The 144179-nt window shown below is 29.2% G+C and overlaps 3 protein-coding genes across 6 annotated transcripts in view; 1 reads left to right on the plus strand and 2 right to left on the minus strand.

Annotated features, from left to right (window-relative positions):
• Positions 1-24800: 24800 nt before the first annotated feature.
• Positions 24801-76617, minus strand: LOC122272800 (dual specificity testis-specific protein kinase 2-like). Of its 4 annotated transcripts, none has more exons than XM_087159944.1 (11): positions 76113-76617; positions 73131-73320; positions 71080-71139; positions 68935-69084; positions 67347-67436; positions 63639-63723; positions 56719-56802; positions 32736-32766; positions 29918-29994; positions 28273-28417; positions 24801-25644 (listed from the first exon to the last, which is right to left on the minus strand). In XM_087159944.1, the coding sequence occupies exons 6-10, from the start codon at positions 63678-63680 to the stop codon at positions 28391-28393; spliced, it is 261 nt and encodes an 86-aa protein (XP_087016070.1). In that variant the 5' UTR covers positions 63681-63723; positions 67347-67436; positions 68935-69084; positions 71080-71139; positions 73131-73320; positions 76113-76617; the 3' UTR covers positions 24801-25644; positions 28273-28390. The 4 variants fall into 4 exon arrangements, with proteins under 4 accessions (XP_087016070.1, XP_087016068.1, XP_087016071.1 ...); XM_087159942.1 differs by having other exon boundaries at positions 67329-67436; XM_087159945.1 differs by lacking the exons at positions 68935-69084; positions 71080-71139; positions 73131-73320; positions 76113-76617 and adding an exon at positions 68807-68918.
• Positions 76618-86327: 9710 nt separating this feature from the next.
• LOC139426687 (mast cell protease 1-like) lies at positions 86328-91586 on the plus strand. The gene is made up of 3 exons (XM_071186416.1): positions 86328-86616; positions 87681-87811; positions 91416-91586. The coding sequence occupies exons 1-3, from the start codon at positions 86328-86330 to the stop codon at positions 91584-91586; spliced, it is 591 nt and encodes a 196-aa protein (XP_071042517.1).
• A 52527-nt stretch (positions 91587-144113) lies between these two features.
• Positions 144114-144179, minus strand: part of LOC147814196 (uncharacterized) — a 1836-nt gene continuing 1770 nt past the window's right edge. Inside the window, exon 1 of the mRNA XM_087160260.1 lies at positions 144114-144179. This exon is cut by the window's right edge and continues 1770 nt beyond it. Within this exon, the coding sequence (XP_087016386.1) occupies positions 144114-144179 (66 nt within the window).

The following is a 144179-nucleotide window of genomic DNA, read 5'->3' on the forward strand; positions in this document are numbered from 1 at the left end:
ATTTCCGAGTGTTTTTTTATGGGTACCGTTCAAATGACAAGGGGGGGGGGTACTCCGATGCTAACTTTTTGAAGATTATCTATACATATCGTGTGTCTTCGTACATTTTTTATACTTAAATTTAAAGGGCATACTGCATTGCATTATCCGATTGAAAATGCTGGGAATAATCAAACTGTAGCATTTGCTTTTTTATTTTCTTTTGAAACCTCAAAATGATAGTAAAAAAAAAATCAGTAAGCCACAATGATAGTTATTTATGGAATTCAAGTGAAGATGCTACCGTTCATTAAAGGTGGTTCATGAATAGTAACATGATATTACCATAAAAGATGCTATATGATTAAAATTTTCTTTCTATGTTATATTCAAAAAACTCATAAACATTAAAAGACTCGATTAAATTTTTTTTTTCAAGATAATAAAGAAAAAGATTTTTAAAAAAAATATATTTGTGGCACTTCAGTTTTATAAAGCAATGCTTTCAATTTTTTTTTAAAGAATGCTTTCGTGCTGTTGATTCATTTGTCGTCGTCGTAAAATGTAGGCGAAAAATTACAAAGGTAGCATATTAATAATCTTTTGACGTAGATTGGAGACTTGTGTCCGTTTTAAAAAAAAAAAATGCAGATGCTCTAATTATAAGCAAATATATATTTAGGTATTTTTTAATTATAAAAAACACTCGAATAGTTACTAAAATTCGTTTAGATTATCAGGAAATAACTTGTGCATTGTTTTTAAAAGCGTTATTCGAAAGTTTTTTTATTTTTTCTAAAATTGTATCAATAATTCTTACTCAAAAGTATATCAATAATTAATTTTGTAATTTCAATAATGAATAATTGTTTTTCTTAATTTAAATCTGAATATGTGCACATTTGAAGATTGTTTGGAAATGTCATGTTTAGAAAATTTTAATTTTATCGCAGGAAAAACAACGGTGTTTCATGTTGTATTTCGTAATCATAAATTATTAAAATGCTAAATATAATATTTTCACTTATTTTGACTTCAATTATTCTAAAATAATGAGAAAAATATAAAAATTCCAGCTAAAAAATTAACGATTTAAAATATTGTAGTGTAAAATAAGTGAAAGAGTAAAAGAGTGAATCAGTACAGGAATAAAAAGTATTAAAAATTAACAAAAAAAAATTCCTTTATGAGCACCTGTTATATTGGGTATGGGTTGATAAGGAGTTGAATTTCCAGTTTTGTTTGTAAAAGAGGGGAGAGATAACACCACTATCTTTATCACTTTTTAAGGTTTGCACCGAGATTTACATGCAAACAAAATGGCTCAGTTTGAGTATGTCGAATTAATTCGAGGTGGTAAATTAGTTTTATTTAATGAATATTTATGTAGAATAAGGATGAAACACAGAACGAAAATCTATTATAAGTGTATTTCAGATGATTGCAAAGCTTCCTTATACCCATAAAGCATACCCATGCGCCTGACAAGGCGCATGGGTATGCTGTTATGCTGAGCTTTACAACTGTACTGGTTTATCAAAAGTTGTATAGCATGTAATTATTTAAAAAAAAAAAAGCTATTTCAAACAATGTCAACATCTTTGTTTTTTTATTTGTTATTACATTTTGCTAATGCTCTTTTGTATCGCCATTTTGTTTTCTTTGATGCTCGTCCAGATACTTTATCCTCTTTTAATAGTTCTGATTGTTCCACGCAGTTAAACTTTGTCTGCAGTAATTACTTCCTTATAAATACCAGTTTTCTTGGATTCATTAAATTAAAAAATTCTTTCAGATGTTCTGAATACCTGCCCATGAATATTCCCCGATAGGCCATTATTTTTTTAATCGTTTAATAAAAGTTGTCAAGTCAAATTTACCAAATATTCTAAACTTAAAGGGGGAAAAATATTGATCCTATGTGAAATGGAATTAATAGTAGTTTACATATTCTTCAGATTATTGATTATACAAGTCAATCAATTAAAAATTCAAAAATTGAAACAAATTACAGTTTGTGCATACATTCAAGACTATTTTTAATGCTTACGAACCTTTACGAATATTTTGTGCATTAGAATAATCTCTAAATATCTCTCAATAGATAAAAATTAAAATTAAAAAAATAATTAGAAATTATAAATTTTTGAGGTCTTTTAAACCCTTAAGATGGACACTTTGTCAGTGATCATTTGATTATAGTCTATCAAAATTAATTTAATGTGACTTGAAAATATTCTTAGAGATAAGAATGATTTACTGTGGATTATTGATAGACGCTCTACTTCCACATGTTTGTGCGAGTAATTATTCAACAGAGAATACAACTATTGAGTAACAATAATACATACTGCCCTACAATGATGGGCGAAACACATTTAGATTTTGACATTTTTATTAATTTCTCAAGAAATACTAAGATTATTTTATAACTTTAGAAATACTTAGGTCATTCGTAGGGTTTAATTTAGCAATAAAAATTTTGTCGTCCAAGGGCCACATTTAATTGTCATTAAATTTAATATGGTAGACAAATTTAAAAAAAATTGAACTTTACAATTGTATATTTTTTTTTAGTACACATGAAAATTTAACAAAATAATATTAATAGAATTAGTAGTATAATATCAATAGAATTATCACTCAAGTAACGCAAACTCAGTTCTTAAAGACTTTTCACAAAAAAATTAGTTCTCAAATTAAGGGTCTCCTTGTCTTCTGAGTTGGCTTACATGATTAAATAGCAATCACATGGTATATCTTTTCCCTAATCTACATGATGATTAATTTGGAGTGGAGACGTGATTTTCATTACTTTTTAAAGAATGCATTAAATTCTTAATCACCTGTTTAATATATAATAAATATATAAAAATGTTAAATGGATGAAAATGTTAAATATATAAAAACATTTCTAAAATTATTCTGCGCATGCATAGTCTGAAAAAACTACTTTAAAACCCCATATCTTGAGAAATTTTTAACAATTTTTTATATAAACTTAAAAATAGCAATTTCAATAGTGATTGAAAATGGTTCCGAAAATTTCGTTGATTATCTGCGGAGTTATAGCCCAAAAAGTTACAAGAAAAAAATTACTATTTTATTAAAATTTTAAGTATGGAGGGGTTTGCAAATAACAACCAAAGTTATCAATGCAAATTAAAATCTTTTATTTCATCTATCCATCATCTATCTTTTTTTAATCTTTCATTCAAATTAATTGCTTTATTTTTTGGCATAGGGTGTTCAAAAATACTTGTTTTCGTTTGTAATTCATTGCTGTTCTTAAAGTATTTCTTGAGAAATAATTCTAATTGGATTTAAACTACTTTCTTTTAATTCTGCTATTCAAACTTTTTTCAATGTCTCCTACCACATAAATTATTGGTCCAGTTTTTATTAGATTTTTCCATGATTCGATGTTATTTTGTGACATCTAATAAAAACTAAAAGTTCAACTTTACTTTTAAAAAAATTTTAAAAATGTAGTTTACAGGCGTTGTTTATTGGGATATTCTATGTGAAAAAAAAGTTTTATGTACTTTTTTTTTTCTTTTTGTATAAAATATAATTTCATTTAAATTTAAAAAAAATTTTTGGATTGAGCAAATTGATTTACATTCCTTCATTTCGTATGACAAAAACCAACTAACTATATTTAATTTATTTTAGTAAAAGGTGATTTTTCTGAAAGCTAATAAATTGTCGAAAAATTTATTTGCGAAAAAGAACAACTAAGTTTTAAAAAGAAAAGCTTCAGGATCAAGATTTTTGAAAAAGTAGAAAAAAAACTTTGGATTTTGGAAAAAAGGAGAGTTAATTATAAAACCGCATTTAACAATGTTGTGCTTAATAATAATAAATAAAATTGCCGTGAAAATATTTTGTTAATACCATTAAAGACTATTGAATGATTTCTCAGTTCTGTACTGAACATGAATTTAATTTAGTTCTTTAGTTCGCAAGTCTGTATCACGGCTTGAATATCAATACATAGAAATAGTTTCAATCATTATCCCATAAAATCTTGAGAAAAATAATTATTTTTTCTAATTATGTTTTTACGGTGCAGTTACTATATTATGTTAAATTCTTATACGTGTTGCATTTTCAAACCTCATTCATACAACGATAAATTTTATGGTTTAAAATTATTAATCATAATAATAACATTATGATCGATTTCATTAAATTTAATTGACGTAATAATTGTACTCAATGAAAAATTAGATTTGAACTACAATTAAAAAAATTCTTAAAAACTTCAAATATTTCGTTAATGCGATTGTTAATAACGACTTCCAATGTTTAGAAAAAAATGTTCTGATAATTGAAATTTTATTTAATTTTATAGTTTATTTAAAATTGCAGAAACACTACAAAAATCTATTTAAATTCGCTAGACAAGATAAGCTATTCATGAAATGGCGGTAAGGCAAGGTACAGCTCTTTCGCATCTTTCATTCTTAGAAAATTTTCCCTCTGATAGCTAAGACTTTTCCCTCTCATGACTAAGACTTCCGTCTCACTCTTGCGGAGAGGAAAAATCCTTCTTCATACCAGGAAAAATAGCAACCTTGTTATAAGAAAAGCGCCAAGAGAATATAGCTATATCATGCCAAGACAGTATTAAGCCAAGTCCGTTCTAGGGGGGCTTTTTAGCGAGCCTGAAAGCAATTATCCTTATCTTGACAGCTGAAGTTTGGGCGAGGTCTACAATGAACCATTATTGGTTAAGTATGACTTACTTACTAATTCATTTTTTTTTTCTTTTAGGTTCCAATAATTACAAGTTTCAACAGGTAGACGGAAACAGTATTTAAAATAATTTTGTTGATTTGTAAAAAAATTAAATTTTAGTTTTAAATAAAAGTATTTGAATTTCAGCTGACTAATTATTTAAATTTGTAGTTTTATAGCTTAAGAAATTCAAGCACATTAGACAACTATTTTCTAAGAATATGAGTTCCCATAAATAGTTTTTACTAATTGTAGAATTTGGATAAGTGTTATTTTAGGATGATTTAATTCAATCTATTAAAATTACAGAAGAATTATGCATTTAAAACCTTCTTTTATAACTTAACAAAAGAAGCAATTACTGCCGAAGTTTTAATATTAAAAACTTCAGATTGATAAATGAAGATCTCTACTAGTGAAAAAATGTAATGACATACATTATTCTTCATATAATATAGATAATATCTTTATATATATATTATATTTTTTATATAGTGAGGTTAAAAATTAATCAACTACCGTAAAGCGGGGCGAGTCTACCCATTTTTTCAGTTTGTCAACTTTCAAGTGGTCAAACTTTTGTAAATATTAAGAAAAAAGGCTTTTAATAGGTGTTTCGGAATTGCTATTTATCCCTCTTTAAAGCTGTGAAATCGATTTTAGAAAATATTAACAGTAACGTTGTTACTGTAAATTTTTATAGAACTGCTGACAAATCTCTCGTATGGGGCGAGTCTACCCATTCTACTAAAATGAATGTTAACATTGTAAATAATCAAATTTTACTATTAAATTGTTATTTTAGTTACTATATAGGATATTTATGAAGTAAAATTCATAACTTTATTATATATTCCATTTTTTTATTCATAAAATAACACAAATTGAGTATTTGATCGATTATCACATTTTGATCACAGTTTTGTTTTTATAATCATTAACATTATAAAATAACATTTTTTTCTGATTATTGTTGATAAAAAATAAATTAAAATTAATATAAATTTGCAATTAAATAATTAATAAATAATAATAATTAAAGATTATTAACAAAATCATGGCATTTTTTTGTAACATTTAAATCTATTTGTTTTGCGAATATAATTTCGAACCATCAGTAATAATAAATAATAATTTATTTAACTTGCATTAAGTAAAAAAAGTTAATTTTGTAATATTAAAATTGAAAAAATAGGTAAAATAAACATATTTTATATTTACATTTATATTTAACCTATAAATTTTCTTATTAATGATAAATTTATCAATGCAGAATTAAAATAATATGCTCAAATTCATTTAAAATTACTTAATTTTAATATAAACAAAGTTCTAAATTATATTATTATGCTTTATTAAAACTAAATACGAATGGGTAGACTCGCCCCGCGAATTCTGGCTTTTTGTTTACAACAGCAAAACTTACATTCATTTTGTTTTTTTTTCATATAAAATTAATGTAATCTTTGTCTTAGATAAGTTTATCACTTAACCAAAGTGAAAATAGCAATAATAATAATTGCTAATATACTTACGGAGCACCATCTAAAAGTTTGCTGATTTTCAATACAAATCTCTCAAAAGACGTTTGAACAGGTCGGTTAAAAAGACACCAAATAAATAAAAACGGATCAAACTAGTACAGCACCATCTTCCTTAGAGTCTGAACTAAGTCCTCCGTCGGTAAAAATTTTTTTATTTGCAATTTAAAATAGTGAAAATTAAATAAAACTAAAATGGGTAGACTCGCCCCGGTTTACGGGAGATGAACACCTCACATTCGTAAGTACTAAAAACAGCTTTAGGTTGAGCTATATAGGCCTGAAGTGTAAAATGTCACATCTTTGGTTGATAAATTAATACTTCTAAAAATACAAAAATATATACTTCAGGTTACGAAATAATAACTTAAGGTAGAACATGGAACACATGACGTTAATAAAAAAATAACCTTTCCAAGTGTTGAAAATACACTTCAGGTTGATTTATAACAACCAGAAGTGTAAAACGACGCCCCACAGGTTGATAAATATATACCTATACAAACATAAAATTATATACCTGAGGTTGAAAAATAATTACTTGAGGTAGAACAAAATACACCCAAGGTTGATTTATAACAACCAGAAGTGTAAAACGACACACCATTGGTTGATAAATATATACCTCTACAAGCATAAAATTATATACCTGAGGTTGAAAAATAATCACCTGAAGTAGAACAAAATACACCTGAGGTTGATTTATAACAACCAGAAGTGTAAAACGACGCACCACAGGTTGATAAATATATACCTCTACAAGCATAAAATTATATACCTGAGGTTGAAAAATAGTTTCCTGAGGTAGAACAAAATACACCTGAGGTTGATTTATAATAACCTGAAGTGTAAAATGACACACCTTAGGTTGTTTAAAAAATACTTCCACAAGTGTAAAAAAATATACTTCAGGCTGATAAGTGATAACCTAAGGTTGAAAATAAAACACTTTAAAGTAGTAAATATCTACCTCTCCACAGATGTAAAATTAAACACCTCAGGTTGAAACACAAAGTCTGCGGCAGTCTGGTGCTATGAAACAAGAAGAGAGCATTTTAGGGAGGGTGGCTTCGATGAAGAGGTCTCCTTTTCTTTCGCCTTCGATGATAGCTTGTATGGGGAGTATACCAGATTGGCTGACTCAGCCACCAGTAGGAGACTTATTTAATCTGATTCAAGAACTTTTTTGAGATTCGCATGAATATTTCTTTCTTACTTAAAATAATTCTATCGATTCAATCAGTTGTTATTTTTTAAATACAAAGGAAAAAAAGTGAACAAATTCTGACATTAAGGGTAGTACAGGTTTTTTTTAATATACTTTTTAATTTTACGATATTTATTATGAATGTTCATTGATTGTTAGACGGTTTAATTTCTAAACTTGCACATTTTTTAAAGCAGTTAATTTCTTTTATTACTTGAATTTTCTGGAAAAAGTGAAGAGCTTAAACTTAATAACTCTGATTTTAAAAGGAGATAAAACTTTTGCTGAAAATAAAAATAGTTCACGTTATATATGCCGGAGAAATATTAAATATCTTTGTTTTGATTATTAATTTTTAAATATTTCATTTATTTATTTATTATTATTTTTTTTTTTTGAAACTGAAAGCAAGTGACCGCAACTAGGATGAAATCTAAAACTATCAACAATGATTTTTATCAGCACCCATCAAACCATCTGAAATTATCTGAAGTTTTTTTGCTAAAATTACGTTTTCTTATTCATATTTTATTGTAACCTGTACAGTTTTTTTTCACTATTTATTAAAAACAGTTTTTATTAGCAAATTTATTTTTTTCTTAATAACCAATTTTGTATGATAAATTTATAGATTAGTTATTTATTAATAAAACATTGAGCTGCTTTAAACAATTTTATACAATTTCCATACATATTCCATACATACATATAAATTTTTTTAATTTATTTTCTAAAACAGAAGCTTTTGGAAAAGAGAAAAGATTAAAAAAAAAAGGAATCACACGCTCCAAACGATGTTTCAGGCGCGAATGCTCATTTCTCTTAACTCTAGGACTAATACAATAGATCGAAGAAAGAAGTTTCCTTTTCTCCCACCGAAACCAGTCTTAAAGAGGGACCCCGCACCCCTACTTGAAATAATCATACCTCGTTACCATAGTCCCCGCCACCCCTCCAGACGAATGGCGGACAGAGTACCTATCGTAGACAAACAGTATATACCTCTGGAGGTATATTTAAAGTATATTTGAGGTTGATTTTGAGGTATTCATTTGCACCCTTTTCAACCTTAACGACGTATTTAAATAACAACCTCCTTTATATCTCGTTTATACCTCGATTTTTTCATAAGGGAATACTTAATTGGTTTCGGTATCTTTTTCTTTTAGAGAAGAAATAATAATTTCATTATCTGAAAAGTAAGTTGCATGGCAACAGGCTGTGCTAGCCTCAATAGAAAGTTCATAGGAACTTGAAAGAAATTTATAACGTGATATATGAGATTTCTTTTGACGTCGCATACTTCAAAAGAGACAATAACGTGGCATACTTGAAAAGAGACACCCAGAAGGTAAACCTGACAAGAGGACATAGAATAATTGGTTGTTTCCATTAGGAAGAAATTGCTGGAAATGAGTGAAAGTAAAGGAAATGCTTACATTCAAAATGCAATTGTAAAAAGTAGACAGTCTAGCTAATAATTGATGAGGGGTTTGACTTTGCAAATCATACAAGAGTTAAGAAGAATAAATATTATATATCGAAAATATTTCTCTTACACGGCATTAGAAATTTTAAAAAGAAATATAAAAACTTACACAGATTATGTTCTTTGTAAGAGTACAGAGTTTATTTTCATAAAAGTTAATTTTCTACACAGTATAAAAGCCTTGAATAAAGTAGAAAAAAATTTCGGTTTATTTTGTCCAGTTTCTTTAGTTGTATTGAAAAAAGTATAAAAATAAAAACATTTATATTACAAGTTTAATGCAGAAACCAATATATTTTGAAGGATTTTTTTTAAAGAAATTAGATAAATATGTAACTTTGTTGACAATATTTTTTTAAAAGAAATAAATATAAAGAAGTACAAAACTTTTTTTATAAACATAAAAATTATTTTTACTTTTAATATTTAGCTGACTGCTGTTTAAAACTTTATTAATTTACGCTACTATTTCCTATAATATAATGTTACTCTATAATACATTTTTTTAAGTTTCGTAATATTTAGATTTAAAAAAATTGCTCGATCTTAATTTTTTTGAAATCTTAAAAAAATTTCAGTTTTTTTTTAATCTTAAGTTTTTTTAAAGTCTTATGATAAAGTTCAATTCAATTTCGAATTCTGTAATACTGCTTTTATTTTTATCGATTTTCTATTCACCTTAATTATATTAACTAGAATGTTTTAAGAAACATTGGAATTTCTAAAATATTTCATAACACTCTGGACCTTTTTTTTCCCTTTGTACTATGTTTATTTTATTATCGATTTTATATTAGATAAAAATATAAATCCAATAACTGAACATGAAAAGATGTACTTTGATAAAATAAAGTCTTGTAACTATTTATAAATTAGAAACTAATTTCATCTAAATATACATTATTCCGACTTTTTAGTTATTTACTTTTTTAAATTAATAACTCGTAGTAACGCATATTTTAAATTTTTTTTTCTACAGATCAAAAACCATAACACAAATTTTTATGTTTAGCAAGAAATAAAAATTCTCTATTTCAAGAATTTGTAGAAAATTTAAAATTTTGTTCGAAAAAAAAAGACTTATATAGTTGAAATAAAGTTTATTATACAATTAAAAAAAAATAATAAATTCAAAGCAAAAAAACTTAATATACAATGATAATTACAGTAAATTTATAAATCTCACTTATTCCAAATTCCGTTTCGAGAAACTCCTGTTTAACTGCTTGAACTAAAATTTCATTTTTTTCAAATTTCAATATTATAGTTAACATACTTATGAAAATCCAAATATTATAAAATGGAAAAATATCTAATTACAGACATCCGAGCTAGTCTGGAAGGAAGACTAATACGTTTTTGATTAAATAATAATAGCAAACTTTGTCATAAGCACTTGTATTTTCTTAATTATTTTCATTATGTGTCCTCTAAGAGTTTGCAGATCTCTTCATCATTCAAACCTCGCTTACGAGGAGCCATCGGAATTGCTAAAATAACTTACTAACAGAGAGGATAAAACAGAAAAGACATCTAAGGAATATTTGGCTAAACTATTTTCACACCAATATTCAATATATGCCAACCTCCACTTTTTTGGAACCAGCCATAATCCTTATCATCAAGCCTCAGACATCACTTGCCCTGCGCATCGCCATGCCCTCCTTGAATTACGATCACGATTGTTACCACCTTCTAGCTATAACTTCTCAGTTTCTACTCAATCTATCACATATGTTTGTTGAATATACCTATCGCTAGAGAAACTCTATAAACATTTTTTCCTCATTGCAGACGACTCTTATTTTTATTTTTCTTATTTCGTATTTCCTTTCAAAATTCTTGTTATCCAGCCTCCTTGAGAGCCTTACACTTTCGACAGCTGTCAAGATAATCTTCTTTTGTTTTCCAGTTACTTATCTGCCATGTAATTTCATTATTATTAAGTTAAAATTAATTTCTATGCTTTTTGTTTAAGGCATTTCTCTATGCCTTTGTATTTTAGAGTGTAAATATTTTCAAAATTTAATTTTTTCTTTATATGTCATTTATACTAGTTGCTAATGTAATTTTTTGTGTTTTATATGTTTTATGTATGTTTTGTCAGTAGAATGTTTGTTCTACTCTCGTGTGCCCTGAATAGGGCGGGTCGAGGTATCAATCATAGAGTTGAAATACCTACTATATCAACTCTATGGTATCAATAAACAATATGCCAACCTCCAATGCCGAATTTCGCGAAACCCTCCTGCAATCCCCCCTCTCGAAGCCTTAACAATAGAGGGGGAACTACTTAAACCACTTATCATCAAGAGGAGAAGAGCAAGTTTGACAGTGAAAGGGGAAAAAAATGTGTGGTACAAATGTTGTACCGAAACCGTCTTAAAATAAAATTATTTTTAGGGTACAACTGTCGTACCCTCCGTCCCCTAATGATTAATCAATTTTAATAGAATCTTTGAATTTAAATCAATACTGTTTTTATTCCATGTAAGTTTTTATCTTAAGTTGCAAATCTATTTAATTTAGCAGTTATTTTTAATTTATTTATTATTTTTTTAAAATATTTGGTTTAATTTTCAAATTATAATGGAAGATAGCATTATAAATAAATGAATAAAAAAAATTTTTTTTTACATGTAACTCTAAGTTTAAAATAAAATGTTTTCAAACACTATTAAGTTTTCTAAATCTTATTTTAGTTAGAGATTCCTCTCGGTTTTGATCATCATTTGCTACGAAATTACCATAATCATTTCTCTATGTATAATTATATTTCTTTTTTATTATTAATAAAACTTGGATTTTACAAATAAACTTATTTCTATTTTTGGTTGAGTAGTGAATTTAAAAATACTAGGTGGCTTCGCCCCCTGCTCGCTCGCGCTCACCAACCCCCGGAACTGCTTTCACAGTTAATTTCGGATTGCTTCGCAATCCAATGCTCGCTCATTGGATACGTTCTTAACGTCTAGTTTTTGTATACTTTTTTGAATACTGAAGTTCCGAAAACTTTTCACTGTAGAAAATTCTAAACCTGTACATTTCAATATTAATTTGAAATTGCAAACAGTTCACATATTTTTCTTAATCACACTATTCTAAATTTCAGTTGCTGAGAAAAGTAACTGTTGTATGTTTTGTTTTAAAGTCTTTGCCACCAGAGAGCTAAAGCCATGTGCTGTAAAACAATATGAAATAGTAGTCTGCCACTGAACGTCGGATGTAAAGCATCGGCTTTGATGAAGATAATTTTGTATTTTTAATTCTCTGAAGGGCGCCACCTTAATAATATGGAATTTGTAAAATAAATGTATACATTTTTGATTGTTGATGAAGCCCATCATTTTGTGTTTTCATCAGTGTTCAGAAGCAGAACAACTATAAGTTCTTTACTTTATCACAAAAATATAAAATGTTTAAAAAACAAAGAAAAGAGTAAGAAATTGAGTATAGTCATAGAAAAAGTTAAAATTATAATATAGTATTTGTCAGTTAAAATAAAACTTTTTGTTTAAGTCATTGCTAACAATTCAAATTTCTCTGAGGCAATTCTAAAGTATAAATTAAGGTAGTATTGTTAAGTTGAAACACAATATTTTCTGTTTTGATGTCAACAATACAATTCAATTTTTCACAAAAACGATTGTTTCCATTGTTAAGTTCAATATCAACAATTCAAATTTTTCTGAGGCAACTCTTAACTTCTAAATATTTTTTTTTTTTTATGTACACATTTCTAAATGTCAGTATTCAACCACAAAACAACTTAAAGTCCTCAAATTTAGCATGAAGTAGTAAAATGTAATGAAAGAGGGTCATAGCAATAATGAAAGTAGAAGTAAAGTTAGTACTGTAAAATTAAGACAATATTTTTAATCAATGAGCCAAGTTCTTCACGAAGCAGTTGTAGAAGTAGGTTGTTTACTTAAAACTTTTTATAGAATCTCTTTAAAAACACAATTGTTAATTTGGGCATTTGCGATACAACACTTATAGAATTGAAGGATTTGTTATGTCAAGCGCTCAGGTATCATAATTTTGATCTAGTTGCGCTTCTATGTCATTTTGATTTATGTTGCTAAGTTAACTTTCAAAAAATTCTACGGCTGGCAACAGCATTTTTATTTAAGTAGTTTATTTTTATTTCTTTTAGAATTCATTATTTTTTTTAGCGAAATGTTTTTTAACCTAACAGAATTCTTTGCCGACTGTTTTCTCTATGAATGAAGAAAATAAAGCAAATATTTAACTGTTGTGAAAAGAATCTTATTTAGTTGTACAAAGTACTTCAGCCAAAATTTGGGAGCCATGTAAGAGAATTATATATATTAGATCAGAAACACATCATTAAAAGGCAGAATGCTTTGGTGTTTTCAAAACAAAGCAAACGTTGCCACCGGCGGAAAAGAAATACAGCCAAAATTTGGGAGCCACGTAAGAGAATTATATATAATAGATAGATTATGGCAGATTAAACACGTGCTCTCAAAAATCATCCTTAGTTAATCTATGTAAAAATAAAAAACGGCAGTTTCATTTATTTCGGCATGCTAAAAATTTTGATTGGATAGAGTAAAGTAACAGATTAATTAAAGTTTTGCGATTTATCAAAGTGAATTTAAATAAAATAATTTTAAATACTGTAAAAACATCTTAAAAAAAGTCAGTTTTAAGCATATCATTTAAAAAATTAAAGAATCTGCTGATTTTTTTTACATTTTTTTAACAAAATTGAGTGTATTGATTTTTCTGTGATTTTAAAGAATTTCCAGAAGATAGAGCAGGGAAATATATTTTTTGAGAGAAAAATTGTTTGATGATTAATTAATTTAATTTTTTGAAAAGGACCCATAAAATGAGGGCATTTTTATTATATTAGACAAGTCAAAAATATTAAAAAATTGCTTGATCTCTATTTTTGAGACTTTGTTTTAGAGTGATGTTATAGAATTTATTGGGACTAAACGTACTAAACATATATCATGCAAAAACAAGCATTTATTATTTTAGTTTTTTAGTAAAAGAGAAGTTATTTTTTATCTTTCCTTTTATTAATTTTTTTCAAAACAAATTTACAAAGTTACATACTATTTTAGCAGTTCAAAAATTTATGAAACGTAAAATAAAGTTTATTATAAATTCATTTGGAGAGCTACTGATTTTAATTAATTGAATGCTAAACTTTGAAGGAACTGTATTAAAACTTTTCATAGTTTTCAAATAAAAATTATGTTTTTATAGTCCTTTAATGCTATATTCTAGAAAACTCTGCCTCTGTCAAATAATTAATTTTAGAAAAGAATCGGTTCATTATGATTTCCAATTTGTAATCTATAATCTCTACTTTTAATAAACTATATTGTCAAAAAAAAATAATTTTTTGTATAAAAAAAAGGCAAGTATAAAAAGTTTAGAAATACATTATTGAAACTTTATTTAGGAACAGTTTTAAGAACATTAAAAAGAAATCTTACAATAAGAAATCTCAATATATTTAAATTTGACCAAATATGTTGGATTGCTTCATATTAACAGGAAAAAAAAGTCATATCCGGGCAAAGTCAATTAAATCAATTTTCATCATAAGAACTCTCTTGCTTCTGCTTCATTGACTTCTTGCCAAATATCACTGACTCCAAAGAGTTGCATAGTTTTACTAACATCAACTTCAATGGAGTCAGTTATTTAGCCATATCTTTTTTGATGACTCAAAGATAATTCAATGTTAGGAAGTTCTCCAAGGAAATATATCTTACAGCCTTACTTATTATAAGGAAAAAGTGCTCTAAGATCCAAAACATTTAAAGTAATTTAAAATAAGCTTAATTGTGTGTTTTAACAAAGTCAAAGAGCAAGCTGTAAGATATATTTACGAACTTAAAAATAAATAACCATCAGAACTAACTAATAATAAAAATCATTATATGTAGAAATACAATTGTAAGAAGAAATATTTAAAGAGCAAGAAAAAAAGTTCAAGTTCAGCAAAATCACAAGTTTGCAAGGAGAGAATAATTTAATAATTGGAATCATATTGTAAAGAAACCTTATATTACAAGAAACTTTATTTCTAAGCACTAAATTGGTTTATGTAAAGTTTTTGATGTTACCTTTTCTAATGGAAACGAATATTTGGCATATAATAAATCATTTAGGAATGATTATTCGATCCAACGTAGGGATGGAAAAAGAGTACTACTTTCATGCTTAGAACATTAAAAATAATCTGGAAAAAAACTTCATGTTTAACAACTCACATATTATGAAAATGAATTTCAAGATAAACTGTATTATTAAAAAAAAATTGTGAACAGAAATTTAAATTTAGTTACTGAAATGAACGATTAATAAGAAAAGCAAAGCTGTAAAATTATAACTTATCCAAAAGAAAATAGTTCATGATAATAATCCTACAGCAAGAAAACATTATAGTCAGAAATCTAATATTTGTAAGTTTTCACAATGTTGTTTTTCTTCTTCAAATCAACAGGAAAAAAAAGTACACCCTTCAAAGTTTTCAATATCAGAATATTCTGGCTTCCTTTTTATTAACTAATGACTAAATATCACCAACTCCAAGGAGTTGCTCAGTTTATAAATATCAACTTCAACGGAGTTAGTTATTTAGCCATATACATATATGGCTAAATGATACTTCATACACTTATCCCAAGAAACGATACCACATGAAACATTTAAACTAATCTGAAATAAAAATGTGATTATGCGCATTAACTAAACCCAAGAGAAAGCTGAAAGATGGAAAAATATATACATACATATTAGTATATATATATTTATGAGCTTAAAAGGTATATATTTTTATGAACTTAAAAGGTAATAGCTGTGTGAGCAACCAATAATAAATAAAATGAAATAACAAAAAAAAGCACTACTCAGTACTTTTAGGTATAGTATAGTAAAAGTACTAAATGAAGAAATGTTTCTACGCAAAAGTTGAAGAAAATATTGAAGGAAAAGAAAACTAAGAATAAAACCAAGAAAATATTAAAACCAAGTCTGTAGGCTAAATTTGAAAGAAGAGATCAAGAATGCTAGATTAATGAGAATGCTAGATTAATGAGAATGCTCGATTAGAATGAGAATGCTAGATTAACTTAGAGTGAACCACACATGTACCAGTAAATTAAGATAGCTGCAAATCCAAATGCATTATGACAATCCTGTATTACAAACAGAAATACATTAGTTTCAAAATAGCAACTCAACAACTACAGGTTCAAAAGAAAACTTTCAGCAGCAAGGAAAACAGCAGGTTAATCATATTATGATTCTTTAAATTTTTAAGATCATTTTAATTAAATTAACATTAAGGAATAACTGAATTATGAAAATGTCACCATTAATGAAAGTCAGAAAAATACAAGTACAATTTGCAAATTCTAGCACAAGCAAATATAATTTAAGGAAGAAAAAAAAAGTAATAAATTCAGGCAGGTGCCAGAATTTTTTTTTACAAGAAACTAGGAAAACTGTAGATCCAAAGACTATATTGCAATTTCATCTTTATCTCAAGACCACAAGCTATAAATTGAAATCAACTAATACCTTAACCATGGAATTTATAATAGGTAGAAAAATATGAAATATAAAAGTTCCAGGCAAATGGTAGAAAGAAATTATAAAGGCAAAGAGAACTTCCGGTCAATAGATCATACTACAATTTCTTCATCTGTAGATAATACCAGCTGTAAATTAAAATCAATAAATAATTGAAGCAAAAATTTAAGAAAAGCAAAAATATTAAATATAAAAATTCCGGGCAAATGCCAGAAAAATAATCAAAGAACCACATGGAAATTTATTTTTCACCTTCAAAGACCACAAGCTATAAAATCAATAAGTATCTCAAACATGAAATTTATGAATGGCAATAATATATATATATATATATATATATATATATGTAATAAATTGAAATTTATTATAAGTTTTTTTTTTGTAATACTTTTAAAGATAGATTATTTGTCTGTAGATGGCACCACTACGGTAAAGTTTAAATTCAATCATAATGATATTTTCTTTAGAAATTTTGAATTAGTCTTTTAAAAAGGGATTTTTTTGGGTAAAATCTATGTAACTAAATTTATTAATATTTATTGAAGATGGTATTATAACTTGTATAGGGTATTAGTGGATTCATGACGGTTTTTCTCAGGGATCTTTTTTTTTGGTTCTGACGTCCGCCGGAGGCGGGATGACTCTGGACGTGGTAAACAGGTCAGTCTAGATTCTTTCGCCTTGTTGAAGGGAGGATAAAAGAGAAGCGACGAATGTGGCTAAGGGTAGTAGCAGTTGCAGTACCAGTAGTAAGCAGTTAATCAGAGCAGTATCCTGGGGATACGGAGTTTGTCCGCTGAAGGAGTGGTTCGTGACAGTATCTCGGAGATGGTGGATCGTAACCTTAGGGAAAGCTAAACTGAAGTCTCTAGCGGGAAGGACTACCGGGATTAGCCAAAAGCCGATATCTTTGAGACGATGGGCCAAGTCCGAAGGAATCTATGCTGGAAGTCCGGTGTCCCCCTTCTACATGCCTAAGTCGCTTGAAATTAGAATAGCTGGAGAAATTTCGAGATCCTAGCCGAGGAGTTTGTCCATGAGTTCATCTACCTTTCCGGTGGGCGGTTCCAGAGTGAAAGCAGTAAATTCCGTAGGGTACTTATAAAACTTTAAATTTTATTTCGTTAACATTTTAGAGGAATCATTTACCGAAAATTCTGAACTGTTATGTTGTGTTTTTTTTGTGTAGGAGAACAATCGGCATTTAAGTGTAATTTATAGATATCATAAACCAAGTCTGGGTTTTTAGAAATGTTAAATGAAGTTTTTATTTTATAAATGTTTTTTTTTTGAACTGTAGAAGTTGAAGGTTATGCTTGAGTGTTTTAAGGTTGCATTTTTGTTTTAATTAATGTATAAATGTTTATTCCCATGTTGGCATTTGGAAATGTGTGAAATTATGTTTTTGAAGATTTAGAGGTGCAATAAAAATGAGTTTTAAATGTTGAAAGTTTTCTGTAATTCATTAGATATTTGTCTACTAAATAACCTGGGTAACCGTTACTAAATTTAAATTTTGAGATCACAGCCAAAGGGGTAACGGTACAAATTGGTGCCGTGACCAGGATAGGCAAATTTAATAGAAAGGGCCTAAATTGGTGCTGCAATCTTTTGCATTTCCAGATGCTGACATTTGACTTTTTATGTGTTTTAAAGTTGTATCATATTTGAGTGTATTCATGTATTCCCAGTTTTTGAAATAGACGTAAACAAGTTAAGATTTACTCAATTAATAGTGTATTTGTGATATTTGAGTTATAATCGAATATGTGTCTTAAAGATAAGCCTTCGCCACAGGATGGTCAAACGGGTGTGTTTATACCTGGCCATTTTTCTCTTTTGGCGTTGCAAGTACTCCGGCACTGTTAACATATGGTAGGGAATTAACTTTACAGCTGGAATTTCGTAGGAACCATGAACCTTTCTCTTACGCGAGTGCTGAGGACTGTGCCAAAGATTTACTTGGTAAATTGCATAGTACTTAGGCATTAGCGAGGGAACATCTAGAATATTCTGCGGAAAATAGAAAAAGCTCGTAGAGACCAAAACATCAAACAATATAGTTTCCAAGCAGGGGATGAGGTATACTGGTTCAATCCTGTGTTAAAGAAAAACCAGTGCAAGAAATTTGCTAAATTTAATGAGGGCCCTTTCAGGGTGATTGAAGTCATATCTCCGGTCACTTTGAAAATCCAACATACAAAAAAAATTTGGCTATACTAGGGTTGTTCATGTGGAGAATGTGGCAAAGGCGGAGCAAAGATTGGAAGTTTTGCGATCCAGAGATAGTGGGTTCGGTGACCAAATCAGTGGCAGTATAGATAGGGAAAGAGTAGAAACACCTGCTCCAGAAAATCTACTGTATGAGACAGGTAAATTCGTGCCTTTTCCGCAACCTCGTTATAACTTAAGACAACGAGTAAATGGACGGGTCATAAGAAATTAGAATTTGTAAGAGGGGGGTGCAACTAAATTTTTCTTGTTTTAAATTGGGTTGTAAATGTTTTGGGGTGGAATGTCAAATGTTCTCCAAATATGGAGGAGGAGTTTATATCTGGCGGTGCATATTTTGGTTACATAAGCCGGAATGTAGTAGGTCGGTGGAGACTGTTTTTTGTTTTCAGGTGGACCACGGTCCTTTTATGTACATAAGTGTGAAGTGTAGGTCTCCACCGGCAATTGTAATGATGTATGTAATCAGTCAAAACTGGGTTTGTCCCATTTTTGGTTTTTTTAATGTTATTTTGAAAATGCAGATTATGAATCTTTAGATGTTTAAAATTTGAAAGCTGAAGATTGATAACGTTGCTGTACAATCTTTTCCTGACCCCCTATGGGCCGCTGGAAAAGGTATTGCTAAGGGTAAATCTGAGTATAATGTTTTTTAAAGTTAAGTGTAGTTTAAACTACTTTGGCGCATATTTGATTCCTCTTTTCTGTTTCCTTGCAAGGTGCACATTGTTAGGGTCAGATTTGGTTTTAGTGATAAAGATCTAAAAGTAGGTTTAAAGCCGCGTGGTGCTTTTAGAGATTTTGAACTTTAAGTAGGAATTATTTATGAACAGCTTAGAGAAAAGGAAAAAACGGAATTTTTTATGTGAAACCAATAATTTAGTTTTCTTGATTTCTTGATAGTGTTCCAGGTCATTTTAACATAGTGCTATAGTGTTTCAAAAAATTAAAAGTATTTTAATTTTTTTCGGTGAGGCGATGGTATTGTAATAAATTGAAATTTATTATAAGTTTTTTTTTTGTAATACTTTTAAAGATAGATTATTTGTCTGTAGATGGCACCACTACGGTAAAGTTTAAATTCAATCATAATGATATTTTCTTTAGAAATTTTGAATTAGTCTTTTAAAAAGGGATTTTTTTTGGGTAAAATCTATGTAACTAAATTTATTAATATTTATTGAAGATGGTATTATAACTTGTATAGGGTATTAGTGGATTCATGACGGTTTTTCTCAGGGATCTTTTTTTTTGGTTCTGACGTCCGCCGGAGGCGGGATGACTCTGGACGTGGTAAACAGGTCAGTCTAGATTCTTTCGCCTTGTTGAAGGGAGGATAAAAGAGAAGCGACGAATGTGGCTAAGGGTAGTAGCAGTTGCAGTACCAGTAGTAAGCAGTTAATCAGAGCAGTATCCTGGGGATACGGAGTTTGTCCGCTGAAGGAGTGGTTCGTGACAGTATCTCGGAGATGGTGGATCGTAACCTTAGGGAAAGCTAAACTGAAGTCTCTAGCGGGAAGGACTACCGGGATTAGCCAAAAGCCGATATCTTTGAGACGACGGGCCAAGTCCGAAGGAATCTATGCTGGAAGTCCGGTGTCCCCCTTCTACATGCCTAAGTCGCTTGAAATTAGAATAGCTGGAGAAATTTCGAGATCCTAGCCGAGGAGTTTGTCCATGAGTTCATCTACCTTTCCGGTGGGCGGTTCCAGAGTGAAAGCAGTAAATTCCGTAGGGTACTTATAAAACTTTAAATTTTATTTCGTTAACATTTTAGAGGAATCATTTACCGAAAATTCTGAACTGTTATGTTGTGTTTTTTTTGTGTAGGAGAACAATCGGCATTTAAGTGTAATTTATAGATATCATAAACCAAGTCTGGGTTTTTAGAAATGTTAAATGAAGTTTTTATTTTATAAATGTTTTTTTTTTGAACTGTAGAAGTTGAAGGTTATGCTTGAGTGTTTTAAGGTTGCATTTTTGTTTTAATTAATGTATAAATGTTTATTCCCATGTTGGCATTTGGAAATGTGTGAAATTATGTTTTTGAAGATTTAGAGGTGCAATAAAAATGAGTTTTAAATGTTGAAAGTTTTCTGTAATTCATTAGATATTTGTCTACTAAATAACCTGGGTAACCGTTACTAAATTTAAATTTTGAGATCACAGCCAAAGGGGTAACGGTACAAATTGGTGCCGTGACCAGGATAGGCAAATTTAATAGAAAGGGCCTAAATTGGTGCTGCAATCTTTTGCATTTCCAGATGCTGACATTTGACTTTTTATGTGTTTTAAAGTTGTATCATATTTGAGTGTATTCATGTATTCCCAGTTTTTGAAATAGACGTAAACAAGTTAAGATTTACTCAATTAATAGTGTATTTGTGATATTTGAGTTATAATCGAATATGTGTCTTAAAGATAAGCCTTCGCCACAGGATGGTCAAACGGGTGTGTTTATACCTGGCCATTTTTCTCTTTTGGCGTTGCAAGTACTCCGGCACTGTTAACATATGGTAGGGAATTAACTTTACAGCTGGAATTTCGTAGGAACCATGAACCTTTCTCTTACGCGAGTGCTGAGGACTGTGCCAAAGATTTACTTGGTAAATTGCATAGTACTTAGGCATTAGCGAGGGAACATCTAGAATATTCTGCGGAAAATAGAAAAAGCTCGTAGAGACCAAAACATCAAACAATATAGTTTCCAAGCAGGGGATGAGGTATACTGGTTCAATCCTGTGTTAAAGAAAAACCAGTGCAAGAAATTTGCTAAATTTAATGAGGGCCCTTTCAGGGTGATTGAAGTCATATCTCCGGTCACTTTGAAAATCCAACATACAAAAAAAATTTGGCTATACTAGGGTTGTTCATGTGGAGAATGTGGCAAAGGCGGAGCAAAGATTGGAAGTTTTGCGATCCAGAGATAGTGGGTTCGGTGACCAAATCAGTGGCAGTATAGATAGGGAAAGAGTAGAAACACCTGCTCCAGAAAATCTACTGTATGAGACAGGTAAATTCGTGCCTTTTCCGCAACCTCGTTATAACTTAAGACAACGAGTAAATGGACGGGTCATAAGAAATTAGAATTTGTAAGAGGGGGGTGCAACTAAATTTTTCTTGTTTTAAATTGGGTTGTAAATGTTTTGGGGTGGAATGTCAAATGTTCTCCAAATATGGAGGAGGAGTTTATATCTGGCGGTGCATATTTTGGTTACATAAGCCGGAATGTAGTAGGTCGGTGGAGACTGTTTTTTGTTTTCAGGTGGACCACGGTCCTTTTATGTACATAAGTGTGAAGTGTAGGTCTCCACCGGCAATTGTAATGATGTATGTAATCAGTCAAAACTGGGTTTGTCCCATTTTTGGTTTTTTTAATGTTATTTTGAAAATGCAGATTATGAATCTTTAGATGTTTAAAATTTGAAAGCTGAAGATTGATAACGTTGCTGTACAATCTTTTCCTGACCCCCTATGGGCCGCTGGAAAAGGTATTGCTAAGGGTAAATCTGAGTATAATGTTTTTTAAAGTTAAGTGTAGTTTAAACTACTTTGGCGCATATTTGATTCCTCTTTTCTGTTTCCTTGCAAGGTGCACATTGTTAGGGTCAGATTTGGTTTTAGTGATAAAGATCTAAAAGTAGGTTTAAAGCCGCGTGGTGCTTTTAGAGATTTTGAACTTTAAGTAGGAATTATTTATGAACAGCTTAGAGAAAAGGAAAAAACGGAATTTTTTATGTGAAACCAATAATTTAGTTTTCTTGATTTCTTGATAGTGTTCCAGGTCATTTTAACATAGTGCTATAGTGTTTCAAAAAATTAAAAGTATTTTAATTTTTTTCGGTGAGGCGATGGTATTGTAATAAATTGAAATTTATTATAAGTTTTTTTTTTGTAATACTTTTAAAGATAGATTATTTGTCTGTAGATGGCACCACTACGGTAAAGTTTAAATTCAATCATAATGATATTTTCTTTAGAAATTTTGAATTAGTCTTTTAAAAAGGGATTTTTTTTGGGTAAAATCTATGTAACTAAATTTATTAATATTTATTGAAGATGGTATTATAACTTGTATAGGGTATTAGTGGATTCATGACGGTTTTTCTCAGGGATCTTTTTTTTTGGTTCTGACGTCCGCCGGAGGCGGGATGACTCTGGACGTGGTAAACAGGTCAGTCTAGATTCTTTCGCCTTGTTGAAGGGAGGATAAAAGAGAAGCGACGAATGTGGCTAAGGGTAGTAGCAGTTGCAGTACCAGTAGTAAGCAGTTAATCAGAGCAGTATCCTGGGGATACGGAGTTTGTCCGCTGAAGGAGTGGTTCGTGACAGTATCTCGGAGATGGTGGATCGTAACCTTAGGGAAAGCTAAACTGAAGTCTCTAGCGGGAAGGACTACCGGGATTAGCCAAAAGCCGATATCTTTGAGACGATGGGCCAAGTCCGAAGGAATCTATGCTGGAAGTCCGGTGTCCCCCTTCTACATGCCTAAGTCGCTTGAAATTAGAATAGCTGGAGAAATTTCGAGATCCTAGCCGAGGAGTTTGTCCATGAGTTCATCTACCTTTCCGGTGGGCGGTTCCAGAGTGAAAGCAGTAAATTCCGTAGGGTACTTATAAAACTTTAAATTTTATTTCGTTAACATTTTAGAGGAATCATTTACCGAAAATTCTGAACTGTTATGTTGTGTTTTTTTTGTGTAGGAGAACAATCGGCATTTAAGTGTAATTTATAGATATCATAAACCAAGTCTGGGTTTTTAGAAATGTTAAATGAAGTTTTTATTTTATAAATGTTTTTTTTTTGAACTGTAGAAGTTGAAGGTTATGCTTGAGTGTTTTAAGGTTGCATTTTTGTTTTAATTAATGTATAAATGTTTATTCCCATGTTGGCATTTGGAAATGTGTGAAATTATGTTTTTGAAGATTTAGAGGTGCAATAAAAATGAGTTTTAAATGTTGAAAGTTTTCTGTAATTCATTAGATATTTGTCTACTAAATAACCTGGGTAACCGTTACTAAATTTAAATTTTGAGATCACAGCCAAAGGGGTAACGGTACATATATATATATATATATATATATATATATATATATATATATATATATATATATATGCATATATATATATATTTATGCATTAAAGTTCCAGGCAAATTTTTTAAAAAATTATTCTATATTTACAATATTTTCCCTATGTTAGAAGCACAATGAACATGAAAAGAATATAATTTATATGTGTGAATAAAATTATGAGTGAATAATTAAGTGTGAGAAAACGTTTAGTTTTGAATAATAAATTAAGAAGAAGATTTAGATAATAAAATAACATAAAAAGATTAAACTTTTTATGTTGCAGACCACTTTCCCAAAAAATTTGTATTACCATCTAAAAATTTATAAAAAATTATTCTCTATTTACAATACGTTCCCTATGTTAGAAGCACAATTAACATGAAATGAATACAATTTATAATCTTAATATACAATCAGTATATAAAAATAAGATTTATAAAAAACATGCTTTTGTAAAAAATGACAAAAAATTAATATACAATTAGCTGCAGATAAATCTTTGTAAGCCTACTTTTCAATTAAATGAATTTAAAAAAAAAATATTTTAATAGTTTATATTTACTCTCTGTCAGTTCAAAGTCATTTATTTATTTTTCTTGATAATAGTCTTTTACCAATGAATACCATTTGCCATCTATACAACTTTAAATTTTTTCACTTAAAATTATAAATTCCCCCCTGGACTTAAAAAAATGCAAACATTCAAAAACATGAAATAGAAAAAAAATCAATCTAAAATTAGAGACTATAAAAAGAAGAAATCAGATATTATAAAAAAGAGAGAACAGGTTGCATAACAAGTAAGCTGTAGCAACACTACAGTAGTCTGTAAAACCAAGGCCAAATATTAAATAATACATTCCCAAAATTTTTACAATAAGTTGAAAAGCTTAAGAGCTCAAAGTAGATTTTTCAGAAAAATACTTGAAAAAGTAAATAAAAAACTAATAAACCCCAGTAAATTTTATTAAAATCTTTTACATTTAAAACTAATAATAATATAAAACTGCAATAAATCTTAAATAAAATATTTTTATCATTCAAAATTTTTTTATTGTAAAAAATGACTTTACAATTTAGTAAATTTTCTGCAAAATTCATGACGTATGAGCATTTTCAGGGAAATGACATAAATATTATTAAAATATCTAAAGCAGAATAGTTATATAAATGTAAAAAGCAAACTGGTATTGTAAATAGAAAATTATAATTAGAGAAGATGAAAAAATAAGGTTAAATAAACAATAATAATAACAATAAGACCCAGTTTAAAATCAGGAAAATTCCATAGAATGGATTAAATTAAAATCAAACAAACCTCTACATGACAAAAATTTACATTTAATACAATTATATTCACATCAACCAACACTGAGCAGGGTGGTCACTTAAATCCAGTCATAAATTTCCCTAATTTTTTTCAGGTTTTTCCATGTAAACATATTAAAATTTCCAGGTCGTCAAGTTTTTTTCTCCTAAAGTGTAGGATAGGTACAAGAAAAGTCTCCATATTATGAAATATTTCTTTTTCTTTTAATTCATTTTTTTTTCAATATTTCCAATGGCAAGACAAAAATGAAAATAAATGAACAGGAACAAAAGTAAAGATGACACAACAATAAATTGACCGAAGTTAATGCCTCATAAGTTCTCTGGCCTTCCAATAAAGCCCAGTCTCGGAGTCGCCCCTAACGACTGCACAGTGGCGGATGTGGTGTGGATAGGGATATTAGAGTTACAGAGGGGGCAGTATGCAGTAAGGGCTTGAGAAGATCCGAATACGGTGAAGGAGATCTGCAAGACAATCATGTCCGGTTACTATTTTATTTAAGTAAGATATTGTTTCTTATAATTTGTAACTTAGTAAGATATTGTTTTTTATTTTTTAATGTTTGGATAAATTTCTAAAAAATTAAGACACATGTGGAGGAAATATCTTTAACTAGTAGAATACATTGTTTTTAGTGAATAAAAAATGTTTTAATATGATACATTAAGTAGTATTTTCACAAAGTGTACCAAATGTGAAATAAAGAGTGACCCCAAAAAAAAAAAACTTTAATAAGTATTGTTTAATATATTTTCATTAAGCAAAAGAAAAGGATTCTAAGCAATTATACCTCAAAATTTTTTTATTTTTACAGTGGCTTCCAAAAGTGTTCGCACACTTATGACTTTTATTGAAATAGGGCTCTTTTCATTCATTAAAATGAATATTTCAGAAAGGGTATTTAATAATAAGATGTATAATCTATTCTTAGCAAAACTTATGGAATATGGAATATTTTAAAAACAAAGCAAAAGTTTATTTTTGAGAAATCAATAAATAAATAACAAAAATTTTACTTTACAATCATTGTACACTTAAATGCTTTCGGATTTCAGAATTAAAATTAGTGTCTATTACTTTAATTTTTTTTATTTAATTATTTTACATTTAATTTTTAGTTATTTATTTATTTGCAATTTAGTATCAAACTTGTGTTAGCAAAATTATATTTTAATTTTTGCTGGCTAACTCCATAATATTTTCTTCTATCATTTATAAGTGGCTCGTAGTCATAATTATACAACAGACAACCTTTGAAAGATGATTATTTGTCATCATAAGAGGTAATTCAGTAATGAATATTGCTAAATTAGTCTATTTTGCAACATTCCATTGTGTAACATGAGGTAAAATGCTTCATATCAGTGTGATCTGAGATTAAAATTATAAAATTTGCGAAAAAATTCATAAATTCCAATTTGAAAGTCGTAAAAATTTCTGCAAAATTTAATAAAAATATTCTGCTTAAATTTCATTTTCGATGAGGCTTTACTTTGTAAAATCAATGATAAATAGATCCCTAACGTAGTAATAATGTTTAATCGGTTAATGGAAACAAACTTAATACATTGGGTTTTGATGTGCATTATGAAGCAGAAAAAATGAGGAACTTTATCCAAAATAGTTGGAATAGTTAAGTATGGTGGTGTCTTTGTATGTTGGTGCATATCACAGGAATAAGGTAATTAGTCATTTATTGATGGCATAATGAATAAACCTGTTTATTTAAATATTTTAAGATACAATTTACAATTATCAGCCAAAAATTTGGTTATTGGAAACTTTGTTTTATATTAAAATTGCTACTGGTAAATTTAATTGGTAAATATTCTAATTATACTAAAAATTAGAATATTTACCAATAAGCAGAGTTTTTTTTAAAGTGTACGACGACTTTCTTATAAATAAACTTTTGCTTTGTTTTTAAAATATTCTATGCAGTTTTGCCAGGAATAGAGTATATTTTTTATTGATATATCCATTCTGAAATATTCATTTTAATTAATATAAAAAGTCCTATTTCATTGAAAGTCATTAGTGTATGAACTTTTTTAAGAGACACTAGATTTATATTTCAATATAAAGCTATTTTGTACTTTATATTATCTAAACAGAGCTCTTTATAAAATTCATTGATCCTATTTTATTTAAACCAATATCTAAAGTCAAATCAATGTATAAATAATGTAGTTTGTTAGGAATTAGCATTATTCTAAGAGATAGTCAGAATACAAAAATGAATGTAGTAAATGCAGAATTGTCAAATTTCTTCTTGCGCACTCTATAAGAAAACTCGATAAAATTCTTTAAATCTTATTCATTTTGCCTTCTTAGTTGAAATAAAAATATTTAAAGAATTCCAATCTAACCACATAGTTTTTTAGTTTAAATTAGTCAATTGTTTTTACAACTAGAAACCTGTCCTTGTACAGTGCAGAACAAAAAAACAAAGTTTTGTTTTCCTTCTTTCCAAGAAAGACACACATAGAGCCCATGCAAAATATTCGCCGAATGCGATAAAATTGTAAATTCAGTGAAAGAAATAGCGTTTTGGCGAACAATTTTTATATAGTTAAGAAAAATATATATTCCCATTGATCATGAAAATTACATCAATATGATTTTTTTTGGAATAAATCTTGTTTATTTTATTCGATTACAATAATTTCTTATGGATATGTCACATAACAATTAGAATTATATTAAGTCCAGATAATTTAAGCAACAAAAAAGCAAAGGAAAAAAAATTCAGATCACATGTCTGTTGCTGGATTACGCAATATCATGCAACAGAACTCTTTCCTTTGATTAACACTTTTTATATTTCAACCTTTAATAAATGTTTGGATAATTTATTGGCTAGTAATTTGAAGTGTTTAGTATGGGGCCTGCACGTGAATAAAAATTTTTGAGATTTTACTCTAATACATCATTTAACATATTTCTTATACATTTTTCAGTCTTTGCCAGCTTTTTAAGGTAAAAGGAGAAACAGTTTCAAAAATATCTCTAGATTGCAAACAACACTTACAAACGTTCAACATTTTAATTACTACACATTTCGTATTTTGAAGTAAAAATAGAATATTTACCATACTACTTCAAAATAGCGGGAAAACCAAGCAAAATTCTTCTCAATTTTCTCATTTCCCGGTTTTCTGGATACCGGATGAATGGTTCTCTACTGTAGTTGGTACTTAAAAGAACCTTTCAATAATTAAAATATGAAATAGGAGGCTAAAATGAAATTGAGAAAATTAGAAGAAATGCAACAATTGAAACGATTTATTGTCAAACATTGCTGTTAGTGATTGCAAGAAAATGTGTGATTGATTTGCCGAGAAATAATCCACTGATTTCATTGGCTGAGTGCACAAAAGCTAGTGCTATATAAAATCTTTTGTTATTATAACCAACCTTTGTTGTATAACCAAGTAATTTTTGGAGAATTTTATTACGCTAAAGATAAAACATTTTGTCAAAAAAAAAAACTAATCCAAAAGCATCGAAACAAACTAGAACAATAAATGGATTCAGCCCACAGACTAAAAGGGAAAAAAATCCACTTTTATTATCAGAAGCAATTCCCATTCTGAACTATACAGTCCCATATTCTCCAAAGAGGTCAAAGGTTTATTCACTCATTTAGCTACCATGGGAGTTCAATGTGGTATTCCAGTTTAACAGGGTTATAATGAAGCAAATTTTGATGCAAGTAAGGTATTGCTAAGTTGATGATATTTCAACTGTTTGGCAATAAAAGTCCATCTAAAAAAGGGGGGTTAAACGGATGGTAAAATAATTTAAATTAAGAAAAATAATTCCTGCTTTTCTTTAAAATTCCCTGATCTTTCTAGGCTTTTATCCAAATTTCCCTGATTTTCCCCAGTGCAAAAAATCCCTGATAATTCCAGGTGGGTAGCCACCCTGATATAGCAATATAAAAGTATGAAAGAATCGTTCAAACATTTTATGCAACATAAAATAAGAAATTTTTTTTTTGTTGTTGCATGAAATCTATAACAGGGTGCATAGTCAAATCTTTTAACAAAAAATAAGCACCTTTTAAGTACTTTTTAAGCACTAAAAGAATATTCTTAAGCACTATATACATTAACAAAATGCAAAATAGCTTTCAGAGACTTTACATGATCATTATAAAATAACTAAGTTTCTGATTTTAAAAAAAAAACTCTTTTTCTTTCTTGATTATATAAACCACCATAAAAAGATGGAGAGTATTCGCATTGCTTGAAATACAGCAAAACAAAAGTATCGAAGAATCATTCAAAAAATTTATGCAATGGAAAATTAGAAAATTGCACTCAAGTATTATTATGAAATTAAATATAAACAATTATGTTTTGTGGCATTTGTACTTTAGGCAAACATGTTACAAAACAGAATATAGCCACTATGAAGCATTTGTTTATGATAGACTATAATTCAACTCTCATAGCACAATAATTGAAAAGCCTCTATAAAAAAAATTATTAGAGATTTAATTCTAACATAAAACTTAATTTGAAAAGTTTGTTTCTGAGATTGAGTTTTGTTATCACTCATTGCAAAATCAAAAGTTAGCTGCTCCATAAATTTTTAATATAACTTTCACATGTTTATAGTATGAGGCATTAAGAAATAAATACATTCATAAACAACTACTATGATAAAACAACCAAGAAATAAAAACATATACACATAAAATGTGCAATTAGAAAACAATTTAAATGCTACCTGCAATAAGATTTTGTTGTTCTTCATGGCAAGACATCTTGTATTGTTCATAAATGTAGTTAGGAATTTAAACAAACCTAAAAGAAAAAAAATTTAAACATTTATTTTTTTAATGTAATTTTTTTTTTAAAAATTTAATGAATCATAAAATAGTTTAAATTTCATACTAGTTTTAAATAAGTATAACTTAATAGAGCTTAAAATAATTTAAAATTAACATATATATATATAAAAGAAATATTGTTGTTTCAAGTTTCTAGATTCAGTAAGAAATTTAATGCTTCTTTCAACCTACGTGGAAAAAACAGTTTTTAATTGCAATGAAGCTCAAATAATAGTATTAATTTCCAAGCTGTTTAATGCATCATTATAATAAAAAAGCAACACTTAGGAATAAAAATTAATTTAATGCATTTCTGAAGAAAATAAAATTATTGTAGAGCTTTAATATTTTACTTACACGTTAGAAATGAAATATAAATTTTTATAATTTTTAAGAAGTCAGTTATTATCATATTTAAACAGTTTATGCCATAAACTGTTAAAATATCATAATCAGTTTTTTAATGCTTTTCAATTAACAAATAACATACTAAAGATTGCATACTACTGCAAATAGCAAAATACCATACTTATTTTTAGCAATTGAAAGTTGTTTAGTATGCGACTAAATCTAAATGATTCATGTATTTTAAAATTCTGCACAAAACTAAAATAAATAAATTGAAGATAGTTATTTTATTTATTCATTTCCCCCAGTTTCTCAGTTTTTTTTCTTTTCATAAAAGTTTTTCCCACTTTCTTTCAGTGAAAGGCTGTTTCTGGACAAAATGAATGGGACACAAATTTAAAAGTCAAAAAATTCAGTAGATTTTACAAAATAATACAAATTTCATGATAATTGTTGCATAATGAACTATACACATAGTTAATTTTAGGAATTTTTATAGTCATCAAAATAGAAAAAAACTGTAATACTTTACAGTTATGATTTTATATTAAATGAACATTTATTCTGTTTACTCATAATTTTTAATAGTAACAAGCATCAAAGATAGTTAAAAGACTTTTTAATTAATTTCAAAAAGGGATTTCAGAATAAATAAAAAAAAACTGAACATTTTAGAGCAAAAAAAAAAGTCTTAAACTGATTTCTTTAAATGAGACTCGCTTTATTATGCGTCTGTTCAAATTAAATATCTGTGTAAAAATGCTATTTCAATAGGGATTTTTTCATGAAGCTCCTTGTTTAATTGAATTGCTTGTCAATTGGCTGTTAGAAGATACAACAAGTGTAATTCATTACAGAATTTATACTTGTAATACATTATTTTGTTCCTTCAGTCAAATTATCAGTGGGCAATGTTCAATTTTTAATATCAGGTATTTTGTTAAGTACTTCTTTTGTGATTGCTTCAAGATTTTAAAATAAATATTTTTTTTTAACTTTATAATTGCAGATTAATCTTGTTAGTTTTTACCCAGCAACAGAATGTATATACATGTTACTGCGATAAATGGCCAAAATATATACTTGGTCAAGTTGAGTACCACTGCCCGGTATGTCCTACATCAATATTTTTTTAAGGTCAAGTGCCACTGCCCATGATGCATTGAACCGGTAATCCGAACACTGATGTTTCTCCTAATATATCCTTAGAAGATATCGAATAAATATAATAATATCAACAGATAAATTTGTATCAAATCCGATTTAACAAATATTTCGGACATTCACCAAAGTGACTATGTGATTGTTGACATTCACCGGTGAAAGTTGACATTCTCTTAATTTCAATAATTTACGGTAACATATATTTTATAAGTATTTTTATTTCAATGAACAACATACAGTCCCTGCCCAAATTATTAGATGCACTAAAAGATTCTATGTGAAATCTTAATTATCAGGTGATACTATACAGTTCCATTGTTTTTATGCGCCTGAAACCGGTTTGCACTTGTTTACGTTAGTCTATCAATTGCTTAAATTAGACAATATGTAATATAAATTTGGCGATGGGATAAAAGAGACGATATATTATGTAAATATAGAGAATATTTATTATATCAAGCATTATATTAGTATGTTATAATAATTTGATCAAATATTAGACGCACTGTAGTGTTTTAATTATGACATGATTTGTACAAGTTTATAGGCAATACTTTTATGTTTAAACATCAGTAAAAAGTAAGCAACTATTTATTGGTTATGACAAATAATAATATCATTAAAAGAAAGGTAATTTAGCTGAGAGTATTTCATTAAAAGATTAAAAAATATATGTATAAAAATAAAACTTAACAGAAAGTAGTTAGTGGATTGACAAAAATTTTAAATGTTACATAGTTAAACAATTGCAGAATTTTAAAAACCTCCATTTTTATCTTTAAAAAAAAAGTTCATTTAAGTAAAAACTGCTATTGCGTTGATATTACACATTACAAAAATGAACAATATTTATTCGAAAACAACTATAATAATTTTTATTTCCTTTTAAGATTTATAACAACAGCTGGTGCAGTTAAGTTTACATGGTGAATATGAAGTATTATCAGACTTGTAAATGACGCATATCTTTATATTCCGTAAGATAAAATTTATTTTGGGCTTTGAACAACTTTTAATGCCATTTGTCAAGCAATTGCACAGGGGAAAAAATAACTGCTAATGATGCAAATTAAAAAATAAACTTTTGTTTAAAAAGGAGTATATAACAAGTTTTTGAATACAAAAAGTAAATTTTAAAATGAAAATAAATAAAAAGGTCAGTTAAAAAAAGAATCATAATTATGAATCATTTTTAAAAACTACCTTCAGATGATGAGTTCTCATAATCATATTTCTGAAACAAAATAATTATCAGAAAACACTTGAGATGGTAAGATAGACATATATAGCACTTTAATCTCTATATATGTATAGTATCTTGATATTTGTACAGTTAATATGCTTTAAATCTCTATATATTACAAAAAAATATAACATTAAAAAATATCATAAGTTCTATCCACAAGATAGAGGATATAAGTATGTACATTTAAATTTCCTTAAATATGGTTGAAATTTAGCATATTAACTGTAAAGTGCATACTATTCCATATTTTAATGAAATTTTTGTCATCAACTTGTTAATTTCAATTTATAAAGATGTCTGTGTGAAAAAGACTGAGTCAAAAATCTTTACGTTTCATGGTCTTGTACAACTGAGGAAATTATTCAGCAAATCTCTGAAATAATCTTACAGCTTTTATTGAATGTTTGCCTGCAGAAAAATGTTTATTAATCTTCATTGCAAAATGTAAGCTTATTTAATTTTACTCTTATAGTTACACCCGCAACGAAAAGTTACATTTATACCTCAACAGAAAAATTTTAATTAAGTAGGACTGTAAGTTATGAAATTTTGTATACAAAAATAGTAGTTTATTAAGATACAGTGAATTACTGACACAGAAAAAAATAATTTAATATTTTAATAATAGTTATTAAGTATTGTGGGAGTGACATGTTTCGGTTGCAGGACTCTTGTTAAATACATTTTTCTTATGCAGAAGAATAAATAGAAATGAATGATCATAAAATCATTGGGAAAATATTAAAGAAAATCCCGCAGAATATTTGCAAGAGAGGGACAAAAGCAAGACTATATATATGATACAGTGAATGACCAAAATCAAGAGAATATCGACTGTGGATAGTATTTTCTTCCCCACTCCGAAATGCGAGAAAGGCATCTTTAGAATATAATTCCATAGAAAAGAAAAAATCTTTTGAAAATTTCGGCAGAAAAGCAAAACTTTTTATTTTCAAAAGGAAAAATACTTCTGCAAGAACTCAGTAACGCTCTGCAACAATGTCGCCACAATTCTGTCATTCAAAAAACAGCACAAAGAAAAAGTAGTGACTAATTTTAGTTTTGTACTGCTACTTATAGCATGCTACATCTGACAACTGGTTTATAGGTATATAATTGAAAAAAATTAAAGAGGTTCCCCTCTTCTCGCTTTGCCTATTAACTCATGGCAAAAGAAGAAAAAAAATTATTCCTATTTTCATGCCCGTTTTGCATTAATCCTATTCATCAGCTTTTCCCATTCTGCCCTTCTCCCAGCAATTGTTTTCCAAAACAAAATAATCCAGCAAAACAAAATAATTATCAGAAAACACTTGAGATGGTAAGATAGACATATATAGCACTTTAATCTCTATATATGTATAGTATCTTGATATTTGTACAGTTAATATGCTTTAAATCTCTATATATTACAAAAAAATATAACATTAAAAAATATCATAAGTTCTATCCACAAGATAGAGGATATAAGTATGTACATTTAAATTTCCTTAAATATGGTTGAAATTTAGCATATTAACTGTAAAGTGCATACTATTCCATATTTTAATGAAATTTTTGTCATCAACTTGTTAATTTCAATTTATAAAGATGTCTGTGTGAAAAAGACTGAGTCAAAAATCTTTACGTTTCATGGTCTTGTACAACTGAGGAAATTATTCAGCAAATCTCTGAAATAATCTTACAGCTTTTATTGAATGTTTGCTTGCAGAAAAATGTTTATTAATCTTCATTGCAAAATGTAAGCTTATTTAATTTTACTCTTATAGTTACACCCGCAACAAAAAGTTACATTTATACCTCAACAGAAAAATTTTAATTAAGTAGGACTGTAAGTTATGAAATTTTGTATACAAAAATAGTAGTTTATTAAGATACAGTGAATTACTGACACAGAAAAAAATAATTTAATATTTTAATAATAGTTATTAAGTATTGTGGGAGTGACATGTTTCGGTTGCAGGACTCTTGTTAAATACATTTTTCTTATGCAGAAGAATAAATAGAAATGAATGATCATAAAATCATTGGGAAAATATTAAAGAAAATCCCGCAGAATATTTGCAAGAGAGGGACAAACGCAAGACTATATATATGATACAGTGAATGACCAAAATCAAGAGAATATCGACTGTGGATAGTATTTTCTTCCCCACTCCGAAATGCGAGAAAGGCATCTTTTGAATATAATTCCATAGAAAAGAAAAAAATCTTTTGAAAATTTCGGCAGAAAAGCAAAACTTTTTATTTTCAATAGGAAAAATACTTCTGCAAGAAATCAGTAACGCTCTGCAACAATGTCGCCACAATTCTGTCATTCAAAAAACAGCACAAAGAAAAAGTAGTGACTAATTTTAGTTTTGTACTGCTACTTATAGCATGCTACATCTGACAACTGGTTTATAGGTATATAATTGAAAAAAATTAAAGAGGTTCCCCTCTTCTCGCTTTGCCTATTAACTCATGGCAAAAGAAGAAAAAAAATTATTCCTATTTTCATGCCCGTTTTGCATTAATCCTATTCATCAGCTTTTCCCATTCTGCCCTTCTCCCAGCAATTGTTTTCCAGTTCTTTACTTTTAGGATGGCAAAATCCTCATCTACACACTCCTTCCATCTTTTTTTGGGCCTTCCTCTTGGCCTTTTATTGGAGGGGGTTGCATTAGAGACTTTCAATGCTGTTCGTTCTGGGCTCATTCTTACTACATGCCCGGCCCATCTCATTCTACTTAAATTAATAGATTTAATGATATCATCGCCATCAAAGATCCTATATATTTCAAAATTATATCTTTTCCTCCAGTTGTCTTTATCGAGTATAGGGCCAAAGATGGTTCGTAGGACCTTCCTTTCGAAGGTTGCTAATAACTTTTCTTCCCTTTTTGTTAAAGTCCATGTCTCTGAAGCATAAGTCAAAACTGACTTGATTAATACCTTATAAAGTAAGATCTTAGTCTTTCTTTTTATTAAGTGAGATTTCAATAATGATCTTAAACCATAGAAGCAGCGATTAGCTGTGATTATTCTTTTTCTAATTTCAGGATTGATGTCATTTTGAAAGTTTATTTCTGATCCTAGATAAGTAAAATTTTTTACAGATTCAAATTTAAAAGAATCTATTTTAAACAATTTAGGGATGGTTTCCTTTGTACCACAATACATATATTTTGTTTTCTCTACATTCACTCTTAAGTAAATTTTTCTAGCTGATTTTTCCAGTGCCACAAAATTTTCACTCAGTGCTGTCCTAGATCTTGCGATGATATCTACATCATCGGCGTATGCCAAAATCTGCACTAATTTATTAAATATAGTACCTGTAGTATTTATGCCAGCATCTCTAATAACTTTTTCTAAGGCTATGTTGAACAGAAGACATGCTAATGCATCTCCCTCATCAGCAGCTCATGTGCTGTTGAGAGTATAGAATCTTTTACTTGTTGCCATTCCCTATTTAATTCATAGCAATCCTCTTTCGCATTAAGCTCAGTTGAGAGTTGAGTTTGAAATTCCCTGCGAACCTCAGGATTGCTCAACTTATCACAATTAAATCTTACAGAATTGACCCTTCTTGCTTTTCTCACCATTGAGATTCTTTCCCTTAGCTTACAGATCACTAAATAGTGATCAGAGTCTAAGTTAGCTCCTCTGTGAGTTTTTACATCTAAAAGATTTGTACGATATCTAGAGCTAATTTGTATATGGTCAATCTGATTTCTGTATGATCCATCAGGGGATCTCCACATTACCTTATGAATGTTCTTATGTTGAAAGAAAGTGCTTCCAATTATCATATCATGAGATGCAGCGAAACTAATAAGCCTGACTCCATTATCATTTGAGACATCGTGTAAACTATAGTTTCCTAAAACTGGTCTAAATTCTTCCTCATGACCAACTTTAGAGTTGAAATCACCCATGATGATCTTCACGTCATGTCTTGGGCATAAGCCCCAGAGGCGATCTAACTCATCATAAAAATTATCTTTTTCCTCATCATCTCCTTGTTCAGTTGGTGCATACCCATGCAGCATGAAGGGGCAAATAAACATTAAAAATACGTTCGTTCGGTATAAGGTTTTGGACTTAACGTTAAAATTACGTCAATTTCACGTGATGATTTTCACCATTTCTTCATTCGTTAAAACGTATGCGTTAAAATGACGGTATTTTAACGCTATCAATTTTCCCTTAAAATATTTCGTTAAAAATTAGTACTAAAAATACGTTATATTAACGTGTACATTTTACCCATTTTTTTACCGATTTTTAAAAACGCTTTATTAACGAAAAAGTTACGCTTTGTTGCATAGTTATGTTTACGTTAATTTTTTAGGATTATAAACGTAAATTCAATGGTAAAAATGTTTCTAAAAAAGAATGTGAGTGCCCAAGAAGGATATTATTTTACGTCTCTCTTAAATTTGAATAAACTTGAGGAGACACGTGGAGGTTAACGCGACTCCTAAAATAAAAACATAATATTCAAATAGAGAGATGATCTAAAATGAGTAATTAAGTTGATTAAGAATAGAAACAATTAACAGAATGCCAGCCATAATTAAATAATAATAAATTTAATAAAAGGATAACAATTAAGGTTACAAGTTAAGTTCTAGATTAAACATCGTGGCGGACAGGTTGTCCCAGTAATATACACAGGCGTCGTCACAGACCGAACTGAGGAGAAAAACAGGTGCAGTTAGGTCTGCAATCGTGATTGTCCTTATCGCCAACTGGCGACGTAAGTTTGCCACATTTCGGCGTTTAGCTTGAAATTGGCTTAAAAGCAGCAGCCGCTGCATACTCCCTCCGCAGTGTAACGGTTAAAAATGGACATACCGTTGAGGTCTACGAATTGTTCTACCGGTACGAGTTGTGTTGGCTGGATCAATCGGTTTCACTGTCTCTGAGTTTTTTGCAGGAACGGTTGATTCAATCGACTCGACTGGAGAAGGATAAGTATGTTGATTAGTCTCTTTGGGCAGGAAAGCTGGTTTAAGCCTGTCTATGGAAATGGTATACTTTTTCCCCTTAAGTTCGATGTCGAAAAGTTTGTCACTTCTTTGCAGAACTCTATACGGACCATCGTACGGAGCTTGGAGTGGCTTTCTAACAGCGTCGTGTCTGACAAATACATGTGAGCAGTCCTTTAAATGGGGATGAACAAATATTGTTCTGTGTCCATGACGAGACATCGGGGCTGGTCTCACATTTTCGAAGTGGGATTGCAAGTCCAGGATGAGTTGATTTTGGGAAGCACTGGTCGGTGACGGAACGAAGAGTTCGCCAGGTAGTCTGAGAGGTCTTCCATAGACCAATTCGGCAGTTGTGGCTCCTAGATCCTCTTTAAAGACTGCACGGAAACCTAGTAGCAATGTAGGTAGAGCTGAAGACCACTGCTCGGTATTATAGGCCTTCAGGGCTGCCTTTAGTGGACGATGAAACTCCTCGATTAAGCCATTTCCCTGAGGATGATACGGAGAAGTCCTGATGCGTTTGATGCCTAGGAGTTGTGACAGGGCCACGAAAAGTGAGCTTTCGAACTGCCTGCCTTGGTCAGTAGTAACACGGACAGGACAGCCAAACCTGGAAATCCAATGAGTAAAAAAGGTCTTTGCAACTGTGTGTGCAGTTATGTCAGGAATAGGGACAGCCTCTGGCCACCGAGTAAATCTGTCGATCATAGTTAAACAATAGTAATTCCCGTTGGATGGTGGAAGAGGACCCACAAGATCCAGGTGTACATGCTCGAATCTTTGTGACTGGTCTAAAAAATTACTTACTGCAGATTTTGTGTGGCGAGTTACTTTTGATCTTTGGCATGGGACACATTGTCTAGCCCATTCTGCACAATCTTTACGTATGGACGGCCAAACAAATCTAGATCGCATCAATTTTGAGGAAGCGCGAATCCCAGGATGGGATAAATTATGTAAAGTAGTAAAAACTTTTTTACGAAATATTTCAGGAATGTATGGCCGAGCTGTGCCAGTTGATAAATCACAATAAATTGATTTACTACAATCAGGCAAGGTTATTGCTTTAAATTTTAAGACGTCAGAATTTGTCAATAAATCATTTAGTTCTTCGTCGGTTGTTTGTGCCTGTGCAATTTCGTTATAGTCGATTGTGTTGGGCATAGATATTGCTTCGATTCTCGATAGTGCGTCTGCCAAAACATTATCTGATCCTTTTATATGATGAATATCGGTCGTAAACTGAGATATGTAATCTAATTGTCTCGCTTGTCGCGGAGAACAATTATCAGAGCGCTTTCGGAATGCAAAAGTTAGAGGCTTATGATCTGTGAAAAGAGAAAATTCTCGCGCTTCAAGCATATGTCTGAAATGTTTGATTGCCGCATAAGCTGCCAATAATTCTCTATCGTATGCGCTATAAATTTTTTCAGTTGGGGAAAGTTTTCGAGAGAAAAAAGCAAGTGGTTGTGCATCATTGTTAACTATTTGCGCTAAAGCCCCTCCTATTGCGAAATCCGACGCATCCACGTGTAAAATTAATTTGGCATTCGGTTTAGGGTGCGACAACAGCACAGCGTTTGCAATTAATTCCTTACACTGTTTAAAATCATTATTAGCTTGATCTGTCCATTCAAGTTTCGTTTTGTCTTTCTTTTTGGCTCCTTTTAAATACGCCGTCAAGTGTATTTGATTTTGTGCTATATTCGGTAAAAATCTACGGAAAAAATTTAAAATTCCTAGAAATCTTTGAAGTTCATTAACGGTTTGAGGTTGGGGATAATTTAAAATTGGTTTGATTTTGTCGGGTAATGGTTTTGTACCATCTTGAGAAATAAGGTGTCCTAAAAATGAAATTTCAGGTACACCGAAAACACATTTGGAAGTTTGTATAGTTAATCCATACTTGTTCAAACGATCAAAAACCAAACGTACGTGTTTTCTATGCTTTTCTTCAGTTTCACTGAAAATTAAAATATCGTCGAGATAAACGTAGCAAAAGGAAAAATCACCAAGAATTTCATTCATAAATCTTTGGAACGTTTGAGCTGCTCCACAAAGACCGAAGTTCAAATAGGGAAACTCAAAAAGGCCAAATGGTGTACATACCGCGGTTTTCTGTACATGTTCCGGGTGCACTGGTATATGAAAATATGCTCTCACAATATCGAGTTTTGAGAAAATTTTCGCACCATAGAGAGAGTTTGAAAAGTCCTGTATGTGCGGGATTGGGTAACGATCCGGAGTTGTACACGCATTTAATCTGCGATAATCTCCTACAACACGAATACTACCGGAACTTTTCGGAACCACGTGGAGCGGAGAAGACCACGGTGACTTGGATGGTCGACAAATTCCCTGCTCCATCATGAATTGGAATTCTTTTTTAACGGATTCGTATAATCTAGGGTTTAATCGCCTAGGCTTACAATGAACGGGCGGTCCGGTGGTTTCTATATAATGCACAGTACTATGGTTAGAATCTATTAGTTTTAATGACAATTTAGTTAAATCTGGGAATTCTTTTAACATTTTATGATACTCTGATTCTCCGGAGATGAGTTTAATTGAACTAATAGGTTTAGGTTGGGCAAACATACCCTGTATTTCTAACTTCGTTACACTGTCAATAAGTTTTCGACGTTTTAAATCAACTAAGAGGCCAAAATTCTCTAAAAAATCAGCACCTATAATGGGTGTTGGAATAGTTGCAATTAAAAAATGCCATTTAAAATTTCGTCGAATACCCAGATCAACATTGATTAATTTTGAGCCAAAAGTTTTAATTTTCGTGTTATTTGCAGCGTATAATTCCAAAGGCTCAGGTCTTAACTTTTTAGATACCTTAGGCGCGGGGATACAAGATACATCGGATCCTGAATCAACTAAAAATTTTAAATGAGAACGTTTGTCGTAAACATAAAGGCGACATGAGTTTTTGGCTATCGGGATTGCAGTCGCAGACACTTGTTTTTCGATAGCCGAATCTAGTTTTCCGGGTTTTTAGTTTGATTATAAGCACAAGGCTCTCTACAATGTTTTGCACGAGCGCCAAATCTGTTATGGTAAAAGCAAAATTTTGGGTCGCTTCGCGATCTTGAAGGAGTTTGATGTCGGTGGGGAGATTTGTTATATCGTGATCGAGAGTGATCTCTACTACGCTCGCGAGATAATCTCTTAACTTCTGCACTCAACGAAGCTATCTCGTTTCGTAAAACGCTTATTTCAGACGGAGGATTGCGCTGTGAGCTTTCCGTAGTGTGTTGTCCAATAGCAAATACGCCAGTTTCTGTCGGAGTCGTACGGACTTCTGAAATTTTGTCTGCCATTTTGGCTAAATTGTCCAAAGATTCAGAGCTAATTGATAAGATTGTTTGAATTTCTTGAGGCAGTCTCTGAAACCATAAAGTTTTCAAAAAATCATCGTTGACGCTTTTACCCCCTAATTCGCGCATTTTTCTCAATAAATGGGACGGCTTAACGTCTCCAAGATGCAATTCAGAAATTAATTGGCGAATTTGTTCGTTTTCCGAAGCAGAGAATTCGGCTATTAACCGGTCTTTCAAAGTGTTGTATCTATCCGCAGCAGGTGGCGCAAATAAAATATCGGACACTGAGGATAAAGTTTCAGGATCTATTGATGAAACGAGGTAATTATATTTCGTTAAATCATTAGTGATTTTAGCTAGCTCAAAATTACTCTCTACCTGAATAAACCATAGTTTAATTTTTGATTTCCATAACGGGGGAATTTTTACTGAAAGATGGGAGACCTGAGATGCATTTGAAGAACGTGCAGCATTATCTGCATCATTAACCTGCTCCACCACATTCGGCATTATTTTAAAGTGTTAGGGCAGCAAATAAAATTAAACAATTTGTATGATGTAGTGATAAGCGCAAAGATCAAATTAAACTCGAAAATAATGCAAATACATTTACTAAAAATGGTAAAAGGTTTAAATAATTATTGCAAATGAAAGTGATTTTCAAACATTTCGGAAGATAATGCAGTATGATAGCAGACTCCGTACATGCCGTAGATCAATACTAACAGTAAGTTTAAATCAAAGATACTAGCAGTAAGTTAAATTAATACATTAATTTAAACATATTAAAGCAACAGTAATTTTGAAAAGACCAATCACAAAAAGACAGCAGAAATTCGATAACATACCCTTAAAATATCCATGTGTCCATCCATCCATATCTCCTTGCGATCACAAATTTGTAAATAAAATAAAAAAAAAAATTTCAAAAAATAACGCTAAATTTTAAATTTAGTTCTAAAGGAGCAAAAGTTATTAAAAATTTAAGCTGGTCTTCGCATAAATTTAGAAAGATTGCATAGATTCAAAGCCGGGTCACCAGTGAGGAGACACGTGGAGGTTAACGCGACTCCTAAAATAAAAACATAATATTCAAATAGAGAGATGATCTAAAATGAGTAATTAAGTTGATTAAGAATAGAAACAATTAACAGAATGCCAGCCATAATTAAATAATAATAAATTTAATAAAAGGATAACAATTAAGGTTACAAGTTAAGTTCTAGATTAAACATCGTGGCGGACAGGTTGTCCCAGTAATATACACAGGCGTCGTCACAGACCGAACTGAGGAGAAAAACAGGTGCAGTTAGGTCTGCAATCGTGATTGTCCTTATCGCCAACTGGCGACGTAAGTTTGCCACATTTCGGCGTTTAGCTTGAAATTGGCTTAAAAGCAGCAGCCGCTGCAAACTGAACAGTGTAGATTTTTATTACAATTTGTATTCTATTTTTAAATACTTATAATTATTTTTGTTTATTTAAACTGGAGATAAATATTTGTTTGTTGATAATATTGAGTTTGCTCATTGTCAATAACTGACAAGGAAACTATGAGTTTTAATTCTTATGAAACTAAACTAAGATGTGAAATTAAAGAATTTCCAAAATTCTGAATAAAGTAAAAATTTGTTACAACTTGTCATGTAACGAACATAATAACGTAAAAACACATGATTTAAATTTAAATCTTCTTTGTCAGATACAAGAGTCGTGGTGTAGTGGTTAGAGCGTTCGCCTCAAAGGTACGTTGTCCTAGGTTCGGTCCCACTCGGAACTTCGGTGGAATGTTGAGTTCCGGATCTTGCAATTTTTTTATTCAAAGATCATAAATTAAAAAACTTATTTTTTTAATTATGTTAAAATTGATTCATTTTTTTTATATTGAAATTATCGCTCTCCATATGAGTTTTTAAAAAATAATTATAATAAATTACAAAGAAATTTGTCTACTTTTAAATTCCATGTTCTTATTGCAATGAAAGAAGTATTTACTTTATTTTAAAATAATGATTTAATGTTTTTTTCTTACAAAAACTTCATAAATAGTAAAAATAAAATTAAAGTATTTTGAAAAATGTATGAATCTTGTTTCTTTAAAGTAGTATATATATTCATTACTGAAAGAGAAAAAAAGCATGCGTATCAAAAGACAGATAAAAAGGAATTCTCATAATTAGTTTTCGCAATAAAATTTAGTGTAGGAAGTTTTAAAATATTTGTTGTTATTAAAAAACGTTTTTACACACAACAACATTTTTACAAATTTATTGAATTTTGCTTTGAATCTTGAATTTTATAATCTAGAAGTTATTTAAATATAAAATCTCAATTGCAATGAGTAAATTATTTATGAAAATCATATATAGTAAAAAATAATATAAATTTATAAAATATAAAAAGTAATATAAAATAGCATAAAATATAAATAATAATTGTAAGTTTTGTTGTAATGTCAGAAAAATAATTTTTTTATCGGAGCAAGTAATGATAATTCTTTATTTCTCCGCAAAATATTATTTATGAGTGAGTTTTTGATTATGTGAAATTAAAGTTCTTTTTAAAATATTTTGAGCGTTAGTTCGGTTTCTTTTTCCTATCTGTCAGTTTTAGGCTTTCTTGCATTGAATAGCCTGTTTTTTGTTGTTGTTGTTTTTTTTCCATATGGGGCAATAATGTTACATAACAGGGAATTTACCTAGGGACACAATGCTTGGAGGGTTTTAAATAGTTAATGCAGTTAAATAAATTGTTTTTAATTATTTAGATCATATAAAGAAAAAAGAAAAAAATTTAAGGTAGGGAAAGAGAAAGTCCCTCAAAAATTTTAGTTCAGACCTTAATTTTGCAATGCTAATACATAGACCCTAAAAAAAAAACCACCTTTAAAAAAAAAAAAAAAAAAAAAAAAGGATTTAAATATTTGTCTTTTTGCATTTTGACATTAGTGCGACAATTTTTTTCTATGTTCTTTGACCAAGATTTTTTCATTTAAACTTAGTTCCGACTTAATAGGGGTTTTAAGAGCCATTCTAGTCCTTGACGGGGACGGTGCTCGATCCTCGACACCACCGAGTACATGCGATATATGTGCTATTAAAATCTGTGGAATCGAGAGGCCTGTGGTCGATCGCATTGCTGTGCCAAATGTACAGGGATCTGGAGAAAATTTCCTACCCCTTCAGATTTAAGTCTAAATGGATGATAAGCCTAATGTACAGCTCTAGTGCGACGCAACTGAAACTCCTACCTTCATTAGTTCGTTGACAAATTATCTGTTTACACTGTGTTATCTGGGAATACAATTTCAACAAAATCTTTTTAATATATACATACATTGCTTTTAAAAGGAAGGCAAATATCAGCAAACGAAAAAACAGATTCATAAAAATTTCCTTTTTTATTTTTTTTTTATCTAAGACACTGAAGAGGGGAAACGGAACGTTCAACGAAAATGGATCCTTCCAGCTAAAATTAAATATAAAATTTTTGATATATCATATGAAAATAACTTGATCCACGGGGAATGTTAACAACTCGACGCCCTTTTTTACCCTTTTTGTTATAATAAAGTTTTCAAATCCATTATATTACCTCTTTTATTTCTTTTTTTCAATTGAAATCGTGATTTAAAACGTGCTTTTTATTTAAATGTGCATTTTCTTATGTAATAAATATTTTAGGAATTTTTTCAAACTATTATTTTTAACACGGTCATCACCAACAACTAAAAATGATACCTAAATCATGAGACCATGCATTTATGCATGCCAATTAATGTATGTAAAATCTTTACCCACGCAGACGAGAAAAACAAAAAATAAGCACGAAATTTGAGAAATAACGTGTAATCACGATATAATAATTAAAATTAACCAGAGATAAATAAATGTACATGTTGATCCCATATTATGTTATTCGATAAAACTTTTATATTGGTGGATGTAGTTAGATTAAATCTTTTTGATTTGATGGAAGACCTAACGTAGAATGTATTCTACAATATCTTTCTTACTCTCATTTCAGATGAAATAGAAATCCTACAATTTATGGTTCATTGATCAGCCTATCTGATGCACAAAAAAATCAATGTACATTGTTAGTTTTACAGTTTTAAAATATAACATAGTTATGTCTCATTTAGTTAAGTTACTATAGTACGATCCTCTAACTATCAAATCTTCGATTGGAAATGAAGTTACTGGTTAGAGGAAGCAAAAAAGTGTAAAGTTTTAAAATAAATAATCACGTATTTTAAATAATCTTGTATGTCTTCCGGAGCAGTTATCTTAATTTATAATATTTATTCATGTTTTTCTTTTAATAATAAATTATTGTTATAAAAATTTTAGATTTCCAGAGCATAAAACAACAATTTTTATGAATTCATAAAAATTCTAAAAAGCAATAAAATCGGGTTTTTTTATGTACAAGCTATTCAAATAATATTATACTAGTTAAAATAAAATACTATTATATCTCTGAAATGAAAATAACACTACATAACAAATAGTAATAATTTTTTAAAAATGTAAAATAGTAATAATTTTTTAAAAATGCTGGACAGTTTTATTTAACTTTATTAAAAATATTATATGAAAGTTATTCTACAATGTAGCATTTTATTCCAGGTTTAATTAGAATAATAATAAGAAAAATAAGATGAAAAATCAAAAATAGACGAGAAAAAAATTGATTCACAATGTAGATTCAAAAGTAATGTTCCACATTGCTTCCAGTTATTTGAGTTTTCGTTTTACAAATGCATTAAATGATACTGAGTTTCAACTTTTCACTCCTTTTCCGTGGGAACAATTTCTACACAGGGACTGCTACCCCTACACTAGACAACGCTTATTTACATGTGTTGCACGCGTGATATAGCTATTCTATAGTGTACTTACATACGCCGAATTCAATGGTAAGTTCTTTTATTCCTTACTTTAATTATTACTATTTAGAATGTTAATTCATTATAATGCTTCACTATAAAAAAAAGTAAATAATTATTGTAGTTAATTCTACTTGAAAAAAACACAAATATTCTAAGCCTATCATTTGCGAAGTTTAACAAACTATGACAAAACGTAACGATTTTGGAAAAAAGCAAGAGAATTTGTTGATTCTCATTTACTGAGCATAAAATGTAAAGAGATGAAATACAGACCCTTATATACGATTGCTATGCAGTTGAGATATTTTTAATAAAATCATGAATATTTTAAAAGTATTCTGATGGACCTAAGCTTAATGAAGGAATATTAATCTGAAATAAGTTAAACTAGTTGAAGTTGCGATCTTATGTAAAGAAAATTTCCGTTTTAAAGCTTTAATTATCAAAATTATTAAATTACTGCTGCATTATTTTATTCACCTGGCAAATTTTGTTGCTATAATAAATAACAATTAACAAAAAGTAACAATTATAAGCAATATTCTGAAGATAATACTTAAATGTTATTAATCATGGTTGACTTCACAAACCAAAATATGAGTAGAGGGAATATTTTCCATCTGTGATTTGTTGTACCTACTATTGTGGATTTCAAACTTGCATACATTTAAAAAAGAAAACATGTAGAGGTTTGCCAGGGGGTAGTGGCTACAAAATATACCCTTTGAGTTTCTACCCATGTTTTGTTTTCATTGTGATGATAGCCACTGGAAGTTACCAAGACTTGTTGATTATTCTGCCACAGGTGATGATAAACAAATTTTCCAGAGTAGAAAAGAATTTTAGCTGGATTTATAATGTAAATTTTTCTGTTTCACTAATTTTAGGGGATATTTCCATATCTTAATCTGTTGCACTAACTACAATAGCCAAGCTACAAAATAGATGTAAACTTGAAGTTTTAAAAAAAAAAAAAAAACATAAATGTTTGCCAGATGGTTACAAGTTATATCTTTCGAGTTGGTCCCTTTCTGTGATTTTTTTTCTTTCTTTCAGTTTCTCCGATACCAGAAGTTGCCAACATGTGCTGATTATTCTGCTGTTGTTCATTTCATTTATCCCCTGATTTAATGAATCAAATAAAAGGGGATGTTTCCCTATTTGAACTAGTTTGTGCCAACTAAAAATGTTGAAGCAAAAAAAAAAAATAATAAGATTTTGTACTTTGTAAAAATTTAAAAAGAAGTATGTAGTAGAAGTTTTCCTGAGGGTTGCTACAACTTATATTCTTTGAGTTACTCCCATTCTGAGAAATTTAATTTTTCGTGGATCGCTGAAAGTTTATGAATATTTAGCCATAGGTAACAGCATAGAAATACTCATTAAACTTTTAATCCCCTATTAGGGTTACTTCTGTATTGTGAGCAGTTATGCCAACTGCTAACTTTTTAAAAGAATATGTAAAGGTGTGCGAAATGTAGCTACGAGTTATACTCTTCAAGTTGATCTCCGTTCGTTAATTTTTTTTAGTTCCTCCTGGTTGCTGCATGGAAGTTGCTTAGAAGATATAGTGATTATTCACCGGCAGATTCTTCTTTCTGTTTTGCCTACTCAGTACGAGATGGCATTTTTATTAGCAAATAAGACGAGACAAGTTTTATGTGTGAAACAGTCCTGTCATATTGTTATTAATTTGAGCTGTCTTATCTACTTACCTACTATTGTCTTATAAAGTATTAAAACTATTAGTTGTTGCATTTTTAAAACAGTTGAGTAGTAGCAGTTGTGATTCATGGCAGTTTCTTTTAAATTTACTTTTTTAAAGAACCGAGGGTTAAACACGCTTGATTGGTGTAAATTTTACAAGAGTTTATAGCAGATGGTTCTTCAGCCAAAATGTCGTGGAAGTATCGTCTTTACAAGCTATTGCAAGAGAAAATCTCACATGGACAAAATAGTCTTTTGACTATTTATTTTGCAACATGATATCTTAAAAAAAAAAAAAAAAACACCCAGTTGAACATTTACTGGAAATTTTTCTTCTTATTTTTGAAACAGTTTTTGAAATTTATCAGCTAACACGATAAGGAAAATAATTGCACTAATTTTCAATATTAAATTATCTTTAGAATTATTCTTATTCAAGCTTTTATTTAAATTTACATTGCTGTTTAAAACCTTTTTAATTCTTTTATAGTTACTGTATTCTAAAAACATGCCTAGGTAGGGGTCTGTCTAGGCCGGATTTACTACCGTTTAGCGGTACCTTCACAAAATCAACTTTAGGAAAAACAGTAGTTTCACAAAATACTTTTTCTTATAATTTTATTTTTGTATTCCTTAAGAAACAATAAATCCATATTTTTGTGTTGATTTTTTAATATAGTTTTTAATTTTTCTCAAATTATATCTAAATTTTTACAAAATAGGTACCTCTCAGAAAAACGTAGACAGACCCCTTGTAGGTGAAAAAGTTCAATTGAAATTTTTATTGCTAGATTTTTCTTTTAAACAATTTTTGTCTTGGTTTTTACTTAGCTTTTTACATTTCTAAAAAACTTTGTTTTTATTAAGTGTATGACACAGTAATTAAGAAGGTTTCTATTGACTTTATTCTTATCTGGAAAATATGATAATTGGAAAGCTGAGATGTAAAGCTTTAAAATTTTATTTTGAGAATTAAAATAGATTTTTCTGTTTTACATTTGTATATAATCTTTTGTTTTTGTTAGTAACACAGCATTTTAATAACATATTTCAAATAGATTATATTTTAGTTAATGTTGCTTTATGGATACTGCTTTGGAGAAAATATTATTCTTAGCATAGAAGCTTTGTTGCAACAATTATGATATTTTTTTTTTCTATTTTACTTTATAACTTTAGTTTTTTTATAAGTATTTCTTGTTTAATTTTTTGTTTTCCCTTTAGCCCATTCCACTAATATAGATAAGCATGGAGTAATTTCCAATTATAAATAAACTTATTTATTCGTAAAAAATATTTATTAATGAATTTTTTTTTTTAAAAATATTACTATAAATATATATTCTGCATTTCACCATTTTATTTAGCTAACATTCTGCCAAACCATTACTCCTTACCTCTCTAGTTCTGAATAATAAATGTGCCCGTATAAACAAAACAAAATATGTTTGAATAATTTCTATGTTTTTAAACGTATTAACTGAATGAATTTTCTTTTTCATAATCTATTGATGTACTTCTGAGGAAGATCTTTGGAAAGGATCTGGCTTTGAGTATGAAGCTCCATCAAGTCTCATTTGAAGGTTCCTGAATTAAGTATGTCTAAAGAAATAACTGTATTTGAATTGTTTCCTTTTTTCTTGTTCTTAAAAATGGGTAAAAAAAATTTCTTGAAGTTATAAACATGAACAAATCAACTGTTAAAAATTATTTCAAATAACTTTTACTGATATTAAAAATAGTAATTAAAAATTGTTTACATAGGCTGCCCATGCTTCAATAACAACAAATAAAAGTACTCAAAAACTTGTCTCTTAAAATGAATTATCATATATTGTAAATATATTTTGCATGTACTGTAGAATCCTAATGATTTGATGCACAATCATCAGCATTTGCACTATTCAACTAATTTATAATAAAAGTTTCTGGTGTAAGATTCACCGTTAGTATCAAGTAGAATGGTAAACTGTTACTGTTTTTACCTCCACTATATTTGCTGTTCCAATGTTTTATTTCACTGGCACTTAAAAAATATGTGCTTTATCTGTATTAAATTAGTCTTTTTATTCGTAGTCCTCGATAAGTTTAAACAAATTCTGAAACTTCTATTTTGCTTTTATGAATTCTTCAGCGATCATACATGATGAATCATTTAAAGGCTGAGGCAAACCAAACATTTGGCAAACATTCAAATGAATTATAAAAGGAATAAACAACATCAATTGGAAATTCTCGGGGAATTAAGATTTATACAAATTGCTCAGCATTTCAAATCTCCGTGGCAGAATCGGAGCGACACGGTGACATTGTTGCAGAATTTTACATAGTTCTTGTAGAGAGATTTTCATAGCTGCCAACCCTTCTGCATTTTGCAGAAGCTATCCGCATATTTACTTATTTTAGCTATTTTTTTCTGCTTTTACGCTCAGAAGATAAGATCTTCTGCATTTTACCCGGTTGCCCGATAGCTAGTATTTTCTTTAAGTCATACTGTATTGACTATACCCCACAGCAATGCTGAATGCGAAAGGGTGTTTTCTGTGGTAAAAAAACTAGGACTCAATTCTGCTCATCAATGTCTGATGAGCAGTCTGCTCGAAAAACTTTTAATAATTAAGTCTAAAGAAGAAATACATTGTTTTGAAAGAATTTTTAGTAAAAGCAAAAGGTGCTACTAAAGGATCTTTGCAAAAAAAAATTTTTTTAATGTAATTCTTTCTCCGTAATTTCCATTGAGTTTATATATAGTGCATACTATTATAGTGTAATTAAACTAATTTTAATATGTCTTAAAATTTTATATATTTCCCTTTATTAGAATTAATAAATGAATATAGTACCCTCAAGTAGCTGGTCAAAATTTTTAAAAAATTTTTTTACCTTTTCTTGTTTTAAAAAAAAGGGGAGTATTTTTTTAAAAATAAATTTATTAGTAATTAGTATTCAGTTGCGAGCCTTCTGCATTTTTCTTGTCTATCATCTGCATTTTTATAACTAGAGGTTGGCAGCTATGGATTTTTCTCTTGAAAAGAAGAAAATATTGCATTTCTTTTTTACAGAAATATTTGAACATGCAATATTTGAATCATGCATTTTTATAATAAGTTTTTTGGCACACTCAATTTTCACCGATAATATCATAAATCGACGTAACGTTTCGATGATATTTTCGGCAGTTATTGATACTGATTTTCATTTGGTTCTTAACCATCTTGATATATTTAAACAATATGGAAAACTCGAATCGTGCATTTGAGTATCTATTTTTTAAGGCTATCTATTTATTTTTTTGAAATTCTATCTAATTTTTGGAAGTTATAGATGTTGATTTCTCCTTAGTTTTTAAATCTAATATTTTTTTATACGATATTATTTATTACAACCGAATTTCAAAGTGTAACACGCTTTTGAGCAGTCCAATTTACATAATTACATCATATTTTTTTTTTGGGGGGGGGGCAATTACTACTATGGATTTCATGATATTCAATATTTTTTTATTGTGATGATTATTTACAAAATGTGAAGAAGCAAATAAAGTGTGTGTTTTCCCACCAACAAAATATGAGAATATCACCCATAATATTAAAAAAAAATATTTCATGTTAAATTAAGAAAATCAGTATTATTTTTTTGTTAACACAGCGTATTAGCCATTTTAAATTAGCAACATGTGTGTTTGTTTGTATTAAATGTATTTTGCAATTAGATATTAGTGCTGGAGAGTTTAGTCGCAGATAGTTCAAAAACATTCTGCCACAAGATTTCAAATTATCCTTGTTTTAATTTTTAAAAAAAAAACAATTGTATATATGTTTATATTTATTTATTTATTTCTGTACATCTGCAGTTTTCTACAATTCCGCATATGAGAAATTGAACTTTCAATATTGTTAACTTTAATCAATGATTTTATATCTATGACTATACCTATGATATTTTCTATTTATATGATATATCTGTCTATGATACTTTATTTTTATAAAGTATCATAGTATCACATTATGGGTGATATTCTCATATTTTGTTGGTGGGAAAACACACACTTTATTTGCTTCTTTGCATTTTGTAAATAATCATCACAATAAAAGAAATATTAATAATAACTTTTATTTTTATAAAGTTTTTTTTTTTCAATAACTTCTGCACTATATTATAATGCTTACATTAAATGAAAAAATTTTTGATTTCATACTGTTTGAAAACATCTTTTATCTAAATATCTTATTTTTACCAAGTGAATGTTTTTGTGTTTATTATTTGGTGTTAAAGTATTAATGATTAAAATGTTTTAAAACACGATTCATTGTGTATATCAAGGTTGCAAAAAATGCTTACTTTTTTCTAAAAGAGTTAGGCTGACTAGTCTTCATTAATTTATTATAATTTCTTGCATTATACTGTATACATTTAGCATACTTATGTTCAAACTTTTTATTTTAACAAAAACTATTAAGTAAAATTTATGTTAAATGTCTTATATTGCAGAAAACTTATATATCTTGTAAGTTAAGTAGTTCATGCAATGGAAATTATCATTACTACAAACTATATGAATTACAGTTTGACAAAAAAAAATATATTTGTTTTCACAACTTTAAATAAGTTAGCTCATATATATATATGCAGCATTAAGAACGATAATTTCTAATTAGTTCCAAGATTAAAATTATTATTTTGTTAAACAATTTTAAGTTTAAAGCTGTTCCTCCGAATTGTTTCTATAGTCCAAAATTGCTATACTGCATTACTCCAAACATTCTGTCATGTTGCTACAATTAACTAACACCATTGTGTTCCTTTCATTTTATCAAATTTTTCGACGAAATATTTATTAAAATATTTCTCCAAAAACTGTGTTTTGTGTGTAAAGTTTTTTTTTCTTTTAAATTTTTTTATCCTGTCCTTTTAAAGTGGTTTAAACAAATAAGGTATTTACTGCCCCCAAGCAACCTGATAGTAACACACTAAGGTCAAGGAACACAGAACCTATTTTTCCCACCCTGGAAGTTAATGCCCCACCATTACTAAGAATTTCGTTGTGGAAATGAATTTCTAAATCTCCAAACAGCTTTCTAATGTATTTTGGAGTAAAGTGTTAAGTTTTAGCAGTGATTTTCCAGTAATTAAAGAACTTTCAAATTAACCATTTTTTGTTTAAAAAAGCATTAACAGAGGCAATTGTAAAATGTAATTCTTCACTTGAACTAAATAATATATAGTTTAATAAATTACTGAATTTGTTAAAATTACTCCTTTTGTATATTAAAGATACTGTTTGTGTTAAAAGGCATAGTATTTTTACTGTTTTAATAAATGAGAAATTAAAAATTACATAACTGAAACTAATGGAATTGTGTTTCTGAACTACAAAGTTCTTGCAAAATATTCTGCAGAGGAATGAAAATTGCAGCTAAGGAAGGAGCAAGAAAAAAAATGAGAGAGGAAAATAAAATTCTGATGATAAGTAAATAAACAGAAAGTATAGTGCAACTTTTAGGAGAACTTCACCTGACAACAGGCACGTGTCGTGGCAAGTACTGTGGTTATGAGAAAAAGTCATTTCAAATAGGGGTGTTTTGTGAATAGTTTTGTCTTGATTTCAGATCACCGGGGGTAAACCAATTGACACCTTTATTTCTCCATTGTTCCCCCATTAGAAATGTGCTCTTACTTGTTACCATAGCAGCCGACAACACCAGACTAAAAGCCTGGAGGAGTTCTCCTCTGAGCCACACAAAAAATAATTTTATGTTTTGTTTATAACTTACTGCTGGCTTCAATGTAAGATTTAGCTAGGATAAAAAAATTTATGAAATACTATTCTAATTCAGATTTGTGCTGTATATGTATGTAATTTTGTCGTGTAATATGTGACTAAAATTTGTAAAATAGATTTTCTTATATCTAAATATTTGGATGTACTCAATCGATATATATTTAGTAGAAATTCCATGAAAATAATAAACAGTTTTAATACTTTTTTTTTTACATTTTATTTAACTCTGTATTTTATCTAGTCAGTATTGCTTCGTTTTAGAAATCTACTGTTGGTTGAAACATTTTAATATTATTGTCCGGCATATTTTTTTTTCATATGCTAAAATAGTTATTTGTTTTCCAGGTACATTGCAGTGAAGAGGTGATACTAACAGCGGGGTGGAAGAAGTTATGAATAGATATATTTCTGATCTGTGGCGATGTGTTATAATTGTAAATCTGTATATTGTATGATAGTTGTATAATAAATAAAACTTAATAAATCTTATATGATTTAATGTTTTTTTCTGTATTTAAAATTATTAAGTTAACTGCTCTTCTGGATTAAAAATTGTAATTTTTACGAACATATGACTTAGAAAAATTGTAATTTTTGTAAGTAAACAAATCAAATGGTAAATTTGGTTAATATATATATATATTTTTTTACTTCGTGTGTGTGTTAAAGTAAATTTTAGTTAAATTTTTCAAGCTAAAAACTAAAAAATATGCATTTAAAAAAAAAAAATAACCCAAAAGCATTCTAGAAGAGTAGATAATTTCAAGCAAGCAATTTGGAAGCATGGATTTAAGGAGAGCAGTAGACTTCTTAATTATTAATTTGAACTAAAAAAAAATAATATTTTTTCCATAGGGGTTTGGAAAATCATGTAAGTAATGAGTAATTTTTTCTCCTACCAATTCTTTATATTACAAACTTTTAGGCATGAAAAATTTTAAAAATTCCTGAGAGACATGAAACTTCGTAAATAAACTAGTATGTTGCTGTGAAGAGGTAGTAAGATTTGCATTCCATATTCGTTGAGTTATAATTTGAATTGTAAAAATTTATAAAAAGTGTGAGATTAAAAACAAAAAGCTTTTTCTAGGATTCTTTAAAAAAAGCATTAATATTGGCTGTTTTGAGTTGTTTTAGTTTGATAAGAATTAAAAGTTTTTTTTAAATAAAAAATAAATGCTATATTTTTTAGTGTAATTAGTGCAGCGTAAACATTAAAATACGGAATGGTTTCTTCCCTTCTTAGTTAAAAAAATTAAAATTACGTTAAAATTGAAATTAATTTAGTTAAATTTACGCGAAAAATTTATTAATTCACCTAACTCAAAATAAGCGTTAAAAATATTGATAATAATACGTAAATTGTACGGATTAAATCCGTTTGTATTTTGGTTAAAATAACGTTAAATGTGCGTTATTTTAATAAAAATAAGCGTTAAAAACACGTAAATATTCATGGTGAAAGAAACGAATTTATAGAACCAAAAATAAACGTAAATAGTTGGTGAGAAAAGCGTAAAATATGCGTTAAAAAAGAAACCTGCTTGGTTAAAATCACGTGAAAAATTGGTCACGAAATTCACCTTGGTCAAAATAAAGGCAAAAATCCGTCATTTTTACGTTAAAAACAGCCCAAATATTAACGTTTTTTTAACTAATTCTAAACTACCACTTGAATCGTAAATAAAACGCTTCGAAAAAACGTTTTTTTGCTCTAAACCTTGTGGCATTTTAACGTTATTTTCACGTAATTAATACTTATCTCTGCTGCATGGGTATACATTAATGATGGAATAGTTGGCAAAACTTCCTTTTAAGCGTAATAGACATAGTCTAGGGGAGATAGCTTGAAAATCAATAACCAGATGGCTGAGTCTTTTATTTAAGATGAAGCTAGTTCCATATAAATGTTTTGTTTTATGACAACTGTAAAAAAGCGTGTGTCTTCTCTTTTCCAAGACTCCACTACCAGTCCAGCGCATTTCTTGTATAGCCAACAATGTCCAATCTATACGAGTCCATTTGCTCGATCAGTAGTTGCAGATTTTTACTCTGATAGAGAGTGCGTATATTCCAGTACCCAAATCTCATTTCCATTGAACGTTTCCTGGTCAAATTACATGAAGGCAGTCCGGCATTTACTTCTTTGGATTTTGAAACATGTTGGTTTTTACGAGGTGGAGTTGTTAGCCCCACGCCCAACCCCCAACGTGGAGGACCAGGGGGTTCCTCTTTGTCTGGTGTCTCCCCTCCGACCTGTCCGGCTTGGGTGACCCTACCAGGAGCCAAAGCTCCCGCCGGCATAGCTCTCGGGATCGACAACACAAACCACAACACCAATTAATCCTATTAAATATTATATAAATTGTCACAAGAATTGTGGTAATAAGTAGTAGGATTATATAACAAATATTATCTCCTAAGTAATTTTTCAGCTTTAAAACATGGCTATTTCATGAATGACAAATGTAAACAAAGAAAAAAGTACTTTTACACAAATACTTTTCAGCGGTAAATTCAAGACATAAGATACAATCGATAACAAATTAAAATATTTCGTAAATACTGCTTTATGGGAGAAAAAAGCATCAAATATAAGGCTACATAATAATTTACAGCAATTTTTGAAACATAATTTATACATCATATCATTAATAGATCTTCAGAAAGTGTATCATCAGTAAAATGTTTAAATTATCTTGGAAAAACTGAATTATCCTTGGAATCTTACAAGTTTAAATTGAATAACATTTCAGTATTGCATACAGACACAATGAATATAAATAAAAAAACAAAGCTGAGCATAGAAACTGAAACTAAATTGACAAACACTTACAACCTACAAAAAACTAATAAAGGAATTAATTTACTAATAAGCAAACTTTTTAAAATCTAAATTGCATGCACGTGACTTTAATCTCTATCAATCAATGAAATCAAAATTTTATTTGAATAGTTTTGACACATTTTGAAAGTTGAATGACTGAAAAATTTCAGCAATAGGGTTATTTTTTCAACATACTCAGAAATATATAAATTAAAAATAGAATATTAGATAAAATTAAAAAAGAGCAGAATATCAAGTCTCATATCTGAATAACATGATTGGCTATTTTAAACATTAGGCCGAAAATTAAATACAATTAAAGCTTTTGAGTCTTGCTTGTAATTTCTTTTGCTTTATGTGCAAGCATGAAAAATAGTAAATTTATATCATAAAAGTAGACTATTTAAGAAGGTAAAAAATACCTCTGTTCTAGGTAAAATATCAGGATCAGCTTCGATTCTTGCAATAATTTCACACATGATAATACCAAAGGAAAATACATCAGCCTAAAATAAAACAGACTTAGACCTTTTTATTCAGGAATTATTAATAAATAAAATAATATTTTTTGTTCCTTCGGAATTGACTTTAAAATTCCATAATTTAGTTATTTAAAACTTTACAATTTTTAATCTTGTATTCTGTTAGGTCTTACTTTCTCTATTTTCCTCATTTATTTATTTGATCTCAGCATTTTAACGTCTAAGTTTACTCTATTTTTAGCTTTCTTATACTTAATTTTAATAAATACTTACCTTCAATCATTATGAGCTAATGAATCTATAATTAGTTTTAGGGTATTATAGATGGCAATAATTTTTGATGTGTAAATTGAACAGATTGATTGTTTTCTCAAGTTTGTTCATCATTAAAATTTTTTTTAAAAACTTAATGAATACCTAGGTGGTCCTATTGGGACATTAAACTTTCATTGCTGGTGTGAACCCTAAATATCTGATACTCTTCTTTCTTAACTACCATACCACATAATTACCTTTTATTCATGACAGGTTTAACATGCACCTTGCTCCATAAACAATCAAGTTGTTCAATTTGTCACCAAGTTGTTCAATTTGTCAAGCTCCCAGCAGAACTCGAACCTGTGCCAACAAAACACTTCTCTGTCTTAACCTTTTCTTTTTTTTTCCAATTTTTTTTTCTAAATAGGCAAGTGACGGCGTATAGAAGCACTTAAAATAGAACTTTGGAAACAGGATCATCTATAAATTTTATTTTTTCACGTTGTACAGTTGAAGAGCTTGGGAGAATACAGTAAGCCAAATTAGAGTTTTTGGAAGAATGCAACAAGAGTGATTTCTGAATACACAACAAGATATTTATATGAATTGTGCTATTATTTAAAAGAAATTTCAGAAATTCTGGAAACAATACTAAAGAACAAATACATAGAAAAATATCTTTAGAAAAAGTGGGGCTTTTCACTATACTGTCTGAAATCATATAATTGTTTATGCTCATGCCATAGTTTTTGAAATAAAAATAAAATAAAAAAAGAACTGTATAAAAGTACACATTTTCAGCTCTCCATCTGAATATTTTAACTTTTCTTTGAGACTTGAATAAATGATTCAGTAACTGAGAAAGGATTACAACAACATAAAAACTAAGCAACATAAAAATTTATAATTAATCATAGCTCAAGAACAAATACAGTATTTTATGAAATTGTTATTTACGTTCATCTGAAAAAATCCTGGCATAATATAAAAACAAAATAGACATCCATGAAATCTGTTTGAATATCTTCAACTTATAACAATACTGTAATACACTATATGATATCCAGTTAAGAGGTTTTTACAATGATCATCAGAGTAACATAGTTAGCCCTTTAAATAGAATAGACCACTAGTATTCATTTTGTAGTAGAAAAGCATACTGCATGTTAGTGTATGACAGATTTCAAAAGTTTATAGCATTAACACTAGAACGCCGGACGGTGTCATTTCGACACCTGACAATTTAAATTTAACCGCAGAATTCGGATTTTTTCTTGGGTTTCTTTGTGACTTTTATTGATTCTTTATTTAGATTTGGCATGCCTAATTAAAAGTCTATTATTTTAATGAAAAATTATTTATCGATGATTTTACCTAGAACGCCGGTTTGGTGTCAATATGACACGTCAACAGTTTCGATTCGTCTATTGAAAAAATTTCGTTCGTTTTTACTTTTGTTAGTCAAGAAATTCAGTGTAACATTTTTTGGAAAGCTGCCAAATAAATTTTGCCCTTGATCACGTAGATCTACTTTGGATTTTGTTCGCGAAAGTAATGTGTCTGGGGCAATTCCACGAAATTGTCAACTTTTGAGTGAAATTTTTTTTTAATGAATTGCATATTTTAATTTTAAAAATATGTTCAAAAATAGCCAAAGTCTACATATTACTGTTTAATTTTTGATAATTTTAAGTTTTTTGAATCTGACAGCATTCTAAAGTAATCACATGACTGACAAGTGAATTCTTCACATTTGTGCTCAAATTGTTTTCTTGAAAAATACTTATAAAATAAAAGAAATGTATCTTTCTTTTGCAATATTTTGATAAAAATATGCATATAGTACAAAATTTAAACATTTAAAACATAGCCTTTAAGTCATTTTAAGTTTAATATATTAAATAAAAGTAACTTTTTTTTGTGTCATTCCGTCACATGTTTTAGTATATTTTTTTAAATAGCAACTGCGTTTTTGAATGAAAATGTGTATATTTTGGAATATAAAGCAGATGTGGCATAAGAATCAATGAGAAATTGTAAAATTCTATGCATTTGATTATTAACTTCCAATAATTAGCGTGACGGAATGACACATCTTCGGCGATGGAATGACAAAACGAGTCCTTGAGAAGCTTAGTCAAAAACTAGGGAATTATTTTTTTTCAATTAACCTAATTTCTAAAACAGCTGTTGAAAGACAGATAAAATGTTGAAAAAGACCAAGATCCCCATGATATGATGAAGAAAAAAAACAGAAAAAGAAAGGCAGAGAAGAAAGCTTCCGTGACAAAAGTTGGACTTAAAAAACTCAGAAGTGCAAACGCTGTTGTGCAGAGATAGTGTAAACAAAGAAAAAATCAAATTCTACCAATCTTTTCACATACAAATAATTTAAATTCCCTATACAAATTCCTGCATAGTCTTGGAAAGCCATAAAAAAAATTGTACACTCACCATAAAAATATTTTTACACTCACTTCCAAAATCACCAATAGAGGTAAAAAAATTAATTCAGTCTTTATGTGAGAAGTATTTAACATCGAACTCAAAAGAAACTAAGTGAGAAAAGTAATGTTGATGAGCTGTTTAATTTGGCTAAAAAAATTTTACTGTCAAGATGATGTTATTCAGTCATAATACAAACTCTGACAGAGTAACGAAGAGTGCAGATGCAATATATACTTATGGCTTTAAAAGAGGCTTTTCATAAAGAAGCATATATTGATGTAAAGTGTGTCTTATCTCATTTTTGTTCTTATTCTTATTTTTGTTAAGTGTATTTCATTAATACCTCACAGCACATGCACCTATAAATACCATGTAATTGTGATGTTGTTCTAAAAGGCCAAACAAGATGTTGGCTGCTGTAAAACGGCACATAATATGTAAAAGAATTTTATGATTTCATAAAGTCGAAGCAACAAATCGTTGAAGTGTTATTTTTGTCCAGCTATTCTATTTAAGAGAGGGCAAAAGAGAATGACTTCAGCTAGACACTTGCTACATTATCATTGCCAGGAACAAGAGACCTGCACTAGATGCTACTGTAGTTGAGAAGCGAATCATCAAAATTGGAATGCTTTCTAATTTTAACCAAAACCAAGTGTATGATTTGAAAAGCCACTGTTTTGAAGAGGAAATGGAAAATATGATTGAGGAGTATGCGGTCGGCTCTTTAATCATTGTCCCATACTGCGAAAAAAAGAAGGCACATTTATATGCAGCGCAAATTACTTTGATAAACAAAGACGATTTAGATGTTAAAGTATTTAAAGAACGTAGGACAAAAATTGATTTATGCATAAATTTCCTGAGAACGAAGATAAGATGTGACATTGGTAAGTTAGATATAAAACCTCTTCTAAAACAACCTAATTTTCAAATTGTTGAAATTTTAACTGATTCTTACGTAAATATTAATTCTGTTTATCTGTTACATTCTGTTTATCATTTACATATTAATAAAACATTTTTTAAATGAAGACTTTCTTCCACTAAACTTTTTGTCATTCCGTCACGGTCATTCCGTCACAGCAAATACATGTTAATAACTGCTTGCCAACCTGAGGTTAATTTTCCAAATTCACAATTTACATTGCTTACACATTATACTAAAAGTAAAAAATAGTTCAGGAAAATAATCGTTGCAAAATTCACAGAAACTACCAGTTCTAAGCGGCATGCCGAAAGCTTGGTTGCCAAAATGTCATTCCGTCACACAAGTAAAAAGTTCAAAAAATTAAAAATAAAAAAAAATACAAAATTCTTTTTTTTTTAGTTTATGAATCACATTATACCAATAATAATGATATACATGAGAAAAAATCATGTTTATTTGAAATTAGATGCATAGAAACTTCAATTAATTGTCATCATGCAAGTCAAAATGTCATTCCGTCACATATGGAATTGCCCTCTGTCGTTTCTTGTCCAGAACTTCTGATTCCATTTTTCATCATCTCTTTCGTTTTTTATCAAATACATTTTATAATGTCTCGCAAACGGGGTCTGACTCATGAAGAAATAACAGCGCTTCTCAGAGAATTATCTGACAATGAATCCGATGGTGGTGAGTTGTCGGATATGGATGAAGATTGTGCTAATGAAAATTTTGTTAGGCGAGAAGAATTTGACTCTGAAAGCGAAGAGGATATCGATGAAAAGTATAATTCTGAAATTAATGACATATTTATTTCCCGTGATGGCTCGCAATGGAAATAATGCATTCCTGGAAATACAGTAGGCAGATTTTCCCGCCAAAATATTTTGAAGGAGACCAGTGGAGCAACAAGCTATGCAAAGAGAAACATTGACAGCGAGAGTGTCTTGAGTGCTTGGCTGCTTTTAGTTGACAAAACAATTTTGAATCCTATCACGAAATGCACAGAAACAGAAGCTCGTAGAGAGCTTGAAAGTGATGATTGGTCTCTCTCAAGTGAAGAACTTTTAGCATACATTTCCATTTTGTATGCTCGAGGAATCTCAGGAGCTAGAAATCTAGAACTACACTCATTATGGTCCTCCTCATAGGGCTTGAATTTTTTGCAAAGAAACGATGCCTAGAGACAGATTTTGTGAAATTTCAAGATATCTAAGATTTGACTTGAAATTGACATGCCGAAATAGATTGAAACAAGATAAATTTGCCATGATATCGGAAGCTTGGAAACGTTTTATTGAAAACTGTGTTACGTGCTACAAACCAGGTCAGAATATAGCGATAGATGAACAATTGTCTCCTAGTAAAACTCGATGCCCTTTTACTCAATTTATAGCATCAAAACCTGACAAATATGGGCAAAAATTCTGGCTTGCTGCTGACGTGGAAACTAAATATGTTCTAAATGCATTTCCTTACTTGGGAAAGAATGAAGAACGAGATAAGAATCAGAAACTATCTGAATATGTAGTTTTGAAACTTATTGAACCCTTCCAAAATGTGGGACAAAATGTGACTGTTGATAACTTTTTTACGTCTCTGGAATAAGCAAAGAAGCTAAAGGAAAAAAGAACTAGTTTAGTTGGTACGATGAATAAAGCCGGACGCGAGATTCCAGATTGTATAAAAACTAGAAGAGAAGAGTTATATTCAACAAAAATATTAAAAAATGAAGAATCTGGATCAACACTTACTGCTTATCAGTGTAAGAAGAAAAGAAATGTGCTTGTACTGAGTTCCATGCATGCCAGCATTGATATTGCAAATAACTCAAAGAAAACTCCAGAAACCATAAAATTTTATAATGAAACAAAATTTGGCGTAGATATAGTAGATCAGATGTGCAGGCAATATTCAGTCAAAGCTGGGTCAAGGAGATGGCCTGTCCATACTTTTTATAATATTTTAGACTTCACGGCAATAAATGCCTGGATTATTTTCAAATGTGTAACAGGGTAGAAATTATCGAGACGCAGTTTTATTCAATGTTTAGCTGAAGAATTAAGAACAGATTGCAATAAAAAACCAATTGAACGAAAGCGAAAGATTGAAAAAGAATGCGAACGTGTAATTCCTCCCAAGCGTAAAAAGTGTGAAATAAAAAAATTCAATGGTAATGTTACGAACAAAATATGTTCCTCTTGTAATAGGATGGCATGTGGAAAATGAACAAAGAACATAACTTATCAGTGTATAGACTGCGATTAAGTAAGTAGTTTAGTTTACAAGATATGTTATTTGTGATATCAAGAAGCAAAATTTATATTTTATGTAACTGTCAAAACTATTTATTGCCTTGTTATAAATAATCATGTTACTGTAATAATTTTTTTCAAAACGAGAATAATAATCTAAAAGGTAAATATGTTGGCAATATTAATTTTCTATATAAATATTATTACCAAATGAAAAGAGCATTTTATTAAAAAAATATTTAGTTGAGTTTCCACTGGTGTCAAAATGACACCGATCGGCATTCTAGGGGTAGAAGAATAGCCGGCGTTCTAGTGTTAAAGAGTTCTAAAAATGAGCTGACATTAATTTGTAACATTTTCCCCCCAGCTAAATATTAGTAACTCATTAGGAAGCAAAGACATTCCCAGATTGTACGTTAGACACCTGAAATATAATCATAATCAATTTAATAAGAAATATATAAACAACTATACTTTATTCAATTTGATCTACAAAAAAGGTGCACCGAGCACTTTATACTTATACATTAGTTTTTTAGATAATCAAGTTCTCTTTCATAATTGATATTTTGAAACACTTTTTTTTTAATGAAACTGAGACACCTCATACATACTAAAGGGTACTTCATACCCAAACTACCTGGAGTAATGGGATACCTGTCTCCTCCCATCATTTTAGGTATAAGGTTCTAGAAGTATGTTACAATAAGGCTAACATATGAATGATTAAATAGGCACTTAAATTTCATCAAATTATGAAAAGTCTGAAATACTAAATATTTTCAGCAACTTTTTTGAATTACAGAGCAATAAAATAGAGAGGGGCTAAGATCACCCCAGTCATCTTTTTATTGTTAATACAAGAATACTCATGAAGTTTTTGAAGGAACGTAAATAAATATGACAAAAAGTGTCATTAGAACACTGAAAATTATAAAGTAGAGCTAACTTCTTTAAAAAATATTTACCTTTTCATTATACCACTTTTCCTTTATACACTCAGGTGTCATCCAATAAGGTAAACCAACAATTAGTAAAAGTTGACTACGATTCCTAAAATAAACAAATAATGTCTTAATACCTTAATAACCTCTTAATATCTAAATAAACAAATAACATCCTAATATTTTAGAAAAAACAATTAAGCTTAGTTATAAAAAGCATTTAAATTTATAATTCAACAGAAAAAGTCTCAAAATAAGGACAAAAGAAGTTTAAATACTAGCATGTATAATTTAGACTTTGTTAAAAAGATATTTACACTTTTATTAAAAAAATATATACATATTAAGCTTATATTGAATCATTCAAGTGCTTTTAAAACTGCTATATATTTTTGAGACATGCTAATTTTGAATGTAATTAAACAAATTCAGCAAAAAAATTCCAAATTTTAAAAAAAGAGAAAAATCAGATCTTTTTTCCTTTATAGACACTTTACGGTTATGCTGCAACAGTTATTGCACAACATAGAAGTTTGTGTCACAAATCCTTTAACAACTACAGATTTTTCATAGTTACAGAAAATATTTTTAATGGTAGCAAATGTAAAGTATTAATATTTTAATTAAGTAAATTTAAAATAAAATTGTTCACCACTACATGCAAATGATTTAAATTAATGTATGAAAAGTCTGATACGTAAAAGCTCATAAGTTTGGATTAACATTTAACAAAAATTCAATTTGTTTTAAAATTTCTGCTTTTGTTTACTACCACTAGGATAAATATAGCATTCATGATCGCCAAGCACACTACAGGATAAAAGACGCCTTCTAAAATGACTATCCTTCCTTCATATTTTTAAATTTTAATATTACAATAAAGCATTTTTTTTCAAGGGACCGAAGGAAATTGATTTATTTACTTCGGTCAATTGATAATTGTAATATATCAATTTCCAAAATAAATTGATATATTTACTTCGGAAAATCAAATAACTTAAATTTAATATTTCATAAGAACACTAATTTTGACAATGCAATAGCTATTGTTAAGTTGACATTTAATGTTATCGATGTAGAAAAAATATAGAAATAAGTTTAAAATAATCATACCATTACTTAATAATTTGAGTACACAAATATATACAATTCTTTCCACACACATAGACAATTAAGAAGAAAAAAAATTGAAGGGGGAAAAATTGTATTTTGGAGTTTAGGAAGCCTTAAGAGTTTCTGAAATCCAAGGCAAATATTTAGAGATTACATAGAAAAAAAAGAAGAAAAGTCAAAGTACAGAGAAAAAACAGGGATGAGATTAGCCAAAAGGCAAAAAAGCTGAATTTCCACGATAGTAAATTTTACGCAAGCGCTACCCTTTAATAATAAATTCCAGACAGTTTAAGGTAATAAATAATGTGTTGACATACAATTGTGTACTAATCTATTATTATATAAATGATTACATTGATACTTAACATTTAGTGAAAATAAAAATTACCAATTGAAAAAATAAAGCTGGAAATTATATTTTTGCTCAGTTCACATAAGAGACAATTATTACTTGAAAAACTACCTGGTGTAGCAAATTAAAACTACTGAGAATATACATTAATATTTAATTTCTTTTAATAAATACTGTTATGTGATTTATAGCAAATATTTTAGTAATATTACTTTTTAAATTATATTGGAAAAAAAACTTTAATAATGGACCGAATCATTATGTTCATATTATAGTCTAATCTAACTAGAGCCCTCTGAAACATATCAATAACAGTGAAGTAGAAATATACAGTAACTCCTTAACATACAAAAATTGCTATTTTAGTTTGAAAAATTACATGACAATCAGCAACTGTTTAGATAATTATTTTTTATTTGATAAGAATTTTGCATTTTATAGCATAAATAACAGCAATTATAAATAAAATTTTGATGATGAGTTAAACTCTTCTTCCAAAAAAAAAAAAAAATTAATTAAATCCCTTTTTAAATTATTGCTTTTGTTTGCTATATCTTTTATGTTTGCTATATTTAGTCGTTAGTCTATCTTCAAACATCTTGTGACAAATCCTATTTTTCCTTTTTTGCAAGCACAGAATGTAAGTTTTAAATATATATGTATTCCCTTCCAGTTTCTCTGATGTTGTAAGACTTACTTATACTAATAATCGTTGTTGGAAAAACAGTCACCTTTATAACAACTAATTTTTAAAAAAAATTTACTTCTTACAGGAATCACGATAGTTGATCTTAAAATTGCGTGAATATGAATAACAATTATGGATTTTGAAATCACATGAATATGAAACTAGATATACGATTTTGAAAATGAGAAAATACAAACTGGGATATAGAATTTTTGAAACGCGTAAATACAAATCAGTATTCATAATTTTTAGATCGCGTAAATACGAATCATGATGCGTAATTTTTAGATTGCATAAATAGGAATTATGATGCATAATTTATAGAATGCGTGAATGCGAATCCCAATGCCTTATTTTAAAATCACATATAAATACGAAAATCAATGTTTGATATTATAAACCGCATGAGCAAATCAAGACATTGAATTTTAAACTAGCATGAATACGAATCGCTACATAGGTTTTTAATAAGGGGTAAATACGAATCACAATATCGGATTTTCAAATCTTGTAAATCAGAATCGCAACGTACAATATTCAAATCGCGTGAATAAGAATCGCAACACGCAAATATGAAAAGCTATGTTTGATATTAAAATTGTGTGAATAAGAATCGAGATATTAGCAGATTCCAGGCTTGGGACCTCTAAAAGGCTTGTCAGAAGCAACGTCGCTTGAACTACGAAAATCGGATCTATCAGGAGGGCGGGGTAAAAAATTCAGAAAATCTTATCTGCTGCGTGTAAAAGGGGAGAAAATAGCTAAAATAAGTGAAAATGAGAAAGGATTGGTAGCTATGTAGTTTGAATTTTCTGTTTCTCTTTGAAAATCGGTAAATTTTCTGAAAAAGCGGAATACTTATAAAAAGAAGTGCAATTTTTAGAAAATCTGAATTTTTGATAAAAAAGCTGAAATTCAAGAGATAAAAGTGAAAAAAGCGGAAATCCGCTAAAAAGCGGAAAAATCTCATCCCTGAAAAAAAAACATATAACCAATATTTTAAGCTTTTCAGTCATATAAACAAATTATTTTAACATAGCATATATTAAGAATAAACTGGGACTGTAATTAAATTACGGATAAATGTGATACATATAAAATACGCTTTAATAAAAAAAAAATTATCACCATCTGTTGGTACTTTCATCAGTGCTATCTACCAGTTAAAAAGTGCTAACATCATATATAAGAAACCAGAAATTCAAACGGGAGTTTTGAATTGATTGATTGATTGAGATATTTATCCATTAGCTGGGTACCTTCATCAAAATGGTTACAAGTTTTTCAGCATTAAGAAGGACAGTTACAACTAGTAATCTGATTTATCTTAAACCAATTAAAAATAAACTTTAATCAGTTAAGTCTTTTGAAAGTTTAAGGAAGCTGTCTAAATTAAGATGGACTAACCAAATAAAAGGTGGACACAAGAATTCAATTTTTTCAAAAGAATAATCTATTGCTGAAGTCTTAATGAAGTTTGGCTATTTTGTTTCTCACCCAGTTAACAGATTAATACAGAAAATATAATAAAATAATGTTCTATAAACATTCAAATATATACAGGCTCATGGGCAGTTACTGTTTAACTTGAATCTGGTATTTTCTCTGCTAAGCCAAAATCCCCAACAACTGCGGTCATCTCATCTTCATTCATTTTGATGAGGACATTCTGTAGAACAAAGTATCACTACTTACAAATCATATACATAATAATAAAAGTTAAAACTTACAAATTTTCTTTATAAATGAAATGTATATTAAAATAAAAATAATAACACATTTTTATGTCTCATATATTGCAAATGCGCAGCAAATTAGAACATTATAGTAACTTATGAAGATGAAAGATTTCAAATGTTTAAAGTAAAAAAATTTGAGTTAAAGTTGCATGCATAACGATATGTCAAATTAAAGCCATAATTTGCAATGAAAGAAATAATGTATAATTCTTCATAATATATATATATAATGTATAATTCTTTATAATATATGTATAATTTGGTATAATTCTTTAACTTTCAGAAAAAGAGAACTTTAGTGAAAGAAAAATTTTGCCTTAGCCTAAAACCTTTTAACTAAACTGAACTTGTGCTGGGAACATTTTAAGCTCAATTCATCTTAGACACTTTGATGCAAGTGGGACGCCAGTGTCCCTTTCATATATATATTCGAATTACAAACCCTCTAATTACAAACACATATATTTTAGTATTTTTCAATTATGAAAATCAGTAATAGTTACGAAAACAAATTGTTAGAAGATTATCACAATTATATTTACACTAAAATATAAAATCCAAAGAAAGTAGTTTGAATTTCTTTTTAATCATATTAAAATTGATCAATTATTGATTTTGTAAACTAAAGAAATTTCAATGATAAATAACTTCCTTTTAAATATAAATAACTGCAATTAAGTGCAAATTTGAAAAATTATTGTTTCGAAGTGAGCAGTGTTTGGAAGATTTAATCTTTAACACATGAAAAGACATAGCTGTATATCATAACCATAAATTATTAAAGTTCTAAATATAATATTTTTCACTCATTTTGACCTAAATTAATATTAAATAATAAAAAATATGTTTAATAAAAATTGTGTGTCAAAGAGTTAAATGTCATAGTAGTTCAATGAAGATTTACAAGTATTAAAAATTCAAATCTACTAAAAAAATATTGTTTAAGCATTTTAGGTCTAATTAATTTTTTAAAAAAACCTTAAGGAAAAAAAAAAAAGGGGGGGGGGCAAAGAAAAACATTGTGCTGGGGCACGATGTTAAGCATGGCTCAAATTTAAACTAAAAAACTATTTTAGATAAATTTAAAATTTTTATTTTGTTTAAATTTATAACACTTAAAAAAATAACTGATTATAATTTAATAATTTTACAGCCAACATGTTCTCATAACCAGTAAGTAAAATTATAGAAAAAAGATAAACTCTAAAAAAAAAATTTCAGTTATTATCCTTACAATACACATACAGTTCTCCATAATTATGAGATGTAAAAATAGTTTTAATAGCTGGTAATTTCTTACCAGTGCACACACTAAAATACAAGTAAATAAAATAAAAATACTAATCAAACAAATCTGATGCCAGCAACACAACAATAAACACAGAATGAAAAGAAAGATGAGGTCAAATCATAACAGATGTTTCATACCTTTGAAGTAAGATCTCTGCGAAAAACACCGCGTGAATGCAAGTAACATATGCCATGAGCTATATCTAATGGCAGTTTAATTCTTGTCTCCCATGACAACTCAATATGCTTGTTCTGAAAAAGCTGTTCCAAGCTTCCACCATTAATGTACTAGAAAAAATTTACAATATGAATCACCAAATAATTTGAAATAAAATTAAATACAAGCTTTGCAAAATCTTTCGATAATAAGATAAATATATCAATATTTATAAAAAATCAAATTGTAAAAATATTTAATACTATCATAAACTAAACTATTTTTTCCTAGAAGGTAGTTTGTTATTTTCTTAAATATAGAAAAGAGTTTTAAAAAAATAATAAATATATCTAAAGAAATGTTTTTGGCACTAATATACGTAAAACCATAGAAGCATTTACTAGAAAAGATCCTTGGTGATGCCCTTGAAACAAAAAAATTTTACCAAGCTACAAAGGGATAAAACCAATGAACAGTAAAAATATAATTGTAATTTATTTCTTTTTAGTTAATCTCAAAAATTTAAAACCATGAGACAAAAATGTTATCATTATAAAGATATCACTTTTGGTAATGAATGATGTGAATAGTTAAGAAAAAATATACTTTTCAATTAAGATAATTCATTGTTACTAAAATATTAAAAAAAAAAAAAAATTATGAAATTAGGTGAACTTTCTTCTTGGTATTTCATTCATAAATTACATAAAGTGTTATAAAAAAAAACAGAATAAGAATAATTACAAATAAATAATTACAGAATAATTATAAGAATTACAATTTTCTTTTTAAGTTACAGTTCAGATAGAGATTATTTTGTATTTCTCCAATACTTAAATTGAATATAAAAGTTACAACTAGAAAAGTAACAATACTGATTTTCTGAAGAACATAATAAAAACCTTTTTCAACTTATTGAAGATATTGGCATAGCCCCACACAGCCACAACACATCTTTGAGATATCTCTTGGATAAAAAAACTGGATATTGCCATATCCACCAGAGATCCCCGAGACGTCTGAATATCCATGAAATATCCAACAGAAATCCAGGGGTCGCATCTGTATGATGTCTAGCAGATATTTGGATATTGATGTCTGTTGCATATCCAAGAGACATCCGACAGATATCTTTGACCTACCACAGTCATCCAAGGGATGTCCTAAGTTAAACATTGATATCTCTCTCACATCGTTTAGATGTCTGTTATATTTAGTTTCTGGATATCCCAAGGATATTCTTTTAGATGTCTCAGAGACAACCCTGAATGTCTGAGAGACATATTTCATTTTTGTTTACTAAAGTATTTAAAGAATGCTTATTTACTAAATTTGTATTATTTATTATTAAACGATACAAATTTTTAATTGAGAATTTCTCATTAAATTGATTTATCTTGTATTATGAGTATATTTAGATTGTATATCACGTAAGTTTTGAGAATATTGATTGCAAAATGTTAGGATATATGTAAAATACTCATAATACCCGATTCACTTTATTTGACAAATTATTTCAGAATTCTAATTTGAAATATTTGTATACTTGAAATTATTTTTTGCTTTGATTGCTACCTTAAGAAATTTGTTAAAGTAGTAAATTTTATAATATACTGAATTTAGTAAAATTTTATTAAAATACATTTTTTTCCAAGGTGATTGTAATATTCAGAGTGTTTTAAATTAGAAACGTAATTACAATTACGGCATAAAAAATTTTATTGGAAGAAAAGAACTGGTTGTAGTATTTGAAAAATGAAGGTTGAAGGAATAATATGAAAATATTTCAAGATTCTGAATTTTTTCAATTATGAAAAAAAAAATTGTAAAACATCAATGATTTATTTTCTAAAATTAAAAAAAAAATTTAAATTAACTTTAAGAAAAGTTTAAATTATTATTGAGTTTTAATTTAAATTAGAAAAAAAGGAAAATTTCTGAAACTGAAATTTTTTTACTTTTCATGCTTGAAAAGAATGTTAAATAAATAAGGGCATAAATCGAAACAATCATATATAAATAGTTTATTTACAAAAAAATAGTTTATTTACAAAAAAGTAAAATTTAAAATTTAAAATTTTTTAATGAAGAAACATTTCTTGCTTTTTGCATGCCGTTTTTCATACATTTTTCAATTTCATGGTCTGTTGCTATGTCTTGGATCGAAGGATTTCTCCTCACAGCACCTAAAAATAGAGCAATGGCATAGCATAAGTTTTAGAAATGATTGAAATTAAATATTCATTAATGACATTCAAGAAAACTACCTATTCTTTCCTTAACAGATTTTTTTACCCCTCAATTCTCCATCAGAATTTTTTTTTTCATAAAAATAGTCAAAATTTTAAATTTTGTTTCTGTAGTTTAGTTTGTTTACAGAAATGAGTTAAAGTAAAAAATGTGTAAAAAAGTTAAATGTGACTTTTTAAAAAAGCATTTACTCTCAATAAATGTTAACTTTTTAATTGCATACAGAATGATATGATGCACTATTTTGCCACTATAAAATACACATTAATTTTTTTTATAATCTGGTTAAAAGCAATAAGCTAAAACTAATTTGATTGATAAAAATAGAAGGAATTATGGAGAAGTCTACCAGAAAGAGCATAAAAATCCTTTAATTTATGCTAAGAAGAAGAAAAAAAAATTCTAAAATGTGTGCTGGTGAAAATTAAAAGACCAGTGGTTAATATATTGACATATTAGTTTAAACATTTCTGTTGTAACCTTTCTCCATATTTTTGCTTCTTAAAATTACCCAATCGTACTTTATCATTTAAGGATACAGTAATAATATTTATACAGCATGCATAATCAAATTTTTCAACAAAAAATGAGCACTCAAAAAATATTTTTTATCACTTTCCAAAAAAATACAAACACATTTTTGAAAACTTAAACTAGTTTCGGTTAAATATTGCAAAGAAAATCTTGAATATCAAGTTTTTTTTTGTTTTTGTAATTTATTTACGACAACAATCGCCACACTAAAAAATTTCTTTTTAAAAGATAGAAAATTAAGCACTTTTTTCAAGCCCACAATATAATAAAAACACCTTAAATATCTTTTAAAATATGAAAATAAAAAATAAGCACCTTTGAGCATTTTTTAAAAATGCTAGGCACCCTGTTATGTTAGAAAACGAAGATAGATTTCATCACATTTAAACATACCTTGCTTGCTTATATATATTAGATAATTATGTTTCAAATTTAAAAAGTTAAATTTTTTTCTTCTACAAATGCCATGAGTCAGACAATGAACAAAATAATTAAACAAATTTTTGGGAATTGATGCATTGTAAATAAGGGCACATTATTTGAGTGATAGCTGATATGCTTTTGTAATTATGGTTAAATACTAACTCATAAAAAATTTTACTTAAGGAATACAATCTTTTCTTAAGAAAACAAATAGTAAAAAGTGACAGCTATTTTTTTTCTTAATTTTATGATTTTTTTTCTTCTTTTCACTTATTTTATAAATTTATAATTTTTTATGAAATATGTGTGCATACATACACATATATATATTTCTTTTTTATTACATTAAAATCAACTCATAAATAAAAATGTTTTATACTTCTTATGTCATTTTGATTTATTTAATCACATCGGTAATCATATGAAATAAATGAAAATTTTTTTGGGAAAGATTTGTAAAATATACTATTTTTAACTTCCAAATTATTTTGTTGAGAAATGGGAACAGTGTCTAGTATTGGGTCTGGTAACAGGTTTAGATAATATGAATAGGCTTTAACTTTCCAAAATTGGTTAAGAACAATTGTATCAGATTGAATGAATGTATATTCAAACTTTACATCTAGATCTGGGCTAGATCCAGTGGTGCACTGTAAAATTCTGAGTTAAAAAACTTCATAACAATAACAATATTGAACACTCAAGGTAACACAGGAAAAAACCAAAGGGGAAAAAAAAGTAAGAAAAGAGCAAGGAAGTAAATAATAAAATAGTGAAGTATACAGCACTCTGAGATTGTACCTGAGAAGAACAAATTAGTAATTAAATAACAAAAATTATACAAAGTTCATCACATCCTATTTAATTATATACAAACATCGTGTCTTAACTGGTGTATACATACCAGTTGAAATTGCATTTGGACAAAAAAAAAAAATTTCTTTTAGTAAAAAGTTATTAAAATATTCACCCAAAAGTTTTGCTTCATGGCAAATCCAATCTGGAGAAGGTTTAGTTAGCTTCATAACAAGTTTCATTACTTCATACGCTTTTAAAGGAGGCCACACACACAACCTTTTGTTGACAACCAGGTCACTGGCACAACTGCAATCTCATCAGTCAATAAAAAACTTAACAATTGAAAAATTGTTCGGCATTATCTATATAAAGCAAAATTAAAAATACTTTTGAACACATATTTCAGATATATACATGAATACAGCAATTACAATATCAAAAAAATGAAAATAAAGAAATTCTAAGTTAATGATTTTTTTAAATTAAAAGCTATATATACAATGATAATCCATTGCATTCAAGCAATCATGTCCATGCATGGAAACATTGTTTTGATGCACTTGGTCATTATCCATATAATGCAAAATTAAACATACTTTTGAACATTTACATATTTCAGATATATACATGAATAAAGCAATTGCAATATTACAAAAAAAAGAAAATAACAAAATTCTAAGTTAAACATTTTTTAAATTAAAAGCTATATATACAATGATAATTCCTAACACTCAAGCAATCATTTCAGTATGTGTGGAAATATTGCTTAAGAAATATGATTTTTTTTAAAACATGCAAATTGCACAAAGATAATATAATGACCACCCCTGTGGCAGAATTTTTTCAAGCTATTTGCAACAAAACTGTCTAGCACTAATATCTTTCTGTAAGATAACTTCAATATAACAAACATATATGTTAGTAATTTAAAAATAACAAAAAAGCTGTGTTTCCAAAAAAACTATAATTTTTTTTAATTAAACATGTAATAATTTTTTATTCTAATATTATGGGTGTTATTTACGCATTTTGTTGGAGGGAGAGGATGTCACACAAATTACTTTCTTCTTCGCATTTTGTAAATAATCATCAAAATTTTAAAAAATAATGTAATCCATGATATAAGAAGAAAAAAACGAAGATTAACGATGAAATCATGCGAATTGGACTCATCAAAAAGGGGTTACTCAAATGCGTAATAAATAATTTTAATACCGTATAAAAATATCTGATATAAAAACTATTGAGAAATCAATAGCAGCCAACAATTAGACAGAATCATTGCCTTAAAAGTAAATACTCAAATGCAAGATTCGAATTTTCCATATAGTGTGAAATAAATAGAGATATTTACAAAACCAGGTGAAAATCAATATCAATAACTGCCGAAAATATAATAGAAACTTTACATTGATTTACGATACTACCGGTGCAAATTAAGCGCGTCAAAAAGTGATTATCTAAATGCATGGTTCAAATATTATGTGTAAATTTCTGTAGAAAAGAAAACTAAATTTTTTTACTTTTTAAAAGAAAAATCTTTCTGCAAGAACCTTAACATTCTGTGACAATGTCGCTGTGATTCTGCCATGGGGATGACCACAATAATAAAATATTATTAACAATTTCAGCAGCCAATATTACATATACAAATAAAATAATGATGTATTAATATCATCAGTCTGACAAATGGCTAATGTATTCAAAATTAAAAATTTGGCTCAGCAATTTGTAAGTGGGTAAACAAAATAGAAGAATCGTATATATTTATATATATTGAACAGAATTCAACGCTAATATTAAAGGAATGATTTTGTGAGGAAAACAGGAATTCCTTGTTAAAACTTTCAATTCTACTAAGTGAAAAAAAAATAATGTATTCAGAGTTCATTCTAGGCAGGGTAAGCAGGGCGCAGCACCCTGCTGCCCTTTCAGTCAAAAGAATTCACCCTGTTGCCCCTGAAGTAAATTAGTGCCCTGATGTAATAGACTCCATACCCTTTTTGCACTTTCTTTCCTCAACCCTTCTTTACTTTTTCCCCAAACTCTACAATGGATTTCTTAAACTGTTATTTTTAACTCTTTTTATTTAGTTTGTCATTGCTGCCAATACATAGACACTTAAAAACATAAATTTATTATTTTATTGATATATGCATGCATTTTAAATAAATTACTAAGCTAATTAGCTCATTAACTTGATATATATGTTAATTTATTAATGAAAATAAGTAATTAATGATTGCATTGCTACATTTAATTAAGTAATAAAAAAAAATTCATTTACTAATTGACAATGTTTTTTAATAGAATGTGTAAAGAATTCGTGTTCTTAATAGAACATGAAATTATTGCCTTTTTAGAATAATAATGCCCTTTTTTTAAACTTTTGCACCCTGCCCTTTTTTTCTGTTTAGAATGAGCTATGATGTATTTAGACTTGTCAATCTGAACTGCAAAGTCTAGGAAAAAGGGGCTGTTGATATTAATAAGACTTTTAGCGAGAAGAGAAAAATTAGTTCACATTAAGCGTGTTCACATGAGGAAGATTAAGTAATTTATACAAGAACAAAACAATCCGTTTTATTTGCAATAAGATATAAAAAGTATGAAAAATAATAAATATGTATAATGTAATATAGGTAAGAAGCTAAAATCTAATTAGAACGTAATTAATATTTATAATACAAAGGAATTATTTGTAATTATCATTTTCTTTTAAGGCAAGGCATTTACATAAAATATGGTTGACACACATAAAATAAAGAGGAATGATTCCGAGCCAAAAATATATGAGATTTAGCAGGATATTCATAGCTGTGAAGATTTAGCAAGATATTCATAACATCAACACAGCTAAAAAATTTGGTGACTACAATATTTACACTACCATCTGATATTTTAATAATATTTTTTATTAAACAAATAGATTTATCTTTTAATAAGCATACATTATTAGAAAATGAAATCTTTAAAGAAAATTTTTCAAACAGTAACTCTTCATATTGTAAGCCATAACAATTCATCTAAGTCTGACTTATATCCAAGTTCATACATTTCAGAGATATGTAAAATGCATATAGGAGAAATAAAAATGACAATATAACCAATAAGAAGAAAACAAATATTTCAATAATAAAAAACTCTTACTTACTTCAACAATAAATGATTTTTATATCAAGGTTGTAAAAGAAGACGCTCTCTAACAATAAATTCTGCAGTTTCGTATTTGGTATCAGGTTTCTATTTTTGTTGAGTACGGTTAGAATTATAATTATCTAAGAATATTTAAAAATTCAAAATTCTGTTTTAATTCAGAAAAAAAAATCTGCATCAGAAAAAGAAAATTATATCAGAGTTTGGAATTGTAAATAAAAGAATATCAATATCCAAAAACTGAAATCTCTGAGATATCGAAAACTGGATCTGCGCCAGCTATTGAGTACGATTTGAAACATCTCTTAGACATTCTGCAGACATCCAGAGTTCCATGTCTTAAACTTATCTATATTAAATATCCAAAATGTCCATATCTAGAACTTAGATATGCCTGGATATCTCTATAATAACCAAATTACCACATCCCCAAGATATCCAAAAATGATATCCCAGAGATGTCTAAAATATCTAACTCATGGACTTGGATGTGTTTAGATATCTGTAAGGCACGTTCCAATATTCGCACCGGTGTAACCAGTTGCACTGGTTTGCCGCACCGACCGTTCCAATATTAAAACCAGTTACACCAGTGCACTGCACCGATCGTTCCAATATTCAAACCAGTGTCACCAGTTACGCACGAAGTGCACCGGGTTTCTGGTCGGTTTGGTCAGTTCGCATGACGTCATTACCCTTATTTGTTTACAAACTTTATTATACTGCTGTTGAGAGATCGTCAAAATTTTGCTGTATTTTTGAATGGATTTTAATATAAATTTGTTATAAAAACTTGTTTTATCATTGAAAATAAATTTTCTTGTAATAAGTTGAAATATAATAATTATTATTGGAAATGTATTCTGAAGATGAATCGTCTTGATGTTGTTTATAGCAATGGATATCATTCATAAACGTGTTATTTCTGATATTAGTATGTTTTTGTTTTCAAGACTAAGAATTCATCTGAATTTTAATACGTGTGGTGATTAGATTTACTTGATAGATTCACATCGAAAGAATTTTGACTTGTGATTTTCAATAAACATATCATTTTGTAAATCAAACAACTATCCAAATCATTGATAAATTTTTAATAGCGATAGAACTTCAAAATCAGTAAAAGATTTATTGCTTCATATGCATTCATAAACATTTTCGTCCAATGTATATTGTTTTTAAAATAAACAAATCCAATCAATATTTGATTGTTAAATACATTTCTTTTGTGTTATAAATTTTTCTTATATCCTTTCTATATTCCATAAAAGACCTGGAACGATGAATATTATCCTAGCATAATAACAAATTATGCTTTTAGTTTTTACTGTATTATACATCATATGAGTTTTATTAAAGAGACTGACCTAAGTTGTTAAACTAGGCCTTCAATATATTATGCTTATAATTTGTATTGTATGTATTTCTTTTTATAATATTAAATCATTTCTGATAACCACAACATAGTAGTGATGATATGGAAATCTATCCTGATCTATACCTCCTTCAGCACACGTGCAAATCAATGTCTTAGATTAATAACAGATGATATTATATAAAAGTTTAGTTTTTGTAAAAGGATCTTAAATGGAGCCCAACGACAAAGGTCGTTCATTGGCCTGTGTTATTAGAACTAGACTTTTAATGCCAAAGGTTTTTAACATTTATATTTCTTCCATAATTGTTAACTAAAATAAATTCTGAAAATCACAATATAATAAACATTTTAGTATTATATTATGACATTATAATTTTGAACAATATGAAGATTTTATATGTTATTGGTAAATTTTTAATTTAAGCTTTGATTCTGTTTAAAATTTTAAAAAAATCGACTTCTATTTAAATTTCTTATTAGTTCATTACTTTTGTTTCAAGATTTCTATTTCTTAATGATAATTATTTTTTAATTCAAGGTATTTATTACGTGATTATTGATCTATACGTAATATAAATATTTATTTTTTATAACACTAACTTGAAAATTTCTGAAACACTTATTAATAACTGTTGTTTTGTATACTTTTTTTTTGAATTATACTACTAAATCTAACTTTTGGCAAAATTTTTTTAAAAAAAGACTGAAATAAGTGAATTATTGACTAGCTTGTGTCATCTTAAACTTTCGGGTTAATATTTGAACTTAGTTTAAAAGTTTGATTTAAAACATTTCTGACAAATACAACTTAATAGACAGGGAGATTTAACTTTATGTGAAACATCTTTGTATACACCATTATTTCACACTAGTTGCAAACAATAGTTAAGTTTATCTGAAACGATTTTAAACTTGATGGCAAAGGTTGCTGTCACTATGTGTAATTATATTACTACAAATTTAAATATTTCTGTCCAACATGGAAAAATTTTTATTACAACAATATTTGCAGATTACAACATTAGTGAATTTCTTATTTTTGAATGTAAACAAATAAAAACGCTTTAAACTTTATCATTACTAGTTCATTTCTTGTTTTGTTGCAACATTTTTGTTTCTTAATTTTTTTAAAAAATTTAAGTTTTATATATATATTTTACAATAAAATGATATTGTTGTGTTAAAACATTTTTTTTACTTAAATACTATAATTGTATAGTTGTGATGGAATACTAAAGCTCCCACTTGTAGCAAAATTATAATGATATCTTTCTCTCTTTTTAACACAAACTCATTTCAGGTAAGTATGTTATCTATTTATAAATATTTCTCCCATGTGGCACCATGGTATTTCTCTATATATTAGCAACACTGTTTAGTGTTTCAAAGTAAATTTTAAACAGCATAAGTGCTTCACAGTAGAATTCAAGAAAAGTGGCTTGACAACTATTTTCTTTCTATTGCTAATACTATTAATGCTAATATAGAATTTCAAATAACTGGTAAAATAAAAACAATTTTTGAAAAAAATAATTCAACAAGTAGCTTTTCATACTGAAATGTTAACTATATAAAAACTTGCAGTGCCTACATCGCCAAGCTACCACAGCACCTCCACATACCAGGCCAGTGATTCTCAACCTTTTTTTTGTTTCGACACACTTATAACGATTTCGAAATTTGACGGCTCACAATGAAAAAAATTAGATTAAAAGTTGTTTAATTACCTATTTTACTCTGTGTTAAATAGTTTGTGATAATAATTTTGAATGTGAAATAAAATACTATGCGCTACAAAATCACATTTATTAAGGGATTAATTATTTCTTTCGACCAATTTTTTATTATTTAGTAACAGATTTTTATTTTTTTGCTAGTTATTAATTGTTTGCTTGTTTTCTATAGTTATTAACTGTTATTTTTTGTGGTTTCTTGTGAACTAGTTTTTTTGCTAATTGTTAGCTTAATATTTGTTGGTAATCCTTTAATTTTTTTTTATATGTTTGTTTTTTTAGTTATCCTTTGTTAATTTGTTTATTAATTGCATTGCTTACTTTAATGATTAGCTCTTACAAAATTTTTTAAAATCTCGTGTCATTTACAATTTAAACACTTCCATCTTATTTTAAGATTGTCAGAGACAATATAATCACCGACAAAGATGATCACACGGTTAAAGCGTGGAAAAATTATAAAAAGTATATATATACACTTTTCTTAAATTTAAACTTTAGTCATAATAAAAAAAAAGCATTATAATTTTTATTGTATCATTTCTAATATTAGGCAGCACATTTTAAGAATTTGGCGGCTCACAAAAGTGCCGCAGCACAGTGGTTGAGAATCTCTGTACCAGGCAGTGGATGCTCAGACTTTAAACCGAATGGCCCTTTTTTTTTCTCCTCGTAATTAATCAAAATATTTGGCACTAAGCTTTACAGTTAGTTATGCATTAAGTATTTATTTAGAGTCATCTTGTAATTTTATAGAAATAAACACCATAAATAAAATATGGTTTTATAATATGTAATTAAGTTTGGTAAAGTTTAATAATTTTTTCATGATACCTTACAGCATGGCCTAAAATTAATTTATTCACTTAAACCCGCTTTTCAGTTAAGTATTTTTTATTAATTGTGTGTGGGTAATTTTGAAAACCAGAATTTTCAGAAAATCGTTATCTTGTGAATGGGAAAATTGAAGTGAAATATATAAATACTATATATTTTGGTTTTATTATCCAGTATTAGGAGGGATTTTTTTTACCATACAGTAATCTAATTTTTTCCTCTGTGTTAACTATTTTGCTAAAATTGTGATCAAAGTACTTTCAACTGGGGCAACAGCTAAAAGGTGAAAAAAATTTGGTTAATATATTTTTTAAAATTAATTATGCTGTTAGGATTGGAGGTGGGTTTGAAGTATTAAAATATTTAAATACTGATGTGCTCTGCATTCGACTTGATTACCGTTAAAGTTTATATATTGTACAAGATAATTTTGAAAGGTGACATAGCTTCTCGCCAAAGGTGGCTAGTATAAAAATATCTTACAATATGTTCACTAATAAAAATTACCTAACTTATTATTTTTTTTTTTTAAATGCTTAAACTGCAGCTAAGAAAAAAATCTCACAACTGGATTTTGATCTTTTTAGTCCTATCTAACATATGGTTATTTTTAATTTCTGTTAGAGGAACTGAGGAAGTTTCACTTTAAAATTTCTTCATGTAAACAAATTAGCTTTCGTGAAAAATTTCACTATGAAAATATATTCATTACACAGTTGAAGTCAATTTGCTCATAAACATTGCACCACATACCATCTCTATCAAAATAGAAGCTGTGCTAATTTTTCTGAATTCTGGCAATCAAATTTTAAACTTATTTTGACTGTTTGTCATTGACATTTAAGCTTACAATGAGAAACATTTCAAAGATGCCATCTCATGTATTTGAAATGCTATCAAATTTACATTTTAAAAGATCTTATTATATTAAAATAAAGTTTCTCTCTTGAGAAAATTCATTATGAAAGTAAGTTTATTATATATTTAAAATCAATTAATTACTCTATTTACATGAAAAATTAAGCTTAAAGCAAGCTAAATATTTTTTTTTAAATTTAAAAAATCAAAACTCACTCTGGGCAAGGAGGAAAAGAATAGTGTATAACGATTAATTTTTTGAAAATATGATTTCCAAAATATTTCAAAGAAAAACAATAAAAATTGTACTAAGCAGATTTTTATTTTTCTCTTTAATTTTGTTAAATATTTAAATATAAAACTTACTGAGATGATGGATGCATTTTAAAATAAACATTTAAATAGGAAAAATATGCAATAAGAAACAGAAGTTTTACTTTCTATCAACTAAACTTAAAAAATAAATAAGATAAACTGAAACTAATCATGATATTTTGCTTTATTATATGAAACAGCTTTACAAGTCTAGAAATATATATTCTTTAACAAGTAATGCAAAAATGGAATGGCCAAGAAATAAATACAATAGAACAAAAAATGAATTTGTTATCACTAATATATTTTTCTCAAAGATTCCGAAAGAGGAGAGCGTCTGCTTCTGGTTGCTAATGGCAACCAGAACTGACCTAACCGCACCGATCGTTCCTAAATTACGGTGTGAACTGAGATCACGTGACTAGTTCGCTTTCGTGTAACCAGTGTCACCGGAGCGAATATTGGAACGCAACCTAAGAAGTCTGGAACATATCCGAATATCCACTGGATATTTGGATAAGTAACAGACGTGTTTGGATATCCCTGGGATAGCGGTGGCTGTGTGGGCGCACTTCCTAAAATTTTGCCCATCTTTCTAATTTTGTTTTATTCTTTAAAATTCTGGGTATTTGTTTCACTTTTTTGAAATAAAATATAACATATTTAAAAACTTATGTATTTATTTTTTATAAAAAATATTTTGTAGATTGAGCCCTGATTTTTGATTTTTCATTCAGTGAAATAAGTGAAAACCACATAAAATTTTTTTGTTTTTTTAAGAAACATTGTCAGGTTTAAACTTGTTTTCAAAAATAAGTTTGATTTCGGACCAACTATGATTGAACATTGCGTTAGAAGCAAATATCGAAGATTTATTCACAGTTTTTTAACAAGACAAATTTCTATTTCGATTTATAGAAAATAAAAAATTCCTATTGCTTGGTCGTAATAAATAATTTCCCTTTTTCGACTATGTGTTTTTAAAATGCCTGAAAAACAGTTCCAGTTTATGATCTATTACCGCTCTTTAGGCAAAATTCTAACATTCGTTTCAAAAATTTCCACTCCAAAATAATATACATTAAAATGCATGTATTCAAATCAAACAGAATTTGACAAAATGTTTGTCCCATTTTAACTCTTAATTTAAATGAGATACACTGTATATTGGTCGGTACACATTCACATCGAAGTTTCGTTGTGTTCAGATATAATGAGATTTAATATTTGTTTGTTATTTTTTATATCTTGAATTATTAGAGGTCCTATGAATTTTTAACAAAAAAAAAAATTTCTTCATTTTTTTTTCAAAAAAAAAAAAATCTAAGCTGCAAAAAATTTAATCAAAGTAAATTACATACAATGAGCTATTTCCACCAGTTTTCAAATTCTTCAGATTGCAACAACATTAAAATTAAAATATCTAAATAACACGTACAGATGTATGGCACTAAATGTCGAAAGAAAGACGGAAACATAACTTATATTTACAAAGAAAGATGCACAAATAAATAGTATCAAACAATGATTATTTAAATACGCGATTAGAAACTCATGTGTCGTAATAACATCGAATAGAATCGCTAAAATCGCGTAGAAAAACAGCGAGATGATTGAGGAAAAAAAATTTACAATGAAATTAGAACGAATAAATAGCATAAATAAAAGATTATTTAAATGTGTTACTAAAAATTTGCTTAATAAAATAATCGTAATAAAAGTTGAACCAAAATTAAATCCACCTGGAAAAATATCACAAATCCTGCCGAAAAAAATGATTGAAAAATAACTTGCATTTGCGATAAATTTGGCAAAAACAAAGCGCGTCAAAAGGTTATTACTTAAATGAGAGATTTGAAACTCGTATGTCATAATAATATCGTAGAATAAATACGGATTTTTTATCGAGTGGAAAACCGTAAATAATACAATGATTCACTTTAAAAAATCATTACGATTTATGACGTAATATCATGCTATATGTATCGGGATTTTAAAAACAATTTATAAATTGGTAGTTTTAAATACAAAGAAAATCGCAACGTCATTTAGATTTGCGATGATAAAGAGACTCTAGAAGTTATATCTGAACTTCGTGCATAGTATTAAAAAAATATTGAGTTTTTTTAAGATCATGCGGAATTTCGTAGTAATAACCGTTGAAATAGCGATTGAGAGACACAACATAGATTTACAATAGAATCTGTGGAAATTGCACGAATCAAAAAGTGATGACTGAAATGAGCGATTCAAAGTTTTTGACGCTTTTTTAATTTTAAAATAATAAAAAAAATCGTGTTCAGTAGATTCCGCGGACTGCAGATTGAATTCCCCTAATACAATAACTTCTTATAAATATTATTTTCATTTAATCAATGAAAGTAACGCCTACATTTTTACGCGACACTTCAGCTTTCATTTTCATTCAGCACTTCAGCTTTTATCTCATTTAACAGCAGCCGAGCCTATCAGAGGCGACCCAGCTTTACTTTAATATAATACAATCACATTAATCATGATTGCGCAAACGAAGTAACATAATAAGGATTATTGTTCTACATAAAAAATTAATTTTTGTATTAAAGTGGTAGGTTTAGAATAGATATAATCAGAATATTTCGCCGCTTTAGGAAATGGGCACAGCACTATTTTTTATCATCGGTTCTTACCAGAATCTAACCTCGTAATTAAACATCGACACTACTGTCTCATATTAACTCCCCTTTAACATTTCATTATAGACTGCGGCAGAAAATTTTCCACTGTTAAGATCATGAAGGCCGCCCTCTTATGAATCACATGTAAAATATTTGTCTTCAATGAAATATGTTAGGATTAAAAACGTACGAAAAAAGATTTCCTAATGTTTTATTTTATTTTATTTATCTATTATTTTTTTTTTAAATTTAGAACAGCAATGTATAAATAATCTTGACAATTTTCTTCCTACATTTCTACTATGACTAATTATGAACCTTGCTCAAATGTATTCTTAATATAAACAATGAGCGAAGCTTTAAGCCAAAAGTAGGCGTTACTTCCAATCTTCAATAGTGAAAAATATTTATTATAAGAAGTTTTGTATAATCAGCATGAACAAAGATCTAAAAAATCATGAATTTGTGTTAAAAATTTAAAAGTTATAAAATTATTCGCTGAATATCATTATTTCACCTGATCACAAAGAGTATAATAAAATATTATACATACATTTATTTCACTCTAAGAAATATGAATTTCTTTGTTGATTTTCATAAAACCATGATCAGAAAATAAGGAATTTACTTTTTAGGTCGGTATAATCTTTGATAAATCGACGAGACCATGGGGAACATGCGGTGGAGCTTTAATTTCCCCAACATTTGTGTTATCGGCAGCGCATTGTTTTCGCAGCAAGTGATAGGAATTCTACGCACTAAACGAAATCTTAATAGTAATCATCCCTTTGACGCAGAAATTGAAACATATTTTTCATACTTTTTTAATTAATTTAATTTATTTAGGTCCAAATAAGTTTAAAATATTACATTTAAAATTTTAATAATTTTATTTATGAAATACAGCCTGAAATAAGTTTTTTTTTTTTCTGCGTTAAAGGTAAAATCTTACGAAAACGACTCTCATCCAAACAATAATTTTTCCAATTTGCACACATTTGCAGTTATTCAGAGCTAAGAGAAACGGTTATTCATCATTGAAATTTCCTTAGTTTGCAAAATCATTTTTAGATGAATTTTTGAATACGAATGAAAAAAAAAATTTTCAAACTACTTTCTTAGAATTTTATATTTTAGTTTAAATATAATTTCGATTATCTAATAAATAATTTTTAGCAACTATTTGAATATGTTTTACAATCAAATAATAACAATATATATTTTTGCTTGTAATTAGAGCCACAGAAAAAATAAATGTATAAGCGGGAAACCGGTGTCCCATCAGCCTCAAAAGGATTGAAACCTTAGTTAAAAACTATGTGTAATTAAAAAAAGAGATATCTTTTTTGCGGATATAATCGTGTGGGCTGATGAAAGGATTATATCTTTTGTTTTCCGGATATTTTAAATTTTTTTTTTATCATCTTTCACCCCAGTTGTTTGTTATTTTTTTACTATTATTTTTCTTTCCTCCCCCTTTTTTCATATGTCTGTAATTTTCCTTTGTCTTATCTTCATTTTGAACTTACATATACATTAGGCCTTAAGAGCTAGGTATAGCTTGTATGTATATATATATATATATATATATATATATATATATATATATATATATATATATATATATATATATATATATATATATATATATATATATATATATATATATATATATATATATATATATATATATATATATAAAAGCTATACCTACCTCCTAATGCAGCCGAGTATAGATATATATTTCAAAAATCAATTTATATCTATTTTTTTTGATGAGAGAGAATTGGTTGGTTGCCGAAGATGGAATTTCCAACAGAACCACGCTTCCATTTACGTTACAAAATCTCTTCGAGTTAGTAAGTATAAACACTGGAGTACTAGTGTTCAGGTCATGAATGTCCTGTCTTTTTATGTGACCTATATTCCCAAGAAAACTTAGGAGCTACCCTTAGAAGGATTGTGTACGGCAAAAATTGTCAGTGGCAGAATCGATGGCAGCTGTCCTCTAAACCTTGGCTTATATTAGTAACTATGTCTTCTGGTTATAATAAATGTTACGTAGCATCATATATTCCGAATCGTATTTAAACATGAAGGACATATAAACTACAATCAGAAGGTGTTTTTTTGTTAAAAGCTTACCCCTCTTTTGTTACATATTCGATGTCTTTTCCTGTCCAAATTGAGCAGAAAGTCAGTTACGCTCAGAAAATATGCGTTTAGTTGTAGACGTTATTAATAAAATTGTTTGGTTCTCATTGGGTTTCTTTGCTCCAAGTAACGAAAGAAAATCAATGTGGCGTTATTTAATTGAGACAAGTTGTATATTGAGGTACACACATTCCTATCGAGGTTTCGTTGTATAATACGTTAGCTTATAATACCAATAAATAAATATGTATTTCTTTTATATTGGAGATTTAAAGTGCTTGATGACTCCTGTCAGGTGCAAAGAAGCTACAAAAGAGAAAAACCTACGAATTGGATTATTAGGCAAAAATAAATATCAATCTGCTATAACAGTACTTATTGTCAAACAGATCATTATTCATCCTGAATATGATTTTCGTAAGAAGAGTAATGATGTAGTCCTTTTAAAACTACAGCATTCCATTCCTTGTACACCGTACAGCAAATCAATTTGTGTTAATCCACCTAAAAGTATTCTTACATTAGGCAAGATAACGCACATTGCTGGATTTGGTGCAATACAAATGTTCAGTAAGTATAGTTGTATAGTTTTCCTTAAACCTATCTTTCATACGTAAAATTTAGCAATTGTTTTAACACTGATTTAAATAATTATGAATATTTCTGCTTTGATTATTTCTCTTTTTATCGTTTCATAATGAGATTTCTCTAAATTTGTCATGAAAAAAATTACAGAAAAAATTTCAAGCGAAGTTTTCTGAAAACATTAACAGACCTTTGTTTTAAGTATTATATATAGCTCATATAAATAAAAATAATTATTATTTTTGGTTTAGATATACTAAGATTTCTCAAATATTAAATGGAAAAAAATGCTTTTAACTGTGTTTTTCGTTATATTAGATTGCAATAGCAATTTCATTTTAAAATGTAAAACATTTTTCCATCAATTGTAATTGAATGATTAATTCGGCTACTGTGTCGGGTTACAGTGTTAAGGACCGTGCCCAGAAGCAGCAGACAATCATTATCAAGTATTGTCGATTCAAAAGAATTAACAATATTTAAATTTAGGCATATTGAAAAAATTTAAAACGATAGTTGTTTTAACAAATGATTTGTGATTTATAAGAATTAACTTTTTGCCTTTTATGCAAAAAACTTTTTTGATTGATTATTTTTCCGATATGCTGATTATAAATGAAAATGTCAAAGTTATCATGAAACTTTGTTTAGAAAGTGGAGATTAAAATTTAACGTAAACAATTGTCTCATTAAAATGTATAAGTATGGGGTTTTAGTATTTTAATACGTTCTTATTTACTTGCTTACGAATTTATGAGAGTGCAATCTTCCAAATGAAATTTTGACCACTATGCCAGCTAGAAATCTCAAATTTTTACAGGAGCGTTGTGCTTAATGTCATTGAAAGTCTTAAGTCTGTCTGAATCACTACAACAAAAATTATAACGATATCAAAAGAAATTTTATCACCAATCGAATTTCCGACCGTTTCCCAAATAGCTCATATTTTTACCAGAAGCTCTGTGTTGGATAAAAACACACTATGTACCTCTGTCACCTAAAAAATTTAAAATTCACTGACATTTCGATTCTGCTTCTTCCTCTCTCAGAGCATTCAAAAGAACTTCGCGAAGGTACTTCACGTATTGTTGACAGTAAAGAATGTTCCTTTCAGTATCCCAACTTCTTACCTTCAAGGGAACTTTGTTTAGTGACAGATAAACGTACAAAAGCTTGCAAAGTACGTATCTTTTTTTTATTTCTTTTCCAAATAACAATATAAACAGATTACATAATATATTACATATTAAGAGAACATATTAAGATTACATATTAAGATTCATATTAAGATTACATATTAAGATTACATATTAAGATTCATATTAAGATTACATATTAAGATTACATATTAAGATTACTTATTAAGATTACATATTAAGAGTCATATTAAGATTACATATTAAGATTACATATTAAGATTACATATTAAGATTCATATTAAGATTCATATTAAGATTACATATTAAGATTCATATTAAGATTACACATTAAGATTACATATAAAGATTACATATTAAGATTAAAGATTAAGATTAAAGATTAAGATTAAAGATTAAGATTAAAGATTAAGATTAAAGATTAAGATTAAAGATTAAGATTAAAGATTAAGATTAAAGATTAAGATTAAAGATTAAGATTAAAGATTAAGATTAAAGATTAAGATTAAAGATTAAGATTAAAGATTAAGATTAAAGATTAAGATTAAAGATTAAGATTAAAGATTAAGATTAAAGATTAAGATTAAAGATTAAGATTAAAGATTAAGATTAAAGATTAAGATTAAAGATTAAGATTAAAGATTAAGATTAAAGATTAAGATTAAAGATTAAGATTAAAGATTAAGATTAAAGATTAAGATTAAAGATTAAGATTAAAGATTAAGATTAAAGATTAAGATTAAAGATTAAGATTAAAGATTAAGATTAAAGATTAAGATTAAAGATTAAGATTAAAGATTAAGATTAAAGATTAAGATTAAAGATTAAGATTAAAGATTAAGATTAAAGATTAAGATTAAAGATTAAGATTAAAGATTAAGATTAAAGATTAAGATTAAAGATTAAGATTAAAGATTAAGATTAAAGATTAAGATTAAAGATTAAGATTAAAGATTAAGATTAAAGATTAAGATTAAAGATTAAGATTAAAGATTAAGATTAAAGATTAAGATTAAAGATTAAGATTAAAGATTAAGATTAAAGATTAAGATTAAAGATTAAGATTAAAGATTAAGATTAAAGATTAAGATTAAAGATTAAGATTAAAGATTAAGATTAAAGATTAAGATTAAAGATTAAGATTAAAGATTAAGATTAAAGATTAAGATTAAAGATTAAGATTAAAGATTAAGATTAAAGATTAAGATTAAAGATTAAGATTAAAGATTAAGATTAAAGATTAAGATTAAAGATTAAGATTAAAGATTAAGATTAAAGATTAAGATTAAAGATTAAGATTAAAGATTAAGATTAAAGATTAAGATTAAAGATTAAGATTAAAGATTAAGATTAAAGATTAAGATTAAAGATTAAGATTAAAGATTAAGATTAAAGATTAAGATTAAAGATTAAGATTAAAGATTAAGATTAAAGATTAAGATTAAAGATTAAGATTAAAGATTAAGATTAAAGATTAAGATTAAAGATTAAGATTAAAGATTAAGATTAAAGATTAAGATTAAAGATTAAGATTAAAGATTAAGATTAAAGATTAAGATTAAAGATTAAGATTAAAGATTAAGATTAAAGATTAAGATTAAAGATTAAGATTAAAGATTAAGATTAAAGATTAAGATTAAAGATTAAGATTAAAGATTAAGATTAAAGATTAAGATTAAAGATTAAGATTAAAGATTAAGATTAAAGATTAAGATTAAGATTAAAGATTAAGATTAAAGATTAAAGATTAAGATCAAGATTAAAGATCAAGATTAAAGATCAAGATTAAAGATCAAGATTAAAGATCAAGATTAAAGATCAAGATTAAAGATCAAGATTAAAGATCAAGATTAAAGATCAAGTTAAAGATCAAGATTAAAGATCAAGATTAAAGATCAAGATTAAAGATTAAGATTAAAGATTAAGATTAAAGATTAAAGATTAAGATTAAAGATTAAGATTAAAGATTAAGATTAAAGATCAAGATTAAAGATCAAGATTAAAGATCAAGATTAAAGATCAAGATTAAAGATCAAGATTAAAGATCAAGATTAAAGATCAAGATTAAAGATCAAGTTAAAGATCAAGATTAAAGATCAAGATTAAAGATTAAGATTAAAGATTAAGATTAAAGATTAAGATTAAAGATTAAGATTAAAGATTAAGATTAAAGATTAAGATTAAAGATTAAGATTAAAGATTAAGATTAAAGATTAAGATTAAAGATTAAGATTAAAGATTAAGATTAAAGATTAAGATTAAAGATTAAGATTAAAGATTAAGATTAAAGATTAAGATTAAAGATTAAGATTAAAGATTAAGATTAAAGATTAAGATTAAAGATTAAGATTAAAGATTAAGATTAAAGATTAAGATTAAAGAATAAAGATTAAGATTAACGTAATGATAAAATAAAAACAAAACTTCACTATCTCAAATAAAATATTTTCTGAATAAAATAGTATTTAACTGGTATAGGCGCTCATAATTGCGCTCCGCCGAAAAAAAATTGATAATTTAGTGTTCCTCAGGAAAAAAAATTGGGAAGCGCTGCTTTATTTCATAATTGCTGTTATATATTTTTTAAAAAAAAGATTCTAATTTCTGGAATTTTATTATTATTAATTGTAAGATAATAGTGCCTTAAACATGATTTACGTTATGAATAAGTAAGAGTTTAGCGAGGAACTCTAATTTTATGAACTAATATTCCATATTATATTTTTAAAAAAAATCTGAAAACTCACTATGCGTATTATTTGACAAGGCAGAAAAAAAAGTACTTAAGCCAGGATTCGAAATCGCGCTCTATGTGCTAAGTATTAAACAAATTTTAATCTATGCAATGGTATATTAGCACTATGTTATGATGCAAGGTATAAAGTTAGATTCTATACAAATTAATATTATCTTGCTTACTCCATAACATTATTTTGATGCTATGCAATATATAAATAATGAATATAATTTTATTACAGAATTTTGCAACTATACATTTTCCGCCCTCTTACTACAAACTGTATTTGGTGTCCAACAGATTTGTATGAATGAATATTTTAAATTTAACTAAGAAATAGTACTCGAGTAGCAAAAATTTAATTCATATTTCTTTCCATTACTCAAAGAGTTTTCAGTTAAATTTAATATCACCTATCATTTAGGAAAGAAGCAATTTTATTAAAATGTCACTTAGCTTATTAAACATGTTTTTGAAGATCATTGCTCTAGTTATCTCTCATCTTACTTCAGTCATATGTAATTTTATAGTTATCATCACATTTTGAAAGATTATAATAAAAACCACACAATATAGTCGAAAAGTTTCATTTGAATTGAATGGAAATTTAAACTTCAAACCCCCCCCCTACCCTATAATTTTAAAATATATAGATAAATGTAATTTATTTCCGAAAATAAAACTATAGCTTTATATTTAGATTTATCCAAGATTAAAACAAATTATTGTTTGAGTTTTTAAATTGTTATTTTCCGTAATAATTGTGAAAATAAAAAAATAGTCTAGCGTTTTCAGTATTATATTGCATCTATCTGATGTTAAATAATATCGTTTTCTTACCTGATTAATGTTATTTTATTTTTCTAATTTTCATACCTTTTATGTTCTAGGGTGATTCTGGGGTCCTTCAACATAAACATAAGTTTCATAGTGTGGGAGTGGTTTCTTATGGTGATCTTTCTTGCAGCCTAAAGAATCCTTCTGTGCTCATGAGAACCGATGCCTACTTTCACTTCATCAGAGAACATGTCAAAGACCTTCCAAAACAGCCTCATAGATAACCTTCCATTATTGAGGTTGATGAGTAGAATCCTTCTGGTTTTATTTCTTTGGAGGACAGAAATTATTCTCTGTTGATTTTGTCCCGAATTTTAGTTTTGACCCGAGAATATTAAAATGTGATTTAATTCTACTTTTAGTGCGTCTTTATTTTGTTCTTTGCTAATCAGCAAAAAATAAAATAACAAAATACAAAAAATATTATCAAATACTAGATCGAGTAAAATAACATAGTAGTTTTTTGAATATAATTTAAATATAACTGTTGACTTAAAAGTAGATATTTCTAGGTTATAACTAATGCAAAATAAGTATAAATTATACAATGACAAGATAGTAATGTCAAGTGACTTGAAATTTTCGTGATATTTTGGAAAAACAGGTGTTCGGTTCAGTTGGATTAGTCAAATTGACAATAAAGTATCGAGCGTAGCTTAACGATAAAGGGGTTGTTCCGCTTTTTGTCATGGTGCGCGGAACTGAACACTTTGCTACTTTCAGTCACAGAAAACATTGACCACTTCCACTCTTAGCGGCACCTCCCACCACGGAGTCCAACTAAAGAGGAAGCAAAAAATAGAAAGTAATTTGTTACTTAACACTGATGATGACCAATAACTATACGCTCACGAATCACCCCTGAAGCAGCTTCCACACTTAACGAGGTGCCCAGTACTGTTTGTCTAAGATAGGTACTCTGCCAAACATTCGTCTGGAACTGTGGCGGTGACTATGGTAACGAGGTATGATTATTTCAAGTAGGGGTGCAGGGTCCCTCTTAAGGACTGGTTTCGGCGAGAGAAAAGGAGACCTCTTCATCGAAGCTACCTTCCTTAAAATGCCCTCTTCTTGTTTCCATAGCACCAGACTGCCGCAGACTTAGTGGCGGTCAGAGTACCTATCTTAGACAAACAGTAAGTGACTCTGGGCTTGACCTAGCAGACAGAAAACATTCGTGACTATCAGGGTGATGTATACAGGCCAATATAGACATTCCGTTTACCCGAAGTAGGGGTCAAAGCAGTGTGTTGGGGTACGAAGATTCCCAGGATCGACTTTTCCAAGGACATGGGTCTCCACTCAGGGCGAACACGTGGGTGGTCACTTCTCATCATTGTCCGATACAACAGAGTAGTAATCGAACACAGACAAAAAGAGTTCACCAGTAAACTTGGCAACCCTGACGAGAGGAAAGAGAAGAAAAGGGAGAGGCCATATCACTAGGGCAACCCGGGGGGGGGGGGGTGACTCACAGTGTTTACCTAAGGAAAGTAAACCCCAAGAGAGGTCCCTTCCAGAAGAACATTTAGATAAATAAAATAAATAATTATAAAAATTCTGATTAGAAGTTGGGTTCTTCCTTCCCTCAGTATTTAAACTAATTTCGACTAAGCTCAGAATCATTTTAGTTTTAGAAGCAATTTGTTAAGCTCTTTCTTCAAATTTCAATGAGAGTAACGCCTACACTTTTACTCAAATATTCACACCACCCAGAATAAAGCGTGTTTTGAATTTGATTGATCATTTCATTATTCAAAATGCAGCTCAGACCACCAAGATTTAAAAAATAAATATCGGCGACTCGAACCTTTGTAAGTATGTAATTTTGCAGTAGTTCATAGTTCAGTTCATATAAAATTATAAATTAAGATTATTGTTTTATTTATTAAAATGTTTTTAAAATTAAAACTGGTAATTTTAAAATACATAAATAAATAGATTATTTCGATTTTTTGGGTTGTCTTTTACACACCCGCTTCCAAATATTTTGTCTTCAAATGTTAACAATAGGACTTTTTTTACTTTTTCACATTTATGGTGACAAATAAATGCTATAATGTCAGGGTTTTTTTCTAAAATATATCGCAATTAGATTAGATTTAATATGTTAAGAAAAAATTCAGCTTGTTAGTAAAGAAAACGTTAGGAATAAAAGGGAAAGAAACAATTCTTATGCCCTTAAAAAAAAGAACAACAACTTTACAATAAAGAGTTTACGATAGAATAGAACCTTTTAAAAAAAGAGTAGTTTATCATACCCTTCTGAAAAGTCTCAAATGCTAAAAGTCTCAATTGAATGCACTCTTGTGAGAATATCTAAGTTTCAAAATTTTAAAAACTTATACCATATGTAATTAATTATATTTTCGGAAAAGAAAATTTCTATCACTTCATCTGCAAACCAGTTTGACCTCTTCACTGTTGAAGTGTAAAGAAATATTACAAAATATATTTTACCGTTCCAAATTTCTGCCATAATTCATAAGATAAACAAAATACGAATTATACTTCAAGCCGACTAATAATTTTAGGCACGCATACTTTTACCTCTTGTTATAACTAAGTAAAAGAATATAAATATTTCAAATGTTATATTGCACCTTAAGTAGGAATAATCAGACATTTTGCTAGATTATGGTCAATTTAAATAATGAAAAGATTTAACAATTATTTAGGAAAAAAAAAAAAACGCATTTACGAAAAAAATGCGAATATTTAAGTACATTGCAATACTTTATTAAATTGTAATTTTTAAACTATTTAATTATGTAAACCACTCAAAATAAATAATTATTGGAAAGACTGTAACATTAAATATAAAAAATGAATAATCCTTTGAGATAAATTTCAAAATTATAGAAAAAAAAACGCAAAAAATTAAAGTTATCAAATGTTTTACCTTAACATAAAACGATAAATTAAAATACACATAAAAGCGTAACTAAACGTATATAAAAATAAATGCTTATAATAGAATGCGATTTTACTTGTTTACTAGGCTGTCATAAATTTTGCCATGCATACGAAAGTACACATACTTGCAACTGCATGTTCTTGTCAATATTATTTTAAAATATTAAGTAATCTTCCGTTTATGTGGAATTCTACCTAAATAGCCTTTTGTATTTATTGGAATTACCTAAATAGCTTTTTGTATTTATTAAAGTCTTCTGTATTTATTGGAATCACCAAAAAGCTAAGACGCCTACTAATGTTTCAGTTAGGGTGGAACTACAAACTTCCTTCATAGGGTGTTTTTAGAAGAACTCTATGGAATATTCATTGCGAAAACAACGCAGTTCACAATTATAAGTGAAAATTTGAGTATAAAGTGGGCGTTACTTTCAATTAATAGTGAAAAATATTAATTATAAAAGATTATTGCATAAAGTGAATCTGTTAAAGTTGAGGCGATCAGAGAGAAATGAGGAATTATTGGAAATTCAATGCAATAACTGAAATGATCTGTATTTATTGGAATCCCCAGAAAGATTAATCGTACATTAATGTTTCAGTAAGGGCAGTTTATAAATTTTCTTATAGGCTGTTTTTAGAAGTAAATGAATATCATTCTTCAATAGTGGAAAACGATAATTATAAAAAATTATTGCATAAAATAAAGCTATTAAAGTTGAGGCAATCAGAGAGAGCAACGGATTAAGTTTAACGATGATGAGGGGAACAGTATTTTCGACTTCTGTGCACTTCATCGAAATTGGTCTTTCAGCTTAGATGTAAAGTAGTAGAAACCCTACAGAAAAAATTCTAAACAGAAATTCCTTTACCTGTTTATTTTATTTATTCTTCTGAGAGGTATCATAAACTTATTCATCTGAACTGTAAATGTATGGGATATGTGTCGAATCATAGTCATGAAAATTTAACTGAACACCTGAGGCCGCACACGGCTCTTTTCCCACTCATCATATTACACGGATGATTGAGAGAATAGGAAAACGTTGAAAATGAAATGCATATAGTTCAACTTGGAGAGAAAAAGAAGGAACACGTTGCCCAGTAGTGAGGATTAACAGTAAAAATCAGCGTACGGTAGGCTTAAAAAAATCACCCCGAATAACGTTTGATCTAATAATCCGATCCTCACATTCTAAGACTCAATCTTAATAACTCAAGGTATTGACCTGAAATATGTAAACTGATTGGTGCAGACAATATTTTAAGATACAAATCAGACATACAATGACGTTTTTCTGAGTATACATACCTCTTTTTTCGATTGATTCGGATTTCTTACTCCCAAAATGTAGAGAGGAGTCACAATCTGGGATATGTGGTTCTAATTGTTTGGGCAGAAGTAGGGTCAAAAGTTTGGACCCCTTAATGCTCATTTTTCTTTCTGCGTACTTTGTCATATCTCAACTAATTTTTAATATACTTACACACAATTATAAAATTCTCTTATACAATAATAGTTTCTATCAAAAATCTATTTTTAATAACAACTGTTATTTTCTGTTACTTTATTTAATTAGAGTCGAAAATATTTAGAACTGCAAAGTATATACTTTTAAGAGTGTAATTTTATAAGGTTAAATACAAAATTTGAACGAAATTAGTTATGAGTTCCTGAGAAATCGAGTTTTATGCATCTGATTTTTTAACATTCGATTTTTCTGTTTAACTATCTGATTTTTAATTATTGAAATCTTTAGGGAATTGACTACAATTCTAAGAATTTTTTATCGAGGAGAAAAGTCAAATGAACATTAGAAAGAATATAGGATCCAAAATCTTGCTTTTAATTTTAAATGTATCATTATTTTTATAACGGAGCGAAAATAACAACAGGCACTATTAAACAAATGAGTCTGAACACAATCTATGATCTAGTTCTAGGTAATTCAAAATACGTATACTTGTTTCGTGATTTTGAATAAAAGAGATTTTTTAATGTTATTTATGTATTTTTTAAGCGAATATACTGAAACGTCAATAGCAAATATGAATCAACAATGCCAACAGAAATAGTTCCAAGAAAATTATAAAAACAATGAAAAAAATTGGGGTTGAGGACTTTTAACGAAAGTGCATTACAATGGATAATATGTTGTTTCGCTGGAAATGAATTTTGGAATAGGAGAATTGAATAAAACAACAAAACAATTTATAAAATCTTTTATTCAAAAGTTTCATGCCACGAAAATTATTTAAACATGTAAATTTTACGTATTTCCTTGTTATTAACAATATTTTCATGTGTGAGTAGACAAAAAGTTGTTCCTTTCTTGTATATATCTATAATATTCATTTTTAAGATATTTTTTATATAAATTACTAATGATAAAAAGTGTACACAAACAAACGAACTATATCTTTTTTCTAAAGACCGTTGATCGTTTTAAAATTAGAGCTGAACTTTACCCTCTAAATAATTAAATAAAAACATTTCCTAATTTCCCTTTTTTTCTTGGGTTCTTGTAAATTATGTTTTAGTTTTTTACACAAAATTAAACTTGTAATTACTTAAAAATAATAAAATTGATTTTTTGGATTTAAAACCTAAGCCTACATTAGAGAAAGTATTTCAGCTTTTTCAGATTTGTTTTAAGCATAAAACCGTTTATTCTCATTGCTTTTCCAGGGAAAAAGATATATTTGCTGTTTTACGATATACAACTTATCATAACTATTGAATAAAATTAATATTGTGATCTTTTTCACATTTCTTAGATTTGAAATAGTCCTTATTGTAGTTAAAGTAAAACAGATATGTAAGCTTTTCTTTCTGATTTCTGTATTATTGTATTCGGAAATCAATTCAAGCATTGACCCCCTTTCTTCTTCTTCTTTGTCAGCGCAACAGCTCCTTGCATGCCTTGGCCGCTTCAATAGCTGACAAACGCCAGCGCCTCTTATCCACGGCAACTCCCTTCTAATATTTAGGGTTTTCAAATCATTTTCGATGTTGTTGAGTCATCTAGAAGGGGTCTGCTTCTGGGACGTGACCCCTCGGGGTTCTTAAAGGTGACTATTCTCATGGCGCTATTTTCAGATGGCCCAGCCATATCAGCCTATTACTGTGAATTATTTGTGAAATTTGGGGCTGCTTGTAGAGTCGGTAGAGCAAGAAGTTATATCTGGTTCGCCTTTTCTTGAATTGCGCCAAAGATGGCTTTGAGGATCTTTCTTTCAAAAGTCCACTATATATCTGAATTTAGGGTGCAAGTTTCACTTGCATAAAGTAGCACAGGAAGTATGAGTGTCTTATAGAGTTCTAAATTTTTGTTTTTCGTCTGAGAAGATTCGATCTTAACTGTCTCCTGAGTCAAAAGAAACCATTAGCCATTTGCACTCTATTGTTGATTTCTGCTCTAAGTATGTTTTGATCGTTAACAACAGAGTCAAGGTATTTGAATTCGTTAACCCTTTCAAAGTTATAACCATTAATACATAAAGGGGCACTGTAATTTACAGTTGAAGACGAAAATTCTAGGAATTTTGTCTTACCTTCATGAACAGCAAGACTCATACTTGTGGCAGCAACTTCGAGAGCTCGAAAAGCCTCTTTGACATCCCTTTCTGACCTTCCAATTATATCGATGTCATCAGTATTGGCCAAAACTTGAAGAGACCTATTCCAGAGAGTGCCTCTTCGGTCCAATACACTGTCTCGGATACACTTCTCCAAAGCAATGTTAAAAAAGTAGGCAAGCAAGGGAATCACATTGACGCAAGCCTCTTTCAGTTCCAAAGGGTTCAGAAAGATGGTTTTAAAGTTTAGTCCGGCGCCTCACATTATTGAGTGTAGCACCGGTGAGGTTAACAAGCTTTACAGGTATACCGAACTAACTCATTGTCTCAAGCAGCTTATCCCTCTTGATGTTATCATAGGCAGCCTTGAAGTTTATAAATAAGTTAAAAGTCTTGATGCTATATTTAGTTTTTTTTCTCCAGGATTTGTCTTAGAGTGTGGATTTGGTCAATTTTGGACCTTTGAGATCTAAATCCACATTGGTAGTTTCCAACCACTTTATCAGCAAAAGGCTGGAGTCTAATTAAAGAGAATATTGGAGAAGATTTTATATATGTCATATTGAGTAGGGTAATGCTTCTGTACTTAGGACATTCAAGTTGGTCTCCTTTTTTAAAGATGAGGCAGATAGAGCCTTTTTCCCATTCAATGGGCAATTTCTCCATGTCCCAAATTTTAAGCATGATCTAATGGATAGCATTAATAAACTCAGGTTCATCAACCTTAAAAAGTTCAGATGTAATACAGTCGGGACCAGCCGATCTGCATTTTCTAAGTTTTTTAATAGCGAGCTTCACTTCATCGGGGGAGGGTGGAGGATTTTTCACTTCTCGGATAGTGACTGAATCCGCTTGGTCGATCCGAGAGTCGACAGCATCGTTTCCGCCTTCAAGTAGGTATTGAAAGTATTCCTTCCACACATTAGTTACTTTTCTGGGTTCACTTACTAACTCTCCTTTTCTATTTCTACAGGTGATTGTTTTTGGTTTGAAGTCACTTCGCATGAAATTGACAGTTCTGTAGAACCTCCTAAATTCATTTTGGTTGTTCAAACTTTCAAGGTTTTTCAATGATTCCTCCAGGGACGCCGGTTTTTTCTCTTTATGTAGTTTGTTTTCTAGCCTTCTCAGATTCCTACATTTTTCCTCGAAAATTCTCGTACGATGCTTTTGTAGCATTAATCTATAGGCTTGGTCTTGTCTTCTGCAGCCTTTCTGCAATCATTGTCAAACCACTCATTTCAAGTTCGTTGTCCTAGATCTGGGATAGCTTCACGTGCAGATTTCAAAATGGTATCCTTTATTGCGTACCAGTCAAAAATGGAGCCTGGTCTCCCTTTTTCTTCATCAATTCTATTGGATAATTTAATTTTATATTTTACACCCTTTCCCCAGAAAAAGAACTGATTCGCTACTATTATTATTTATTTATACATATAACGTGTTTATTTTTCAAAAAAATGTTATTCGTTTTACTGACTTAAAATCTCCCAGGTAACCTGCTATTAAATTACTAGCCTCTTCTGATTTAATTTTTACCTCTTACGTAACTTTCAGATCTCTTGACCAATATAGGCAATCTAAGATATCTTGACTAGTATGGGTATCAAGGTTAATTTATTATAAAAATATTCAGCGTAAAATGTGCTAACATATTAAACAAAACAACCATGACATTAACCTCAATTGCGCTATTACTGGATAATAAAACAAACTTAGCAGAAAAAGTTTTCTTAATGACTCTGTTAATGAACTAAAAGATAACATAATCAAGTAAATAAGTTTCAACGTTAGAAAGTTAAAATCAGCCCTCACATTCATATGGCACGTTTAATTGGTAATTAACCCATTGACATACGAAGACGTCTGGGAGACGTCATTTGTTTCTTATGTCAGAACAATAATTGAAGTGACTTAGACGTCTTCAACTACATTCCATTGCGAGTTGTTGTTTACAGTGCAATCAAAGATCATTTCTATATCAAGAAATGTTTAATGATTGGTCAAGGGGTTAAAATAGACATTTGATTGCTAATCTGTTTTATTTTACTTTTTAAGCTGAGACGAAATATTGTTTGCCTTGGTCTTAAATTAATCTAGGCTTGATGATATAGGCTTCAAATAAGAGTACTCAAACATATTATTTGTGTTTGATGTATTTAAATTTATGTTTGATGTTTGTTGTATCAAGTTGGATGTATTTTAACAGATGTAGGTGACCAATTTCTCGCAATTAAAAGTTTTGGATTATTTTTGTAAATTTTTTGATATTTCATTTCATGCAAAATAATATACAATTAGAAAATAAAGACATGTGTTTAAAATAGATGCAAAAGAAAATAAATATTTATTATTAATATTTGACAACAGAAAATTTTATTATAACAGTTTAATAGGTCTGAACGTATTGAAATTATAATGCCGCTTGGACGAATTAGAAAATTCAAATTATGTAATGGTTATATTTATGTTTAAAATTACTTTTGATAGTTAAATGTAGTATTTCTTGAATTTTCAATAACGTCTGTTAGATTGCACATTTGATTCCATCTCGCTTGTTTACTTCATTTAAACTATAAACTCAACGAGTATATTGCATTTTTCTTATTGCTTAGTTTGCTTCCATTTTTTGTAACATTTTGTAACAATGCTTTTTATTTTACATTTTCAGGTTAAAGGAAAAGCACATCCTATCAAACATCATAAGGTTGGTCATCATCACCGTCATTGCAATAAATGTCGTGAGTTTAAATTTGTTCTTATTAGATTCAGTATTATATTTCATTTTATAGAAATTAAAAATACCTTTTGCTTGATCGCAAAAAATAATTTCTCTATTTTGATTAATTGTTCTTTAAATGCCTGAAAAACAGTTCTAGTTTACGATCTATTACCGCTCTTTTGGCAAAATTTTGATTAATTGTTTTTTAAATGCCTGAAAAACAGTTCTAGTTTATGATCTATTACCGTTCTTTTGGCAAAATTTTGATTAATTGTTTTTTAAATGCCTGAAAAACAGTTCTAGTTTATGATCTATTACCGCTCTTCTAACAAAATTCTAATATTCATTTCTATAATTTCGACCCAAAATAATATACATGAAAATGTATAGATTAAAACCAAACAGAAGTTTACAAAATGTTTGTCCCATTTTAACTCTTAACCTAAAAGTCTTTTTCTATTATTCTGAGAGTCTCTTTAGCTCTTGTTCACTCTGCAAAAGGTACGAAATAAATTTTTTTTAACTTAAATTTTACAGCATGCGGTGTATCTGGTTTCACCGAGGAGCGCATTATTAATGGAAAAAAAGTTGAAGATTACAGAAAGTATCCTTGGATTGTAAGTATTTCTTTTTTAATGTTTGAAGAAAACTTATCAGCTTGACAATTCTCTTTGTTTATAAGTTTTGTTATATTTGTCGCTTGAATTAAATTTTTTTTGTGAATACATATGAAGGGAATAGGATTTTATTTTCGTTAAATTTTTAATGGAAGCTTAAAATGCTAAAGTAAATTAAGGTAACTAAAATAGACAAAACTGGAGGAAAATTGTATCACAGTATTTGATAGAAAGATTTTGCGAAGTATACTTGGTGGTGTAAATGAAAACAATAACTGGAAAAAGAGATTTAACTTTAAACCGTATAAGATTTATAAACAAACCGATATTATTAAAGACATAAAAATAAATTGAATGAATTGTATGGCCCACGTGATTCGAATGAGTGTTGACAACACGATGAAAAAGATACTGCTTTTTAGACCCACTGGAACAAGAAAAAGGGGATGGCAGCTGTTGAGATGGGCTGACTCGGTTGAGTCTGATTTTCTTACGATTAATGAAAAGAAATGGAGATCAAAGATAAATTGGAAGTCATCATTGGGAAATATTCAGAGGAAGGCATTGGCCCACATTGGACTCTCTGGCCAACTATGATGATGATGAAAATAGAAATGAATTTATTTAAGGTTTAAAAAGTACCCTTGATATTTGTTATTTTTTGACGAAGTTTTAAATAATAATTTAATTGCTTTAATTATTTTAATTATTAAGGGGAGAATGAGCAATTGCGTACATGTTTGAGCATGTTAAATTTAAAAAAATAGGCTTGACAATTCTACTTGTTTCTAAGTTTCTTATATTTGTTTGCTAAATTGAATTAATTTTTTCTTTGTAAATACAAGTGAAAGGAACAGAAATTTATTCTCGTTCAACTTTTTAAAACAAGGTAAAAATAATTACAATTCAACTAAAGTAGAAGTGAATATATTTAAGGTTTAAAAAGTCTCCTTGATATTTTGATTTATCAAATATTTTTCTTAAAAAATTATTAAATAATAATTTTATTTATTTTAGTTATCAAAATGGAAAGCGTAATTGCTTGCACGTTTGAGCATGTTTAATTTAAAAGAATTTAGAAAAGGCTTTTTCAAATTAAATTATTAGTCATGAATTTCTACTAGCTCAATTTCTAGCTATGTATTTAATACGCATTTAAAGTAGTTTAAAATTGTTATATCAGTTAATATAATTTCAATCAAACTTTTAAAAATTTCTATTCATTATGTTTACAATTTGCTTAATAGTTTTGATGAAACGGAGTCAAAAATGTTGAGAAGTTAGGTTGTTATATGAAATAACGTATTTTTGCAAATTGTGTGTTATTTTCATACCTGCTTAGAATTCGTAGTAGTTATTGATGAATTTTAGATGAAGTTTATATTATATTTAGCCAGTGGCTTCTGTGCTGATTCTGAAAATAGAGCAAAACGTCATTATGAATAAAATCAAGTTTTTTTAAAATGAAATATGTATATCATCTAATTTTTTAATATTAAATAATGGAGTATAATTAAGTAATTATTCTTCAATGCTGTTTTTCTGCACTATTAAAAATGTATAAGAATTGAAAATTATTCATTGATTTATATAATTTGCATCTAAGTGTTAAAATCTCGCTAAATTAGCGATGTTTAAAAATATTTTATAACTTACAAAATAGCAAAATTCATTTGCTTGTTTAAATGCCCGCAAAATTGTTTACTGCGAGATGACATAGATAGGCTAAAATTATAACTTTACGCGCAATGCACTTAAAGATAGAGTTTTGAAAAATAGTGTTAAAGATGTTCTTTTATTTTATTTTATAACTGTTACTGAATAGCCGACCCAGTTTTTAATTTATAACTATCAAAGTTCAACTCTGTAGACTTGTAATTTTGAACCCAATCCAGAAGTCAAAAGAGTTGAAGTATTTGGAGAAATTTGACTTCGTGGAGGACTTTTTGATGAAACTAACTCGCATTTGTGTTACATGGATAGGAAAAAAATGAAAATCTCCCACGGTTAGCCTCATGACTAGGGGACTCTAACCCATGATCCCTCTATCACTGAGGATATTTTACATGAGCAATGTGGTTGGCTCGAGGTGGATGCAGAATTTGTATCGATCAGCCTTCGTTGGGATTAAAACCTTTTTCATCTCTTTGGGAGGCGAACGCTTTATTTCTTGAGCCAACAACACTCAAGGATGTTCTTTGAAATAAATTCTTTCTCCAATGAAGAAAAAAAAATACTACAGTTTGAATACTGAACACGAAGTAAAGCTTTTAACTATGCAGAGTGATTGTTTGTTGTTGTTGACGCATGCCTGTTTAGGCAGAGGGGGTGCGATTGTTCTTGATTTCCAGTGGCGCCATCTATGGCCAAGAATTCGACTTCTGCCACACCACACGTCACTCCCGTTTATAGGGCGGACCCATTCATGCATCCATTTAATCATCTACAGATCGTAATTTTGACCTGAATCAGAGAACGGTCGATCTCCAATCCAGTACCCCAATGGTATTGATTTATTATGGGGACATGGAGGAATTTTGCGACTCGTCAGATTTAACGTGCATCAGTCACTTCGGCCGGCGGTGCTCGAACTCACGAACTCTCGGACATGAGCTGCGCTCCCTACCGACCAGCACAACAATTACAAACTATATTCTTATTCAATCAATCCTATCACTCCTTCAAAATGTAACAGCTGTGTTGAATCCCTTTGAATTCACTAATGTTCTAAAAGGAATTGATTGGAATCAGATATATTTTTTAAACATCTAAGCTATTTATCAGCTCATCTGAAGCTTTAAAGTAAATTCACCGTCAAATTTTCCTCTAAGGTGGATATGATTATAATCAATGAATAGTTCTCAGCTTTTTCAAGCTCAAACAATGCAGGGCTGAATCCCGTTGTGAAAAAAAAACTAGCCCACAATTTTTTTCACATTTAAAGTCATGCGGTTTTTCTACATCTTGAAACCATTGGCCACTTTCATAATCAGCATGGATAATGAAGGGCACAAAGATGAACAAAATCTTACAATCATGAATTTGTGTTACAAATTTAAAAGTTATAAAATTATTCGCTAAATATCATTATTTTATCTGATCAGTGAGCCTACTGTAAAATATTACAAATACATTTATTCAACTTTGTTGACTTTTATAGAACCATGATCAAAAAATAAGGAATTTACTTTTCAGGTCGGTATAATCCATGATAAAACAACGACACCATGGGGTACATGCGGTGGAGCTTTAATTTCCCCAACATTTGTCTTATCAGCAGCGCATTGTTTTCGCAGATACCTGAAACTAATACGAATTCCATGCACTAAATCAGGGGTTGCCAAACTTTTTTGATCATCGACCCCTACATAATTTTTCGAATTCTCCATCGACCCCCATAAAAGTAATTTTCCGTTAATTAAAATAAAACTCTATTAGATACTGTGTTTGTACATTTATTTTATGATTTTGAACATTTATTAAAGTAATAGTACATAGTGTAACAATAGTTTTATGAAAAATATATTAATGTTGAAATAAAAATACCTTAATATTTATGAAATAATAAGTAATTATAAGTAAGTAGAAATAATAAGAAAAGTAACTACAGATTTATTGACCAATGACACCAATGACATGAGTGTGCCTGGTGTTTTTTTGTAAGGTTCGTTATATTGGGTTCAAAATTGGTCAATTTTAATCTTAAATCCCCTCGAAACTTCACATTTAATTTATTTCTGTTCTTAGTTAAGATTGAATTTACGTGACTGAAACCGGCTTCAACCATATAGGAACTTGGAAATGCTAGCATAAATGGCTGAGCTTTTTCGTAAAGTTTTACATGCTTTTGCATTATATTTATATTTGTCCAAAATTTGCTTATTGTTAAATTTTTAAAAAGCGTCTTCCGATAATAATTCAAACTCATCTTGCAGGTTGATGTCCACGTTTTTGATGACGCGTTTATTTATTTATGTTCTATAAAGAAACTGATATTAAGTCAATTATAAAAAAAAATCACAAATTTTACATACTCAATTAGATATGTGTGATTTACGATTTAATAACTGTTTTTTCGTTGACCCCCAATCGACCCTTCCGATTCGGATCGACCCCCTGGCTCAGATCGACCCCCACTTTTGTTAAATAGACCTCTGGGGGTCTATATAGACCACTTTGGCGACCTCTGCACTAAATGAAATCCTAATGGTTATCCTCCCTTTGTATCAAGCAAATGTGCTTGACCTATTTAAATAACTACCATAATGCTGCTAAACTTAAAATGCTTTTAACACAATGTATCTAAATTACATGATGCATAGGATAGGGGCCGCTGCTCTGCCCAGTTTAGTTAAATAAATAAATAATGAAAGATCATCCCTTTGTCGCAGTAATTTCGTAAAACATATTTTTCATACTTTTTCATTAATTTTTATTTATTTAGGTCCAAATAAGTTTAAAATATTATATTTAACATTTTAATAATTTTATTTATGAAATACAGATTTCTTTTTCTGCGTTAAAGGTAAAATCTTACGAAAACGGCTCACATCCAAGAAATAATTTTTCCAATTTGCACATATTTGCAGTTATTTAGAGCTTTAGAGAGAGTTATTTAGAGAAACAGTTATTCATCAGTTGGCAAAATCATTTTTAGATAAATTTTTGAATACGAATGAAAAAAAAATTTCAAGCTACTTTCTTAGAGTTTTATATTTTAGTACAAATATAATTCCGATAATCAAACAGATAATTTTTTGCATCTATTAGAATGTGTTTTATAATTAAATAATAACGATATATATTTCCTCTTGTAATAAGAGCGACAGAAGAGATATATAAGCGGGAAGCCAGTGTTCCATCTGCTTCAAATTATTGAAACCTTAATTAATAACTATGTGTAATTAAATTAATTATTGAGTTACGTCATTTAATATTACGAAATCATCCTGAAGAAATATAATTTCCCTTAATAAGTATAAAATTGTTTGGTAGATTTTGAAGCGTGACTCCCCAAAAAATACGAGGAGCAAAATCGGAAAAATACAGTCTAAATAGTTAAGTTTGGTGAACGATCCCACTATTTGATCCAGAAGTATTCTGGATTGGATTGAAATTTACAAGTCTACGGAGTTGAATCCAGTAGCTGAAACCTAATATTGGTTCGGCTGCTCAAAGACGGTTGTAAAATGTTAGGGTTCCTTAATATTAATATCACATGGTGAGAAATTCCAAAGAAACCTTAAAGAAAAGAAAACCAAAAATCAAAGAAACCTTAAAGAAAGTATAAAACTTTCAGAACATAGATATTAAATTCGTTTCTCTAAAGACAGTTCCAAGAAAGAAATATGATGATTTTATATTATTTAATCTAATATAGAAGTTTGTTGATTTCGAAGTTAAGAAATTTTCAAATCATTTAAGGATATGTAATTCTAATAATCGGCATCCAAAAATTCGATTGAATAGCTCTTTAAAAATAAGGTGTCGTAGTTGTTTCATCCTTGGGTCCGGTTTTCATTTTCCCTCTCCATCGACTCAAAGCCTTCACTGCTTAGCCGGTAAACTAGCTTGGCGCGATTTTTACCGCTTTTACACCAAATATTTATTACTGATGAAGCGAAGAGAGCAGAATATATTGCGAGGAAGAGCTCTTTCTCATATTTGGGAGGTGCTTTTGTAACCTTTTCAGCAAGATCATGCACTTACTTTGTTTGAACGGAGCAACAATCAAGAAGTTACAGACATGCTTCTTTTAATTTTATTTTTAAAAAAAATATTTTTTTTAAAATAAAAGTTCGTTCTTCAAAAAATTTTTTATAGGAATTTCTTGTTTTTAATAGCGTAAGTATTCTTATTGGAGAAATTTTTATTTTTAATAACATTATTTATATTTTTAAGAAAATTTTATATTTAAAAAATCCAAATAAATTTTTTTACAATCATTATTTATATCCATTATTGGTTGAGTGGAATTATTCTTATGTTATTATTAATTATTATTTTATTAATATAATAGATTATTATTTTATAATTATATTAGAATTCTTATCATTATATTATTATTAATTATTATTTTATTATTATAATAGATTATTATTTTATAATTATATTACAATTATTATTATTATATTATTATTTTTCTAAATATTGCTTTTTCTTTTAAGAAGATCAAATCATTTATGTGAGGATGAAAACCACATGTAACCAAAAATAAATATTTGCAACTTAATTTTTTTAAAAGACATTCCTTTCTCTGAAAATTATTTGATCATTTTCACTCAAATTTCGCTGTAATGAATCTTCTTGAATAGTCTTGAAATGAATCGTCCAATCTATCCAATTAATATTTTATTTCGTAGCATAAAGAATATCGTTAGTACAAATTAAAAGTTAGACCTCAGACATTTAGTTTATTTCTTAGTGTGTGAAATATCGACAGATATATCAAAAGTTTCAAAATTAACACTATTTTTTAAAATTCTTTAAGTATTAAAGTATTATATATATATATATATATATATATATATATATATATATTATTATTAAAATTTTCCCCTTAACGTCCGGCAGGTGGCGCAGCGCCGCAACTGTTGTGTCTGTTTTGTTTTTGCAAATGTAAGAGAGCATAGAGGTGCGCGCAAATGAGCCAGTGCAATTATGATATCTGTAAATATTGTTGTAAATAAATAATTAATATCATTAAGCTCTTACTTCCTCTCTCCCCCCCCCCCCAAACGAGTTACTCGACACGTGAACAAATGATGGGATTACAACAAAAATCAGAAGAGGGATGAAAACCCCGTGATAGAACCTAACGTAAACTCAAGGTATGTCTATCTTGATTTTAAAATTATGCATGAGTCGAGTATTATGAATTAAAGAAAGTATTACGTATTTTAAGAAAGTAAAAAGTATTTTATGGAAGTAAAACGTATTTTGAGAAAGTAAAAAGTATTTTAAGAAAGTAAAAAGTATTTTAAGAAAGTTTAACGTATTTCTATAAACTATCAAAATGTCTTTTCTGGGAAAAGGCAGAAAAAATGATTTGATTGAACTGGCTAACGAAATAGGTGAAAATGTACCACCCAATGCAGTGGTAATAGAAATTAAGAATATTATCACAAAAAGTAAAGATTATGAGGAAACATTCGTTAAAAAAATTTTAGAACGGATAATCGAAGAAAGAATCCAACGCGAAGAAAATGAAAGTAAAGAAAAATTAAAACTGTTAGAGTTTCAAGAACAGGAAAAATTAAAACAATTAGAATTGCAAGAACGAGAAAAAGTAAGAGAATTGGAAGTAGAAGAACGTGCAAAACAACGCGAGATAGAGGAACGACTTAAGCTTAAGGAAATCGAAGATCGTGAGAAACAGAGAAATTTTGAGTAACAAAAACTGCAATTGCAAAACGAAAACAAAATTGTATGTCAAACGTCAAATGAAAGTAATACTACGGTGCCAGAGTCAAATATAAAGACTATTGATTTTCGAAATCTAATGCAAAAATTCGATGTAAAGGAATCCGAGATTTCGTCATTTTATTGTCAATAAAGATGGGATAAAACCGGGCTCCAGAAAGGTTGAGGTTATCTCCAAGTTTCCCGAACCTAAAAATGTGCATGCGGTTAGACGTTTTCTTGGTTTAACAAGTTTTTTTAGAAGGTTTATTCAGAATTACGCCATAAAAGCTAAACCCTTAACCGAATTAACTAAAAAGAATGAAGAATTTAAGTGGGACGAAAAGAAAAAGAAATCTTTCGAAATATTGAAAAATGAACTCGCACGACAACCAATTTTGGCACTTTACAATCCTGAAGCTAAAACCGAAGTTTATACTGATGCAAGTGCAGACGGCATCGCAGGAATGTTACTTCAGTTGGGAAGCGATGATAAGTGGCACCTAGTTTACTGTGTCAGCAAGAAGACTACTGAACCTGAAAGGAATTACCATTCAAGTAAATTGGAGTTGATGGCCATAGTTTGGACACTAGAAAAACTCAGACAGTTTTTGTTAGGTATCAATTTTACAGTTGTGACAGATTGTCAAGCATTAATATACATGAATGCCAAAAAGTCAAGTAATCCCCAAATCGCACGATGGAGTATTCTAGTACAAGAGTACAATTTTGAAGTTCGCCACAAACCAAGCATTAAAATGACCCACGTAGATGCTTTGAGCAGAGCTCCTGTCTCAGACCCAGAAGACACCATGACAAGCCTTATCGAGAAAAAAATTGAAGTATGTCTAACACTGAGCGAAGATGAGCAAATTTTAAATATCCAACATACTGACAAGGAGTTAAAGACATTAATAGACATTTTTAAGAAAGATGAAGGAGAAAGATCTGCAGAAGAAAGACCGAAAATAAGTAATTATATTTTCAAGAGAAATCGATTATACCGAAGAATACTAGAAAAAGGAAAGGAAAAACTACTCTACGTGATCCCAAAAAGTATGAGAAAAAGTACCACTGTTAAATTTCATGATTTGATGGGATATTTTTCTCTTGACAGGACTGTCAACAAAATCAAAGAACTTTATTGGTTTCCCTACATGAAGCGTTATTTAAGAAAACACATATCCATGTGTTTTGAATGTCTAGTGAATAAAATTCCCGGGGGAAAGCAACAGGGACATTTACATCCAATTAAGCCAGGAAAAAGACCATTTTCAATAATACACATGGACCATTTAGGCCCATTTGTGAAGAGTTCTAGAGGAAATCAGGATTTGCTCGTTATCATAGATAATTTTACAAGATTTACCACACTCTCTCCAGTCAAAAACACATCTTCTCAACACGTTTTAAAAGCTCTGGAGAATTTCGTTCAGGATTTTGGACTGCCTGATCGGATTATCAGTGACAGAGGTTCATGCTATACGTCACATCAGTTTGAACAATACTGTCACAACAATGGAATAAATCACACATTGAATTCGACCCAACATCCCATGGGTAATGGAATGGTTGAACGGGCTAATAGAACAATTCTATCCACAATAACAACATCGATGAGTGATCCATGTCATAAAGATTGGGATTTACGAATCAAAGAAACTGAAGGAAATTTAAACAACACCGTCAATAAAACTACTGATAAAACGCCTTTTGAAATCTTGCATGAATATTCTCCAAGATTCACTGATGGTATCCTTCGAAAACTCGCCGACGAGAGTGCAGACAAATGGACTGATCCCAAGGAACTTCAAGAAGAAGCAACCAGTGTGATTGAAAAGAAACAACGTAAAATGAAGGAATACTACGATAAGAAAAAGTGCCGAACCATGACTTTTGAACCGGGAGAAATAGTGGTTGTCCGACGTCCAGCAAAAGCAACAGGAGAACCAACAAAGACTCAGCCAAGGTACAGAGGTCCTCTACTTGTGACTGAAGTCCTCCCCAACGATACGTACAGAGAGACCCAATTGGAAGAAAAAGTGGGAAATAGGTACTATGCAACAACGTCCAACGTGAGTCAACTAAAGCCATGGCGACCACCGTTACACGATGATGATGAGGTCTCAGGTAACTTATAAATTGGAAACAGGTAATATGAACTTTTGTTTTTTTTACTTCTAAGAAAATAACTTTAGTATTGAACAGTTGAAAGACTTTTCATTTTGGAACAATTAAAAACAAAAACAGAACTATTAAGCAAGTCAAAATAGAACTGTAATAGAACTTTAAAATTTTTATTCATTCATTTTCAAAAAAAATAAATGTGTATTAAGTATGAAAAAAAATGTTAATTGTCTATATCTATTATGTAATAATCGATGTGTGCATCTTTTGTTAAGTAAGTGTCAATTGAGGGCAATTGTATCATCATGATGCCCGAATATTAAAATTTTCCCCTTAATTTCCGGCAGGTGGCGTAGCTCCGCAACTGTTGTGTCTGTTTTGTTTTTGCAAATGTAAGAGAGCGTAGAGGTGCGCGCAAATGAGTCAGTGCAATTATGATATCTGTAAATATTGTTGTAAATAAATAATTAATATCATTAAGCTCTTACTTCCTCCCCCCCCCAAACGAGTTACTCGACACATGAACAAATGATGGGATTACAACAATATATATATATATATTTTAGAAATCTCTATTTTTTTGTTCTTGAGAGAATTAGTTGGTTGCAGAAGATGGAATTTCCAACATAACCATGCTTCTATTTAAGTTTCAAAATATTCTTTTAGTTAGTAAGTAGAGTTAGTAAATATGAACAATGGAGTACTGGGGCGCACGTCAGGAATGTCCTGTCTTCTTACCTGACCTATATCTCGAAGAAAACTTAAGAGCTATCCTCAGAAGGATTGTATACGGTAAAAGTTAAATATAGTAAATGTTACGTAGCATCTTATATTCCAAATCGTATATAAACATGACGGACATATGAACTACAATCAGAAGGTGTCTTTTTTTATTTCGGCGGAAAATCTTTTTCCTCCCTTTTTTTACATATTCAATGTCTTTTCCTGTCCAAATAGAGCAGAAAGTGAGTTACGCTCAGAAAATGTGTGTTTAGTTGTAGACATTTTCAATATATATGTTTGGTTCTCATTGGGTTTCTTTGCGCCAAGTTATGGAAGAAAATCAAGGTAGCTTAATTTAAACGTGACACACTGTATCTAAATCGACACACATTCATATCGAAGTTTTACTGTGTTAATACGTTAGCTTATAATACCAATGAAGGAATTAATATGTATTTCCTTTATGCTAGGGATTTAGAGAGCTTGATGACTCCACTCAGTTTCAAAGATATGAAAGATAAAAATCTACGAATTGGATTGTTAGGCAAAAGTAAATATCGACCTACTAAATCAGTACTAGTCAAACGGATCATCATTCACCCTGAATATGATTTCAGCAAGAAGAATAATGATATAGTCCTTTTAGAACTACAGCATTCCATTCCTTGCACACCGTACAGCAAACCAATTTGCGTCAATCCACCTAAAAGTATTCTTACTTTGGGCAAGATATTGCACATTGTTGGCTTTGGAAGAATACAAATGCTCAGTAAGTATAGTTGTCTAATTTTCCTTAAACGTATCTTTAATACGTAAAATTTAACAATCGCTTTAACGTTGATTTATATATTTTGAATTAATTACGATTATTTCTGCTTTGATTTTTTCTTTTTATTGTTTCACACTGAGATTTTTCTAAATTTGTTATGAAAAAAATTATTGTAAAGACTTCATGGGAAGTTTTCTTAAAACATAAACAGACTTTTTTTTAAAGTATTACATAAAAATCTTATAAATAAAAACAATTATTATTTTTTGGTTTAGATATGCTAAGATTTACAAAAAATTGAAAAAAAAAATGCTTTTAACTGTGTTTTTCGTTATATTAGATAGCAATAGCAATTTTACTTTAAAATTTAAAATATCTTTTAATAAATTGTGATTGAATGATTAATTCGGTTGTAGTAATTAGTTAAACATCGCTCACTGTGTCTGTGTCCAGAAGCAGCAGACAGAAAAAGGCCATATATATATATATATATATATATATATATATATATATATATATAAATACAAGAAAACACGAAGAAAGTTAAGAAAAACAATAAGTTTCATTTATTTCGCTTAAGCTGCAAGTAAACAGAACTCATTAGATAAGTTCAAAGTGTAGAATAAAACAAATAAAAATTATAGACATATAAAAAAAGGGGGGGGGGAATAATAAGTAAAAAAATAACAAACTTCAGTTTAAAAAAAAAAGAACGATGAAATTTTATTTAAAAAACCGGAAAAAAAAGATATAATCTTAATATAATCTTTTGCGGATATAATCGTGTGGGCTGATGAAAAGATTATATCTTTTATTTCCGGTTTTTTAAATAAAATTTCATACTTTCTCTTTTTTTTTTATTAAAAAAAACTGGCGTTTGTTATTTTTTTACTTATTATACCCCCCCCCCTTTTTTTCATATGTCTATAATTTTTCTTATCTATATATATACAGTAAGACCCCGCTTATCGCGTAGGATACGTTCCATGCCAATCAGCGCTAAACGATGCAGCTCAACATGTAAGTAATGGGGTTAGGGGAAGATGGATAGAAAATTGGTTAGGTATTAAATTTAATAATTATGTTTTTTTTAATACAAATAAAACCAATCATTTATTTCTTACAAATATAAAAACAATATAAACGAATAAACGTACGAGAGCCAGGTTTTCGTGGCATTCTTTTAAATATACTGAGTGTCCAACTGGTACTGATGCATACTGGCTCCTATGATAAAGAAGAACATCTTTGAGGCTTCTTTCAAAAACCTCCACTCATCTTTATTGTAGATGACATTAAATTTGCTCATCAATTAAGGAACATCAGAACAATAGATCAAGTTCTCCTCTTCATCAAAGTACTTAATAAATTCCTTTTCACGATTCTTGCACCAATAAAAAGATGTTCCTTTGGCCAATAAGTTTTTTTCTTTCAGTCAGGAGCCTAACAATTCAGCTGCCTCTTTCGAAAGGCCAAGATCTTTAGTCAGATCACTAAGATCAACCTGAGAGGGGGGCTGAGGTAAACCGGCTAGAGACGTTTATATTCGATATCAGAGCCTTGAACTTCTGGTTGTTCCGAGTCTGAAGACTCTGAAGAGATGATTGGTAATTCAGTTGGAGGCAAAGGCACATCAGGTCCATGAGGAACCGATGGAATGCTATCATGGCCGATGGAATGCTATCAGGATAAGATATTAGTCTTTGATTTTTAGGTTATACCCACGAACATGGCAGGAACAAAAATAACAATCATCAAAGTGGTTTTGGGGCTCCCTCCACGTCACAATCGACTGCTTTACAAATTCCAAATCGTAAAGCAACCTTCTTTCCTTGATGTCATAAGCGTAGATCATTGAGACACTGCACACAAAGTTTATGAGGCTGATTTGTCCTGATCTCCGAGTTTTATGTCAAAATATGCGAGATAAAGTTGTTTTACATAATCTATAATGCTCCTCATGCGATTTTTAACAACACTATATTCGCCGCATGTATAAAAAAAGTCATCTGGGAAATTTTCACAATGTCTTGAACTCAAAGCCATGTTTCACGAAACGCACAGAAAAAAAGCAAACTTCAAAATGACTCCCTATTAAGCTTGCTAGTGGTTCTGAGAGGTCAGCGAACCTAGATAACGATTCTTGCGACGCTATTGGTAGAGAGAGATTGTTACAGAGAGAGGGTTGGTGACAGGAAGCAGTGATAGAGGGGTGCTTTTGTAGATTTAACCAAAGTAGAATACTGGTCAGTCAAGAAGGGAAGAAATTCAAAAACGAAAATTTTTTTATGGTAAATGTTCATAAAAATTCCAGTAAAATTGAATTTTTCTAAGAAACGTGACGGACATTTTTCATTATTATTTTCCATTTCAGCACCAAAAAATACATTAAGTTCAGCTGTCAGACCTCTTGTATTTTTGTCATCGCAGGCCTGTGTTATTATTCTCATATAATCAATGAAAGTAACGCCTATATTTTTACTTGACGTTTCAACACAGAAGAAAAAAGTTTTCGGTTATTTCTTTTTACAACAGCCGAGCCTACCATAGGCGACCCAGCTTTGTTTCAATTTTACACTTCAAATCAGATCGAAACTTCAACCTTTTTAAGGATTAATGTTTTATATAATAAATTACTTTTTATATTAAAGTGGTAAAATTTAATCAGATTATTTCGTTTTTTGGGGGGCGAGGGGCTTGTCTTGTTTTAGTCACATTCGCACTTTCAAAAATTGGGTACAGCACTATTTATTATCAGCGGTTCTTACCAGAATCTAACCCCATAATTAAACATCCACACACATGTCTCAGATTAACTCCCTTTTAACAGTTCATTATAGACTGCAGCAGAATATTTTCTACTGTTAAGTTCATGAAGGCCGTCTTCTTATGAATCACATGTAAAATATTTGTCTCTAATAATTTGTAGTTAGAAAAATTTTACAATTAAAAATGTACGAAAAAAATTTCTAAATGTTTTTTTAATTTTATTTATCTATTATTTTTTTTAAATTTAGAACAGCAATGCATAAATAATCTTGAAAAACTTTTTCCTACATTTCCAATAGGATTAATTATGAACCTTGTTCAAATGTATTCTTAATATAAACAATGAGCGAAGCATTGAGCCAAACGTAGGGCGTTATTTTCAATCTTCAATAGTGAAAAATATTTATTATAAGAAGTTATTGTATAATCAGCATGGATATTGTAAGGAACAAAGATCTAAAAATCATGAATTTGTGTTACAAATTTAAAAGTTATAAAATTATTCGCTGAATATCATTATTTCACCTGATCACAAAGCGTATGGTAAAATATTATACATACATTTATTTTACACTAAGAACTATGAATTTCTTTGTTGACTTTCATAAAACCATGATCAGAAAATAAGGAATATGCTTTTTAGGTCGGTATAGTCTTTGATAAATCGACGAGACCGTGGGGAACATGCTGTGGAGCTTTAATTTCCCCAACTTTTGTGTTATCGGCAGCGCATTGTTTTCGCAGCAACTACCTGTAAGTGATAGGAATTCTACGCACTAAATGAAATCCTAATGGTTATCATCCCTTTGACGCAGAAATTTCATTAAACATATTTTTCATACTTTTTTAATTAATTTTACTCATTTAGGTCCAAATAAGTTTAAAATAATATATTGAACATTTTAGTAATTTTATTTATGAAATACAGCCTGAAATAAGGTTTCTTTTGATGCGTTAAAGGTAAAATCTTACGAAAACGGCTCTCATCCAAACTATAATTTCTCCAAATTGCACATATATGGAGTTATTTAGGGCTAAGAGAAACAGTTAATCATCATTGAAATTTCCTTAGTTTGAAAAATCATTTTTAGATGAATTTTTGAATACTATCGAAGAAAAAAATTCAGACTACTTTCTTAGAGTTTTATAAACTGAACTAAAAACTAAACTCAGTAGCGCTACAGCCCATAGAGGGCCAATGCCTACTGTGCCCATCTCAGTTTTCTTGACCTTGGGCTCTGGGGTGCAGGAGCAGATGTCCGGGTCAGATAGTCAACCGAACGTGGAACCCCCAGTGTTTAGTTCCCAAGCATGCTTGGTACTCATTTATCTACCCACTGAAGGGATGAAAGGCTGAGTCAACCTTGTCCTGCCCGAGGATCGAACCACGGATCTGCGGCACGACAGCCCAAAGCGCTATCACTCAGCCACCGGGCGTCTTGGAGTTTTATATTTTATTTCAAATATAATTCCGATTATCTAATAAATAATTTTTTATCAACTATTAGAATGTGTCTTATAATTAAATAATAACAATATATATTTTCGCTTGTAATTAGAGCGAGAGAAAAAATAAAAATATAAGCCATAAACCGGTGTCCCATCTGCGTTAAAGGATTGAAACCTTAATTAATAACTATGTGTAATTAAATTAATTATTGAGTTACGTTATTTTATATTACGAAATCAGACTGAAGAAATATAATTTCCCTTAATAAGTATAAAATTGTTTGGCAGATTTTGAAACTTGACTCCCCAAAAAATACAAGGAGCACAACTGGAAAATTATAGTCTTAATAGTTACGTTTGGTGAAATGAAGGAAATATTGGTTACATGAATGAAATTTGCTTTATAAATATGTATCTTTCAAATATGTTTTTTATTTAAAATTAAATTGGCTATTTTTTCCTCCATTGTGTGAATCTTATCTTATTTTGAAAAAGAACGAAATTCCTGTCAAGTTTGATATACCAGCTAGTACTCTATTAAAAATAATCGAACACAATAATCGAATAACACGAAATAAGAGATTAGACACGGACGAAGAAGGATGTCTTCTTTAGAACCGGTTTTTACGAACGACGACGGGACTACTGGCGAAGGACAGTCCGAGTGTTGCGGGAACCAGACCCCCGAACGGTCGGGCATCCCGCCTTTAGTCGTAACCTCCGAGAAGATAGAAGGCCATGACGGCTACCGCCGAATCTTTGATGACTCATAGCTAGTCGTCCGCCTTCCATCAAGTGTAATCTCGACCGCAGCAACTTTGCAATGCGCGTTGTTTACTTATGTATACAGTGCGATAAATACGATCATTTTCGAGCGAATTATCTAATTTCTTGTTATAATTTTTGAGTTTCTTTTGTAAAACTTTCTTATTGTTTTGTTTACATTTTTATATTGTTGAAATTTCACAATTATTACTGTTTTTAAACATCGTTAAAAGATTTTAGTGTTAGCAATGCCGGACCGTTGTTGTGTGCCTGCTTGCAAGTCTAATTATACATCAAAAGCTGCTAGTGTCGAGTATGCCAGTGTTTTTAAATTTCCTAGAAATGAGGAAAGGAAGAAATTGTGGCTACGTAAAATCCCTCGGCAAAACTTTACACCATCTAAACATTCAGTGGTGTGCGAAAAGCATTTCCAAAATCATATGATCATCAGGGAAGAAGATTTTACAGACTCCAAAGGAATCACTCATAAAATAAAACGAGAACGCCCTATTTTAACTGAAGATGCATATCCATGCATATTTGATGGATGTCCCCCTTATTTGAGTGAAATAAAAACTACTCAGAGATCCAGTAGAGATGAAAAAAGACTCAAAATGGACAGTGAGATGATTTCATCATTTGTGAAAGATGATCAGATTTCTAATTTTAAGGAATTTGTGAATGAATTTTCTGCAAAGATGGAAAACTTCTTGCGTAGAGAAAATCTGCTTGTTTACCAAGCTGAGTCAAAGTTTTTTGTTCTTTATATGAGTTATGATCCTTCTCCAGTTGTGCTAAAAAGTATTATAGTTGATGATAATATGAATATAAATATATACATAATGCAAGATCATTTGGATCTTAAAAAGCACCTGCACCATATTTTAAACAGCTCGACTAAAGTAAGTTTATGGAGTGAACTAGAAAATGTATGCAGTTTTATTTATAATTTTTCTGTGGAAAATAATGTCGAATCCTCCAAGGATATGTATTCTGCCGCTGTTGAAGTATGGGATCAGTTTGTGCAAGCAGAAGCATGTGAGGAATTTTCTTTTGAGGTGTTCGTTTCGGAGCAGTTAAAGCTTCACAAAAAATCACCAAATAGTCGAAGGTATAGTCCTCACTTGACAACGCTAACCTATTCTTTGTACATTAAATCGGCTGCCTGCTACGAAGAGCTTCGTCAAAGCCAGATAATTTATTTGCCATCTATTAGACATCTAAAACGATTAACTTCCTTCCTCAGCTTATCACCATCTACAAACAATGTTAATAATGTTAGTTACTTAACAAAAAAATGCCAAAGTCTTTTAGCTCATGAGAAAACTGTAAGCTTATTAATTGATGAAGTACATGTAAAACCTGCAATTTCTTACAAGGGCAAAGCTTTGTATGGTTTTGCTGAAAATGCTGTTAATACTGAGGCAACATCAGTTCAAGCTTTCATGGTTTCTTCAATATTCAGTACATATAAAGATATAATTGGACTAGTTCCGGTGAAAAACATGAGTGCTTCAGATTTGACCAATTTTACCAAAACTGCTCTCTCGGTGTTGCATGGTTCATCATTCAATGTGCTTACTGTCATATCAGATAATAATAGAATTAATCGAAATATGTTTCAACATTTAAAACTTCAAGCTGAGGATTCAGTTTGTATTAAAAATCCTGTGGATAATTCTCGTCCCCTATTTCTCTTATTTGATTCTGTGCACATCATAAAATCCATACGAAATAATTTACTAAATCAGATAGATTCAGAAAAGACATTTGTGTGCCCAGATTTTGAAGATTTTACCAAAATCGTGAATGTGAAATTTTCGTTTTTACGAAAAGTTTTTAACATTGAACGAAACTCGATTGTTAAGTATGCCCACAAGTTGTCTTTTAAGACAACTTATCCAACTAATATTGAGAGACAAAATGTCAACCTGGCATTGAATATTTTTGATGAAAGTACTCAAGCTGCAATTCAGATATATGGGGAACAAAACTGTTTTTCAAACTGGCAACCTACTGTTCAATTTATGAAAACAGTAAAAAAGTGGTGGGATATTATGAACATAAAGAACACTAAGAAAGGTTTCCTTAAACGAAATGCTGCTTCTTTTCCATTTCGCTCTTTAAGTGATGAAAGGTTTCAATTTCTTGGAAATTTTCTTGCGTGGTTAGATGCATGGAAAAAGTTGAAACTGAAGCCTCGCTGTGGATGTTTGTCAGAAGAAACCTTTTATGCCCTCACCCAAACAACTCGATGCATGATATCCTTAATTGAACATCTCTTGAACCAAGGAAACTCTTATGTCCTCACAGGCAAGTTTCAGACAGACTGTTTAGAGTCTAGATTTGGCATTTACCGGCAAATGTCTGGTAGCAATTACCATGTTTCGGTAATTGATGTAATTGAAAGTGAGAGAAAACTTCGAATCAAAAGTATCCTCACTCTGAATTCAAGCAGTTTGGGGAACATTTTCTTTCGCAGTTTATGTGGTGATGATACTTCAGGTGACGTTGAAGAAGTGGACATTTGTGATTTCAGTGATGTCTTGTGCGACTTCAACGTCGATGTTAGTTGTGATGAAGTAGAGATTCTTACATATATTTCTGGTTATTGTGTCTTCAAATTAAATCTAACATGCAGTATGTGTTTAAAACATTATGTAGTTAATCATAATATTCTGATTGAACCTAGTGAGATTCACTTGGCACCTATTTCAGAAAACAAACCCGACTCTTTTATAAACATCGTAAATAGAGGAGGATTAAAGAAACCCTCAAGACTAATTTTAAACATAATCATTCATGCATATAGTATTTTTAAAAAGCTTTTAACTTCTGAATTTGAAGAAAACTTTCAAAAGTGTAACATGCCACAACATAAAGTTCTTGTAAACTTAATTAAATTTTATCTTGAGAACAGTGATTTGTTTTCACTACAAGAGAAATGTGACATTTGTGGAACTGAATTGTTTAATTCTGTTTGTAAAATTATCACCACCTTTAGTAACATTTGCTTAAAAAATTATACTAAAGTGCTATCTGACAAAAATCTTGTAAATTTACAAGAACGAAAATTGAAAAAATTCAAACCTCGTTAATTTTTTTGTTGTGCTTTTTATATATTACCTTTAAATTTGGTAAGTTATACTATCGCTGTACTTTATGTTATCTACTTTTTATAATTGTGTTGATTTTTGTCAATAATTTCTTTGTAGTCTGACTTTTATTACTATAGTACCATTTCAAATTGAGAAAAATTTATTCTAAGTTATTTTCTTCTATTTTTTAATTCTGCAATGAACCATTAATGGACAATGTATCCATATTTTTTACATATTTAAAATAGCAAACCTGTTTGATAATAAATTAATACACAGATATTTTTTTTAATGATTTTAAATCTATGGTTTTTATTACTTAATTATTTTGAAAGAAATCAAGGCATACATCTGAAAAATTTTATTTTATCTAAATTATTATATTTCTTTCTTCTGACATTCTATTTCTTATCAGATATAAATGCTGAAATTTTATATTTATTTTTAACTATATATTTTGTGGAATGGCAGAAATTTCCTGCCCAGAGTATGAGTTAGTTCAATTTTATAATTAATTATCACAAATTTACCCTTACTATGTTTATATCATTATAAAATTTATTGAAAGAGTATTTGTAGCATTATTTAAAAAATGTTACTTTTTTATTGATTAACGTTGACGGGCAGTATAATTCTTGTTGGTAATATATTTAAGGCTTGATGAAATCTATCATTAATGAAAGCTCGGGTGCTATTATTTTAAAATAGTCATATTGTTTTTTGCATTATAATTTTTCTTAAACTCAAAGCCTGACCTTGATAAATCTATTTTCATTCTTCTCTTCGACATCAAAAATCTATAGAACAAATTCTCTTGGCTGTACATTTGATGAATCAACTATTCTTCTTGCTAGTACATTAAAATCAACAATATGTGTTTGATTGTGAAGTAATAAACAAACTTTGCTTTCATTATTGTAAAATTATAGTAATGGATTTTATGTTTATAAGAAAATTGAAATCTATAGTTTTCCATAATGCACTTTCTATTTATAAAATTCTATAGAATGAGCAAAAGAACTGTTTCAGTAAGTAAAGATAAGAATGTTAATGCTTCTATAATTCAAATATGTCTGAAATAAAAGAGGACTATGAAGAGATAAAAATTGATACTAACCATTTTAAAAACTGCATGTTTTATAACTGGCATAAATAAGTTTGGAAAAAACAATAAATAATTTCATTCATTCTGTTTATCACGATATATGCTTGTAAAATCTATTAAAGTTTCTGGTCTGTAAGGTTATGATGTTGAAAAGGTACCTCAATTTTTATATTGTATTGTAAATTAATGAATCCTCGCCCTATTTCCAAATACAATTTCAATTATGTTGAGTTAGGAAACATGGCTACACCATTGCCATGTTTCATGAAATTAACCTGTGTTGCTGGTGAAATAAAATTTTAGTTTTCTGAACTTAAAAGTAAAGGATTAAATATAATCATATAATGTATGTAATATTTAGTATTGAAATGAATACATTAATAAATTTGTTATACCATGAAACATTTCTGTTTATTTTATTTTAATAAATTTCCGTTAATGAACTGTCACCAAGTAAAAAAGTTTTCTGATACTAATGATTTATTAAGTGTATTTTAATGAATGAAATTAAATGATTTATTAATTTGGAGCAAATGAGAGAAACAATAAATAATTTATCAAAATATATGTTTGTAAAATACATTAAAGTTTCTTGTCTGTGAGGTTATGATGTGGAAAAAGTACCTCAATTTTTATATTGTATTGTAAATTAATAAAGCCTCACATTATTTCCAAATACTATTTCAGTAATGTTGAGTTAGGAAACATGGCTACACCATTGCCGTGTTTCATGAAATTAACCTGTCTTGCCGGTAAAATAAAATAATAGTTTTCTAAACTTAAAAGTAAAGGATTAAATATAATCATATAATGTATGTAATATTTAGTATTGAAATGAATACATTAATAAATTTGTTACACCATGAAACATTTCTGTTTATTTTGTTTTAATAAATTTCCCTTCATAAACTGTCACCGAGTAATAAAGTTACCTGATATTAATGATTTATTAAACCATATTTAACGCAAAATTTTAATATGATTGTGATAACGCATTAGAGCAAATAAAAATTTTGAAATAAAATTGAACACAAAATTAATATAAATAACACTAACTTAGAAATCAAATTTCTTTCTATGTGAATCTAATTTATTTGAATTTTAACTCTGAATATTAATCTTTAGTAGCTTTCTTCCTGTATAGTAATAGTAGCGTCATAGATGTGAACTGTACTGGATTTTGCAAATTTCTCTTGATTTTCTGGGTTTCTAAAAATTATATTGGTTTCTTCTATGTTTTAGAAAGTTTTTTAAAATTTGGACATTTTCCAATGCAAGATATATGTTTTATTAAGTTTTTTGCTTGCTTGAGTAGGTAAACAAGTTATTTCTATATGAAGTATTATATAGTGCTTTATTTTTCAAATTAAATAATATCTTACAGTCTAAAATTAATTCAATATCTCTTGCTAAAACAAATTCTAAACTCAAAAATAGAATAAACATTAAAAAACATTTATGAATTATTAAGTATTGCAGTCAATTTAAATCTAAAGTTTTTTTTTCTTCTTATTTTATTCACATAATAGAAATCCCTAAAATCTCATACATTTTAGATAGTTTGAAATAATATAAATTCAAATTTTATAAAAATCTATTGGATTATTTCCTTTTAGGTTGATAGTATTCCTTGACTTTTTATTTTAATTAATACAATAATTAACATATGTATATGATACATTATTTTTTTCAAATAGATATTTAACTTTATATTACAGCAATTTGTAATTATTTTTAAAATTTAGTTTCCAATGATAAAGCATTTTAAAATAATCATGTTTTTAATTTAATTCAAGTAATAAATTCTTTCAATCTTATTGAAAAATATTTTATTGCATATTTAATTATCTGTTAAAAATCCGCAGTGTTTCTTTCTTTTTTCCCAAATGTATGATATTATACAGGTCAATTCATAATCTTTGAAAAGAATTTCTAAAAAAAATTCGATTTCCGAATGTTTTTAAAAACTGAATTTAGTTTTTTTTTAAATAAGTGATGTTTAATTTAATATAATTGTCAGAATTATGGCTTAACGAAGCGATCCTTATTTTTCCCTTTTACATTCCTCCGCTATCACCGTCTTCTAGCTATGCTTCCCGTCGGACGGCTAGGTATGAGTCACTCGCAGCTGTCATGGCCTTCTTCCTTTCTCGGAGGTTACGCTTTAGTCCCCAACCATCTTGAGCTTACCCATTCATCCCCAGCTCTTATCAGAGCTTGTTATTGACCGGGATATGGGAATCGAGGCTCAGCCTGGGATGCGGGACAGCCCGGCGCTCTTTCGACACCGGCGGGGACGATTGCGCCAGAACCGTACAGATCGTCTGAGTGCTTGGCAGGACCCCACACGGTTAGGTTACAGGCAGATGAAATAAAGCACATCGATGAGGATACATCAAACGACGAACTATTTCGGATCAGCGAGAATATCTATCATAATATTAAGCCAGATATTAAAGATGATAACATCAAAGAAGCCATTGATGCCCAATATAAAATCATCAGAAAGCTATTCCACCAATTCACCATGCAAATGACAGAAATAGCACAGTTAAGAACTGAAATTGGCAAAGAAATCCCAAGACGAGTGACGGCTGCAAAAAGCCTGAGAACCATAATGATAATAATTATTTTGATAAAAACCATACAAAAAATAAAATCTCAACTCCCAGACGAGAGAAAGAGATAAATTTAGCATGCTTGCTACTGAAGAAGTAGAATTAGAAAACAATGACAGTATGATCATAGAAGAAACAATTCCTAATAGAATGAAAGGAAAGAGAAAAGCTTCTCCCGAGAAAAATACTAACTATATAGTAGCAAAAAGAATAGCTACGGCAGACGATAAAATCACTGTGGTTGAAAATAATGAGTCAGATTCACAAAAAAAATAGTGCGTGGAGTCCCTCCGCGCGGAAGAAGTGAAACTTCGTAATGTGGAAATGAAAATAGGAAGGGGTAGAAATTGAGTTTTAGTGAAATCATATTGTTTTTTTAAGACAAACTTTATTAACAATGCTTACAATTCACAATTGATCGCATCTTTTAATTATAATTTTCGAGTGGAGAAATATCCAAATCTATAACATTTATAATGGGACTTAGGAGGCTTCGCCCCCTGCTCGCTGGTGCTCGCCAACCCCCGGAACTGCTTTCGCAGTTCATTTCGGATGGCTTCGCAATCCGATGCTCGCTTTACTCGCTCATTGGATACGTTCTTAACGTCTAGCTTTTGTATACTTTTTTTAACACTGAAGTTCCGAAAACTTTTCACTGTAGAAAATACTAAACCTGTACATTTCAATATTAATTTGAAATTGCAAACAGTTCACATATTTTTCTTAATCACCCAACTCTAAATTTCAGTTGTTGAGAAAAGTAACTGTTGTAAGTTTTGTTTTAAAGTCTTTCCCACAAAAGGGCTAAAGCCATGTGTTGTAAAACAATATGAAATAGTAGTCTACCACTGAACGCCGGATGTAAAGCATCGGCTTCGCTAAAGATAATTTTGTATTTTTAATTCTCTGAATGGCGCCACCCTAATATGGAATTTGTAAAATAAATGTATATATTTTTGATTGTTGATGAAGCCCATCATTTTGCTTTTTCATCAGTGTTCAGAAGCAGAACAACTATAAGTTCTTTATTTTATCACAAAAATATAAAATGTGTAAAAAACAAAGAGTAAGAAAATGAGTATAGTCATAGAAAAAGTTAAAATTATAATATAGTATTTATCAGTTAAAATAAAACTTTTTGTTTAAGTCATTGTTAACAATTCGCGATCGCAACGAACTATAGGGGGCGTTGTTGTATGAGACGCATGCCTGCGATTTCTATATGAACCGTCATTCAGTTACTCTGGAGACGTCGTTAATGTAGCGTGTAGCATTGCAACGTTCCTTCTTTAATGTGGCTTATTAAATTTAAAAAAGAAAAATGCTTGATCTTCTTTCTTGTACAACCGAAAACAAAATGGTATCTCTTTTTATTAGAGAAGGAACATCCAAAACACATCGAAAAAAATATTTGTACATTAACAGAAAAAAATATGTATATTCTTATAAGAGTTAAAACCTAATGCCCGAGAAATAGTATTACTAAATTTAATGATATAACATGAAAGGCCCATTTAAACTTTACATTCTATAGTTTTAAGAATCATATTAGTTCAAAAATTAAAATGAACAAAAAGTATACATAAGCCTCATAATTTTATGAAATTTAATTTTGTAAACAACGTTTTTGACAACAATTTTTATCAAAAAATTTCAAGTTTCAATAAAAATCATTATTTAGAAACTAAGAAACGTAAAATAAAGAATGCTGACGAAATAAAAACAAAAAACAATTCTTTTTTGTCGCCATTTTTAGTGCTACGAATATTCGTCTTTGGGATTTGCCAAAAACAAAACAAGGTGCAATTTTATTTTTTCAGGAGGGAAATATTTTACCGAAAAAACGAAAATGTACCAATTCCCACAACATGAAACTTTATCTTGGTAAACGTACGTTTTGGAAATGTTATTTCATTTGGAATCTTATTCATCAGAGTTCATATGGCGATATGATTGTTTTGAATCTATGCTAAACTCTATATCGGCTCATTTTCCACCGAAATCCGATTAACTATTTCGATTTTAAATAAAGTGTTTTATTTTATGAATTGTCGCAAAACTTTTAAGTGTAGATTGGCGGCACTTAAAAACCGCCAAATCTGTAGCGGCGGTGGCGTTAATACGTAAGAACCGAATTTTTATTCCATACTTTTCTGAATCATATTATTTCAAACATTGGAATATACAAGAAGTATACATAAACACATAATGTTATGCCATTTAATTTTTCAAAAGTATTTTGAGAACAATTTTTATCAAAAAATTATAAACTAAAAAACGGAAAATAAAGAATTCTTAGGATAAAAAAAAAACGATTTTAAGAATTCTTAACATTGAAATAAAAACTTTCATATTGTTTCTTTTTTTATTATTCTTATAGTTCTTAATCAGACGTAAAAGAACCATTCTGTAGAGAACCATCATCAAATGAAAAAAAAAAAATATTTACAAGCAAATTTTTTACTGTAAAAATCATTGCACTTACCTGATTTATGATTCCCGGAGAATTCCAAAATGATAAGTTCCTTGTTTGAAAACTTTATTCTCAAATAATAGATACATAGTTTATACCTTCATTACTTTTAGATAACATACTACACAGCAAAATTTTATAATTGATATGAATTTGAATATGTAGCTAAAAACAGAATAGCTGAATTCTAGTTGAACTTATTCTTTCAAAATTAAAAAAAACTTACCAAGAAAACGATTTAAATTAATTAAGAATCAGCACAAATGGCACTATTTCAAGTAACTTGGATAATTTTTTATTGTTGTTTTCCGAATTATATGGATACAGAAATATATACTATTCTATAACGAAGAAGAATATGCTATAACTATTACAATTCTGTATGTTCTGAATTCATATTTATTCACTGGAATGACGAAAGCAATGTTGACTTCACTTTAATTCGTAATGAATTGAAGACAGAAGAAATGCATTTTACCTTAATACACACATCTGTAACAGTATCCGAAATCGGAAGTCATCAGTTGCAAGTTTGTTGATAATAGAAATTAAAAATTATTGACGAATTTTTCTTCAAATGTTTGGCGTGTTCTGTTCCTGAAAGATTTACTAATATTCTGGAGATTTTTTTCAAGTTCTTCGGCCTTTTCCTTAGGGAAATTTTGTTTCTTATTTGCTGCTAAAAAATGGCGTCTGATTCAGTCAATGACTTTGATGGAACTAAATGAAAACGTGATAAATTAATGTCCGATATTTACAGGCTCCCGCTAGACGGCGTACTCGAGCGTTGCGATCGCGAATTCAAATTTCTCCGAAGCAATTCTGAACCTTAATTTTGCTCTCTACGTGCTCTTGCGCGCCGAAGCCTATCAATTAAAACGTATTAGCGTTTTATATTCGCGATCGCAACGAACTATAGGGGGCGTTGTTGTATGAGACGCTTACCTACGATTTCTATATGAACAGTCATTCAGTTACTCTGGAGACGTCGTTAATGTAGCGTGTAGCATTGCAACGTTCCTTCTTTAATGTGGCTTATTAAATTTGAAAAAGAAAAATGCTTGATCTTCTTTCTTATACAACCGAAAACAAAATGGTATCTCTTTTTATTAGAGAAGGAACATCCAAAACACATCGGAAAAATATTTGTACATTAACAGAAAAAAATATGTATATTCTTATAAGAGTTAAAACCTAATGCCCGAGAAATAGTATTACTAAATTTAATGATATAACATGAAAGGCCCATTTAAACTTTACATTCGATAGTTTTAAGAATCATATTAGTTCAAAAATTAAAATGAACAAAAAGTATACATAAGCCTCATAATTTTATGAAATTTAATTTTGTAAACAACGTTTTTTGACAACAATTTTTATCAAAAAATTTCAAGTTTCAATAAAAATCATTATTTAGAAACTAAGAAACGTAAAATAAAGAATGCTGACGAAACAAAAACAAAAAAAAAAGACAATTCTTTTTTGTCGCCATTTTTAGTGCTACGAATATTCGTCTTTGGGATTTGCCAAAAACAAAACAAGATGCAATTTTATTTTTTTAGGAGGGAAATATTTTACTGAAAAAACGAAAATGTACCAATTCCCACAACATAAAACTTTATCTTGGTAAACGTACGTTTTGGAAATGTTATTTCATTTGGAATCTTATTCATCAGAGTTCATATGGCGATATGATTGTTTTGAATCTATGCTAAACTCTATATCGGCTCATTTTCCACCGAAATCCGATTAACTATTTTGATTTTAAATAAAGTGTTTTATTTTATGAATTGTCGCAAAAATTTTAAGTGTAGATAAGCGGCTCTTAAAAACCGCCAAATCTGTAGCGGCGGTGGCGTTAATACGTTAGTACCGAATTTTTATTCCATACTTTTCTGAATCATATTACTTCAAACATTGGAATATACAAGAAGTATACATAAACACATAATGTTATACCATTTAATTTTTCCAAAAAAGTATTTTGAGAACAATTTTTATCAAAAAATTATAAACTAAAAAACGGAAAATAAAGAATTCTTAGGATAAAAAAACGATTTTAAGAATTCTTTACATTGAAATAAAAATTTTCATATTGTTTCTTTTTTTATTATTCTTATAGTTCTTAATCAGACGTAAAAACCCATTCTGCAGTGTAGAGAACCATCATCAAATGAAAAAAAAATATTTACAAGCAAATTTTTTATTGTAAAAATCATTGCACTTACCTGATTTATGATTCCCGGAGAATTCCAAAATGATAAGTTCCTTGTTTGAAAACTTTATTCTCAAATAATAGATACATAGTTTATACCTTCATTACTTTTAGATAACATACTACACAGCAAAATTTTATAATTGATATGAATTTGAATATGTAGCTAAAAACAGAATAGCTGAATTCTAGTTGAACTTATTCTTTCAAAATTAAAAAAAACTTACCAAGAAAACGATTTAAATTAATTAAGAATCAGCAGAAATGGCACTATTTCAAGTAACTTGGATAATTTTTTATTGTTGTTTTCCGAATTATATGGATACAGAAATATATACTATTCTATAACTATTACAATTCTGTATGTTCTGAATTCATATTTATTCACTGGAATGACGAAAGCAATGTTGACTTCACTTTAATTCGTAATGAATTGAAGACAGAAGAAATGCATTTTACCTTAACCCCTTGCATCCGAAGCGTCATGAAAAGACATTTACAAGCAAACTACGGCAAGTGTCGTTTCGTGACGGTCTTGTTTTTTTGGGGTAGGGAGAGTAGAAAAAGAGATTCTTGGGTGGGGAAAGAAATGGGGGTCAGTTAAGGGGAGGACGAACAAAGAGAAGGGTTGGCAGTTTACCTCAATTACTCAAACTATTATCCTTCCCCTAAGTTTCTTCTGAATGGGTTGCTTTTTGCTTTGAAATTTGGCCTTCAAGAAAAACGCCAATACTATCATTTTACTTACATTGAAAACTATTTTGAGAAGCACAACTAAGAAGCTTTTTCTTAAGCAATGTTTTTTTTTTCTTAAATAACATTATTAAAAATATGTAATCTAAGATTATGATTATTCGATAATAATCTACTTCAAATAATGTTTTATTTTTTTTATCCGCATTTTGTTATCATTAAAAATAAATAAATAAATAAAGTAAAAAAAAATTGATAATAATATTAAAAAAAAAAAAAAAAATTCAGTGCTTTTATATTGTTTTAGTTACCTAAATTTTTACAGATTTCAATTGTTATAAAACTTTTTATAGTTTTTCGGCAAAGAATATAATAAAGATTCTCTGAATAATACATTTTTTCTTCATTTTCCTTCCATTTTATCAGATAAGTGATTCTTTAAATTTTTATTAATCGAGGATTTATTCATCAAAATATTAAACAAAAAATCTGATTATAAGAACTTTACACAATTTTATAATTTTCAAGATTTTTTCGTTTAATAGAAATACCAAAATAATGATTAATAGATATGGCGCGAAATATTAAGAAAAGTTTCATTTTATTTTACTTCATATTTATATTATATTTATTTTCTTTCAATGCATGTAATAAATTTATTAATATTATATTTACGGATTTACTAAAAGCAAAAAATTTAAACGGAACAAGGGATGTTATTTTTTAAATTATTTTACCTGCCTTTTTTCAAACGAACCTTCAGCGAAGAATTAATAAGAGTTATTTAAAATCAGAATCAAATAAAAGTTGTTTAAAACCAGAATAGTTAAAATCCACGAATATTTGATACGAAAAAGCTTCTTGACTAATCTTTATAATCACTATAGAAGAGGGAAAAAAACTTGTTCTTTAACTATAAGTTAGATGTTTTTGACATAAAATTTTAAAATTCGAGACTTGCTAAATCACGGTAAGCATCTCAGGGTACCAGAAAAAGTATAAATAACTTGATATAATCATATAATTACAGACTTAGTCATACAATTTAATATGATTTATTATATAATATATTCATATTATTACACAATTAAAAGTTAGCCTTTCGTAAATTTGGTCTTTTTATAGATAATTTAATGTGATTTAAAAATTAATCTGGTCTGGATCAGCTTGAATTCCTGATTAGTCCAATTTTAAAAGCTCAGTGGAAATTATTTAGTTCTTGAAAAATATGCATCAATAGTAACAATACCGAATGAACAGGAAGCATAATTTGAATTCAGATTGACCATCATACTATCGCGATTACAAATAATTTGAAGTACCTACTGAGTGTATGCTAAGAACATGGTTGAGATCTAGAAACATTTTGTTACGAGAACAATAACAGTACTATTATTCATGCTACAACAGTACTATTTTTGCACTAAAAGAGAAAACGAAGTAATTTCCATGCTATTCTGTGATTATTATTACTATTTTTGGTAAAAAATTAAATCAAATGCGGATTCATTTGCATCAGTACTATTTAAAAAAATATGTTTAAAATTTATTATAAGTGTAACATAAATTGAGCAGATTGATTTTATTGATTGATTTTATAATCCTTAAATTTAGTTTTTAAAAGAAATCAGGACATGGATTGCACAAATTTGTAGTAAATTATTATTTTTTAGTTATTTACTTAATTATTATTTTTCATTATTTGGGAAAAAAACATCCTACTGTAAAAACAGCTTAATTTAATTGTGAAAACAACAGTTAAAACTCCAATACATATATTAAAAAGGATTTTTTTAAGGGAAGAAGAACTTTTAACAACAAATTACATTAACCACCGAAACTGACTTTAAAGTTAGCAATCAGTGATGTTACAAATGGGTAAATATAGAGCATTTTTGTCATTATCAAATTATAATATTTATAACGATTACGGATTAAATCAAAATGAAAACATAAAACTATGAAAAAAATTGTTTCTGCTTAATTATTTATTCACACAATTCATATTATTAGGTGTAAGTACAATATTTAAAAGGAAAAAACCTGTTTTTTGTGTGTGTGTGTTTTTTTTTTGCTTTTGTTTTTTAGAATGAATGGATTTTTATATCGTAAGACCAAGATATAAGGAATAAAAATCAACATGAAAATAAATTCATTAATTTTAGAATTTTCCTAAATATTTTGAAAACAAAACTCGTTAGTTATTTGTTGCATCTTACTTCCCCTGATTCCGTAAATATTAAATATTTTTTGCAATTACATTGAATGTGAAAATAAATTGATAAATAGAATTAAAAATAAACCATCTATTGTTCTTGAGTTCTTGTAGTAAGCACTTCAAGAGAATATTACTAGAAAGAAAAAGCATGGCGAATGGAAGAAAGTAATTAATTCCTTGCAATACGAAAGCATTTCCTGTATCATATTATAGAATTCACCGGAATCATTATTTTTAAACAGGCTGTCAACAAGTAAATAAGTATTGTAAAAACTACACAATACACGTTCTTGAAAGGATAACAATATACAACAAAATATAGCTCTTGACACTTATAACCGAGTTATACCATCCACCACTCCCCTTAGTGTGCTATCGGCATCACAGAAAGGGAAATACTTCTGCATTTACAGTGAAATCGTGTGCTAACTCATTAAGTATTAGCGAGCATATTACTTTGATTATTACATATTTCATAGGGGGAAAAAACGGAATTTTGTTATGTTGAAAGAAAGATTGAAGTTTTTCCCAATTGAAATTTCGGGTAAAACTTACACGACCTTATTATAACATATGGTCTGGTTTGAAATAATTAAGTAAATTAATGTTTTAGTAACTTACTTTTTATAATTATCAAAATAAAATAATTATCAACAGTGAAATCTTAAACATTTGGAATGTATCCACATATAAAAAATAACCACACACAAAAAGTATTACACCATATTCATCTTAATCATAAAATGATTCTTAAAATATAAGTTGTAAGTTCAGGTAATTTTCATTCGCTTTAAGAAAACTCTTAGGACAAAAGGATTTCTATTTTACCCGGACTGTAGAATCTGTAATTAATAAAAAAAATAATTAATCAATATAGACAGGGACGAATCAAGACAAATACGAAAGCACTAAATTTTCTCTGCATCTCAGTAAGTATTTTAAATTTTCTGTAGCAATAAATGACATTTCTAATACCGGGGAACTTCATGTAATAAATTTAATCAGCTTTATGTAATAAACTTTTGCTATAATAAAAACGAAATGCGCTATTATCTAAAAATTGACAATTTTCAGCAAATAAAGCATTTTAATTTTTTTAGATTTGAAATGAAAAATAAAATGCAATATTTTTAATGATAGTAATATTATTGATCCGAGCTGGTGACTGGAAACCCACCCAGTTTTGGAGGGATGAGTACCAAGTAGCAGCTTGTCTAGCAAGTAAAGGTGGTTTGTGCGCAATAGTGACCATATTGCCGCGATCATGCCATCGCTGACAAAACACAGCTCGTGAGCTTCATTAACTATGTATTTGATTCTAAAATACGTACATTTTTTAAAACTTTATCTGCCTCGATGCCCCATTTTAAACATAATATTTATAAACATAATGCCAAATTTATGAACATAATATTTTATTTTTAATATTAACATCGCAAATCTTGGAAAAAATGTTTCCCTGTGACTTGGACTTTTAGGTTATTTTACTTTCAAAATTTGTTTTCAGTTTTTTTTTTTAAATTTAAAGTCTAATTATTTTTAAACTATTTTTATTTTCTATGATCATATATATAAAGAGAAGTTACGCCTTATACATGTTTCAATTGTCAAATTTCCACCAGATGTTCAAAACATTTTATATTTTTGGAAAGATGTTAGAAGCTTTCCTTTTCAAAAAATATATAAGTGTGAATAATAAATAAAATAAAATTAAATTAACATGTATTTTTATGTTTTATATAGAGTAGCCTGTGCCCCCCTTGTGGTCAGACCCTCCACTCCAAACAAATGTTTTCCTAATGGCACTTCTTTTTCTCCTGATGGCAATATAAAATAGGGAATTGAATATTAGATTTAATAAACTTATTTCGTATTGTAACAATTCTCAATAAAGCGTCAAAATTTATTGAAGATATTTAGCACCTAAACGATTTTTTTAAAATTCGTTTCCATCTTTCCTATTCGAGAAAAATTGCTAAAATTCCGATTCTTCTTTTATTCCCTCAATCATCTTTCTATTTTTTTTATTTATATTTAGATTATTTTAATTTTTTTATCTATCATATTATCTCTGTTTCGGTAAGAAACTGATAATTCTAAAACTGAGTTGCTCTTAGACTATATGACAGGAGAGAGAGAGACAGATGGAAGGAAGAGCCCATTCAACTTTTCTGAGAACAGAAGCAGGGAATATTTAGCGGTTCTCTTTTACCTAAGCTAAACGGTGAATTCCAGCCGTGTTCCTGAAAAGGCAGCACTATAACATGACACCTTTTGTCACACTCTATTGTAGAAAAACACGTTGCACATTTCCTTCTTTTCTACATACTTGGAGATTTATTAGAAAATCAATCAGTAACTAAAGACAGCTTTTTTTGTTAATCAAAATTGAATCTTAGATTATAAATCAACCGCTAATGTAACTTAGCTTTAAATGTAACGACTAAGGCTAAATATTCTGTTTAAGTATTACGTAAGCGAAGTAATTACGAAAGTATTAAGTATTACGAAAGGAAGAAGAAGGAAGTTTGAGATCTCATTTTTCTAACAAAAGGGGTGAGGTCAATGAGCAATGTTTACAAAAAATATTATAGTCACATTATTTTCAATTTTTTTAAAATAAAAAATACATTTTAACGAAAAATTAGGAAAAATTAAATGTCCTGAAAGAAAATACTAGAATTTCCTGAAACAATATTCCAATTTTCTTTGTTCCTAAAAAGTTTCTTAAAAACCCAAAAATATGATCTATTATAACATTTCTATATAAGTTAAGTTAATTATTATTATTATGTTAATATATATATATATATATATATATATATATATATATATATATATATATATATATATATATATATATATATATATATATATATATATATATATTATATATTCTGTTGTTCGATGCCAACTTATAATGATAGTTAAAATAAAATTTAACACAATCAACAAAGCATACTTACTTATTCCTTTCAAGAGACCAAAAAACTATTTCAACTATATCTAGATTAGCGGTGTATCAATTGCATAATATTAGTTGGGCATATTACTAAATAAAATTAATCGTAATTGGTTCATACTAAAATTAAGTCACCAAAATTATTTAAGCGTCATACGGTTCTCCAAAATAGAAGAACCTTTTCTCCATCCATTGTACTTTTTAATACATAGTTTATTCTTTTTTATTTCAATAAGTATCTATTAATAAAGTTGACTAATTATAACTGGTATCAATAATATTAAGGCGATTTTTTACTTTTCTCCTAAACATACTACGTAGTTCTCTTCATTTATTGTGACTTTCAGAACATAATCTTTTTTTTGTTCCACTTATATTGATTTTAAATTATTTTGTATTATAGAAAAATATTTTAAAAGTATAACTTTGAACAAAATAAACATGCGATTTCGGAAAATTTACTAATTTCGAGACGCAGTCAACCATAGTTTTGTTCATCATTGGGTTTATCTGACATTAAAAGATAACACTTGAAAATATCGTGCAATAAACTCTTTTTATAATTAAATAGAGCTATGAGCTAGCAAACATTACTGATGATTTATCTTTAAAATATATATATTATAAAAATACATATATTTAAAATTGCTGAATTATTGTTTAATTTATAGCAAAGGTATCTGTAAAACCAATGAGTAAATTCTATTTTTCAAACTCTTGAACGATGTAATTAAATTTTTTAGAGAATTTTTAAGATGAGTGGTAGATTAGTTTCTTTCATCTTCTGTCCAAATTTTAAAATGCACTAACAGTCCTAATTAATACGAAACACAAACTCATAAATTGATAGTTATAGGTGTATATAAATATAGATCCATGTAAATATAGATCCATATAAATATAGATGCAAAGAAAAATAAAATAAAAAACGCACAAAATAAATATGCTTAAAATGTTTTATATTTCAGTATAAATTACTGTCGAAATTATAAAAAAAACTTTTTTAACTTCAGTAAGTAGATTTTACTCCTTATAATTATGACAATCTATAAAAATAGTTTATTCTAAAGAAATACTTTTAATTATATCAATCCTGCTACATATGAATGACTGATTTATGAACATACAAGAATAATAATTACTTATAATTTTTATATTTTTATTCAACTGTATTCTTCAGTAACGTTATTACAAAGTAATTATGATTGCAAATCCTGTCAATTTGAACACTGTTGATTTGAATTAAGAAGCAAGTCGTAAACAATTATATTGCATGCATCTTAATTTTTTTTTTTCTGTCAGGACACTTAATAAAATGAAAGATATGTTTCAGAAGCCGTTTCTTATTATTGATTTATTTTAAAAGCTAATACTCTTAAATTTACTAAAATATAACTCTGAACCGTTTAGTATTAATTTCTTAATTTAAGAAATAAATTTAAAGATAACACAATCATAATATTAGATTTCATAAACCATTTTGCATTAAATAAAATTAATAAATCGCTGTACTTATACAAAAATTAAACGGATGAGATAATTTGAATATTCGGCACTTATCAAAAGAGTCTTCCTCTCTTATTTAAAATGTCGAAAGAATAGAAAAAAAGGAAGAAAGAACGAAATAAATAAAAGAAAGAAAAAAATTAAAGTATAATTTATTACTCCTCTACTTGAAAATCGCCAATAAGGTGCTAAACTTTTATTTTCGGAAAACTTATATTTCATGTAAATGTTCTAATTTGTCAACAATTCCCCTCCTTTGCCGCATGAGTGATTTTGAATACTCAACTGCGAGAAAACGATGACCCCTCCTCAACCCCTCACAGGAAGATAGTTTTGGACGAGTTCAATCATAGAAACTGCTTTCAGAAAACTCCCGTAATGAAGGGACACAAATTCTAGGACTCGATCGGAATCAGAGGGTTAATACACACATCTGTAACAGTATCCGAAATCGGAAGTCATCAGTTGCAAGTTTGTTGATAATAGAAATTAAAAATTATTGAAGAATTTTTCTTCAAATGTTTGGCGTGTTGTATGGCCTGAAAGATTTACTAATATTCTGGAGATCTTTTTCAAGTTCTTCGGCCTTTTCCTTAGGGAAATTTTGTTTCTTATTTGCTGCTAAAAAATGGCGTCTGATTCAGTCAATGACTTTGATGGAACTAAATGAAAACGTGATAAATTAATGTCCGATATTTACAGGCTCCCGCTAGACGGCGTACTCGAGCGTTGCGATCGCGAATAGCATGGATTAGCCATATGATGCTCACTACGTGCTCTTGCGCGCCGAATCCAATCAATTAAAAATCAAAACTGTTGCCAGCGCGAGAAAAGAAATATCATCGGTTTTATTGATACATACATACATACGTACGTATTAGCGTTTTATATAATATAGATTATGATAACTAAAGTAAGATACGAAATGTTTGAGTTCTATTCTTTCAATATTTCTTGCAAAAACTGCATCAATGGTAGTTACCCCTTTGGTTGTTGAATCATTCCTACCATTTATCATTTCCAACCCAAATTTGTCTTTAAGGAAGGTTAATAATGTTTCAGCTTCAGGTAACGAGAAATTCACATTAAAATCTCCTGCAAGGATCACAGGCCGCTCACAATAATCGATTTCTTCACCAGTAACGTCTGCTAGAGCTTGTGAACCTGCAGTGGATAGTGGCAATAAAGATTTTGCAATAAATAATTTAATATCCCTCATGGCTGCATTTGGTGAAATATAAATGGCAAATAGAAAAGAAAAAACCTAACAATCAATTGATATTCACAAGAGACGTACCTTGACATAACCTTAAATCCGTCGCATTGTCCATGGGATTGTTTTCACTCATTTTTTACAATTGTTATCCACTAAGTTTGAAAAAAATACTGCCCTATTAAATTATACTAGGAGGCTCCGCCCCCTGTTCGCTAACGCTCTCCAACCCCCGAGAATTGCTACGCAATCCTATGTGGTTCAAGCCGTGAACCATGGCTCGCTGCGCTCGCTCGCCAATGAACACAATGTTCTAGCACAAAGACATAGTATATTATCATCAAAGACATAGTATTTTATCATCAAAGACATAGTATTGTACTTATGTAGAAGAATTCTATCAATGTTCTTATTGGCTTTTAAAAAAGTATATTAGCTATTTAGATTGTACATGGTGAAAAAATCAAAGCATTAGCTAAATGAGAAACATATTAGCAAAATAAATTATCAAATATTGCAGTTACTCACCTAAATTCAACTAAATGTGTACAATAAATTAGTTAATGCTAGAAATTCTGAAAGTTTTAGAAATTTTTTTTATTATTTAAGAATATAAACTTTAAACCCTAACTTTTCCTTGTGAGATAATAACCCTCAAAAAATCTTTCATTTTCAAGAACACAAAAATTTGTTTTATCGCCAAATGAAACATTTTTTGGTGATCAGCATTATTGAAATCAATTTCTATATTAATTAACATTTGTGATAAAATACATAACATTTTAGAACAAAATAAGGATGTTTTACATACAATAATTTAAATTGCATGGCTGTTAGAATTACCCCAGAAATACCACGTAGAGGTCGCCATGCTGCATTTCTAATCGGGGAGATTTGATTTTGGCAGTTCCCCTTGCCTACTGCCAATAGAAGTTTCAATTAAATTTTTTTCCAAAAAACATTTTTTTCTGCAAAGCTCTAAGAAATTAACACTAAGCATTTAGAATTTCTTTGAAAACACAATTATAGATTTGGCATCTTGGAGCAATTACTGAAAGGCTGTCAAATGACTTAACTCTTGACAGGCCAACATAAAGTTGTCCATGACTAAAAACTTGTCTTGTTGTAGGCAATAATAAACTGATTTTCTCAAAAGTCTGACCTTGTGACTTATTTATAGTCATGGAGAAGGCCAGCCTAATTAATTCCTAATTGAGTTTAAATTAAATATTATGTTTTTAGGGCATGAATCTGAGTTGAACAACCTGATAATGCTCACTCTGGTTATTGTTTCCGTTTTTAAAAGCGCTATATGTTGAGCCAGTTTAAATGAAATATTATCATGTTTTTAGGGCATGAATCTGAATTGAACAACCTGATAATGCTCACTCTGGCTATTGTTTCCGTTTTTAAAAGCGCTATATGTTGAGCCACCTCATGTGACATTTGCCATGTGACATTTTTAGCAGCAATCATTGGTCAATTTTCTAACGTTGCCATTCGGGGAGATGTAATGAGGCTTTTTTTGGTGCCGTGTAAGAGAAATATATATATATAGATGTGTATTAAATCAAACTAAAATATTTATAGAAAAACAATACTTTTAATATTTTTATGCTAGTGAGAACCAAAATAATATGGAAATGAATGAGGGAAAACTGGATCCTACCACGTGATTTCCCGGCCAATAAAAATGCAGCGTTAAACGTTTAACGCAACCTTGTTGGAAGTCGCATAAGAAGAATCACTTCAATAATGAAAGAGACAATGAAATGGAGGAATTAGAATACGAAGCACCAAAAAGAACAATTCGAAATCCTCCAATCAACTAATAAGACAAGGATATACTGTTGAAAGCGTATCAAGAATGACTAGGAGATATAAAGGTGAAATAACAGAACTAAAAATGGTCCTAGTTAACCTGAAAAGAGTGAGAAACTTCAAAGAAATATCCAGTCTCACCTATCTGGAAAACTTAATAATTAAAGTTGAAAATTATAAGATGAGACCTGGCCCGGCACAATGCCACCGTTGCCCGGTGTTTTACCACTCTGCTGCCCTATGTAAATTACCACCGAAATATGTAAATTGTGCGGGGGATCACCTGACTTCACAATGCTCAAAGACAAAATATCAAAGCCCTAAATGCTGCAATTGTGGTCTTGACCACCCGGCAAATTATCGCGGCTGTATAAAATAAGCAAATCAAAAGCGAAGGCCAAACAAGCCACCAATAAGAACCTTTCAAAATAAAAATTATGCGGATGCATTGAAAAATCAACAAAACTCAGATGTGCGCAGAACCGTAAATGAAGCCACTGAAATTTTCAATAAGCTTAACGACATAGTAAGTGTGCTCAACGGACTGAACGCTATACCACTACTACAAAAAACCAGTATAAATGATCGGAAACGAGGAATTCAAACAATACAATCATGATCTGTAAACCCTTTAAAATCATGCTGTGGAACGCAGCCAACTTAAATACCAAGTTTACTGAATTTGCCAACTTTCTTTTTCAAAATGATATAGATATTGCTCTTATCACCGAAACGCATGCGAATGCATGTAATAAACTTACTGTTGTTAACTATAATACTTATAAAACAGATAGAATATACAGTAAAGGAGGTGGCACGGCAATTTTTGCCAAAAAGAGCCTAAGCACCAACCTTTATAGTAATCAGAAATGTGTTGGCTTTGAAGAGACTTCAATACTACTTCATAACAACAGAAAAGACTCTATCAAAATTACTGCCTTTTATAATAAGCCGCACCATATCATCACGAAGGAAACACTAAAAGATCTCTGCCCAGATAACTATAAATGCATTATTGGTGGCGATTTTAATTCGAAAACTACAACTTGGGGCTGTAGAGTAAATAATAAAGCTGGCAAAATACTCTACAATCATATTAGGGACTTAAATCTAACAGTAGTGGCCCCATTGGAACCTATTTATTTTTCTCTCATCCCAAATAAACAGCCAGACTTACTAGACTATTTTATTGTAAATCACAGCCTACCTATGGGATGCTACACGTTAACGGAGCTCTCAAGTGATCATGTCCCTGTAGTCGCACTTATCGGTGAGACAATACAGGATACTCCAAAATTCACAAAGAAAACGAACTGGGACCTGTATAGAAATATACTTACGACAAAGGATAACAACCCAGAACTAAGATCAAATGAAGAGATTAACGACGTCATAAATAAACTCACGAATGACCTTCAGCTAGCCTTCAATGATGTTACAAAAACTAGCATAAATAAAGACAATTATATGAGGCTACCTCAAGAAATTAGAGATAAAACTTATATCAGAAAGAACTGGCAGAAAAATAAAAATCCAAATGACAAAGCCGAACTCAATAAACTGACTAAGGAAATTAAGAAAAAATGTCAAATCCATAGAGAGCAAAACTGGCAGGACAAAGTCGCCAGCTTATGCACAGAAGATCAATCTATATGGCGAAAGGGAAAAAGCCTAAAAACAACTAAAACTGTAAACAAGCCTATGTTACACAATAACATAAATGTGTATAAAGATGAAGAAAAACTGAACATTTTTGCAGACTCTATTGAATCACGATTCCAAATCAATAACGAACCCTCGGATGTTGATGAAGATAGAATTACATTTAGTATCTACAACAACTTCTTTAATTATCATAGTAATTATGTTAACACTATTGAAGAAATAGATAAGACTGACATCATTAACATCATTAGAAAGTTAAATAACAGAAAAGCACCCGGTGAGGATAATATTAACAATATCATGGCAAAATACCTAACAGATAACAAACTGCAGGAATTAACCAGCATTTAAAATGCATGTATTAGAAACAAAATTTTCCCACATATATGGAAAAATGCAATAATAATCTTTTCCCTAAGCTGGGCAAGGACTCGAGAATAGCCTCAAATCACGCCAATAAGCAAAATATTTGAAATGTGGCCAATAAGCTTATTGCCGACATTTGGCAAAATATTTGAAAGGCTTCTATTAAATAGACAACAACCTCACTTAAACTTTATACCAAAACAACAGTACGGCTTCCGAAAAAACCTTTCAACGACGAAGCAGTTAACCAGATTAATTAATTTCATAAGTGATGGAATTCATAAGAAAGAAACTACAGCCCTGCTTATGTTGGGCGTGGCGAAAGCCTTCGACCGCGTCTGGCATACAGGGCTAATCACCAAGCTAATTAAAAATAAGCCTACACCAGACTTAATTCAGATTATCAACTCTTATCTCAGCAATAGAAATTTTCAAGTTAAACCTAACAATAAACTATCAGATAAAAGACAAATTAGAGCCGGAGTCCCACAAGGGTGTATACTCGGACCGGTACTCATGATTTCCCGGTTGAAGAAGGAAATAAAAATTATCTAATTGCATTCTACGCTGACGATACAGCACTAGCTACAAGATCAGTAAACCCAAATCACGGGGTGAAAAAGCTAAATGACTATATCCCAGCCATTGAAGACTGGTGTGCTTGTAATAAAATCTCTATCAATACAGATAAATCTCAGCTACTAGTGATCAGAAGAAAAAAGAAAAATAAACAAATTACGGATAATGTCATTCTATTCAACAATACTATTCCAAGAGTCACAAAAGCAGACTACCTTGGAGTAACACTAAACTGTAGGCTAACAATGGAATAACCATATAGAGAAAGTTTGGAACAGAGCCATGGCAGCCTACTCAAGCTTAAGACCGATATTGAACCACAACTCTAAATTGCCCTTAAACCTCAAAAGGCTCTTATACATTACACACATAAGGCCAATCATTACACATGCAAGCCCCGCTTGGAATTGCATCACTGCTACCCAAATTAAAAGAATAAATGCAGTACAAAATAAAATCATTAGAGGAATGACTGGGGCTCCGCTCTACATCAAGAACGAAGCTCTGAGAAGAGATCTAAAATTAGACACAGTACATGAATTTATCTGCCAAATAAATGCAAGTTTCTATGGAAACGCCTTAAAATCAAGTACAGCAGATTTTAGCAGGACCGTGGATAAAAAGTTAATACCAGAAGCTAGAAATCATAACCCGATTATAAACTTCTTTCTCTCGGATAGTATCCTTTCAAGCAAATTTAATAAGACAAACAGATAGCCCCCCCCTATCCGTTTCAAAACATTTCATTACACAAACAAACACAGTCATAACACTAGGCCTACGGCGAACCCGGTGCAGGAGCAACCCTGTAGGGTCCGATCCGGGCAAGCTGCAGGTCTATTAACCTCAGTACGATGAGTAACCCGGCACGAGCGGTCGAGCACCGGGACGACCGGGTCATCGTTTTAGCAGAGATACACAATTTGTAAATAATGTAAATATATATACTTTTCAGATTTCACTGTATATAATTCTGTACATATTATATTTTTCATTTGTTATTGACTCAAGGGACTTCCCCCGTAATTATCAGACTATGAATTACCTTCAGCTTTTAACTTAGATTTGACTGTAATTTAACAGAGGCTTCACAGCCAACACTGGAATCTTTTTCTTGCCAAGCCATTCAGTCTCAACTTTTATATCATATCATCAGATGAAGAAGTGAGATTCCCGTTTCGCGGGCAGGTACTCTGCTACAATTTATATCAAGTCAAGAGATTCAGAATATTTATTACTGAAACCATGCAGTTCTTAATTCTTAGCGAAGCTTTGAGCCAAACGTAGGCGTTATTTTCAATTTTCAATAGTGAAAAATATTTATTATACGAAGTTGTCGTATAAAGTAAAGCTAATTAAGTTGAAGCAATCATAGAGCTAAAGGAATTTACTCTAACGAGGATGAGAGTAAGAGCTCAGTATTTTCGACTTAAGCGAGCTTTATCGAAATTGGTCTTTTATCGTAGGAGAGGAAAACTAGTAGAAAGCCCATATCAAAACATCGAAACAGAATTCCCATACTTATATGCTTTATTTATTTAAGCATTCTTTTGACAGGGGTCATTAACTCATTCACCTAAGCTATAAATATATAGGATACATGTCGAGTCATAGTCATGAAAATTTAATAGGACATCTGAGGTCTCACATGGACTCTTTTTGGACCTATTCATCATATTATACGGATGATTGGGGATAGAGCAGGAAGTAGTTTGAATTAGTTTTCGTAGAATGTTCTAATGTTGACAGTGACCTTCCTCGTGCTTGAAACAATCTGCATAGGAAATTTCATCGTTTTCTGTCAAATGTTTTAGGAGTCTATAAAAGACATGCATTCACACACATTACATTCATTTTTATATATAGATTACTAGCTGTACCCGTTCACACGTTGCTGTGATTTATGATCAAATGTATACAATACATCAAAATGGAAATTAATAATAAAATTATCCCTACATATATGTCATTTGAATATAATGAAACGTAGATATACATAGTTGATGGTAGAATAAACATGTTTCTTCACTTGTGATATTAAGCAATATTGCAAACGATATCATCATGAAATGAATGATATTTGGTGATTGATGGTGAACTTTATCTTAGTAGTGCTTGTAAATATACAACATTTTTTGTTTTCCTATCTGGTGCAAGAACAAATAAATTTGATGGTTTTCCAACTCGTGAACACGCAACGTACAGCTGTCCATGTGAGAAGCATGGATTTTTCAAATTTAATCCACATACTTGCAATGATTGTCCCTGTGCTTTGTTAATGGTCATTGCAAAGGCTAGTCGTACTGGAAACTGTAGACGTTTGAATTCAAATATAGTATTCGTTGGTATCATGGGAATGCGTGGTATTAGTTCATGTTCTCCTTAGTGTTTTCCATTTAAAATGGTTGCCTCAATTATGTTATTCATTAATTTTTTTACTGATAGCCT

The sequence above is a fragment of the Parasteatoda tepidariorum genome, chromosome 3 (assembly GCF_982258835.1).
Source record: "Parasteatoda tepidariorum strain Cologne lab strain chromosome 3, Ptep-v5.0, whole genome shotgun sequence".
Lineage (NCBI taxonomy): Eukaryota > Metazoa > Arthropoda > Arachnida > Araneae > Theridiidae > Parasteatoda > Parasteatoda tepidariorum.

Coding starts and splice junctions, on each gene's coding strand:
- LOC122272800 (XM_087159942.1), bottom strand. Junction 32,767..56,718: donor ATATTTTACCTAGAACAGAG/GTATTTTTTACC, acceptor ATTTTGTTTCAG/AAATATGATTATGAGAACTC. Junction 29,995..32,735: donor TGAGAACTCATCATCTGAAG/GTAGTTTTTAAA, acceptor TTTTTCTTTTAG/GTTTGTTTAAATTCCTAACT.
- LOC139426687 (XM_071186416.1), top strand. CDS start 86,328: ATGACTCCTGTCAGGTGCAAAGAAGCTACAAAAGAGAAAAACCTACGA. Junction 86,617..87,680: donor TGGTGCAATACAAATGTTCA/GTAAGTATAGTT, acceptor TTCCTCTCTCAG/AGCATTCAAAAGAACTTCGC. Junction 87,812..91,415: donor AACGTACAAAAGCTTGCAAA/GTACGTATCTTT, acceptor TTTATGTTCTAG/GGTGATTCTGGGGTCCTTCA.